The 112,632-nt window shown below is 34.8% G+C and overlaps 19 protein-coding genes, 3 non-coding genes and 2 pseudogenes across 32 annotated transcripts; 11 read left to right on the top strand and 13 right to left on the bottom strand.

Moving 5' to 3' along the window:
• Positions 1-10,334: 10,334 nt before the first annotated feature.
• On the bottom strand, positions 10,335-13,559 carry LOC122593176 (peptide chain release factor 1, mitochondrial-like). Its single transcript, XM_043765547.1, has 11 exons — positions 13,404-13,559; positions 13,119-13,225; positions 12,870-12,968; positions 11,883-12,066; positions 11,743-11,791; positions 11,583-11,661; positions 11,407-11,481; positions 11,255-11,332; positions 10,977-11,135; positions 10,801-10,896; positions 10,335-10,717 (listed from the first exon to the last, which is right to left on the bottom strand). The coding sequence occupies exons 1-11, from the start codon at positions 13,525-13,527 to the stop codon at positions 10,526-10,528; spliced, it is 1,242 nt and encodes a 413-aa protein (XP_043621482.1). The 5' UTR covers positions 13,528-13,559; the 3' UTR covers positions 10,335-10,525.
• A 1,690-nt stretch (positions 13,560-15,249) lies between these two features.
• LOC122592130 lies at positions 15,250-18,385 on the bottom strand (annotated as a pseudogene).
• A 967-nt stretch (positions 18,386-19,352) lies between these two features.
• LOC122593862 (dnaJ homolog subfamily B member 8) lies at positions 19,353-20,739 on the bottom strand. Of its 2 annotated transcripts, none has more exons than XM_043766314.1 (5): positions 20,638-20,739; positions 20,428-20,520; positions 20,268-20,298; positions 19,668-19,818; positions 19,353-19,542 (listed from the first exon to the last, which is right to left on the bottom strand). In XM_043766314.1, the coding sequence occupies exons 1-5, from the start codon at positions 20,701-20,703 to the stop codon at positions 19,488-19,490; spliced, it is 396 nt and encodes a 131-aa protein (XP_043622249.1). In that variant the 5' UTR covers positions 20,704-20,739; the 3' UTR covers positions 19,353-19,487. The 2 variants fall into 2 exon arrangements, with proteins under 2 accessions (XP_043622249.1, XP_043622250.1); XM_043766315.1 differs by having other exon boundaries at positions 19,668-19,803.
• A 1,759-nt stretch (positions 20,740-22,498) lies between these two features.
• On the bottom strand, positions 22,499-29,335 carry LOC122592889 (WD repeat-containing protein 6). Its single transcript, XM_043765214.1, has 17 exons — positions 29,192-29,335; positions 28,814-29,085; positions 27,997-28,105; positions 27,838-27,920; positions 27,078-27,265; positions 26,854-26,986; positions 26,666-26,748; positions 26,324-26,524; positions 25,550-26,243; positions 25,270-25,458; positions 25,085-25,177; positions 24,803-24,993; positions 24,122-24,601; positions 23,943-24,023; positions 23,717-23,802; positions 23,041-23,628; positions 22,499-22,897 (listed from the first exon to the last, which is right to left on the bottom strand). Exons 1-17 carry the CDS (start codon positions 29,280-29,282, stop codon positions 22,671-22,673), a joined length of 3,789 nt encoding a protein of 1,262 aa, XP_043621149.1. The 5' UTR covers positions 29,283-29,335; the 3' UTR covers positions 22,499-22,670.
• Positions 29,336-29,484: 149 nt separating this feature from the next.
• On the bottom strand, positions 29,485-29,557 carry TRNAF-GAA. Its single transcript has one exon. It is a non-coding gene; the product is annotated as a tRNA-Phe (tRNA).
• Positions 29,558-29,975: 418 nt separating this feature from the next.
• On the bottom strand, positions 29,976-33,659 carry LOC122593419 (tRNA:m(4)X modification enzyme TRM13). Its single transcript, XM_043765829.1, has 8 exons — positions 33,436-33,659; positions 32,995-33,297; positions 31,673-31,919; positions 31,462-31,519; positions 30,890-30,976; positions 30,708-30,815; positions 30,520-30,634; positions 29,976-30,429 (listed from the first exon to the last, which is right to left on the bottom strand). Exons 1-8 carry the CDS (start codon positions 33,573-33,575, stop codon positions 30,216-30,218), a joined length of 1,272 nt encoding a protein of 423 aa, XP_043621764.1. The 5' UTR covers positions 33,576-33,659; the 3' UTR covers positions 29,976-30,215.
• Positions 33,660-37,626: 3,967 nt separating this feature from the next.
• LOC122592128 (pectinesterase) lies at positions 37,627-39,445 on the top strand. The gene has a single exon (XM_043764337.1). It carries the CDS (start codon positions 37,627-37,629, stop codon positions 39,400-39,402), a length of 1,776 nt encoding a protein of 591 aa, XP_043620272.1. The 3' UTR covers positions 39,403-39,445.
• A 164-nt stretch (positions 39,446-39,609) lies between these two features.
• On the bottom strand, positions 39,610-42,378 carry LOC122593385. Of its 2 annotated transcripts, none has more exons than XM_043765782.1 (9): positions 41,994-42,378; positions 41,849-41,882; positions 41,028-41,171; positions 40,787-40,876; positions 40,577-40,642; positions 40,375-40,466; positions 40,200-40,247; positions 40,013-40,120; positions 39,610-39,809 (listed from the first exon to the last, which is right to left on the bottom strand). In XM_043765782.1, exons 1-9 carry the CDS (start codon positions 42,260-42,262, stop codon positions 39,782-39,784), a joined length of 879 nt encoding a protein of 292 aa, XP_043621717.1. In that variant the 5' UTR covers positions 42,263-42,378; the 3' UTR covers positions 39,610-39,781. The 2 variants fall into 2 exon arrangements, with proteins under 2 accessions (XP_043621717.1, XP_043621719.1); XM_043765784.1 differs by having other exon boundaries at positions 40,113-40,120.
• Positions 42,379-43,777: 1,399 nt separating this feature from the next.
• On the bottom strand, positions 43,778-44,930 carry LOC122594018 (short-chain dehydrogenase reductase 3b-like). Its single transcript, XM_043766494.1, has 2 exons — positions 44,752-44,930; positions 43,778-44,634 (listed from the first exon to the last, which is right to left on the bottom strand). The coding sequence occupies exons 1-2, from the start codon at positions 44,766-44,768 to the stop codon at positions 43,839-43,841; spliced, it is 813 nt and encodes a 270-aa protein (XP_043622429.1). The 5' UTR covers positions 44,769-44,930; the 3' UTR covers positions 43,778-43,838.
• A 3,667-nt stretch (positions 44,931-48,597) lies between these two features.
• On the top strand, positions 48,598-52,167 carry LOC122591152. Its single transcript, XM_043763370.1, has 7 exons — positions 48,598-48,921; positions 49,024-49,123; positions 51,257-51,352; positions 51,425-51,477; positions 51,547-51,595; positions 51,676-51,723; positions 51,851-52,167. The coding sequence occupies exons 1-7, from the start codon at positions 48,701-48,703 to the stop codon at positions 51,938-51,940; spliced, it is 657 nt and encodes a 218-aa protein (XP_043619305.1). The 5' UTR covers positions 48,598-48,700; the 3' UTR covers positions 51,941-52,167.
• On the bottom strand, positions 52,038-53,581 carry LOC122591151 (probable protein phosphatase 2C 49). Of its 2 annotated transcripts, none has more exons than XM_043763368.1 (4): positions 53,403-53,581; positions 53,144-53,323; positions 52,839-53,050; positions 52,038-52,720 (listed from the first exon to the last, which is right to left on the bottom strand). In XM_043763368.1, exons 1-4 carry the CDS (start codon positions 53,466-53,468, stop codon positions 52,168-52,170), a joined length of 1,011 nt encoding a protein of 336 aa, XP_043619303.1. In that variant the 5' UTR covers positions 53,469-53,581; the 3' UTR covers positions 52,038-52,167. The 2 variants fall into 2 exon arrangements, with proteins under 2 accessions (XP_043619303.1, XP_043619304.1); XM_043763369.1 differs by having other exon boundaries at positions 53,144-53,320.
• An 8,449-nt stretch (positions 53,582-62,030) lies between these two features.
• Positions 62,031-62,967, top strand: LOC122592127. The gene is made up of 2 exons (XM_043764336.1): positions 62,031-62,395; positions 62,580-62,967. The coding sequence occupies exons 1-2, from the start codon at positions 62,031-62,033 to the stop codon at positions 62,965-62,967; spliced, it is 753 nt and encodes a 250-aa protein (XP_043620271.1).
• A 1,275-nt stretch (positions 62,968-64,242) lies between these two features.
• Positions 64,243-65,142, top strand: LOC122592126 (ATP-dependent DNA helicase PIF1-like). Its single transcript, XM_043764335.1, has one exon. It carries the CDS (start codon positions 64,243-64,245, stop codon positions 65,140-65,142), a length of 900 nt encoding a protein of 299 aa, XP_043620270.1.
• Positions 65,143-66,396: 1,254 nt separating this feature from the next.
• On the top strand, positions 66,397-69,666 carry LOC122590602 (shaggy-related protein kinase gamma). 2 transcript variants are annotated; one of them, XM_043762792.1, is made up of 12 exons: positions 66,397-66,459; positions 67,034-67,200; positions 67,298-67,390; positions 67,499-67,831; positions 67,965-68,039; positions 68,250-68,306; positions 68,397-68,537; positions 68,618-68,668; positions 68,864-68,959; positions 69,041-69,124; positions 69,220-69,322; positions 69,416-69,666. In XM_043762792.1, exons 2-12 carry the CDS (start codon positions 67,087-67,089, stop codon positions 69,496-69,498), a joined length of 1,230 nt encoding a protein of 409 aa, XP_043618727.1. In that variant the 5' UTR covers positions 66,397-66,459; positions 67,034-67,086; the 3' UTR covers positions 69,499-69,666. The 2 variants fall into 2 exon arrangements, with proteins under 2 accessions (XP_043618727.1, XP_043618726.1); XM_043762791.1 differs by lacking the exon at positions 66,397-66,459 and adding an exon at positions 66,499-66,611.
• A 1,786-nt stretch (positions 69,667-71,452) lies between these two features.
• Positions 71,453-72,843, bottom strand: LOC122592125 (GDSL esterase/lipase At3g62280-like). Its single transcript, XM_043764334.1, has 5 exons — positions 72,624-72,843; positions 72,355-72,540; positions 72,099-72,262; positions 71,746-72,016; positions 71,453-71,673 (listed from the first exon to the last, which is right to left on the bottom strand). Exons 1-5 carry the CDS (start codon positions 72,841-72,843, stop codon positions 71,453-71,455), a joined length of 1,062 nt encoding a protein of 353 aa, XP_043620269.1.
• A 1,639-nt stretch (positions 72,844-74,482) lies between these two features.
• Positions 74,483-75,997, bottom strand: LOC122594646 (GDSL esterase/lipase At3g62280-like). Its single transcript, XM_043767077.1, has 5 exons — positions 75,686-75,997; positions 75,414-75,599; positions 75,169-75,332; positions 74,816-75,086; positions 74,483-74,729 (listed from the first exon to the last, which is right to left on the bottom strand). The coding sequence occupies exons 1-5, from the start codon at positions 75,924-75,926 to the stop codon at positions 74,515-74,517; spliced, it is 1,077 nt and encodes a 358-aa protein (XP_043623012.1). The 5' UTR covers positions 75,927-75,997; the 3' UTR covers positions 74,483-74,514.
• A 1,789-nt stretch (positions 75,998-77,786) lies between these two features.
• On the top strand, positions 77,787-77,993 carry LOC122594711 (annotated as a pseudogene).
• A 2,253-nt stretch (positions 77,994-80,246) lies between these two features.
• LOC122591254 (SWR1-complex protein 4) lies at positions 80,247-84,664 on the top strand. Of its 3 annotated transcripts, none has more exons than XM_043763488.1 (17): positions 80,247-80,582; positions 80,687-80,776; positions 81,203-81,268; positions 81,363-81,422; positions 81,613-81,669; positions 81,823-81,952; positions 82,069-82,136; positions 82,276-82,368; positions 82,450-82,497; positions 82,630-82,803; positions 83,006-83,116; positions 83,262-83,357; positions 83,437-83,505; positions 83,634-83,694; positions 83,812-83,855; positions 83,949-84,034; positions 84,316-84,664. In XM_043763488.1, the coding sequence occupies exons 1-16, from the start codon at positions 80,466-80,468 to the stop codon at positions 84,024-84,026; spliced, it is 1,362 nt and encodes a 453-aa protein (XP_043619423.1). In that variant the 5' UTR covers positions 80,247-80,465; the 3' UTR covers positions 84,027-84,034; positions 84,316-84,664. The 3 variants fall into 3 exon arrangements, with proteins under 3 accessions (XP_043619423.1, XP_043619422.1, XP_043619425.1); XM_043763487.1 differs by having other exon boundaries at positions 84,280-84,664; XM_043763490.1 differs by having other exon boundaries at positions 80,480-80,577; positions 84,280-84,664.
• Positions 84,665-85,127: 463 nt separating this feature from the next.
• On the top strand, positions 85,128-86,840 carry LOC122591255. Of its 2 annotated transcripts, none has more exons than XM_043763492.1 (5): positions 85,128-85,195; positions 85,842-85,960; positions 86,039-86,227; positions 86,303-86,354; positions 86,435-86,840. In XM_043763492.1, exons 1-5 carry the CDS (start codon positions 85,175-85,177, stop codon positions 86,540-86,542), a joined length of 489 nt encoding a protein of 162 aa, XP_043619427.1. In that variant the 5' UTR covers positions 85,128-85,174; the 3' UTR covers positions 86,543-86,840. The 2 variants fall into 2 exon arrangements, with proteins under 2 accessions (XP_043619427.1, XP_043619426.1); XM_043763491.1 differs by lacking the exon at positions 85,128-85,195 and adding an exon at positions 85,202-85,515.
• A 4,395-nt stretch (positions 86,841-91,235) lies between these two features.
• Positions 91,236-97,833, top strand: LOC122590550 (DUF724 domain-containing protein 2-like). 4 transcript variants are annotated; one of them, XM_043762748.1, is made up of 9 exons: positions 91,236-91,812; positions 92,096-92,515; positions 95,175-95,480; positions 95,706-95,808; positions 95,916-96,139; positions 96,263-96,359; positions 96,449-96,697; positions 96,765-96,971; positions 97,042-97,833. In XM_043762748.1, exons 1-9 carry the CDS (start codon positions 91,321-91,323, stop codon positions 97,683-97,685), a joined length of 2,742 nt encoding a protein of 913 aa, XP_043618683.1. In that variant the 5' UTR covers positions 91,236-91,320; the 3' UTR covers positions 97,686-97,833. The 4 variants fall into 4 exon arrangements, with proteins under 4 accessions (XP_043618683.1, XP_043618682.1, XP_043618680.1 ...); XM_043762747.1 differs by having other exon boundaries at positions 95,706-95,814; positions 96,452-96,697; XM_043762745.1 differs by having other exon boundaries at positions 95,706-95,814.
• Positions 97,834-98,986: 1,153 nt separating this feature from the next.
• On the top strand, positions 98,987-103,764 carry LOC122592124 (long chain acyl-CoA synthetase 1-like). Its single transcript, XM_043764333.1, has 19 exons — positions 98,987-99,126; positions 99,190-99,253; positions 99,339-99,428; positions 99,864-99,920; positions 100,023-100,071; positions 100,152-100,228; positions 100,326-100,365; positions 100,437-100,531; positions 100,985-101,152; positions 101,253-101,363; positions 101,466-101,553; positions 101,622-101,688; positions 101,775-101,850; positions 102,436-102,553; positions 102,654-102,899; positions 102,993-103,132; positions 103,221-103,403; positions 103,495-103,614; positions 103,691-103,764. The coding sequence occupies exons 1-19, from the start codon at positions 98,987-98,989 to the stop codon at positions 103,727-103,729; spliced, it is 1,968 nt and encodes a 655-aa protein (XP_043620268.1). The 3' UTR covers positions 103,730-103,764.
• Positions 103,765-104,351: 587 nt separating this feature from the next.
• On the bottom strand, positions 104,352-104,554 carry LOC122594710. The gene has a single exon (XR_006323079.1). It is a non-coding gene; the product is annotated as a U2 spliceosomal RNA (small nuclear RNA).
• A 1,316-nt stretch (positions 104,555-105,870) lies between these two features.
• LOC122590551 (long chain acyl-CoA synthetase 1-like) lies at positions 105,871-109,533 on the top strand. The gene is made up of 18 exons (XM_043762750.1): positions 105,871-105,934; positions 106,014-106,103; positions 106,209-106,265; positions 106,345-106,393; positions 106,482-106,558; positions 106,637-106,676; positions 106,748-106,842; positions 107,166-107,333; positions 107,425-107,535; positions 107,632-107,719; positions 107,788-107,854; positions 107,941-108,016; positions 108,162-108,279; positions 108,361-108,606; positions 108,697-108,836; positions 108,917-109,099; positions 109,185-109,304; positions 109,376-109,533. Exons 1-18 carry the CDS (start codon positions 105,902-105,904, stop codon positions 109,415-109,417), a joined length of 1,800 nt encoding a protein of 599 aa, XP_043618685.1. The 5' UTR covers positions 105,871-105,901; the 3' UTR covers positions 109,418-109,533.
• A 33-nt stretch (positions 109,534-109,566) lies between these two features.
• On the bottom strand, positions 109,567-109,762 carry LOC122594709. Its single transcript, XR_006323078.1, has one exon. It is a non-coding gene; the product is annotated as a U2 spliceosomal RNA (small nuclear RNA).
• Positions 109,763-112,632: the final 2,870 nt, after the last annotated feature.

Below are 112,632 nucleotides of genomic sequence, written 5' to 3'. Positions count from 1 at the left end.
AGAAAACAGGTTGGGGCCGGTACAACTCTACATTTATGTGGTTATCTCGAATATAGTAGTGGTGTGTTTGATCACCGGTGTCAAACTAGGTGGGGGCTATGATGATCAAATGCTATAGAATAGTGAAAGATAAAGAGACTCTGCTAGCCTGCTACGTGAACATATATAACGATCCACTCTAAAAATCTTCTATGCGTACATTATCCATGAAAAGAACCATTTTATAATGGTTTGTGTTAAATTATATATAGCTCATGTATTCAAATTGGTCTTCTGCTCATGTCATAGTCTTATGCGTAAAGCCAAATTTGAATTTAATAGAACTTCTAAACAACTAAGGAGTTGTAGGGGACGAAAAAAGGCAAAACTATAAAATAAGCAATCCAATCATTTACAACACAAATAAGATTAACATTGCTATAGTGTTCTCATTTTTTACATACATTGTTATTTTATTGTACAATAATGAGCCAGTTTTTATGTTTTGGCTCATGTACGGGGCTCATGTCTACAAACTTCTTTTAGTGCTTGGTGCTTGTGTTTGTTCTTTCTAATTAGGATTCAAATTATATATAGTGTACTCACATGACTATAACATAGGAGATTTATGTATAAGTATGTCAAGTCTCTATCATGCCCTTGCGGAGTTTGACTTTTTCTTATTGGACCACAGTTGACTCAAGAAGATCAACCAATAAGGGTGAGGCGAATCAGGTTTGAAATGATGGTAGCCGTTTTGGTATGCGGAGTCTTCATAAGAAAAACTCCCACACTTCTTAGTGGTTATAACTTTTTTAGATTTGACATAACAATAAAAATACAATTATACAATCCAAGTCAATAATATATATTGTTACATTCTTTAGAAAAAAATTAAGGTTGTAAGCACATTATGATGTTTAAGTTTGTTGTTTGTAGCTTTTTAATGTTTAGTTATATTGTAATAAGATAAACACACTTATATTTATAACGTTATTAGCTAATGTTTAAGTTTGTTGTTTTTAATGTTTGGATATGATGCTTTGTAATCTATTTTTCTGTTTATGATGTTATTAGCTAACAAACTTATGTTGATAAATACTTATTATGTGTATAATTGATGAATCAATAACGTTTATAGAAATTGCTTATGACCGAACGCGCATCGCACGTTCAGTTGTTAGCGGACAAAATGACGAGTTAGCCCCTAACTTAAAGGACAAAATAGACGGCGTCCGTTAGCGGAGTGTAAATTGAAAAAATTGACCAACTTTCGGGTTTTTTTAAATAAATCACTTAAGGGCAATAACTGTGAATCTTGTCAAGTTGAGAGACCAAAAATGTAATTATATATATATATATATGGGAAAAGGCAATATAAGGTTGTCCGGCACCTAAGCTTAGGTGTAGAACCCCTCACATACTAATATTTTATTATTTATTAATTAATGAATAAATGCATGGGACCATGATTTTTATGGATTAAAAAAACAATATGTGACTGTTTCACGACTAAGCTTAGATACTCACCCCTATATGTGTGTGTGTGTGTGTGTGTATATATACTAGGTATTTTACCCGCACGATGTACGAATTGTTATAATTATTGTTCAAAAAGGTTGAAAAATAAAAGCTAAGATAGATATGATATTGTTTCTTTTTATATATATATATAACACATTGGACAAATCCTTTGTGGCAATTTTTTAGCATAGATTTGAATTTGAACTTTGAAGAATGTTTTAGAAGACTCGATTAATTATTGTTTTAATAGGTTATTTTTACCCGCGCGATGCGCGAGTTGTTTTAAATTATTGTTTAAGATAAAGTTGATGATACATGTATCTATATGTTAAAAATTATGAAAAAACATGTTACTTACAAATGCTTAACATATAGTTGAAAGATATAAAAGTTAAATACAAAATAACTATTTCCATCATCTATCATGCAAAAGAGTTCATTTCATAATGTATGAAGAACCTATTGAATATGTTTAAAACTTAGAGATAGATGAAACTAACTAATACATCGTGCAAGATTTTTTAAACAAATTAATGATATAAACAAAGTTGTTATAATAGTATGATGTTTATATATGTTGATTTTTTATGCAAATTTGTTTTTTATATTAGCAAAAGAAAAAAGTAATAGGAAATATCTTCATTAAAATAAAAAATTGTATTATACAACTTTGGGGTTTAAATGAGCCATAACTCTTTTAGCTAGATATTGACAAACTATATCTTTTTAAAAATCCTTACTATAATCACATTATTATCAAAAGTTAAAAAAAAAAAAAAACAAAAACGTACGTAACATGTAGTAATATATGTTATAGTTATTATATAATATTTTTATTTAATACTTAATTTATTTTGATATTAATAAATAAGATAAATATTGTAAAAAATTTATGGAGATGTCACATAAGATAAATCCTAAGTGACAATATTTGAAGCTAGCTTTAGGTTGGAAGAAGGCTTTATAAAGCTTGGATTCCTACTGTTTTAATAATTATATATATATATATATATATAGGGTGGCTTTTCAGTGAGAACAAGTTTAGAATAAAAACAGTTTCTAACCTTTGGATGAAAATAATTAAAGGTCATGATGATTAATGGCATATTTGAAATTATTTATTTAGTTAATGGCAAAAATGGGTTTTTCCATGTGTATTTAAGAATAAATGAGTAATTAAATAAAGTAATGAAAAATAGAAAAAGATGAAATGCATATAATCTTTTCACACGTTGATGGGAGTTAAAAAACGAAGCAGTTACCAAATAGTTTGTTTCATATAGTTGTGTGTTATGAATGTAATTTAGGGATTTGTTAACTAGTGCTCCTAGTGCATTAGTTAAGAAACATTTAATAAAGTATTTAACTAGTGCCCTTAATGCATTATGATTAATTATATGATTATTGTGTGTTATACTTTGCTATTAGGTCGTTGTTTTACAACATTGATTGTGGATGAATTTCGTATTATTCAGAAGTAAAGAAGTTAAATAAATGATTGGATGCATCTCTCTTATATAAAAGTGGATACATTTAGTTCCCTCGAATGTAAGAAACTTTGAACGAATGTCTATAGTAGAAAATAACTAAAGCTATGTATATTGTATGTAAACAACTTTGAAATAATGTTTATTGTATGTAAGAATTTTGTTTCAACCAATTAAAATCTGACAAGTGGCACCTGTATATGGTTGTCACGTATGTTTTCTTATATACAATAAACATTTTTTCAAGTTGCTTACATACAATACACATAACTTTAGTTTTTTTCTACTATAGACATTCGGTCAAAGATAGTTATATTTCAGGAAACTAATCCCTAAAAAAAATGGATGCATCTATGCTTAAAAAAAGTGGATGCAAATCTATATAACAAACAAGTGGATGAACTTGTATTTATTTTATGCAAAGTTTATCTATTCACTTGTTTCGGAACCTATAACTTATTATATTAACATTCATCGATATAGATAATCGAACGAAAAAATAATAATATTTAATAAACATCAAATAAAATAAAGTGCCCATCCAATAGTAAAAATTAAATAATCACGAATCTTTACATTTTCTTCTTCTACATAGACAGGATCTTGATTAAAAAAGATAAACAAAACCGTCCGTCGATTTCAAAAGCAATTAAATCGAAATTCTAAATTTGAAAATCTATATTCAATTTAAAGTTGAAAAGGCAGTTAATTTTATAAAACTAAAACTGCTTGATAAAAAATTATAAATAAATAGTATTTCGCAATAGTCTTAATTACCTTTTTTAATGTTTGATGATCTGGAATTCTCCTATTGGTTCTTATTTGTTTCTGTTTAAATTTGGTTCTCATTAGATGGCTCTCATATATTTATATATTTATAGGTGCAAATTATTTTAGGACCACTTATTTTAGGACATGTGTTTTTTTTAACTTACACACCACCATGATCATCTCCGACCACCACCATGATTTTCCGGTCACCGCGTCGCCGGAAAATCATGTGTAAGTTAACTTACACACTTACACAGTTAACTTACACATGATTTTCCGGTTGGCCTATCGCCGAAAAGTCTTGGTGTTTTTTACAAAAAAGTCTTGTATATCTTAGTAGATGATGATGGTGGTCTGTAAGTTACAAAAAACACATGTTATAATTGGTCATAAAATAAGAGGTGGTCCTAAAATAACCTACCCCTATATATATATAGTGACAATAAATGAGAACCAACTTAAAATGAAAACACTTAAAAACTACATTTTGATGCATTAAAAGTCCATAAAACTGACATAGTGCATAACTAATTATCATTATTTAAGTGTTTAACAACACATGGATCTGCCAAAATCGAAAAAAATCACATTTTTTGTTGGATGCATCATTTTGATAATATGCATCCAAGATGCATGCACAAAACAAAAAACGTGATTTTTTCGATTTTGAAGGATCAATGTGTTGTTAAACACTTAAATAATGATAATTAGTTATGCATTATGTTAGTTTTATGGACTTTTAATCCATCAAAATGATGTTTTCAAGTGTTCTCACCGTTATTATTTTAAAAGTGTAACACCCCGCCTTACCACAACACAATATTGTCCGCTTTGCCCGCAGGCTCACGACTTTGTTTCTGGTTGCTCGGACAAACTTCCCAGAAGGGTCACCCATATGGCATTACTGCCCCGAGCACGCTTAACTGTGAAGTTCTCCTCTCATCCACAGCCAATGCGTCCAAAACGCGTTGTGTTATGTAAGGCCATTGGTTTTTACTTATAGTCAGCATACATCTTAACATACAAGGGGGATCCTGGATATAAGTGACATCATTCACCTTACATAACACAACGCGTTTTGGGCGTATTGGCTGTGGATGAGAGGAGAACTCCACAGTTAAGCGTTACAAAAAGTGTTCTCACCGGAGTGTTACCCTATATATATATATAAAGTGAAAGGATCAAGTGAACATATATGGTAAGAACCGTGATAACCATTGAAAAATCATCTCTAAGGGCTCTGTACTTAGAATTAAGGGCTACGCCCGTACCGCAACAACCGTCACCATCTCTTGGATCGCCGCCCATCAAATTCATACCATTCTCATATGCGTCCGGTGACAACCCCTTTAGAACGGATGAGGGCAACGCTCGTACCGTATTTATACATTTTCTTAGCACGTAACCCATATGATTTTTTACAATTTTTTTTTTTTTTTTTTGAATGGGTTTTAGTTAAAAGAAAATAATAACAAAAAAAGTTTCAAAAAATGAAAACTAAAAATAAAAAAAATTAAAAAAAAACTACACAAAAAAGAAGAAAAAGAGAGGAAAACTAGTGGTTCTCTCTATATTTGTGGTTCTCACGTTAACCTACCATATATATATATATATATATATATACTAGGTCCTTTACCCGCACGATGTGCAGCTATTTAAAAATGTTGTTTTAGTTATATGAATATTTATAATAACTTTTAACAACTATACATTATTTAGGCATCTACATATAAATCTATATTATCATTAAATAGAAATTTTTACATTTATTGAAATAGATAAATTCAAAATATAACTCTTATTATTTATGAAAATCTTTGCATTTATATAAAAACATACATTATCAAATATTCATATTAACTATCACATATTATACTTCATGCAATACTAATGAACATAAAATGAAGTTAAAGTATAAATGTAATGTAAAATCATAACTATCTCTTATTTTTTTTGCAAAGTGATATGTGACTTATTAGAATTTTATCACACTCTTTCAAAGAAAATAGTTTCATGAAACTTACTTACTTAATCAAATAATAAAATTCGTAAAAGTTAAAAAACTTTAATTAGATATAGTAAGAAACCAAATTCAAATTATAATTATATTACAAAGAACAAACTTATGATTCAAATTACGTTGAATTCACCTGTAATTGATAATAGTTTTTATAAAACGTAAAATCACCACCACAAAAAGGATTAAAAAACTATATTACAATGTGATATATAATATTGGTTATATTGGATAGTAAAGTTAAAAAATAAATAATTTGAAAACCAAATATTTTTCAATTTTAAAAAGAGATTTTAAATTCATACGGTTTCTATTATGATATAGAATGTGATTTTTTGCTTTTATTTTTTTAAGATTTTGTTTATATATAGATTTTATTTTTATTTAATTTAATAGTTTTAGATAATATAATTTTATAGATTTATATATTGTAAAAAAATATAGAGATGCCACAATGATAAAGACCTATGTGGCAATTTTTAAAAATAGCTTTAAATTATAGAAAACTTTAAAATGTCAGGATAACTATTGTTTTAATATTTATATAGATATGAATATGAATATAAGGTTGTCTGACACCTTAGCTTAGGTTTGAAACTCCTCACATACTAATTTTTTAACATTTGTTGACTTTTATTTAAATCACATGGCCCCACGATTTTATGGATTAACAAAACAATATGTGAGTGCTCTCGCACCTCTTTATATTCACATCCCCGTGTATATGTCGGTATAGATTTAAGTGCAAAAACACATCCATATAGATTAATGTGTAAGGACTTGGTTAAGCTCACCATGAGGATGTTAAAATTCATTAAAAAAAATTCTATCACAATGTCAAGTGAGTCACATAATAAGTTAGTCATTCAATCATAAACATTAAGATATGTCGTCCCCCCCCCCCCCCCCCCCAAATGTGATGAATATCTAATGAGATATTACAACTAATTTATAATTTATTTCACCGCTTGTTATACGGGTACAAAGAAAGGACATGTAACTTGCTATATTTGTTTATTCGATGGTATAGATATGTGTAAGTTAGTCCATGATTTAATTAATATGTAAGGCACAAACTTTGAACGAATGTCTATAGTAGGAAATAACTAAAGTTGTGTGTATTGTATGTAAACAACTTTGAAATAATGTTTATTGTATGTAAGAATTTCGTTCCAACCAATTAAAATCTGACAAGTGGCACCTGTATATGGTTGCCACGTATGTAATTTTTACATATAATAAACATTTTTTCAAGTTGCTTACATACAATACACGTAACTTTAGTTTTTTCCTACTATAGACATTCGGTCAAAGATAGTTACATTCGAAGAAATTAATCCCGATAAATTATTAGTACATGTAGATCTCTGTTCTTGTAGACTGGTCAATCGATTTACATCTTTTATTTTAACATTAATTATTCATTATTTATATATATGGATAAATTATTAGTACTTGTAGACAAGGTTATAGACTGATTTTTCTAATCGGGGAGAAATCAGATAGAGTAATTTATATAAAAATAATAATTTATAGAATTATATATAAAACCTAACCAACTCTTCTCTTCGTAGAAGAGTTGGCCCGATCTTGCCAGAGACAGAATTGAATTTAAGTGGTTGAATTACTATTCTTGCTGGGGTATGTGAGTACCAATTCGGTACATGGGATCAGACGGTTCTTATCAATCTATCGCTTCTAGAATTATATATAAAACCTTCAAATTTAAACATATTTTTTAAAGACATTAGTATAATATTTCAAAGCTCAAACATAACCCCTAGCCTCCCAAGCTAATGATGAACCGACGCCCACTATAACCCCTAGCCTTCCAAGCTAACGTTGCCGATTTGATTCCTGCACTGGATCGGGCTTCTGCTCATTGCCCCGAGATTCTTCAATCCAGGCATGGAGTTAGACCAAGTGTAATTTTCACAGCAACAAGTCCCTTAGATTTAACACATAGTGTGTATATATATATACATGCACACTCACACACACACAGACGCATACATATATCTTTATGTATATGTATACAACACAAAGGGCGGCACACATATGCTGGACAACTCTTTTAATTGGCCAAGACGCCCCTTTGGGGTGCTGTTTGGGGGGGGGGGAGTTCTAGTGCAAACAATTCTGTAAGTGCAGAATTGACGAGTGTTGGAGAGGTGTGGAGTTGTTCATGTTATGGAGCGTATAGTGTGTTTTGTTTTCTAATACAGGTTTTTATTTCTGTTTCTCTCGTCTTTAAAACCGTCTTTCTTTTCTTTAATTTGTTTTGGTGATTTTTTTTAATGTATATGTCACAAGTAAAAATATCTACCTCAGACATGGCATAATTAGCAGATAGCCACATACACGCCAAAAATTTGCCCAAATAACGTATTTGTGTAATTACTTGGATCACTACGTGTGAAATAGGGCACTGGAAATGAAATCAACATCTAGATGGGATGATTTTACTGATTTCCTTTATCTTATATGAGTTCAATTATTTATAGTAAATGTAAATGGTTCATTGGATTCCAGATGGAGTACCAACAGATGGTTGTTAAGCATCGTCAGGCCAAGCTCACCAGAAAGAAAGCGGACTGGAAGCGGAAGCGTGAAGGTCAAATTCTTTATCTCATTTCTTCTCTTTACAAAATAAAAAGTGAGCAGTGTCTGTATACAGTAAATTAAGCAACTTCAGTTTGCTTTGATAGTTCGATGTATAGTCGTTTTTGTGACTGTATCTGTTACCCTCCATGAGTAAATTTGTCCAAGTTGCCACTTTGGTGTTTAGGTTAACCATTTTCTGACGTGTTTTCTGCTTTGTTTTGATCAAATGCAGATGCTGAAAGGCGAAAGAAAGAGGAAGCTGAGCATTTGGAAATAGTCAGAGAATTGGCTGAAAGAGAAAACAAGCTATACGAAAAACAGGAAAAAAGACACAGGCTATATGAGAAAATTAAGTTAAGAGGAACTCCCCCACCAAGGCTTACGCGAGTCCTGTGGATTCCAGCGGATGCGAATCCACTAGTTGCTGCAGCTGCTGGTCAACCTGGTGGGAATTGAAACTTAATAGACGACCCTGGATAGATAAAGATATACAAAGAGCTTATTTTAAACCTGAAATAGGGGTGAGCACGGTTCGGTTTTGGTCGATTTTTTTGCGAAAACCGAACTGAACCTTTCGGTTTTTGAAAATTAGAAAATATTGGATTCCGTTTTTGATCGATTCGGTTTTGGTTTTTTGGTTTTGAATCTTCACTAAATATTGGATGAATGAACTTTGCTGTTTATTTATATGAAGAGTTGGTCGAATGTACTTCTCTTAGTTTATAGTTTTAGTACTTTTAAACGGTAAATTAATAATTTGGTTGTAGCATTTAGCTAAACATGCTTGATTCTTGGGTTTATCTTTTAAAACTTCATATTGACATCTGACTTGTGTGTTGCTTGCTATGAAAGTAAGAGCAGAACAAATTGTAGTGTGGAATCATGGACATCACGTGCAAGTTTTTGTTTAAGCACATTATGGTTTATCCAATTATCCTAAATAACTATCTGTATTTTAAAATAACTTAATTATGTTAATCACTCCCCTAGCCAATAGCACATTTTGGTGTGTATTACTTTTGCATTCATTGATAATCCTTTGAAGCTTGTTTTCTTTTTTTTTTAATATTCGGTTGATAAATAACTTTCTGCAGATCTTAAAGGAGAATAAGGACAAAAAATATGCAGAGTTTAATGAAAGGTTTAAGCATAGTGAGTGGAATCACACAACGTCGTTTGTTCGATGCTTTTGAAAGTGTGTTTAATTTGGAAAATTTGCCAGACAGTTCATTGCCAGACAATTTGATGATTGTAGAGTGGGGACACAAACTTTTAACATTCATTGTTGAAGTGGCATTCCTACACAGGCTTGTAATAATCATTTGTGTATTTGGCTTCTAGGAACAAACATTCGCAGAGAAGAAACCACGTGCACGTTCATTAGGAGTAGTCATAAAAGTGAAACCTCAAGCAAAGAAACCGAGGACGGATCAGCAGGTCAACTCCGATGAATGTAAAGATATTATGACAGAACACCATTCTGCCTCTATTAGCACTACTAATACAGAAATACCTTCAGGGCCTATCCAAGATGCTGTCACTGGCGGGCTTGTTTCATATAGTGACGAAAGTGGTGATGATTAGATATCAGTTTTAGTATTTTGGTTTGTGCAACATAACCTTTCAATGGCTCGGTTTTTGCTTAGTGACTGAAATGGTTGTGAGAAGAGTGGAACCCGATACTTTTTTGTACATTAATCAGTTGAAAATATTTTCAACACCAATATTCAACACTAACATCACTACCATTTATTGAAATATTATGATGATTATATCCTGTATCGTCCAGTATTCACTAACATCCAATTCAATTTTCTATACTTTTCAAAATGTCGGTTATTTTTACACTTGATGATATGTGTGCTCATTTACTTGAATGAGTGGTTGGGTTATCTAACATAATTTGGTTCAATTCACCTATACACGCCACTCGGATAATCCAAAGTGAAGCCTTAAGCAAGAACGAATGAACAGATCTCAATATCTTTATAAAAAGTATGGTTATGTGACTACTGGTACTATCAGATACACGTCAAAATCATCAGTGTTCACTAAATTATTAAAAGAACTATTTTACTCATCAGGTAGCAATATGCTTGTAGTTGTAAAATAAATCTTTAGTTGATAGCAAGGAAATCAACCACTACTGGCGCTGAAAGTCTGCAATTGCATCCATTTCTTGCTGCAAAAGAAGGGCATCAATGAAGTAGTCTAAACTCTCTCCTTGTATCATATCGCTGATGGAATGATGAGTGAAGCCTATCCTGTGATCCGTCACTCGCCCTTGTGGAAAGTTGTAGGTACGTATACGTTCAGATCTATCTCCACTACCGATCTGTTTTTAAGGGAACGGACAAAATGTAGTTGATGAACAAACAAATTTAGTATTATACAACATCTAATCATGTTTAACAATACCTGATCTGATCTTAACTTAGATCTACTGTTATGCACTCTACATCTCTCCATCTCATACAGTCTCGCGCACAATACTTTTAGCCCTTTAGCTTTGTTCTAACATCAAACCAAGGGAAACAAAAATGATTTCCAAGGGTATATAGCAGCAGTAAGCTTATTAAAAAGGAGATACCTACCATGTGTTGTGAGCGCTCATCTTGTATGGCAACTGTGAGGCCAGATGGAATATGGGTGATTCGGACAGCACTATTAGTAGTATTCGCATGCTGACCACCAGATCCCCCAGACCTATATGTGTCAATTCTCAAGTCCTCGTTCCTCAGTTGAACATCTACCTGCAAAACACCACTTCAATTATCTCCAGAAATATGAATAATCAATCACACACGCCTTGTAAAATACTTTTCCAAATTAATAAGATAACAGAATTAAAACTATTGTAGTAATTCATCACCTCATCTGCCTGGGGAAGGATAGCAACAGACACGGCACTTGTATGAACACGTCCAGACTTTTCAGTAATGGGAACTCGCTGCAAAATTAAAACCAATTACTAAATAATGTGTCTCATACTAGTAGTCGGTCACTTTAAGAATGAAGTAGAACCTGCACTCTATGAATTCCACTCTCGAACTTCAGTTTTCCATAGACATCCGCCCCGGATATTGCAGCACTTGCTTCCTGCCAAGTGCCAACAAAACAAGATATACTTATTATGCATATAAATTACTCAAAATTTATGTTTCTGTTAATATAACCCAATCCAATAAGATGTAACTGACCTTAAATCCTTTCATATTTGAGTCTGTGACATCTACCACCTCAAACCTCCATCCTTTTTTCTGGGAGTATCTCTCATACCTGGTATGATTTAAACATCAGGGTTCAGAAAGTTATAGAGAACATTTTAATATCTTGATAAAATAAATATACAGAAATTACATTTTGAAGATGTCCATTGCGAACAGAGAAGCCTCTTCTCCACCAGTCCCTGATGCAACATAAAAACAAATTGATTCCATAAGCAATGCAAGATTTGGCATTATGCTCAAAAACAGCTTAATCATCCATTATGCAGCTACCTGCTCTAACTTCCAAAATGCAACCCCTTGCATCGGCATCGTCCTTGGGAAGTAAAGACTTAAGCAACAGATTATGCACATTTTGTTGTTCTTTTAAAACTTGCTCCAGTTCCTCATATGCCATTGCCTGCATGTCTTTATCTTCTTCAGAGTCGCCAACTAGCGATTTTAAACTTTGAATTTCCTACAACCACACACAGCATCAATATCACATAACATGTGTAATGAAAGAACACAGATACTGAAAGGGGGTGAAGTAACAATGCCAACCATAAATCATTTGTGGTTGCAAAAATACAGCTACTGAAAGGGATTGTTACATTTTTTTTTTCTTTTTTCTTTTTTTTTTTACTTATAATAATTTTTTTTAGAATGGCATTTTATCCTACTCCTACTCCTAAATTACACGATGTTTGAAATGAAATCCAGGACTCTAGAAAAACCCCTACTAATCCACCCCCACAGATGTGAGAAATGGAACTCAACTCCAATGGTTAAAGACCTTATCTCTAAACCAACCTCATTGGCGAAGACGGTTGCAACACGAGGACTTCATTTTCATAGAATAAATACAACAGTAAGGCAAACCAGAAAACTGTCTAAAACTAACTTACAGTGCACAAAAAAGTTGACACTTTCGAGATGCCAACCTCTGAAAAAGGCGTCTTATATAAGCTAAAACCAGTATCCTATCCAATCATCTGTTGGGTTGGAGCACATGAGTGAACCTAACGATAGGCTACCACTATTTTGTGAAGTTCCTATATAACAAGATGTCAAGAACTAGTTAACCCTAAACAGAACAGATACAACCAACAACTTGATTATGAGAAAAATGAATATAAATTGCTTATTCAGACGGCAGACCCATGGGATATATACATATATAACACATATAGAATCATACTCCTTATTCGATGATAATTATCCTACAAGTCGATAACTTCAACTTAATTACCAGAAGTAAACAAAAGCACAAGAAATCACCTTTTCGATGGTCCTCAACTTACTTATGAGATCCATTTTATCATTTAGCTTCTGAAGCTCCTTGTTTGCTCTTGAAAACTCGGTTGGTGAGGTTTCCGGCTGTCTTCATTCAACATAGATACAAACAGAAAATAACATTATATTAGTACATAAACTCAGTGAGAGGTTTGTGTTGTAACCATCTAATAACTATTCGAATAACATAAACAGTAATACTTGTAATAATCTTGATGAGTATTTCAGCCTTACCTGATTAATGATGCCTTGAAGATAAGCATTTCTGTGTTCAATAGCAGACAGTCTCTGCTCCATAATCTTTATCAGTTCAGCCGATGTTTGCGGCTGCATCTCCACCACTTTATATATATATAGCACACATATAAGTTTATACTTTCATGGTATATTAACGATAAAGTAATCGTAATCATATCGAAAAACAAGTTTGTTTGCCCCAATCTGTGAAAGGCGATAAACTATATTTCTTTCTGCTATAAAAATTAAAAACTCAAAAACAAGGATGAAGGCAGAATGTACCAGTTGAGTATTTGGGAAACGAAAAGGGATGGATTTTGATGAACATATTATTATTGCTATTTCCATTTCTTGAGAATGCACGGACTAAATTTCTGCATAAAACCCTAGTTGCTCCACCTCTCATTTTCTTTTCATAAATCTTTTTCTTGGGTTTTAAGCATATTTATCAAAACGCAAGCTTTATGACCATATGCCTTTGTTTATTGTTTACTATAACACGGTAATTGATATAAAAAAAATATAGTGTAATAATTTTAGGATTAAAAAGTTGTATATTGTAAATAATTTTGGTAAAAATAATATAAATATATTAGGCGGAGAAAATGTTAAATAAAGAGACATTTTAAAGTACCAACTAACTAGTTTAAAAAATGAATAAAACAAATGTTTTATGATGTATTATAGAGCGATCGACACAAAATCGTCCTTGTGGATTGTCCAAATTGTCTGGTTTCGTCTTTTAAAGTTACGAATGACCTAAGTGCCATCACGTGTAATGCATGTGAGAAGGTTGACGAATTCAAGTTGACGTCCGTATCGAAAAGGATAAAACGCGATCGTTTATGTCAATAAAGGATTGCCACTCATATTTCCAAAGTTAAAAGACGAAATCAGACTTTTTGGTAAACCACAAGAACAATTCGTGTCAATCACTCTACATGATAATAATAAGAGTTAATTGCAAATTTGGTCCCTGTGGTTTGTTCATTTTCTAACACCGATCTCTTTTTGACAATCGTTGCATTAGGGTCCCTGTTTTGACCTTTTGCAGTTGATTTAGAGAGTATTTGATTTATGGAGTTTTTGATTTATGGGGGTTGTAATTATTTTTTGGGAAAATGGAATTTAGGGTTTATTTCGTGGATAAAAAAAAAGGAAGAAAAAGGACTTATTGAATTATTGGGTGGCTTATTACGTTTGTGCCCATGCACGTGTTCATTACGTGCTTACTTAAACATCCTCTCTAAACAGATCCGTTAAAAAGGAACCAAAATTGCAACAACATAAAAAAAGTCAAAAAAGAGACCCCGGCATCGCCAAAATGAGCAAACCTCATAGACCAAATTTGCAATTAACTCTAATAATAATAATAAGATGGAAATTATTTTAACACCAACATTACTATCATTCATTGAAGATTAATCATTTTCCTTCATTGATATAGAAGGGGAGTGATATTTCTACAACATAACTTTGACATCCACAACAAAGTTACAAACTTTATTGCACAGGATACAACTGCGTAATGCAGATATTGTTGTAGATTACCAAATTGTGTTGTAGGAATATCATTTCCCATATAGAAAAATAATAAATCCTCCTAAGCCATCCTCATAATAATCCTCTTAACAATGAGATCATGACACTCGTTAAAATCAAAATATATAGATTTGGAAAGAAAATTAATGTATTACACTTGTTATATTCTAAAGATTTTTAAGAGAATTATTAAGCTATTTATTAAGAGGATATATCATTTTCAGAAATATTATGATGATTATAGTGTATTAACAAAATTATGTTAGTCGCAATATGTTTTGAATATATTAAGAAACTGTTTTGTTGGTAGCAAGGACTACTTTTCAAGATGATTATAGTATCCATTACCTCTTCAAAGCATAGCATGATGCAGCATTCAGTCATTCACTACCATCCAATTTAGTTTTTCTATACTTTTCAAGATGAGTGGTTGAGTTATCTAACATAATTTGGTTCAAATTCAACCTAAACACAACACTCGGATAATCCGAAGTGAGGCGTAAAGCAAAAAAGCTAGAACGAATGAACAAAACTTGATAATGTTTATGAAAATTACAGTTCTGCGACTACTAGCACTATCAGACAAGTCAAAATCAGTGTTCACTGAATTATTAAGATAACTATTCAAGTTATCAGGGAGCTATTAGAATCTGTTCACTGAATTATTAAGGGAACTATTGGCGCTGAAATCTGCAATTGCATCCATTTCCTGCTGCAAAAGAAGGGCATCAATGAAGTCGTCTAAACTCTCTCCTTGCATCATATCACTGATGGAATGATGAGTGAAGCTTATCCTGTGATCTGTCACTCGTCCTTGTGGAAAGTTGTAGGTACGTATACAATCATATCTATCTCCACTACCGATCTGTTTTGAAGGGAAAGGACAAAAAGTAGTTGACAAACAAGCTATTTTAATCTTATACATAGTACGAGTAATTGCACAACACCTAAATAATGTTTAATAAAACCTGCTCCGATCTTGGCTTTGATCTACTGTTATGCACTCTACATCTCTCCATCTCATACCGCCTTGCGCACAATACTTCTAGCGCTTAAGCTTACTAAAAACGAGATACCTACCATATGTTGTGAGCATTCATTTTGTATGGCAACAGTGAGGCCAGATGGAATATGGGTGATTTGAACAGCACTATTAATAGTATTTGCATGCTGACCACCAGATTCCTCAGACCTATATGTGTCAATTCTCAAGTCCTCGTGCCTCAGTTGAACATCTACCTGCAAAAATGTATAAAACCATTTTGATCATCTCCGGAAATATGAATAATAAATCATGCACACCTCATAACATATTTCAAGCATTAATAAGATAACAGAATCAAAAAGTATTTAGTAAATATCACCTCATCTGCCTGGGGAAGAATAGAAACAGACACGGCACTTGTATGAACAAGTCCAGACTTTTCAGTAATGGGAACTCGCCCCGGATATTGCAGCACTTGCTTCCTGCCAACAAAATACACTCATTTTAATTACTCAGGGTGCGTTTAGTTCAAGAAAATTACCTTGTTTTCCATTTTCATTTTCCAAGAAAACATGGAAAACAGGAAACGCGTTCAAATTGTAATTTTTTAGAAAAGTTTTCCTAGAAAATGAAAAATCCCTTTTCCAACTTTTGCACTAAAATTAGAAAACTGTTTTTTTCAGTTTTTGTTTTCACTTTTCTATTTTCAAAACCTTTTATAAACCTAAAATTAGAATACAAGTGAATTTGAACATGTTTTCTAGTTTTATAAAATGGAAAAATGAAAACTCCATCTTTTATTTTGAACGCGTTTTCAAAATTTTCAAGAGTTTTTTAGAAATGAAAAACCTTTTCACTTTCTAGAAATGGAAAACTTAAAAACATTTTCTCCAACTAAACGCGCCCTCAAAGTTTATGTATTTCTCAATATAACCTTACTTTAATAATATGTAACCGACCTTTAATCCTTTCATATCTGAGTCTGTGGCATCTACCACCTCAAACCTCCAACCTTTTTTCTGGGAGTATCTCTCGTCCCTGGTGTGATTCAAACATCAAAGGTTCAGAAATCAGGATAACAATTAATATCTTGCTGTTCTCTCCCCCCCCCCCCCCCCCCCCCCCCCCCCCCCAAAAAAAAAAAAAAAAGTTAATATCTTCATAAACCAAATATCTAAATATTACATTTTGAAGATGTCCATTGCGAACAGAGAAGCCTCTTCCCCACCAGTCCCTGATGCAACATCAAAATAACTTGATTTCATAAACAACGAAACATTTGGCAATATGCTCAAAAGTCAAACCAGTTTAATAATCAATTATTCAGTAACCTGCTCTAACTTCCAAAATGCAACCCCTTGCATCGGCATCGTCCTTGGGAAGTAAAGATTTAAGCAACAGATTATGAATGTCTTGTTTTTCTTTTTCGCGTTCCTCCGCTAGCTTTATATGACGAAGACAGCAATTCATTATACATAGTACAAGTCAAGTCTACATCTTCACGAGGTGCATCAATCATCCAATTGAACAATTCAATGTCCTACAACCACACACAGTAGCAGACAACATGCGTAATGGAAGAAATCAAATACGCTGAAAGTGAAGTAACAATGCAGTAAGACTACATTAAAGACCAACCATACAAGTGCAACTTCGGATTGTAGCAAAAAACCAGCTACTGGTAGCAATTGTATCATTTTCTTAGATGAAATACAATAGCAAATAGTAAGGTAAGAAGCTAGAAAACTGTGTTGAAGCACAAATGTGAACATAACAAAAGGCTAAAACTTTTTTATAAAGCTCCTTAACCCTAGAGTAACGGAACATATACAAGAACGTCATTCAAGATTCCAACAACTTGATTATGAGAAATAAGAATAAATATTGTCGACGCAGGACCATGAGATATATACATATATAAATAACACAACAAATACATACTAACTCATACTCTTTGTATTCGATGATATTTATCTACAAGTTGATAACATCAAATGTGAAATTACTAAAATTAAAGAAAAGCACAAGAAATCACCTTTTCAATGGTCCTCAACTGTCTTATGAGATCCATTTTATCATTCAGGCTCTGAAGCTCCTTATTTGCTATTGAATACTCGGATGGTGAGGCATCCGGCTGTTTTCGTGGAACATAGACACAAACAGAAGAAAACACGATATAAGTACATTAACTCAATACCACCAAAACTGCGAGAAAACTTGAAACAACGACAATCTCAAAACTGCACACACACATATATTTAGATAAAAGATAATCATTTGGGTCATCTCCGTTTATACAATAGTGTTACTACCTGATTAATAACTATTTAATAACATTCTTGTTGAGTGTTGGTCAGTGTTACTACCAGCTGATTAATGATGCCTTGAAGATAAGCATTTCTGTGTTCAATAGCAGACACTCGATCTCTGTTCCATAATCTTTATCAGTTCATCCGTTATTTTCGGCTGCGTCTCCACCACTTTATATAACACACACAAAGTTATATTATTTCATGGTATATATACTATCGTAATACTAATCATATCAACAAACAAGTTTCTATTATAAAAAACCAAAAACAAACAAAGAGGAAGGATGAAGGCAGAATGTACCAGTTGAGTATTTGGGAAACGAAAAAGGATGGATTTTGATGAACAAATTATTATTGTTATTTCCATTTCTTGAGAATGCGCGGACTAAATTTCTGCATAAAACCCCAGTTGCTCCAGCTCTCATTTTCCTTTGGTTTTAAGGGTGTTTGCTTCTTTTTTCTTTATATTTATTAAAATATTAAAATACACGAGTATAATAAACAAGGGTTTAGGAATTTTGGGCTTTGCTATCGGATCCAGTTCGAACTAAATATTTAAATCAAATACTTTTCAATTCATAAACGCATCGTTATGTCATCGTTACCGGCACCACCCGTCGTCACCACTGCCACTACTTACCTTCCGCCGCATTGCACAGGTAACCTTCTTGTATATAAACAAGTGTTTAGGAATTCTGGGCTTGCTCGTTTATTGAGTACCGGATCCTGTTCGAGACTTCAAGCTTAGTTTAAACTGTGTTTGAACTCGAGTTCGACTCAGTTCATTATTTTTCGACCTCAGTTGCTAATTTATCTTTTCTGAAATCTTTATTTATTTAAACCTTGAATTTGATAAACTCATTGAATTATTTAAACTTGAGCTCGAATAATCTTATGTATATGTAAACTATTACTGTATTTTATAAACTCATAAAACTCATTTTAACATTATGTTTTCATATAAATTTAGAGGTCTCAAGTGAAGTCTAATATGCTTATTTAGAATGCTATGTAACAAGTATTTTGAACTATGTAATGGAATCGACTAACTCAAATGGGAATGGGAAGTGATATTCATACAACAAAATTTAGCCATCTAAATAGCTTGTGCAGTGAGGCGATCCTTCTGGGGGCTTAAGCTTATTTATAAAATGCAAGCTTATGACAATATCCCTTTGCTTAGTGGTTGGTTTAGCTTAAAATTTCTATTGCTTAAGATAGTAGAAAGACCAAAAAGCAAAAATGATATGGTTTCTTAATAAATATTAAAATTCTAGATCAAAAGATAATCTTCGGAGTTTCTGTTTATTGATCTCATAATCAATTATTTGTCGCATAACTTCTTGTATGAATCGTGTCATATACAAACCTAGTCAGATGTAACATATACAATGAGCAAAAAAGCATACGCTTTGTATTCAAACACATCTAGAACAACATTTATCTATGACCACAACGAATGCACATAGAACACAACACTATTACGATTATATATATTGATTGATGCATGTCTCTATATATGTAACCTCAAGGAAGAAAAGGGTTATGCGAGGGGTAGTCCTCTTTCTGTCTTCGATAAGCCCTGTTTTAGAAAAGAAAATAAAATCATGTCATGATTTGCTTAATCTATAGCAAGTGCTTTATCAAAACACTGGCAAAGGTAAGCATTTCTTATCAAAACACCCGCAAAGATAAGTAATTCTTTACCTAGTGGCACTGGATCCGCCAAGTGCAACAGTCCCTAACACAATGAATAGGAACGGAATTCGTATCAAGGCATGGCTTTTACTTCCTCCATTAGTCCTTGGGACTCCGGTTCTCACCACTGTTGAATATGTGCCTCCTGTTGAATATGTGCCTGTTGTTGTAACGACACAAGATAATATACAACACTTGCAATATTATAATGTAATAATGCCTATATATCAACATTTTCCACTTCCATTTGGGTTTTTATTTGTATGGGTTACTTCCAAGCTGCAACACAATGTAACAGAGGCGTACTAAACTTGTCATGTTTTATAATTTGTGTATGTGTCCAACTTAAAAAAATTTGTATAAGTTTGCGATTGTATTTTTATGACTTATAAAATGCTAATTACATGACAGTATGACACCAGTTGTATGTTTTAGGCTTTTAGCAATGTGTCATATGGAATACAATAGCTACGAATCTAAAGTTTAACATACATGATAATGATAATAACAATTTGAGACTTGTAACAAAATTTCAACCACTTTTTCCTAACATTAATGGTATGCAGAATTAAGTACGGAAACCAAATGTACAAAGGACAAAGAGATTACCCGATTGTAAGCATGTGTAAGCTTCTGAAATCTGTCAATTAAAGATAATATTAAAAAGTAATAATAAAAAATAAATAAATTAACAATTTCAAAATAACAACAATTTGGTAAGAAGTTAAGCAAGTAAGAGTAATGTAAATTAATTAAAGAAAGAAATTACCAGCTTAAAATTGGATTCAGCCACAGACCGTTGGGAAAGAGGAAAACGATCTGGATGTGTTTCTAATGCCTTTTTCTTGTAAGCGGCTTTCACCTGTTTTTTATTAATTACTCATTTACTTGCTATTTCTAAATTAAATCAAATTTAAACTTTTAATTATATTAACATAAATAAATAAACAAAAAAGAAGTAATAATCAGAAAAAGAAACCTGTGAAGAAGAAGGGGTGGAATTGGGAAGAAAGCCTAGCAATACCTTGGCTTCCTCTCCGAACATTTTTTCCCAAAATCAAACTAAACTCTGTCCTGTCCTGTCGTGTCTTTATTTTTTTTGAAAAGTAAACTTTCTATTAAAACTCACCCCGGTAGCATATATTTTCATTTTCCCCCCTCCCTCTTATTATGATTGTAAAAAGTAAGTAACTCCCAGTGTCGTCTTTCACGGGTTTTGGGTCTCAATACCGTCTTCGACGGTGTATGGGGAGGTTGATATGTAGACAGTCTTACCCCTACCAAAGGTAAAGAGACTGCTTCCAGGTTCTACCATAGGTAGAAAAGGACCTCCAGCCTTACTGGGCATGAGGATCGAACTCATGACCTCTGTTTTCAGAGGCATGAGCTCCAACCACTGATTCAACCCAGTTGGTTCCTCTTATTATGATTGTCATCCTTTATATGTTTAAGTTTTAAGAAATACTACATATTTCTTTACATACACTAACTAAAGTGAATACGATACATAAGATTTAATGGGGATGTTTGCCATTTTTGAGAAACTTTGGTTTTTAATTTTGAACAATAAGCTCTTTAACTTTAACTTCAAATATCGTATTAAAAAATTTGTTTGGATATAATTAATTTTAACTTTTATTTGAAAGAAAAGACCCCGAAATGAAACGCTACTTAATATATCGCTTCAAGAGCTTTAGCTTTTCGATGAAACTTTTAATCTTTAAAACTTACACCTATACCTCTTGAAGTTGCAGATACAACTACCATACCAAACACTTTTACAAGTATAAAAATTTTATCTAACAATTTTCTTAAAAGTTACAACTTACAACTCCAATTAAAAGCTACAACTACAAGATACAACTACCAGCTACAACGTTTTTACCAAACATAACCTATAAGTTTCATCTCTAATATTCATTCAGTTTAAAAGTAAAAATATAATAATTGCCGTTAAAAAAAATAAATATATGTAACACATACAAAAATGCTTACTAGTTTATGAATATAGTTACAATTTCTAACAAGGTTAGTGATAAATAAAGACATGAGATATTCATCTCTACGTCTAGAATTAAACTCGATTTACAAATTCAAATCATCATAGTTATATTATACGAGTAGAACTAACTCAATTTCAAAGTTAAACATGACACCTTTAATCAACCTCAAAGAATTACGCTTGTGAAAATATGTATCATTTTGATACAAGCCAACACGAGTAATTATGTATATTTCTAACGAGGTTATATTGATGTATGAAAAATCAATATATGGAATGAAGAGAAATAATGAGTGAAATCTACACGTGAAAACATTGCAATATACTCGTATGATACTGGAAAAGATACCCATGTTATACACGGAAGTGAAAGCTAGTGGGGGAATCATGCGTAGATTTTGTAACTTCTTTTTTTATTTTTGTAAATGATGTAAATATTATAGGTACAAATGTACAATTATGTACTACCTATTATTTTCCCATTCTTTACAATCTATGTGTAGGTAAAATGGTTTTAAATGTGAATATCTTCTTGAATAAAAATTAAATCAAATTTATTGAGTTGATTGGAAAATTTGTAATGTGTACTTGCATTAAAGATGTGTCCATTTTAGTTTGAGTTATAACTTATAAGTTATTGGACTACTCGTATAATGTACCTTATATAATTTGATGTACCTTAAATTTGAATTTTAAGAATGAAGACACATGACTTCTGGTTTACGAAGGTTTATGTAGTAGTATAGCTAAGAAAGACATTTAGGAAAATCTGTTAACGGTAAATCACTTTCCTACATGATTGCCATTTTTTTTGAACCAAAATGCAGTATTTGATCTATAAATCACACAATAAGATACAACTCTTTCCATTCAAACTAACATACAAAATCAAAAGCTCTTCCAAACAAAGATAATCACTGAAGACCCAGTGATCTAATCAATCTCGACATAAATACAAAGAAAATATCTCACTAAACAAACTAGGCTGTAGATAAAATGTTGACAAAACGCTAACCGTTCGCAAGAGACAAAAACTCTATCATCTGCATCCCTCGTCCAGCAACTAGAATTTGATACCTGTTCCTTCCACATACTCTAACATCCAGTGCTTCTGGTTCTGGTACACTAACGATCAAATGTGCATGCTCATGTAAGTTGCCATCTTCTGACACGCGCCAACATCGCACACGTTGATCAAGCCCAGTAGAGAAAACCCAATGCCCGTCTGTCCATACACCTATACACACAAAAAGAGTATACTTGATCTAAGTTATAAAGACAGCAAAAAGTATAGGGTTTCAACAATTGGATCTATATAACAACATAATAAAAGAAATTTTTCCAATTAAAATGAATCTACTGAAGGAAAGTAAGTTTCACCTTTCACAGCAGAACTATGAGCAGATGCAATCTTATGAGGATGTGAAAATACAATCTGGTAATCTTTAGACGTTCCATTTCCATTATTTAAGTGCATTTCTGAAGTTGATCTATCAGAACTCATCACACGAAAACAAAAAGAGTGCAGTGCTTGATCATCACCACCACTTGTAACGTTGCAAGGGAAACAAGATTCACTATTTTTAGCAGCATCCGAAACATGGAGACAATTCACCCCGGATTGGTGAATATTTTTCAGAACATGCAAGGGTTGTATCATATTTGTTTCTTGTGATGAACCTAAATTTGATGATGTTTGATCTTGGATACTAATCACAGTGTTCTCTTTAGTATTTAAAGATATGTCAGTAAGTTTTTCCTTTGACATGTCCAGTGACCGCCACTGACGTCCACCTTGGCTTCCTCTTCCAGTACGCGGCCTTCTCTGAAAGTTGATGCAATCTTCCTTGCGCAGAAATGATACTCTTTTCATAAAAGTTTCAACGGTTTCAGTTACATCCCAAAAGGAAATACTTCCATCCGTAGACCCACTAATAACCATAAACAGACTTCTCATCTGACTATTATCTGACAGATATACGGGTGATTTTTCACATTAATCAAGTGTTGATTTAGATAAGAGGAAGGCAAGATATATGACTTCGAAAATAAATACCATTTAAAGTTTGAAGTTCAGGGACAATGACATGTTGCAACGATAGAACTGGTGAAGTTGAAGGAACCAAAAGTGCAATGTCAAACCTACGATAGTCCAAAAAGAATGAGTACGATTTCTTGTCGGATTTCAAAAAAAACAAATCTTCTGTTACATAATCTGCTAAACATTGGTGTACACCAAAAAAGAAGTGTGATTTGCTCATAGATAGGATAATGGCACATACCAAAGACGATGTGGTAATACTAGAGCCCTTAATGTAACTGTGGCATCTGAACATGCAACAACGATGAAACATACAGATGTCCTGCAATCAGAAAAGTTACCCAGCTTCATTAATAGATACCAAACTATGGAGTTGAGAAATAACTAAATTAAGTTGCCGCTACTTGGATCTTACACCACCTTGAACCAGAAAGCTTCACAAGAAAAGCAGTCACAGCTAGGTACCGCCAGTCATTTTCATGACTATCACTGCTGCAAACTTCCGGTTTATCTAGAGTAAGTGAACTAGATGCAGTACCAATACTCACAACTGAGCCATTATCAAGATCTCCCATAGATTTCTCCTTCTTTGGTCCCTTCAAACTTGTGGCACTGTTTCTGATTGGAAAATCACTAGAAAGCCATTGAAACGACATTTCACTTTTAGGTGTTGAACTAATCTTGCGCTTCCAGGCGGTTAGGACCCTTTTTGCGCCAACTGAAATCAGTAGGAACTGGTCCTCATGGTCGTCTATAGCCATTCCTTGGATTTTTATGTCCATCTTATCATCTGTAAGAGTATGTACCGTCTGCACAGAGCAAAGTGATCGCACAGCAGATCCACCAACATGCTCTCCAAGCAATTTTGAAGCACACCAGTTATCAACATCTGAAGAATACCTGAGTGTATATTTTATCATTAGCTACAGGAGTAATGATACGTAAGACTAATTGGTAGGGCTACAAATATGCCTAAAATTTGGTGCTTACACATAGGCGCGTCATTTTTTTTATCCCATGTCAAAACCAGATTTTAGGCCTATTTGTACGCCTATCAAATAGGAAGATGTCATAAGTTCAGATCGTTTCAGTGACTCGTACCTTGTCAGCCTCACAGTTCCATCCTCGCAACCTGTTGCTATGTATCCCGATTGAAAAAGATGAGCCTTTGTTTGATCAACAATGAAACACAGTGAATGCATCTCTCTGCCATGGAATTGCAGATGGAGATTCTGGGGGTATATTCTGTCCCTAGTTGCTACCCAGTGCTTGTGCACATATATAACTTCATCCTGCATTGAAAATATACTCTTCTTTACTTGGAAAGTAAACATTAATTCGACTTTCTTCTGGAGCAGAAAAAAGAGAAACTCAACCACAAACCTTTACAAACGCAAAACAATACTTCATCTCTGGTACATCACCAAGAAAGTAGGTGTGAGGACGCCGCCATCCACCACATGGAATTTCAGCTACCTGTTACAAGTATTAATAATTGTATAATGGAATAACTGTATAAGTAGGTCAGACGGTCAAATATAAAGAGAGGGGGATGAGAAAGAGAGAACCTTAGTCTCAGTTGATGAATTCCAAAGTATAAAATTAGCTGACGCGAAACCTATTGCATAATCAGGATTGTCTTTGGGAGAGAAAGATTGGACCAAACTCAGCTCTTTTAGTTGTTTCATTCCAATAAACTCCACTTTCTGTTCACATTTATCATATTCCATATAGCATATGCACCCATCTCCCCCGGTCTGAAAAAAAACAATGTGTAAAAGATATCAAAGTTTCACCCTTTCCTTTAAATATTTATAAAAGAAAACAACACTTAAAGGGTAGCCGTACCGAGTGTAGTTCAATTATACTTGAATTTGAACCATGGATAGAAATACTACTGACAGTAGATATGCCATGAGCTCCTTTGAAGTAAGTTAAAGGGGAAATATGTGCAACTGAAGCAGCAGGCTTACCAATCAATAGGTTTCTTAACAAAGGATATATAACAAGATTACCACGAAGATCCCCACACACCAAAACCTCTTCCGCAAATGATGCATCCAAGCATACTATCCTTGCAGAAAAAGATGATGCAATTTCTGCAACTAAGCATGCATTATGTCCTATTTCATATTCAGAACTTGAATGGATATTCCATAGCTTCAACCTTCCTCTAGGATCAGCAGTAAAGATATACGCAGGACCCAAGGACTCGCACCAAAATGTTTCTAGAAGCTGTCTCTCAGCTTCAGCGGGCCACGTTAAAGAAATATTGACTTTTGGTGTCGGGCTACCAACAACACTCACAACAGATAATCTTCCCTTCCCATCTCCCAGAGCAATCAAATTCTCCACACGAGTGCCAACTGGAAATACGCTCATACAAACTATTGGAATATCCTCACTGGCACGATAAAGCTGAGTCCATACTGCATCACCAGTATCGGGCATTATTTTAGCAAAGTAGAGGACACCATTGTTTGTCGATACGTAAAGTGCATCTTCACTTGCAAAGTGCATACAACGCACATATTCACTTTTGCTACAAGAGCAACAAAACAATTTGAATGTCAAGATAACATGTATAAAGTTGCATTATACTATTCTTGACATATGACATACCTATCCATCAGTGCAGCTTGCTTTGAATTTGGAATCTGGAATGTAAAGATTTGTTTTTTATCATAGTCTTTCACACCATTGCATTTTTCCAAACCCATGGGTAAAGAATTCAACTGATGCACTTTTATGGCAGAATCAAATCCAGCAGTTATAAGAAGAGAAGAGGTTGGGTCATACAAGCATCGCCATACTCCCCTCCCTCTGCACAACAAGTAAGCAAAACCATTTACGCTGTTGTTTTATCTAAATAAGCGTAAAACTATAGGAGAGAACACCGTAGTATATCAGGATCATTATAAGAAAATAAAAGCTTGCAAATTTTCTGCATTTCCTTGAACTTACATGTGCTCTTTGATTACTCCAAGTTCAGTTCCATCTAGGCCCCATACACGACATGTACAGTCCTCACCAACAGTGATGATTAACTAAAGCCAGCATTATAATCATGCAATAAAATAATTACTTGTATATCTTTTTATCTGTAAAAGAAGAAATATATCAATTACTGAGGGTGTCCATGATAAGCTTACAGATTCAGACATACAGCAATCCCAAACCCTGGCACTGTGGCCGAATAGCACAGGCCCACTGGAAGGGGAAACAGTCACCTCCGCAGCAAATTTGGCATCAGTATTCCCTGTCAAAACTTCCCATATACGAGCACTGCACTAAAAAAATATGAACAGGAAACATTTTACACTGATTTAGCTGCTCTAAGGATTTGATAGTCAGAAAAACTGAGATCAGAATTGACCTGCGATCATCAGAGACCGATACCAGCTTTGATCCATCCAAGGACCAAGTGATTCGGAATATTGAACCTTCATGACCTGCAAGTCTACATACTGAAACGGCTTCGTATTGATGCTTGCAAACAGGGGTTAGCAATCCATTGTCTTTTAGAGGACTGTCTAGAGCAGGAACAACTTTCCAGACAATAATCTGCCGCAACAAAAATCAACTTATGTATGTTCAAAACAGAGAAAGCACTTAAGAAACCACAAATCATATTCAACCCAATATTCCATAATTACAGGCAATATCATGTATCTAAAAGGACTTTTGGGCAAAGAAGTAGTGCAGCCAAGTTGTTAAGAACTTCAGCTTATGTTTGTTTTGTAGGAATGAGCGTCATAACTAGTATGAAACCCATAAAATCAGGGAACTTTCTAACCCATTAAGAGAATGGGTTTAAATTTACATTCTCATTCCAATGTTTTACTTTATCAAACTAGGAAATGCGATCACAATCCAAACACCACCTCAATCAAGCTTAAATGTCAGGCAATTTATGGAATAGCTTGCTAATCATTGTTTTATAATTATCTAAAAAATTCCACCTGCAAGGACTAACTTTGCAAATAGTATTATAATGCAGTATTGTTCGTATTCAAACTTCAAGGTTATATGCACTATACTCAGGACAATTTGACACATGGATCCATCTAGTCAGGATTGAATAGTAAACAAGAGCATCAGAAATTTAGAGGAATCTAAGGAGAAAAATCAATTACCTCGTTAAAAATGGTACCACAGGCAACATGAAGAGAATCAATTTTTTCACCCCACATACGCATAGTATACAGAAGACATTTGTCTGTAAAAGAAGAAAAAACGAGTGAAATGTCTAGCAAAGATTTCTTCGGAAGGAGTCACCTAAAGTATTAACATACCTGGAGAGCTAACCTCATAGCTGATTGTAGATGTGGCTATGTCCCAGAAATACACAGAGTTATTAGTGCATCCAATTGCTAGAAACTGACTTCCTTGAATCACGCAATCCTACCAACAGGTAACGAAACAAGATTGTGGGTCCTTAGTAGAAATCGTGACACTATTTTTAAGTTTAAAAGGTCAAACATACTATAATGTCAGATGGACACAAGACTATACCTTATGATATATGCATCTATCAGTAAAACATGAAAAGTAGTCGCTCTCAAAATCTTGCTATAAGAGGAGTACTTTCCGATTATCAAAATACATTATAATGAACAGCATTTGTTAATTCTTTTCTTTCCGACAACAGATATCAATATTAGGGCAAGTGCTTTGAGACGTAATTGTAACTTTCATTTTTTGGTAATAGTAACTTGAGTATGTGTCCTCTTGTAACTTATATCACATTCATATGGAACCAGTTTGGGTGAGGTGGAAAGTTATATGGTTCCAATAATACTTGTTACCAGAACAAGAGGTAACCGGATAGATGGATGCATACAATTGCAAAACGAGAGACGCGTATATTACAATTTTCATGCATCACGAAAGATCCTTTTTTGGCTCTCTCTATGTCTCGTATCCCTAGGAGGTCTTCCTCCACTAGCAGGTTTTTTCGGAAAACTTCTATTTATTCTGGTTTGGTTAATATTTATTGGTTTTAATAGGACTCCTTACAAGCGTTGTTTCTATCTACTATAAAAATAATCATAGAGTTGGAGTATTATATTGAAGATATATATAGGCAAAAAATAAAATAAAATGAATTACCTGAAGAAAGCAGACATCTAAAATCCAGTGACCAAAATTAGGCAAGGACTGAACTGAGAGTAAATTCACTAGATTTTGTTTAATGTCGAATCGAAGTAATTTAAGTTTTCGTTCACCGAAAACGGCTATTGTGAAAGTAAACGATGATGCATTATTCTTCGTTGGTGGAATACAAGTAGTAATGCCATGGACTCTGATTCCATTGAACACTTGAAAGGAAGCGATCATATTTGATGTACTCAAGTCATAGAATAGAAGCTGTGAACCGGTACCTAAATATTAAGAGTATGAAATGATTGTTAAGCTGAGAGCCTGAGATTAATTAATTGATTAATGACTGTAATAAGTAAATAAATGAGGAATTGAAAGTGAAAGAACCTGCAAGTAGATATGGAAGTGAGGGAGATGGAGGTGGCAAGTGGAGAAAGCATAGAGCTGATATTTCTCCAAGATATTGTCCGCTTTCCATTTTTTTCGGCGAAGACGCCTGACGGCCGGTGGTTTTGTGCGGCAGCAAGAAAAAAGCGACGCTGATATGCTTTGTTTCAACTTTCAGAAAACTTTATGGTGGGCTGGCCCAATGTCCATGATAAATGGGTTGTATTGTATATATGTATGCATAGGTTGGCCCATGAAAATAAAAAGCAAAAATGAAAACAAAAAAAAATTATTGCGGTGAACGTGGATCGAACACGTGACCTTCAGATCTTCAGTCTGACGCTCTCCCAACTGAGCTATCCCCGCATTTGTATAACAGTGAAAGTTTTATCATATATATCCGATTCTAAGACTATGGTTATGTTGGGAAATGGAGAGCAGTATGGTATGGTCCGGTCCGGTCCAAATTTGTATCAATACACATCCCTCGCAGTAGACATATAGATATGGTGAAACGTGGGTGTCTCAGGAGGGCACAAGAATGCTATGTAAATGATAATCGCTACCTCTGTTTCTTCTCGTTCATTTCCGGTTTGCCGTTCTGTAACAAAAAATTGCTATTTGACCATTATTGGGCAACAAACATGAATTTTGTTTGCACGGAACTATAATACAAACAACTAGATAATCAAAAGCTTGCTATGATAAGACTATACTTTCAGCTCTAACAGTATATGAACAAATGGGGACCAGGGAAGCTATTCACATTCACAAAAGCTATCAATTTTCAAGTGACCAACGATGTTCAATATTTTGAAATTTCACCAACAGTGTTTATGTTGTAACTACAACAAATAAACTAGATTTCACATGCTACATGTAACGTTTCTTGCTATGGATATAAGACACCAACCAAAAAGGCCCTTGAGACTAATCTAAAAAAGAATATATCAATGGTTCAAAACCGTAACCTAACTTGCTCATTTTGCAATTTAAAATTACGATAATTTTCCAAGAAACCATATCAAAAATCTCGACGCTTTGCAATAAGCAAATGGTTTTCAGGAGAGATGCTAGATGGAACATATTTCACAAGCTCAGATTCTAGTCCATATTCCTTCAGCCACATTAACCTCCCTGCATCGATTATATCCTTGCACATAAACCCTAACACAGCCCGCTCTGTTGCAGACATATTACTCAGCAGATCAACCTCAGCTAAAATCTTTTCATTTTCCCTGCCAAACAAGTGACATATACATTTATCACCACTAGGCAAATAAGCAATATGTAATCGGTAATTTCAATAAAACTTGATCAACAATTACATCTTTGCATCATCAAGGTCTGAACCATGGTTCGCATCTACTGCCCAGCTGGTGAACCATGTAACTGCATGGAACTCGTCCTTTGTAAGCCCTAACCTAAGGAAGAATCCTCTATCTGCAGACAAGAGATATGGGTTACTTTCTCACAGGACATTAAAAAAACATAATTAAATGAGTTGGAATTTTACTAATATAATGCTTCCATTGGCAGAGATGGTGGCAACATGTTGCTATAGAAATCCCTCTAACGTAAGATGTGGCTACACCTTCCCCAACACAACATCTTATGGTCATATCTGACATAACGAGTTTCATCAAATCAGTAACACATCCTCAGGAAATAACTGAACAAGACAAAAACCAGTATTACCAGTTGCAGGCCCACACAGGTGTTTGCCAATAGCCAAATAAGGAAGTCCTTGCAATGACACAATTGCATTCAAATTTAAGTCCTCAACTGCAACATAATCAATTTTCATGAGGATACAATAAAACAAATATGAAAATTACCATAAGCAACAAATCAATTGTAAGTTACAAGCCAATTCGTTTAACACTCGTAAGTCGTATAGACGTATAGTTACTTCTTTGCTACAATTTAAAGATATTTAAATAATTAACTAAAAACCATTTTTATTGAGCTTTGTTCAATCATCATGTAGCTTTATGGACAATGCAGGCATAACCAAACAGTTAATTAGATAAATCACTATTATATCACATATATTGACAAGTACATGTGTCACCGATAATATTATAAGCCTATCAGAAGCACACCATAAACATAATATCTTGGAGGACTAATATTTTCATTACAGAATTAATACATCTTGAATGAATGAATGCACAAGTATCATGCATGCTCTCCTGTTCAATCAGTGTAGCATTGGCGAAAGATAACAAAACGTATTATAAGTACAGTCAACAATAGATATTTCTTACTGTCAATTCTTAACCGCTCTAATATCAAGCTCTCTTTCTGCCTCAAGCTTCGATCAGCCTAAAGTTAGATACTCAGGGTTAGCGTTGAGAATTGACTTATGTGTTTGTATACTGTATCAGCCAATGTGGAAATGGTTTTGATATATCCTTATTCCTACAATTCGGATTTCAACATACAAGAAACAAAAGAAAGGGATGCAATTTACGTCACCTTAAGTTTATAGGACTTGCGTTCGATCAAGAAGACCTTTGAAACCCCATAACAGTCCGCTAACATTTGTGTCAGGTACCCCCTTCCAGCTCCAAACTCAACTACTGCAGGAGTATCACTGGAATCTGCGGATGGAAATTGTTCCCCATTTGAATCAATACTAGGAGACTTCAATGCTCCAAGCCTTTCCAAGTTTCCAAGAATTGATGCCTGCTGGATAACATGCTTTTCTTGAAATGGTATTTTCCTAAAAACAAAATAGCATAGGCATTCCTACAGTGAAAAAGACAGATATAGAACTTCGCTTTAATATTTCACTTGGTAGCAAAAATTTATGACAATAATATTTCCTTGTACTTTTCGATTATGACTATATGATTAGAGAAAACAGTATATTCTGCCTCCTCGAGGGACATTCTATATCAAAAGCCTAAAGGTATATCTTGTGCAAGAGTAGCCAACAAAGCATAGTACAAGTCCAACAACATTATGTTCATTTCTGCTTCTCAAAAGATGACTCTCACAAACGAAGATTTTAACCGACCAACATATTGATTATACGTGGCCTCAAACCTTTGTCAGCAATTCCGCATCATAAACCCGAGATGAACATTACCCCAAGAAAATAGCACTTCAAACACAATGAAAGTTACAAACAAAAACATACTTTATTGGTTAAATTTACTCCCCTCACCCCCCTCCTCTTTTTTTTTTTTTCTCTTCCCAACCACGTACGAAGACTTTGACTCGGTAAAAGGTGTGTTCTCATCTTACAAGGTGCTAGGTTTTTCTGCAAATGACTAAAGCTATATACAGATTTCAAGAGCATTTGAGAAAGCTATGTGTTAAACAATCCTAGATCACTCATGGGAGTTGCCAACAATTAGTTGTGGTTCTATATATATATAGGTCTCACAAAGTAGTCCTCTACAAGCATATGTTGAGGCATGTGTCTAAACCACAAACGTTCCATTATTATAATTCATGACAATGACATTTCTTTATCTTTTTTCATCTTTAACTTTGTAACAAGAAAAGCCCAACACACTAGACATCCCTAGAGATTTCTTTATTTCCTCTAAAACCTTTCAGTAACTTTGAGTGTCCGTTTTGTCGATAGCCATGTGTGAGTTAACTGCATTAATCGGATATTAGCATGCTCTAACGTAAAAGAACTTCTATAGATGTTCACCTTAATACATTATTATTCGATCAGATGAGTATAGAATTGAAAACTTACAGCAATCATTTCGTATAACAAAATTTTCAAATTGCCGAAATCAAAACATATACTAGGTATACATTATGTAACATCATCATACCAGTCAACTGCTTGGTCAATCCAAGACTTAGAACCCTCCGGAACAATAAAAGAATCTCGAATCTCCTTACATATCGAAGCATGAACCGACTTAATTTTATCGATCAACTCAACAAACTGAGCTGCACTCATCGAATGCACAGCCATTCGTTTCGACTCCGAGCTAGCATCACCATCATCATTTTCATCACCACCTCCTCCGTTGATTCCCTTTTCGTAAAACGGTTGAAGTGACAACGAGGTTTCACGTTTCAGCAACGGACACCGTTTGATATGAGATTCTAGGTTTGATTCCAGTACTGAGCTGAAACATTGAATTATTATTAATATTATTATAAAATGAGTGCTTCTCAGTTAGGTTTATAGTTACTATTATATATAGATATAGACAGTTATATATAGAGTGGAGAGATTGTGTGTGCGAGAGAGAGAAAGGACTTACTGTGAGGGATCGATAGAGCAGGGAACCCAGGTGTCATTGTTTCTTGGAGTGTGGTTGCCGCATAAATCGGAGTTAGGGAGAGGGGGAATTGCGCAAAATCTTTTCTTTTTCGGTAGCCAAAACTTGCACCGGCTCCCCATGCGGCCTAAACCCTAGGCAGTCAAACCACCGTAGCACAAATTCTATTAAGATTTAAGAACGATAGTCTCAGCCTTCGGGTTGTTTAGCTTACCTTATTTAAGTTTGGTTTATTAGTTTATGCTTCATAAACTTCGTTTTTACAGTTTCCTAGCTAATCAACCCGGCTTCAACCCGGATTAACTGACAGACGTTTTGTAAATAAACCGAATGATACCCGGATAGCTTTAAAATATGTTGTCATATTAAAAAGTGTAATAACAACGTTAAATAAGTTAGAAAAGTTGTGATAAATTATTATGTAAAAATAAAACTAAAAAGGTAAAGGTAAATGGGGGAACCTTATACCCGGTACCACAATTGGATACCCATCGACCCACCCTGTATGAGCCATGTGATGCCGGTTAAATACCTCCATCCTAATCCCCACATGATCTGGACACCCCGAAGGATCAAACCCGCGTATTTAAACTTCACATATGAGTCTAGGCTTTATTGGTAACAGGTACCTTAAAAGAATTATTTTTTGTCGCCAGCGGGGATCGAACATGAGACCTTAAGGTCATCAAGTGCTTGCCTTACCACTAGGCTAATTGTGTAGTTGTACATACACGTTAAAACACATTCGATTGACAAAACAAAAACGTTATTTGGAGGAAAAAAACACCGTCATTTTCGGCCAATTATAAAGAAAAAATAAGGTATTAAAATCTTACTGGTTAATGTGGACATTTAATAAAAATCTATATTTTTGATACATATTTAGAAAAATGATACTTGAATTTTGAATAAAAAAGTATTATGATGTCATAATTAAATTAAGAAGATGTATAGTAATACACCTTTTAACAAATCTTACGTCATCACAAGCTTTCTTTATTAACATAATAGATTTTTTTACTTACGAACTTATTTTAACTACATATCAATAGAAAATTTTATTTTATCCATAAAAAACCATTGATGTATCATAATGCATTAATGCTATCTCCGATGCGAATGTTTTTGTTACCCTTATGTGTCCTTAAATATTTTTTGCCATTAAAGTTTGTCTAAAATTATAAAACTTTTTGTGAATGCCCTACTTAAGGCCATGTTTTACTTGTTCTTATCTTATATATTTTTGTATTTAGTCGGAGGTAAATGGATATATAAAGATATGTAAAGATGTTTATATAGTTGGAGATAAAATTATAAGATTTGAAACATTTATAAAGATGTGTAAAGATTTTTAAGGATATATTGTGGCAGCTCAAGGTACCTAAAGACATCCTTAGCATTGGAGATAGTCTTAAAAATATATTGATGATGTCATTATTTATCTAACTAATATTAACATTTAAAAAAAATTCAATAACTTACATTTTTTTTGTTTTATATCAATAATTTACAGTTTTTACTCTTTAAAAAAAAACCTCACTAAATAATTAACTTATAATTATTATATTTTGTAGCGATCAATTTATAAAGACTTTTCAAAATTTTCATCATTTAATTAATTAAAAAATACATCATATTATTTATAATATTTTTTTATAAAATATTAAAACTATATATGTTGTAGTATAACAGTATTTACAATCGTTGTCATTTAACATGTGATAACTGATAAGTCTCATTTAATCCATATCAATATCACAATGAAATATAAATTTTTATAATGTTTTTAAAACACAAAGTTATATATTTGCCCGTATATAAATCAGACAAAAATCTAGTTATAAATTTGAAAAATTATTAAAATATACCATAAAAGCCAAAATTTATCAAAATTAACCAAACACGTAAACTGAAATAAGTTAAGCCGGACATGTGCTTTGTATCCGAACATAGAGATAATAACGACGGATTTCTAACGAGTTTGACGGTTTTAATGGGTGGAGATCCCCTCAAGTTGAAATTAACTTGATGGGTCAAAGTAAAAGAATATTAACCCTTTGATGAAATAAAGGTCAAAATTTTAACTTAATCTTTAAATCTTGACCCTTGATTTTAATTCAAAGGTTAAGATTTATCCAACTTGACTAGTCAAATTGAGAAACTTGAGAGAATCCTCACCCGATTTTAATAGTACTTTTCATTGTTTTATGGCATTTTACAATCATGTCGAGTTTGTGACTTCATTGTCTATAAAAATGTTTCGAAAACTAGAGTAATGTCTAGCTTTTAAAGTTTCTATGATCAATAAAAATAATTAGAGTAAGTGGGCTAAATCGATATTTAGACGATTTGTATTCATGACTTCGTTTAAAGGTTGGTCACACAAATAAACAAATACTAAATAGAATGTATTGTAATGGGTAATGATATTTGTAACCATAGTCACATGATTCGCGGTTCGTTCCGGTTCAGGTTTGCGGTTCATTCCGGTTCGGGTTCGCGATTCGGGATCGCAATTCGCGAGGTCTTGTGAATCTGATTCGGGAGGGGTAGACTCATTTCGGATCGTTTTGATACGTTTCGGTTCGATGAACCTGAATCTAAAAATACAATAATAGATTCAAATATTTAATACTTCAAAGTCAAATGATTTTCCATACTTAAAAAAAAAATAAAATTTACAAGTCTTTAAACTTAAAAGTTTATAACCAACTACATAAAACGAAACAAATACTTAAAAATTACTCCATCCTTTGTTTTCTTCCATCCATTTAATATACTTATTTGATAACTTCAATATTTAATTATTAGTTAAATTAAAAATCACTTAACCCAAACATAATTTACTGAACTCAGTGCTTCCAAAACACGATTTTTTCCCGTCCAAATTGTTGAACCACACCCATTTGGGGTCGTTGAACCACCCTCTACTAGTTCGGTGTTTTTTATCTTCGGTTCGCGAATGGGTTCGCGAAGCGTATCGCGAATTGGATCGTCGAACCAAAAAGGGAATTCGTGGGGTGTTTAGCGAATCCTGTAACTATGTTCGTACCACATATTTTGATAAATCTACCACACAGTACAATTTTCTGAACACATTGTACAAGTTACTAAAACACATGTGCGGTAGATTTATCGGTTACTACTTCCGTTCCAAAAGAAAAGAAATAAAAACATGAGGTTACTACCTCACATGTTGCCTCTTATCACAATTCAAAACGATATGTTGTGAATGTAAGTGAAAAAACGGTTTAAGATAGGTCATGAATCTTAGTGAAGTTGGCTTAAAAGAGGTTGGGAACGTGAGTGAAAATTAAAATTAGGTTGGATTGTTTAGATAAAAAAGAGAAAAAATAACCTTTTACTATTAGTTATGTTATTTAGGTTGTGAGTGTTGATAACCTTAACGCAAAATACCTCTATGTCTGTTTCTGCATTACATACAAGTAATTAATATAGGGATAGGTATCCTGGAATGTAACAAACTTTGGACGAATGTCTATAGTAGGAAATAACTAAAGTTTTGTGTATTGTATATAAACAACTCAAAAATAATGTTTATTGTATGTAAGAAAAATGTATTCAACCAATTAAAATCAGACAAGTGGCACCTCTATATGGTTGTCACGTATGTTTTCTTACATACAATAAACATTTTTTAAAGTTGTTTACATACAATACACAAGACTTTAGTTATTTCCTACTATAAACATTTGTCCAAAGTTTGTTGCATTCCAGGATACTTATCCCATTAATATAATATCATTTGGATTAATATTCTAGGTGAGATGAGATAAATCTTATGATTAACTGAATGAGTCAATGAGGTTTCTGTTTTGACTTGCGACATGTATGCTACATTGTATCATAGAGAGATTAATCACAGTTTTTTCCTATTCGTATGTAAGTTACTAAATATATATAGGTTTACCAATAGCCATTCATGCTGCATCAGGAAATTAAAAGTACGTAGAAAACGAATGGACAGTAAATTACTAACTAGAATCATGGTTGATTAAAACCAACACCATGAAAAAAACAAGTCACGTATCTTAAATCCTAAATGTTAGGATTACCATTAACTGATACTACATACATGCATACACCCTCAAAATGAATCCATTTCTCCCTTAACAAGGACACAAGGAGAATTAAGAAACACATATAATTACCATGGCTAGTAAGGTCATCTATATCGTTGTATCCTTAGTCTTGTTTGTCGGTTGCGCTATAGGCGTGGTTCTCTTGATTGTCAACAAAGGAAACGAGGATGACAATCTTAATATGAGTACCAAAGCCGCCGAGAGCGTCTGCAAACCAACCGAGTACAAAGAGGCTTGCAACAAAGCGGTGACCGATGTGGCCAAGAACTCCTCTGCCACCCATGAGGACTACATCCTTGCTGTCATCCGTGCAACTGCGGATGAATTGCACAAGGCCCTTGAAAAGGCCACTGCCAAAAAGAAAGATCTGGGTGATGACAAAAAGGAGTCCCATGGTGACCTTGAGACATGTGAGAAAATGATAGGATATGCTACCGATGAGCTCCAACAGGTGCTTAAGGTCGTCTCCGAGACAGATGCAGTCTCGTTAGCCGAACAGATTGACCCTATACTTGTTTGGTTGACTGCGGTACGTTCATACCAGACGACATGCGTGGAAGAGATCAGAGACGAAAAACTAAAGAAGGACATGCAACAAGGATTGGAAACCTCTAACGAGCTAACCTTTAACGCACAAAAGATTGTCTATCACGTGCTCGATATCCTTAAGGATATTGGAGTTGACTTAGGTGAGTTAAAACTCCCGCCCGCTGGTCGTCGTAGGCTTCTTGACGAGATCGATGAGATGGATAAACATGGTTTTCCATCATGGGTCTCTAGTATGGACCGCAGGCTTCTTGGAGCCAAGAAAGGTGGAGGTAAGAAAGGAGGAAAAGGCCAAGGGCTGTTCAAAACTCCCCCACCGCCTCCTCTTCCACCAAACGCCCCACCAAATGTGGTCGTGGCTCAAGATGGTAGCGGAAAGTTTAAAAGCATTAAACAAGCTTTGGCATCTTATCCCAATAATCACCAAGGAAGATTTATAATCCATATCAAAGCTGGTACGTACAATGAAGGACAAATCATCGTAGACAAAAGGATGAACAATGTCTACATGTACGGTGATGGTCGAGATAAGACCATTATCACAGGTTCGCTAAACTTTGCTATAGCAAAAATTGGAACCTCTCAAACCGCAACAGTGGTTGCTCTTGGAGAACGGTTCATGGCTAGGGGAATAGGGTTTAGAAACACGATTGGGCCAGCAGGACACCAGGCGGTTGCATTTCGATCTCAGTCTCCTCACACTGTTATGATGGATTGCAGTTTTGAGGGTTACCAAGACACACTGTACTACCATGCTCATGATCAGTTTTACAAGAATTGTCTGATCTCCGGAACTGTTGACTTTATATTTGGGGTGGGCCGGGCTTTTATTCAAGACTCGGATATACTTGTTCGAAAACCGGATAAAAATCAAGCCAGCATGGTGACAGCAGATGGAAGAATGAAAATGGAAGAAGCAGGAGGCGTGGTGCTTCATAATTGCAAGATCAATGCAGCACCGGAATTGGCTCCAGTGAAAGGACAATTTGCAACCTACCTAGGACGACCATGGAAACCTGCGGCAACATCGGTGATAATGATGTGCGACATAGGAGATTTGATTAAACCAGAAGGTTGGACAATATGGGAATCGCCGGAGGGGAAGAACAACCATATGACGTGTATGTTCAGGGAGTTTAAAAACAGGGGACCGGGCTCCAATTTAGCAGGTAGGGTCAAATGGGCAGGCTATAAGCCCATCACAAATGACAAAGATGCACTTGGTTTTACAGCCGGCACATTCTTACAGGGAGGAACTTGGCTACCTCAAATGGGTGTACCAGCTAGACTTGGGTTATAATCAAATAGTATTCTTCCATTCGGTAAGATGACTCTATTTTTCTAAGTATAATTGTAATCAATTTCATAGGTGTCAAATCTTAGTGATTTAATAGGTTTGTGTATGAAGTAACATATTTTTTGTGAAGGGAACCTTTTTATTTACAAAATTTTGCATTAGTCATTAGATATGTAATCATCTTGTATCGTTCAAGTCATTCTACTCTGATTTGGAGTAAAATAAACAAGCTAGTGTCAAACTTAACATTTGTTTTGGAAACTATACACTTATACAAGTAAAAGACGTATAAACACAGTATGATAGTAACTTAATAATTATAACAACGCTTACATTTAAAAGTACAAGAAGATGACTTGATTACATATCATGTGCCAACAGCTTACATCTGCTTTTCATTTGCTACCATCCTGTCATGAAAGTTTAAATATATTCAGGAAACTGATGACTTGTACATGTATGCCACCATTTGTAGAATCTATATTCCACAACTCAATACATTCACAAACCAAATGAAACAGTATATGGAAATTCAGTTATCTGTTCTTAAGAGTTTTTTTTTGTGTGAAATACTGATCTTTAAACCCGACAATAATACATAAGGGGAATCAACCTGATAAATGTATGAGGAAACATCTTTGACAACATTGAGACTTTGGTTTTAACAAGCCATACATATATCCCGTAACAGGGAAGGTGAAATAAAGCAATACCGAAGTACCTGGACGTTTTAGAAAGTATGTTAGACTATGTGACATAGAAAGCAATATTCGCTTATATAAACATTGGATGAAACGTACCACATAGGAGCCCATGGAGTAGCAAGCTCTAGGAAAGGATAAGGCCACCTGCAATAGCCTCAAAAACTTCAGTTTACCATTTTTGTTCTACCCATTACCCAAAATCAATAAGCAATATAGCGATGAATTACAAATAAAAAAATGTCTTGTTGTGACGGGAGGAAGTGAAACTCACCATGAAAAGCAACACATATGCATAATCCACTGGAAAACTATATAGGCTGAGCTCCAAAAGATAAAGTATCGTAACCCGTGCCAAGAAAATTGCTGCAGCCCCAAATGGAAATAGGTAATAAGAGATACCGAAGGCACAAGAAGAAAAGAAAGACTATTGGAATCCAATTAAGATGAAGATGTTCCCAATTTGAATTACTTACTAAGCTGTTGAGAGCAGAATCTAGGACGAGAAAAACAGCATTAACGGAGTGCATGCAACCAATCAGCTATCATGGCATCACAGATTTACAAGTAAAACATAATATACAAACTTTATTCATTGTGAACATTACATATAAGTTTTACATGGGATAGGGAACAGAATATAAACTCAAACATACGTAAATGATAAGCCATTAGCAGGGACTAACCAGGGTAAGTTTGAAGGTATCACCAGTTTGAAATGGGAGTAATAGGCCCCAAAACACAAGGTCTGTAAGCAAAGAAGCACCTGCACAAGCCTGTTGCCAAACACTAACAATCAGCTCAAATTTTGTGAAGAAAACACGACGCAGACACAATAAATGAACCTTGTTTCCTAAGCGCTATGAACACAAACCACTCTGATCATGAATTTATGAATGTGATAGAAATTGAACTTACGAAAAATACCTGATAAATGTTCTGCATCGCATTACCCCAAAAACCGGCTTCTTCATTGATCTTGGAAACTTCAACAGAGCTCGAATCCATTTTAGAAAGAGAACGCTCTCTAAATTGCTTCCAACAGCCATGAGCAGATATGACACTTCCGAGCTACAATGAAGAACACAACTTTGGTAAAATAATGAAACATCATTGCACCAAAAGAATCCGAATACATTTTCTAAACAAACCACATGTTGTATTGTTATTACACAAGTACAGATAGACACATATATGTATATATGTGTGTGTGTTATAGGTCACATTACCAATGCCATTTTTGTAAAGGTGATGATAAGTACACAACATAATTTACCCGTACATAATACAAAACGGTACGTAAATGGATGATGTTTTCCCCGTTCCGTTATATGCAGTCTAACCGATATATCCCCGTGGCTGTTTCAGGATCTTTTCTTTGCCTTCCCCAAGATCCAAGCGAGGTTCATAAAACTTTTGTGAAAAATCAGGTCGCCTAACCACTAGGCTACATTGGACATGTACAAATAACAAATGGTACATTGTATAACTAGGTAAAGCTTATGACTATTACAACAACAACGGTATCAATACCCATGGCATGATGAGGATATGGGGAAAGCTTATGATTTATGTATATAGCAAAATTGCATTGTACGCATATCACTTCCCTATTTGTAGTTTATTAAATTAGTATAATTCGCAAAACTTTGACAACCGACAAATGCTGACCCACACACGGCACACAAGGACAATGTATGAAACCAATATATATAGAAAATAAAAGTAATTCAAGTAAATTAACATACCGCAAAATAAATGGTGACCAGTAAAAAAGTCCACCTACAAATTTACAATAACAGACATTACTTTTATTATTATTATTAGGAGGCAAGCTTAAAAGGGAAATAAATTTATAAAAAGAAATATTAAAGGAAGGCAAATAATACTAACTGTGTGTAAAAGAAGAAAACAAAAGGGCCAAAAGCCGCGAGGATCAGATACAGCAAATAAGCCATTGAAAGGAATGCGAAAAGCCTGTAGAGAAAAAGCCAGCGTGGATGGAGGTTGCGCCAGCAAGGGAGCCATAGGTGATAATAGTTGGTGGTGGGAGTGTTTTTGATGAATTTGATAAAGACTAAAGAAGGAATGATGATGATGAGAGCGCATACGAATACTTGCCATTGAAGCCAGTATTCTAAACCAAACCCCCCGTTTGCCATCTCTGTCTGTCTGATGATTGCTGATTCTGAATTTGGTAGGAAAATAGATAATTAGATATGTTAATAAGTGAAAATGAAAGGTTCTGTTTTAACTGTATGTACTATGTATTTATGTAAAAGGACACTTCAACACACGTTATATTGATGTTTCCGGAAAATAGTTGTGGCCCCACATATATGGTTAGACGTTGACATGATGACTCATGAGGAGACTGTGTGATGTCCCGGCACAACTACACAGCTTAAATAGGCCCAATTGATATTGCAGTTATTCAGCTCAGGCCCAATAAAGTGCCGGGACATGATTAAACCCAATTTACTAACAATATACTCACCATGGCCCATCTTAAATGTCAAATCTTCATTTTTCAACTTTAGATGTTAAAATTTTTGTTTATATTATATAATGTTTATAGTTGGCTAACTCAAGCTTACCATATTTTAAAAACTAAAAAGTGATTGGTGTTCATACCATCATACTAAAATTTGACATAGTGCTAGTCAATTGTAGCTCAAAAAGAAAACCGTATCAATATATGTCAATTTATGCCAAAATATAAGATGTCCATGTCATTTCTACTCTAAACACCCAAAAAATTCGTTCACAAGTACGCCCGGAACGTCTATGGTATTCGGTATAGTGTCCATGCCGTATGCCGTAATAAATACAGTATTAGATACTTCGTACATTGCTACTATAATGTATTATTTTACGGAGTTATTGTCTTCCACTTTGATCAAACCTTTTAATATTAGAAATCATCTGATAAAATTTCAGTACACCCATCACAATTCACAAAAGCTTTTCTTATTTATATGTTGTGATAATATAACCTTACAACTTTAATACATATTTCCTCCTAGCTACTTGCATTAAAACGCATAAATAAAATCATCAAAGGAAATAAAATTTTACATAAGATCAAATGCACCAAATATTACAAATTCATATAAACATGCCACGGTTTATTGCATAAAATCTGCATCCTGTCCCTGTCAGATAGCTATAATTCATAAAATTGCCAATAAAATATTAGAACAACTTGCAAAAAATGCTATATCATGCTCTTTCCCACTAGTCCAAAACAACTTCACTTATTTATGTTTCACGTTCACTTCTCTTATCTTAATCAATAAAGCTCTACGGTTTTACTTTTTCTAAGCATGGAGATCAAGATCCTATTGTAAATATAAGTCATGTCGAAATTTAAGTAAAAGATGGCCCCCAAAACTTTGCTAAAATTGGACTTTTTTTGGTTTAACTTGTTTTCTTAATTTTAACAATAGTTGTACTACTAATTAATAAGGGAAAATTGAGTGTGAGGTTGTCACACATTTAAGTTGGATAAAAAACCTCTCACATGTTAATATTTTAATATTAATGAATAAATGATGGATCCTGATTTTTATGAAATAAAAAATCAAAATGTGAGGAGTTTTTCATCCAAGTTGAATGGTGTTGTCTCACACGTTTACTTCTCCCAATTAATAATGTATCTCCAACAAATCAGAGAGTAAAAGAAAAATTACATTAAAAAAAAAAAATAGGACTACAAAAAATTTCAATAAATCCAGATCAATTTGATGAAGTCACCGAGTAGCTACGGCTCACAACCGTATACCCTCCATCCACTCCTAAATTCTGTCCGCTCACATACACCGATTCATCCGAAGCAAGAAACAGGGTTGCCTCCGCGACATGCTTAGCCTTCAACACAACCCCTTTTAAATTCCCGGATTCACAGCAATTTTGCTCCACTTGGCTCGGCTCAAGATTAAAAGCCGTGCAGCTAAGCGGCGTACCAACACCAAAAGGAGAAACACAGTTGACTCTAATCCCATAAGCGCCTAGCTCATAACACGCGGTCCTCATGAGCCCAATTATCGCGTGTTTGGATGCCGTGTAAGCGTGAGGTCCAGCTCCTCCAATCGATGCAGCCACACTAGCTGTACATATAATAGAACCACGTGTTTTTTTAGCAACCATGGATCTAGCCACGTGTTTGATGGTTGCAGCCACGCCACGGACATTAACAGCTATTGTGTTATCAAATGCATCAAGATCCATATCTAAAAATGTCGTCATTGGACCCATGATCCCGGCGTTGCTGAAAAGTATATCGATGGTTCCGTATTTTGTAACGGCGTGGCTTACCGCGGCTTCTACTTGCTTTTCGTCCCTCACGTCACACGGAAAATAGCATATCTTACCTGGATGTGAAGATATTTCGCATGAGGCGATAACTTGGTTAGCCAAATCATCTTGAATATCCGCAATGACAACATTTGCTCCGTTTTCGATAAATAGCTTAGCAGTTGCTTCTCCAATGCCGCTAGCACCACCAGTGATGAGGGCTACTTTACCTTCCAATCTAATTTACATGCCATATAAATATACAAAACAATTAGCTATTAAATATATGATATGATAATATAATGAAGATCAAGATTAAGATGGATAAAACAAGTTATTGATATATATGTATTACCTGAGCTTGTTCATCATATATGGTGGGATATGTGAGAATTGATTAGGGAACGAATTCAAAGGTTGTATATAAAATGAAGAAAAATCAAAGGAAGGATATCAAAAAAAATGAACCTCACTAGTTCCTATGTATAGAGAGATGTGTATATATGGTGTTGGCTTCTTTTTCACCAGATTTATAATACCTTGAATGAGGATTGCACATGGACATTCGAATAATTAATATATGCATACACTCATTACTCCACTACCATAAATTAACAAAAATAAGATATATGATAAATTTTCTTAATATCCTCTTTAATTATATCTAGATTTACACACGTAACCCTGTTATTTTCTTTAATAATTTTCTCAATGAAGACTATTAAGGCCGCACCTTATGAGCTTCCAGGAATGCGTCCATTTGGAGTCCGACGCGGGTTTCTCCCCAGACGCTAGTAACATCGGCTGCATCTGGGCGGCGTCTGGGAGGTTGCTTCCGAAATCAGATGCAAAGGGAAGGAGAGAGGTGGGTCCGAAATTAAAAAAAATAATAATTTTTTATGCAACGAAGCATAAAAAATTTGGATGGTCACTGAAGCAAGATGAGGAGGGAATGTAAAGAGTTTGAGGCAATTTGGATGCAGTTGATTGCACATCCTAGGAACGAAGATGATGGGGAATATTATGCAACGGCGAATCGGATGTATCGGGAGAAGTATGGGAGGAGTTTTAGATACGAGCATGTCTTCAGGCAGCTTCTCTTTGTTGCGTTTTAGATTGTTCTGGATTATGAAGAGACTTTGTACTTTTATTAAGTGTGCTTTAGTTTGAATTATGTGTTTTGTTTCTACTTTCATTGTAATGTTTTTAAGTATTTTAATAAAATAAGTCTACTTTAAGAACATAAGTTTATTCATAATTTTAAAAACATTAGAAACTGCTTAAATAAAAACATACAACATAACATTAAAAGAGCCTACTTATTTCTTCTGGGCATAAAACTGCTTTGGCAAAGCTGATGAACTCATTCAAGATCATGATCGCACAAGCAATTTCTACCACAACTTCTTTACACTTGTCAAACTTCCCCTGCAAATAAGTAAAGTATTGACACGCAAGCTCAGTACAATGGCCTGTCTGTATATACTTTATTTGTTCTTCACACCATTTCTTTTTCGCTTAAAGTTTTTCACCAATTTCAACAAGGCCATTATACTGTCATCAACTTGATCGACAGTCATTTGTGGTTTTAGGCTAGGGGCATTTGATAAAGAAGCCATTGCAGATGTATAGAATTTTGAGTTTTGAAGTGAAAGATCTAGTAAAGAGGCAATATTTATAGCCTGAAGTCAAAGACGCTCCTCCAACGTTCAAAATTCAAAATATTTACAATTACAGTCCCTCCAACGTTCACTTCAAAAAATTTACAATTACAGCCCCTGAAACGGCCAAAAATTTCAAAATATTTACATTTACAGTCCTTAACGGCTACCTACATTATCAATCTATAAATAGCTACTCAGAACCTTAACCAGTTTCATCACCATTCCACTCAAAATATTCTACAAACTTGATTCATTTGCTTAACTCACTCACCATTCCAAATGGCTTCATCATCATCAAAGACAAATGTTCACCGACCTCGTCTCACTGAAGATGAGATGAAAACACGAATCATGGCGGATGTCAAAGAGGACACCCTCCTTCAAACTGAACTTTCTGGGGTCCTGGGTTACCTAAGGAAGAAGAGACAACAATGCGACCAGGCCGTTTAGGAAATAGAAGCACCAGGCCGCAAGGTGTCGAAACACGAACAGACATACTCTTATCTTTTGCAGGATGAGAGTAAAAGGGTGAAGAGGGCCATCAACCATGTCTTTAAGGCCGGTCACACATTGACCGACCAATGCACTTGGGCGGAATCGTACCACAATAACTGCGAAGAAGACAAATCAACATGGGAAGTCAAATGCCCAGAACACGACAAAGTGGTGGGCAAATGAAACGGCTTACCGTGAATTAGGAAAAATGTCAATCAAAGACTATGACATTAAAGAGTAATCGTATTGTTTTTTAGTATTTCATGTTTTTTTTCCAATATCGTCTTTTTTATTGTTGTACTATCTTTTATTTTTAAGTAATGTAATGTGTTTTAATTTTAATAAAATGTGTTTGTTTAGTTTTATGAAAAATGAAAATGAAAGAATATAATAATGGATGAATAGCGTTAGAAGTGAGTTAGAAGTGGGGGTTATAAGGAGGGGTGTGTCTAGGTGTGTCTAGAAGAGAGAGAAACTGATGAATAATGTTAGACGTGAGTTAGACGTCATTCCTTATAAGGAGGGGCCTAAGAGGTTTTTTTAAAAAGATGTATTCAAGCTCTAAAAATAGTATAATAAAATAATTAAAAAAAAAAAGTAGTTTTCATTAAAAAAAAAATTTGGTGTGAATCATTTATTCACAACAGGGGATCTAGCTTACATTGTCTTAAACGGGTCTGCGCTAAAGAGCCCTCTTACCCTCAATACTTATTAGGATGAGAAACTTCCAACTAAACCGCCTGAAAGCACGATATTTAATTGGGATAAAACTCTTCCTTATCTGCAGCACTCAAACCTATTTTACTGGAGGACTTTATTGTGAATTTTTTTCATATGTGCTTATAATATTTTGAACTCGAGACATTCAGTATGAAAATCTGGTGCTTAATCACTGAACTATAATGAAAAGTATAGTAGTTTTCATTTATACTTTTATTCCAATGTAGTCTCTCTTAATACGGTTGATAAGTTTATATACACATTTATCCAAACTCAACCCATTTGATCTGTATTGAAAAATTGAATCCAAACTTAACCATTTAATAAACAAAATAAGCGTGCCTATCCATATAATCGGTGTGAAATTGAAGTTCACGTGATAAAAAATCATTAGCTGGGGAAGTTTTATGTTTAAAATTTACAAATTAAGTATATGACCAAATTATAAAATATATATATATATACTATTTTAATAATACACATTATTTTCATTTTTTTTGACAAATGAATTTTACCTCAGACGCGTATGATGTATGTTAATCGCACAACAAAAGGATCTCGCACTAAGCGGAGAACCTACCAAGAATCGAACTCGAATCCTTGGAGTAAACTCTCCCGGAACCCCGCATAGCAGGTTTAGTGAGGGAAACATTATAGCTCAACCCAACAAATAACGGGCTTTCATGTTAATAGCTGATCCATTTTCATTTTTTATTTCTCTCACTAAAAGTCTAAACTCTAAAACACCCATACAACCATACTATCCATTCCCCTGTTTTTTTTCTTCATCGACTAGCTCCACATAAGGTTTATATTTATCTCCATATAATTTATTTTGTGTCCTAATTTGTGATTACGTTGTTTTCCCCCAAATTGTCTATTTAGTTTTTTTCTTATTTATTGTTACTGGTGGTGATTGTTTTTAGTTGGATTAAATTTACAATCTTTTAATGCACGTTAAATGCAGTATTTACATTTAACATTTTTCATAAATATATTATAGTTACTCTATCTAAAACTATACATTTGGATCTATAAATATTTTGTTTTTCAATTTGTAATTTTTAACGGGTTGGAGAAGTATAAATAAGTGTTAAAAATGTTGATCAAGACCCAAAGCCATATATAAAAGTGTTTAGAATTAGATAATTAAATTTCGGAAACAATATTTTGATATTTTTTTTTTACTTTTGAAAATGAAAAACAAAAAACATAACGCAAAAAAGTTAAAACTGAAATTTAAAACAATCATACGTGTCGAGTTGTTGACTTTGATTTGAAAACCATGAATAGATAATTTGAAGCCAGTGGGGTCTAACAATAGCCAATCATCAACGCTCCTCCACAGAAATTTGATTAGTAGTTCTCTTTTTCTCAGTCACATAACTCCACCAACACAGTCTCCGGTGGTCTCTTCCCGGTGATATGTCGTCATCTGCAACCCTGTTTTCCTCCGTCACAACCATCAAATCCCGCCGGCCAACGTATTCAAACAGTCTCCACTTAACAAACAAACTTCCACTACTATCATCCCCATTCCTTGACCCAACATCATTCCGTCCAATTATCCATCATCATATTCATGGGCGGAATACCACTAAACCCACATCCAAACACCCCATTCTCATGGAGTGGCAGGACTGCACGTATTCTTTTTTGCTTTTTCTCTATCTATTGAAATGCTGTATAATGTTTTTTCATTTGTTATTACTACTTGTAACACTGATTCCATTTTTTTGTAACTGCAGGGTTAAAAAGGAAATAGATGTGCCGATTTCTGTAGCATATAATTGTTATCTTGATAGAGAATCTATTCCTCGTTGGATGCCTTTCATTTCCACCGTTAAGGTATCGTTTTTTCGATTCCCTTGCTTTAAAATCTATGTACATTAAGTTCAAAGAGAAGTCACATAGAAAATCTAGTGTAATTGTAGCATCAATAAAGATTGATTTTTTTTCTGGCAAACTTGACCGGGCCACTCGGCTACGCCAGAGTCCAGTCTTCCACAGACCCGTCACAGAGACTTTTTCAGATGAATGCGGTTTCTCATTGGGATTAGCTTACAAAAAGGCCTAATCTCTAGAACCAGCAATGGCACTAGGCTGTACGTTGAAGTCATCGTATCTATGTATACTGCATTCAAAAGTCACTAACACATGTAGAGAATTACTTATATCACTTTTAAGTTTCATTAAGAGATTAAAAGAAGGGAATGCTGTAGATGATTCAACATGAATTCAACCGCTAGCATTGTTTGATCCGTTGGTTCGACATGTAGCTTATGTAGAAACACATTTTTCTAAGAGGTAAGCTAATAAGCTATGTGCACAGCTTATTAAGACAACAAAAGTCTCCAACTTGAGTTATAAGCATATTTGCTAGCATACCCGAAGCTGTAGTGAAATTCTTTGGGAATGCCACTTGATCACATATTGTTACATATCTACATAGGAGCACAACTAGTTTGGTCTATCAACCCATAGGTTGTGGATTCAAGTTTCATGGTGGACACTCTGTATAGATGTGTCGAATTTGTGAGATTTATTATAGTCGTCTTTCTAGAAAGAAAAATTAAACGTTCCTTGTCATTCTTTGCACACTACATTCTTTGCGTATATACTACCCAGCATGGCATTCTTGGTAATTACTTACTATTTAAACAATATATGTATAATCTTGGCATATACAGTAATAAGTTTGTGAACTTGGCAACCTATATATATATATATATATATTGCAAGGCCATACACCATATGCCCATAAGCCTCGTGATTAGTGTTCTATACTGTTATAAGTGAGGTCTCCTATACATTTTAACCTTATTCAGTATGCTAACAGTGGCAGCCCTTTGGTCCACATACTTTCCTCATTTGAATTTCTTCCTTCTGTTCTTAATATATTTCCGTATTTAAATTTAAACTCACTTGCTAGTGTTTAACTAAATCAATGTAGTTAGTGATCAAAACAGTCAGTTATCTTGACGTTATACTGAAGTTCTAGTCCGCACGAATTACGCTAGACTTGCACTTTGTTCGAATAAACATATAGAGGGTTTCATATTCAGAAACCTTAAATTGTGATTTATTATTGAAAATTTCCTTATATTCGTTAGTTTATTCACTTGATAGTTATAATCTATTTTTCCATTTCTTCCGATTTCTTTAAATTGTTTCTAAATCCCTTCGTTTATGTCTCAAAATTATATATGCATGTTATCACTCATAATACTCCAGTAGTTCTCTATTGATGTCACATAGGCCAATGCAATCATATAATTTGGTTGTCAGGTAGGCAAGCTAAATATCTTTACTCATGATGTCTTTTCATTTATGCATCATGTATGTCAAATAGAATAATTCCAATAATAGAGGATTCCATTAATTCTTGGAAACTGACTTCTGGCCTTCTGGGCACAATCTTACCTATTTTGGGAACTTGATTTCTTGATCAATCTTACTTCAGCGTTGACCCCTTGTAAGAAAAACGTCACATTTATATGCCAAGAACATCGATTATACCCCAAATCATACACATATCAAAATCAGTTATTACTGATTTTTCATGAATGTCTCTCCATTTGGTACATGTCCAGCGAGCTTAGGGTAGCATCTCTATGTTCTTGCATCGTTAGGTCTGCATGGATATTCAGCTCAAAGTCCTGTGTTCTCCTCTTCTCCCTCAGAACTTGGAGTCTACAGACAAATATCAGTTTGTTCTCTTCCCAAGTTGGTTCTTCATCTGGCTATATTACATCATCTTTGCGATTCATAAATCCTATGTACTGAGCATATTATGTTGGCTAAACATTTAAGCAACCCATTTCTTATTTAAATACTATCAAGCGATTAAGATTATGCAATTTTGCCTTTCACATCAAACATATTGGTCTAGGTATATTGAGTGCATTGAGTTGTTTTTTAGTTCCACAAAGTTTTTTCACTTTGTAAAAACTTTAGAATATTGGAGACTGCTGGTTGCAGGTATTAGAAGACAACCCTGAGCTGTCAAGATGGACTCTCAAGTATTCAGCATTTGGGCGTGATCTGGAATTTTCTTGGCTTGCTCGCAATATGCAGGTAATCAATCCAGTCTAACTCTCTGTACCTTCTCTTACTATATCTTTGATGTCACGGTGTTGAATCTTGCAGCCAATCCCAAATCAAAAAATCCATTGGAGATCTTTAGAAGGTCTTCCCAACAGGTAATTAATACATGCTACCTTAATTATGCTTATAGTGTGAAATTTCTGAAAGCTTGTTATTTTTGTCAGAGGAGCTGTACGATTTTTTCCTAAAGGTTCCTCGTCATGTTTAGTTGAAGTAAGCCTCGTTATCTCAAAATCCATTTCAGTCACATTCTTACTTATATATGAATTATTATGGAAATTCTGTAATTACAGCTTACAGTTTCATATGAAGTACCTCAACTATTGGCCCCTGTGGCAGCTGTAAGTACTTTTACAATTGGCATTATGAGTTACATTTAAGATGTTAGTGATAGACAGGTTTAGAAATTAAAAAAAATGCATTTTGGAGTTGCTCTAAACAAGATTTATTTTATGTGAACTCAAGCAGGCTTTACAACCTTTCACTGCAAACTTGCTGGGACGTGGGTTGGAAAGGTTTGCTAACTTTGCAAGGACATACCAAACGGATTCAGTCTGAGAGTTGTTACTCCATATTAGTGCATCACATTAGTTTTCTGTCAAATCCTGTAAATTCTGCCATGCATTGGACTGTTAAATACAAGTTCAAGCAGAAATGGTGAATGTGCTTGTGGTTGAATTAGATACTTTTCCATAATGTACATACAACAAAAATGCCTCGGATCACATGATCCAGGCTAAACAACTCATTTTTCACTCGTATATCTACAAACATTTTTGCACTCATCATTTTTTCCGCAAATTCTTGAAGCTGCAGAATGCCTGTGTGGGGATACTGAAGCATTTCAACTTATGTTGTGATGTATCTCTGAAATAGTCCATGGAAGTAAAACAAACAACAATGACAGTGAGATTGTCATAGGTGCCGAGACGCAAGGCCTCCCTGACAAGATCTTTAGCGCACTGCTCAGGGTCATCATGCCGACGTAAGCCACGACGCACCCGACTAACCGCTTGTTGACTTGATAGTACATCCCAAATCCCATCACACCCAAGTATGAGGAACTCATCATCTTCCGTTAGTATCATCTGTTGAATTTCTGGGTCTGCTATTAGTGACGACGCAGTCCCTAAAGCTAACTTCATGTCCCAATCTCCTAACGCCCTGGTTACTGAGAGAACACCATTAAGATACCCATCATCAACAAACCCTCCAAGTTCCTCTATACGCCTTCGTTCTGTAGGATGAGTTGGTCTGTGATCATTTGACATATCAATCGCCTCTCCTTTTCTGCAAAGAACTGCTCTACAGTCTCCTGCATTGGCTACCACAAGCAGCCTGCAAACAGAAACAACATTCATCTAAAAAATGTCCCCTTTTCAAATCAAAATGAGACAATTCCCATTACTTTTAGAAAGTTATCATAAAATCGTCCAAGAATTTTGGATAAGTATACCTTCCTAACAATAAAGCTGTCAACGCAGTAGTCCCTGAAGAAGAGCCAACACTGGAATCGTCAGCCAAAGCAGAATCCGCCAAAAGAAATGCTTCCCGAAGAGACTTTTCAACATCATCTCCTTGATAAATTTGCTCATTTTGAAAAAATAAACGCGTCACATTATTTTTCAAATAAGCCGCGGCTTCCTGTCCTCCATGACCATCAAATACCTGCACTACCTTACTAATTACTATAATCTAGTTCCACTATACATACATAGGAAACACAGACAGATAATCGAAAAAACAGTCAAACAGACATACTCCGTAAAAAGCAGTCGGGTTTGGGACAGAAGAACCCATTATATAAGGAGACAAGTCATCTATTCTTATATGTTCATCTTCCATTGATCTTCGAGGCCCGATATCCGCATAGCTACCTGATCTTATGTTTGGAAAAGTTTGCGGGTCAACACCTGCTTCAGGTACTGACCTTTTCTCCTGCTACAAAAACATACAAATCTTAAAAAACTTATCTTCTACAAATAAAAGTATTCCGAAAAGTAACGAAAGAAATACTAACGAGGTGAGAAACGACGTCGTTGACCACTGTCACCTCTGATGATGCTACTACTGTTGCAGTCATCATCTTCTATATCAAATCAAATCAAATTAAATCTATATGTATGGATGTATATATGTGTTTATATGATCGTTTTCTGTGTGATTTTGACTGGGTGATGTTGTGTGTGAAAATTCGCAAGACCATGTTTGTATATGTATGATGTGATGTGATGTGATGTGAGACGAATGCAAAGCAAGAGAAATGTCGTTGGACACGTTATATATTTTCGACCACAAAACACTTTTTTTTTTTTTTTTTAATCACAACACATCTAGACGTTTATTTACCAGAAACCTATATATCAGAAAGAATCTTTTGTGTTTTTTTTTTTTATTAACTATATCAAAAAGAATCTCTAACAACCTAATTTTAAATTTGTATGTTAACAAATTAATACTCTACGATCCTATTATTGAAGATTTAAAAAACTGATTTCATTATGAGCTTCCAATAATTATGAAAACTCATATAACAAATTTTATTAAACAATTTTTAGTATTTGTTCACAATGATTTAGATTGTCCGAAATAAAGCTATTAATTCCGTTAACTTCCATTCCTTGGGGATGGGGCAAGGAATTTCATTTCATCCCTCATTTAAATCTTCAAAAAATCAAAAACATTCCGTCAAATTCCATTCCTTCAGATTTTAATTCTTTTGACAGATTTCATTTCTTCCCAAAACATTTTGTGAACCAAACGCGCCATAAGTTTTTAACAAAAAAATTTTAGTTTCGTGAAAAAACTTTTAGTTTCATATGATAGAATAGTAAAAAGCTTTTAGAAAAAGCTTTTTATTAGAGATGTTCTTAGTTAGAAGCACATCGCTAGAAATGACAATGAAAAGTATTTTCATTATAACTCAGTGGTTGAACATTACCTTTACATGTTAGAAGTCTCGAGTCCGAGATATGAAAAAAACATTTTAAGAAGAAATTTTATAAATAAAATCCCCCAATGAAGCAGGTTTAAGTTTTGCATAGAGGACAAAGTTTATCCCAGTTAAATATTGTCTTTAGACGGTTTAGTTGAGATTTCTTCTCCTACTAGGTATTGAGGGTGATGGGACTCTCTAGCACGAACCCGGTTAAAAACAACGTGAACTAGATCTCTTATTGCGAGCAAATGATCAACACTTTTAAAAAAATGACAACGGAAAGATATTGATTATTATTAGTTTTGATTAAATGTTGTCTTTTACGATTATTAACAAGTTATTTGAACTTAAAGGTTATGTTAATATTAAATGTTAACTTATGTTCATTTGTGTCATTTTACACGTATCATTAAAAGTTACAACTATTTTATCAAATATTAAAATACATTTTTCAGCTACTAACTTACCGTTATAGCTATTAGTTATCGGCTAGTTTTATGAAACACATAATTATAATTTGATGTAAAGAAACACATATAATCGTATATCACATTCACTAGTTCAATTAATCATGAGATTACAATTTTTCAAAAGACAAACGTGCTTTTGTGTACCTTGTGCTTGCGATCTACAAGATTTTATGTGTATATTAGCATGGTGTTTTCTCCAATGCATTAAAATCAAAAGTGTTACTTTCTTTAATATGTTAATTGAATGTGAATAGTGGTCAAATAAAGTTTACGTATGTATTTAATACACAAAAAAATTAATAAAACTGCCTTTAGATTAGTTGGTTTGGGGTTTGTTTCCGGTTTGCATTAACCCGAGATCGAGTCCTTCGCCTCTCATTTTTATTATTTGCTTATCTTAAAAGTCTAAGTTTAGGTGGCAAATATATGGGATGAATTAGTGGTGTGTGGCAAATATATGGGATGAATTAGTGGTGTGTGGCAAATATATGGGATGAATTAGTGGTGTGTGGCAAATATATGGGATGAATTAGTGGTGTGTTGCTACGTGTACGATTTTTACAGTGGGGAATATAATGGAAAAATCCTTATCTTTATTTCATATATATCTGTTGTATGTTGTATACTGTCTTCGCTTTCGTTTCCATTGGTGAAGGGAATGCTGCGATTCCAATCGATTAAGGTAATTGCAAGAGTTTATTTTTTAATCGTAATTGGTTTCCTAGGTTATTATTGTTTTTAGTCACTGATTTTCACGTGTCCTATATTAATGGAGATGGAGTAATGAACAGTAACCGCCACGTGACGCGTTACTATTTGTCGAATACAATGATGAGTAGTGAAGCAGGCTCCCAGATAGCTGTGCAGCTGCCTACTAGCTTGCTTATTTTTATTTTTTTAAAACTTATATGTCAGACGTTTCAGTGAGTTTATCATATTGTTTAAGGTTTTTTTAGATTTCAGCTATCTTATTTTGGATTTTGCTCATCTATATTTTTTTTAATAGTTTTATTTGCTTTGTTTTTTAGATTCTTTTAAAAAGTAAATTTATGTATTTAATGGGATCGGTCTGCAAGAAAGGCCTACTTATCCACCACCGTGAACAGTATCCGCCTATGTGGCGCGTTACTATTCGTCCACGACACATTTTTTCGGGTTTCCAAACACGAGTTACTTTTTGGTTTTTCATATATATGTTTTTCGGGCTTGAATGGAGTAACATTTTTTAAGGTTGTCGTAACATTGCTTTTAAATCAATATATTTTTATTTACTTGCGGCATCACGTATCCATGATTATTGCAGCCCGCATAGCGGGCGTTGAAATGTCTAGTTTTAAAGATAGTTTAAAATCACTGCAATTTGTTAATTAGTTAATTTCACTAAAGGTAGTTTAATTTATATATTAAATAAGATTTTTTATGTTTAGTTTAAATATCATAAAGTCCATTTCTTTTTAGACAACATGTTTTCATGTTAATTTTTATTGTTGAAATTAAAAAAAAAAACATTTTTAAAATGGAATAAAAGTTTTTTCTAACATGTCCAACAAGTCGCATGTTTAGAAACATTAATCGAACTATCATCTTCTATTAATAGACATAAATACATGTAATAGACATGAAATACAAAACTTACCATTTTATGATTAAATTTTTTGTATCTTGAAGAAATATTGACCTAATTTAATTTTTCTAAACATGTATCTTGTGTACTTATATTAGAACGGTATGGATGCCTACGCGATGCAGCGGTGATGGTGGTAGCGACGATGGTCTGACGACGACGGCAGTGGCGGCGGCGATGCGCGACGGTGACGATGGTAGCGACGTGGTGGTGAATGTAAATTAATTGATGAAAGAGATGTTAATACTTTTTTTTTAAGGTTGAAGGATATATGTTATAATTTATTTCATTAAAGGTATTATAAATAAACAGGTGAAGATGTTTAAATTAATAAATAAATAAGAGGGATAATATTGTCTTTATTTCAATATTTTAATTACTTAAGAGTAGTTCGCTTTATAGAGCAAATATAAGAATGATGCAGTTTTACAAACATACAATACTTTTTTTTTTTTAACAAAAACCAACAATCCAAAAGAAAATAAAATGAAGACAATATCCAACCTACTCCATGACAAATGTGGTTGTTCAAACTTTATTATAAGATACATCTTCATTTTTGATTTTACAAATCACCTTCATCATCTATGTGCCACTTTTAGTTAACATCTGGATGATCCGATGATTTTGTCAAACTCGTTCAGGTTGACCATGTAAAGACAGCATAAACATAAGACAAAGGAACTTTTTCGCATTGATACATTTATTCATTTCTTTTACATTATGCAACAATATGTTGCATGAATCATATGACCCATATGGCACATATTTTTTTATTTTATTTAAATCACGTACACATACAAGGTCGGTTGTTTTCAAGTTTTATTGGAGCTACTAGCTATATTTTTTATTTAAATTTTATTTAAACGAATTTCTTCATCTTCTTGAGTCTTAAAAAAAAATTGATCCACATTGTATGTTGACATAGCAAATTGATCCACATTGTATGTTAGCATGATACATATTGTGTGTTATTCGGACTAAACTTTTGCATGACTAACTTTAAAAACGAAATATAATTCAACAATTGCTTAGTATAGAACCCGTATATTCTTGTAAAAACGAATATAATATAACATGTATGACTATATGAGTTCTAACCTATATTTTCATATAATAATAATGATTCTAACCTCTTATTTTCTTAAAAATAAAATAGTTAAGAAAAATGAGATATTTGAAATTAATGAACACCCGTTTTAGGAAAAATTTATAGGAAATTATCCAACTTGATCTTGATAAATTAATTTACATTTTAAATTATATACTAAATTACATCTTGATTAATAAATTCCCAGGTGCTTATTAATTTCTTTTTAGTTTTAACTTGGTTGGAACCACCTGATGTATTATACTGTTGTCTTGCTCATGTTGGCATCCTACTCAGTTTCCTATTTTTGACCCAACAATTACCTGCAAGAATCGAAAAGCTTCTACATGCATTGAAAATATTGTAAACTAATTTGACCAGTATGTTTACATTATGTTCAATTATCCCAACTTTTTTTTTCCTTTCAAAATTATATTGGTATGTATTTCATCAAGACTCATGGTGGTTTTCATCTCTATTTTTCTAATGACAAGTTTAGGGAAGAGACTGAATATCTCTAAAAGATCAGTCTTAGTGTAAAATATGAACTTCATTAAAAGTTCAGTCAGTTTTTGGTGACCAACAGTTTAGCTTTAGCTGTGTCACGATTTTAGACAGAAATATCAAGAAACGGAGAATGAAAAAAAGTGGTCTGAGAGCTTTAACGGCTGGGTCTTCAGTAAACGCCCCACCCGCAACATCAAACTACTTATGATACAATCAAAGAAGGGTGCCAACAGATTATGACACTGCAACATTTGACCCCACTAAGTAGCTACAAACCATGTATGAAGAGTTAACCAAACAACCTCGCACATGTCGCCCATTTAGCCACCCTCATTGACCAGGTTATCTATTCACCCATAATTTTGACACTTTAAGCAGTGTCATCTGCTCACAAATGTTTACACGAGGTGGAATGGTAACACCAAACCCAGTAACCAAATATAGTAAAAACACATAATTTTGATACCTTTTTTTTTCCTTTTCTTTCACAACTTATAAAGTTACCTGAAAGGTTGAATAGATGTGAAAGGCAAAATGAGGCATGGGTAGTTCTTTTTCTTAAACGCCCCACAAATTCGAAGCCCATTACTCCGTCCGAGTTGACCCAATAGTGAAAGGCCACCGCTTAGCTATTGCTGTACCAGTGTGGCATTTGATCAAACACCTTGCGTGCGTCTTGATATTGGTGATTGGAGTATAGAGATTGATGCCCGGTTGTTTCCGATTAGTGAGATTGAGTGTCATTTGATCATCAAAATTAGGCCCAACATTTCATATATTGGTTCGAAATGCAAAATATCCCGCGAAAATTTGTTATCATGTGATTTGGAGTTTCTCAATTGTTAGCAAAAACACTTTTTTTTTTCTTTCTCAATTTGGGCCAACCTTTTTTGAATGACATGAACTATTAATCAGATTAATTGGATTACTCTCTTATGAAGTGAGTTCAGAGTTCAGTTATTTGGATAATCAATTTGTCCAAAATATCAACCCACTTTCTGTCATATGACTATCTCAAAGAACTTCAATGCACAACCTAGCAGCTCCAAATTTTTGTAGTCTTCCATATGGGTTTGTTTGCATTTTCTAAAAATTTGCTGATCTAACTTAAGCTTTCTTATATGAGAATTTGTAAAGATAAACATGAACCTCAAAGTAAATATACATTTTCATCTGATGAGAAGTATAAACTATTAAGTAGTAGCGTTGAAACCGTAGGAGCAATACCACTAACATCTATAATGGAATTCATCTATAATGGTCGAAACTCAATGCCTTGCACATTTCATGTTGCTATAAATTCAAAAGCTCAAAACAAATTTAAAACGTATGCAAATGAACATTGTCTTGACTAAAAAATTCCCTGAAACGGAGTCCCAACTCACATAAAACAAAAAAAAAGAAAATTTTTTTTAATCCAAACATCATAAACAAAAAGACTACATACAATCATCCGTATGTACGTATATAACCATTATGTATTTGCAACTTTCATTTTAATCTTATTAATAATTATAATAAATATATTATTATTATCTTTGGGGGAAAATTACATTATTCTTCTACATGTATTCTAATAAGGAAACTACATAATCATTACAATTGTAATAAATACAACAACACATATACTAACTCATAAAAAATAGATTCATCTCTTATATATATAGTGCCATGGTAATTTTTTTTTAATTCGTCAACTTTAAGTTACATCTGCAAATTTACACACAACAATAATTATCAATATGAACCACCACTCCAGAAATCTTCATGAAAAACCGAATCCCAGAAAACGAAGAACTAATTTACACATAGCAGACTTCACGGAAACATCCCCCGCAAATGGAGCATCATTATATGAAGTCCAAATCACTTACCAAGCAACAAACGACATTCCTGGTATAATTACCTTTGCTAAATTATACAACTTCCAATCTTTAATATAGTAATTTGTAATTTGTATTACATGTTTGCAATATAGAATGCAGTAGACATGGCGATCCAATTAACGACCTTGCTCCACAACAACAGAACAAAGGCAAACATATGAAGCCCATCAGAGCCGGAAAACAGAGTGTCACTACTATGCAAAGCAACACAGGTGACCTTCTACTTAATTGTATACTTGACTTTGAAGAAAAACACAATGCCTTACAAATTCTTAAAAAACTCAAGAACAGGATACGAAATCTTGGACAAGTTAGATCTGCATGATGTAGATGTAACAACCTCACCCGAATACAAAAAAAGGAGGAAGTCTTTATATGACAGCAGACGCGGAATATCGAGAGGTACGCACTATAAAATAAATAACTAATAAGACCAAAAACACTATTGTAATGCCAACCTCTTCCTTAAACAGGTTACATTGACATGTATGACCCGACTTATATCTGTGAATCATGCAAGCAATGCTATGGTATGGAGAAGCCATAAGAGGAAACGCAGACTTAAAGAAGAAATCTTACTCATTATGTTGTTTGAGAGGAAAAATTCAACTACCAAAACTGCAAGAACCCCCAACTATGTTAGCTCAACTATTCCGTGGGCAAAACCCACAAAGTAAAGATTTCATTGAACATATCAGGCAGTACAATATGATGTTTAGCTTCACGTCAATGGGTGGAAAAATTGATACCACATACAACAAAGGAGGAGACCCGTACAGTTTCAGAATGCATGGACAAAACTATCATTCGATTGGAAGTTTGTTACCAGCAACGGGACAAAAACCAAAATTTTGTCAACTTTATATCTACGATACTGACAATGAAGTGTCACACCGGTTTTCTGCATACAGGTTTGTTTACAAAAACATTTAATTATAAATATACTTTTGATTGATTTACGTACATCCTATAAACCTCATAACCAGATATAGATTTGTTTAACCAATTAAGAGTGTTCATAAAACAGCTCAGGAAAGAAAGGATCAATAACAGATCCAGATTCAATACCGTTCATGACTGTTCATCAACTAAAGAGAATGTTAGATATCACTAATCCTTTAGTGAAGCAATTTCAAATGGCAAGGGATCGATTAACCATGAACGGTGACGAAAATGTGAACCTCATACTGATAGGACGGAGGGGCAAGGACGGTAGGACACACAACCTTCCTACTGCAAACGAAGTCGCAACATTGATTATCGGGGACATAAACGGATCTGGTGATAAAAGAGACATAATTTTAGAAACAAAATCTGGGACCTTGAAAAGAATCAATGAGTTACATCCCTCCTATCTCGCTCTACAATATCCATTATTATTTCCATATGCCGAAGATGGTTACAGAGTCGCATACCATTAAGGGACGTGGAAGACATAGATGCCCTAGGTAATAACACCAACTTTATTAATTAACAAACACAATGTTTATTGATCCAATATTTGCTGCTGATTAACAAAAAAAAAAATTAATTATCCTAGGATGGACAACACTTTCTATGAGAGCATTCTTTGCATATAGAATGCAACAAAGACAACATGAAGTTTCTTTGATTCTAATGGCAAGAAAGTTATTCCAACAATTCACGGTAGACGCATATACCATGGTTGAAAATGATCGTCTGTATTACTTTAAATGCAATCAAAAGGTGCTAAGAGTTACAACCGAAGAAAATCTGTCTAAAGCGGCTCAATCGGGGAAAAAGGACGCCTCACAAATGGGAACCCGGATAATTCTGCCTGCTACTTTCACCGGAGGCGCAAAATACATGCAGCAGAACTACATGGATGCTATGACGCTTTGCAAGACTCTTGGACATCCAGATTTATTCATAACCTTTACGTGTAACCCAAAATGGCCCGAAATTTGTAGATTCCTAGAAAAACACAAACTTAAATCTGAAGACAGGCCGAACATACTTACAAGAATGTTCAAGCTGAAGCTGGATCACTTGATCAAGAATCTAAAAGATGATAACATACTCGGGAAAGCCAAGGGAGGTACTGCTTTTCTTTACGTTTTTTAGTCAGTTTATGAAAAATGATATATATTTAAACAACTATAATGCTTTTACATGTTACTCGTTGTGTACACCTTGGAATTCCAAAAATGGGGTTTGCCGCATGCACATATATGTCTATTCTTCGAAGAAACCAACAAAATAAGAACCCCAGAAGATATCGATCGTGTTATATCAGCTGAAATTCCAGATGAAGAAGTGGATAGTGAGTTACATCATCTTGTGTCTGAATTTATGATACACGGACCATGCGGAAAGGACGGCCCATCAAACACCTGTATGAAAGACAAAAAATGCTCAAAACACTTTCCAAAAGAGATTACAGAATCAACTCGCATAGACGGGAAAGGATATCCAGTGTATAGAAGAAGAAAAACCGGAGTGACTGTTGAAAAAAACGGAGTTCCATTGGATAACAGGTTTAACTTATATTTCTTAAGACTCTATATAAAGTTTTTATGCCCTTTCAGTTTGAATCGTATATGTTGCTGGTGTTTCTTGCTAAACTTGTGCGTGATTATAACTTTTGGTCATATACACGAGCTTACTTATGCTCGGTACTATAAGCACTTATCTAAATCGCTTCTTTTGTATGTGAACCAGGTATGTCGTGGGTTACAATCCGATACTCATCAAGCTGTATCAAGCACACATGAATATCGAATGGTGTAACCAACTCGGAGCAATCAAATATCTGTTTAAATATATCAACAAGGGACCAGACAGAATAACAGTCGGCTTTCCAAAGAAAAACGGAAATGGCGACAAGGAAAACCAAACAATACATGAAGACGAGATCGCAGGTTACTATGATTGTCGTTACATCTTTGCATGTAAAGCAGCATGGAGATTATTTGGTTTTGACATCCACTATCAGACACCGACCGTTCAGAGATTATCCTTCCACATTAAAGACCGGAAACCAATCCTCTTTGATCAACATGAGGAAATTGCTGATGTTGTCACAAAGCATACAGTCAAACAATCCTAGTTTCTAAAATGGATGGAACTTAACAAGGTCAATGAAGAGGCAAGAGGTATGACATATGCAGAAATTCCATCAAAATTTACTTGGAACAAAAAAGACTTGGAATGGACAAGACGAACAACAACAAAATCAACAATTGGGAGGATCAACTATGTTTCTCCAAAACATGGGGAAACATACTACCTAAGAATTTTGCTCAACAAAATTAAGGGACCCACATGCTATGAGCACCTGAAAACCGTACATGGCAAGGAATACAAAACGTACAAAGAAACTTGCTACGCAATGGGACTATTGGATGGTGATGAGGAGTACATACAATCGATTAAGGAAACAAGTTCTTGGGCTACAGGTTCATTTTGCCGATCCTTATTTGTCATGCTTATAACATCAGACAGTTTGTCAAGGCCTGAATATGTTTGGCAACAAACATACGACAACCTAACGGATGACATACTTCACCGCCGAAGAAAAGAGCTTAACGAGCCAGGTATTACATTTTATCTTCTATACAAAAACACAGTATTGAATATAGATTATACTCTATGGTAAGCTTACTATTAAACTTATTATTAAACATACTTACAGATTTGGATTTAGACCCGGAGGCTATTAAACATATAGCATTAGCAGAAATTGAGAAGATGCTGCTCAAAAGTGGGATGAACTCAATTATGATAAAGAGAAACTGCAAATTGAACATCAACAGTTACATGCAACCCTGACAGCAGAACAACTGAAAGTATATGACACCATCATGGATGCGGTTGCCAAAGATGACGGAGGCATTTTTTTCCCATATGGATACGGCGGCACAGGGAAAACATTTGTATGGAAGACGTTATCATTGGCAATCCGATGCAAAGGAAGCATAGTCTTAAATGTCGCGTCAAGTGGGATAGCGTCACTACTACTAACAGGAGGAAGAACAGCCCATTCGAGATTTGCAATCCCACTTACTCCCAATGAAGACTCATTTTGTAACATCAGTGCGGACAGCCCATTGGCTGACTTAATACGAGAGGCAAAGCTGGTTATTTGGGATGAGGCACCCATGATGCATAAGCATTGTTTCGAGGCTTTAGAACGAACAATGAGAGACATAATCCATGGACCAAACTCAGAAAAACCATTCGGGGGTAAGGTCATCGTTTTTGGAGGGACTTTCGTCAAATCCTACCGGTCATTCCAGGAGGAAATAGAGAGGAAATTGTCAATGCTTCGCTAAACCATTCATTTTTATGGGATCATTGCAAGGTCCTCACATTGACTCAGAATATGCGTTTGCAGACCGGCGCAAATAATCAAGACAAAGAGGAAATAAAAAAAATCGCAGAATGGATATTGACAGTTGGCGAAGGGACGGCAGAAGGTAACAACGACGGAGCTACAGAAATTGAGATACCCAATGACGTGCTGATTAAATCCGAAAAAAATCATGTCAAGTCTATTGTGTCAGCTATTTTTCCTTCGATTGTAGAACATCTTAATGACAAGGGATACTTTGAAGACAAGGCAATTTTGGTACCTACAAATGAAGAGGTCGATTCGATCAATGAATACGTACTATCGAAGATAAAAGCAGACGAGCATACTCACTTCAGCTCAGACAGTGTTTGCCAGTCAGAGTTCATTGACGAGTTTGAACAAGCTTTGTACGCGCCAGAAATCCTAAATGGGTTCAAAGTTTCAGGGATACCCAATCACAAACTGGTACTAAAGGAAGGCGTGCCCGTGATGTTACTTCGCAATATAGACCAATCTAATGGGTTATGCAATGGGACGAGATTAAGGATAACAAGATTAGGAAAGCATGTGATTGAAGCGGAAGTGATATCTGGCAACAACATTGGGTACAAAACTTACATCCCCAGAATGAAGCTAATACCATCAGATAAAAGAATACCGTTCAGGTTTCATCGAAGACAGTTCCCTTTGGTCGTTTATTTCGCAATGACAATCAACAAAAGTCAAGGACAATCTTTATCGACCGTTGGTCTGTATCTACAACGTCCAGTCTTCACGCACGGACAGTTGTATGTTGCGATCTCTCGGGTTAAGTCGAAAAAGGGACTTAAGGTGCTGATATGCGACAAAGACGGGAAGCCAAAAAACACCACAACAAATGTCGTCTACAAAGAAGTGTTGCAAAAGATGAAGGAGGATACAACCTTCTAATGTTCAAACTCTTGAATGCATTTACTTTTAATTAGGTTGTTAACATCTTACATGATTTTTTTTTAATATCTTTCACGATTGTTTCTAGGATTTTTTCCTTTTCAAGTAATAAGACTTTTTATCTTGAATATTCTTAACCTCTTCAAATAATCTATTTTTTGCAACCAAGTACACCCGTGTATATGACACGGGTCTAAAATCTAGTTATATACTAAATTACATCTTAAACCTTTACCTTTTATAATATATCCGTTATCATTTTTACATCAATCTACATCAGTCGACGCTGTTACTACCTCCAATAGTCACCACGAGCATCAGACCGTCGTCGCCCTGTCTCATTTTGGTGGCACCATGCTAGATTGCTAGTATCAATTAAAAGTAGATATTAAAGGCATCAAATTAATCAGAGAAAAATTATAAGTTGACAAACTAATAATAGACAAAAATTTAGAAACAAATATTCTATTAATCAAATCAAATCGTTTTCTTTATTTTATTTTTTATTGATCCATATTATATGTCACCTGTGTTTGTAATAATTTATTTGTAATATATTTATAAATCTAGCATTCTTTTTAATCGAAATTGAACCAATTTTGGTTGGTTTATTCAAGCACAGTAAATGGTTTAGTTTCAATATTTCATATTATCGTTTTGGTTCAAACTTTAATCAAAATCAACCAAATAGGATTGTTTATACCCTACCCATTATTAGACTACACTATTTCAAAAAATGGCTTTAATTCTTGTTATAAAAAAGAGAACAATTATAATAATCATCATTTTTTCACTCATAAAAATATTAGATGTAAAATTAACATTTTACCTTTAACAAACTAATTTACATTATCAATCTCTTATCTTCGAAAATATCTCAACTACCCTTTTACATCAATTACATAAAATCAATTAATTCCACCAACCACCACCAACAGTCCGTCACCACAACGATCGCCGTCACCACCACCAATTGTTGTTACCATCAAACCGTCATCGTATCGCATGGGTACAATGCTAGTTATCTATAAAAAAAAATAAAAAAATAAAATGAGATGATGGTTTCACATGCCTAACTTGAACAACTAAAATCAACACAATACGATGCAATATAATATTTAGTAATCGTATTTTAAAAAGAAGAAAAGTTAGTGGTGAATTAAATGTGGTAAAAGTATGAAAGGCATGCATGTGGTGGACTATCGTTTTTGACCAATCAACAGTAATTACAAAATAATAAATAAAAAAAAAAGGTTTGAACGGTCAAAGGGGACGGATGAGATAGAAATTATCTGTCTTGTCTTCTCTTTCCCAATGGTATAACTCTGTATCTATCTCTATCTCTATAACAATAATAATAATAATAATTCATTCATATGTGCTATGATTATATTGTTTCCTCCTTCAAACACCATCACTTAATTTTATTTAATTTCTTTACATGAACAAATAATTCATCACTATTATAGGTATCTCCTGTTTTACATTTTCTTTTACTCTACTCAACTTTACTTTCTTATGTTTATCTTTACTCTCAATTTCAGTTAATTGTTATGCTTACTCTTCCAGCAGATCCCTTTACTTGCTTGTAATTTTTTTCAGTTCTTTTAATTATACGTATGTATGTGTATGTGTATATGTATATGTATATGTGTATATCTATGTGTATGTATATGTATATGTGTATATGTATATAATATCGTGAGATCTATTGACTTTTGATGTGTTTGACCTAATATGCTTATTGATTTTGACATACAATATATTTATATTGATATGATTAGGTCAAGTTTTATTTTAAATGAAAACCGTTGATCATACATATAGGAAATTAGGAATCATAATTTCTTAAGTGTGTGTGTGACAAAGTCATGTGCTGTGTAATTTGCAGATAAGACGGTAAAGCTCGAGAAAGAATTGTTTTAAGTTATAGTTACCATACCGATGGCATCGGTAAGTGTGGTTCCAGCTTCTGCAGTGAAAGAACCTAGTGAGAATGCAGTTGGCGCGGAAAGGTTGCCAGATGAAATGAGTGACATGAGAATTCGGGACGATAGGGTTAGCCACTTAATCATCATATATATAACATAATATGATATGTTGGTTTTTAGTAGAATGCTTTTGTTAAACACAGAAATTTGTTTCTTTATGTTAGGAAATGGAACCTGCAATAGTTGATGGAAATGGGGCAGAGACGGGCCATATCATTGTGACTACCATTGGCGGTAGAAATGGCCAGCCAAAACAGGTAACTTTGGTTATGCAGATACTCGTACTTTTTTTCAAAAAATTATTTGGACTGTCATTTTAGTAGGTGTGTATTGTTTCTGATGCGATTGTTTTGATTGTGTTTCAGACAATTAGTTACATGGCCGAGCGTGTTGTTGGGCATGGGTCTTTTGGAGTTGTGTTTCAGGCCAAGTGTTTAGAAACAGGAGAAGCTGTGGCTATCAAGAAGGTTCTGCAGGATAAGAGGTACAAGAACCGGGAGCTACAAACCATGCGCGTGTTGGATCACCCAAACGTTGTTGCTTTGAAGCATTGTTTCTTTTCAACAACAGAAAAGGAAGAACTGTATCTAAATCTTGTATTAGAGTATGTTCCTGAAACCGTTCATCGAGTGATTAAACACTACAACAAGATGAATCAAAGGATGCCCATGATTTATGTCAAACTATACAGTTACCAGGTAAATTTAGCATGTTTCCTTGTTTTTTTAGTGTTAAAGTTCACTGTTGCAACTTATCATAACTTGTTTAAATTTGTGGATGATTAATTTTAGACTTTCTGTTTCTTAAGCCAATTACGCTGGTTATGTGCAGATTTTCAGAGCCCTGGCCTACATTCATGGTAGTATTGGAGTGTGTCATAGGGATATCAAACCTCAAAATTTACTAGTAGGTTTTTTTACATGGTCGTGCTTTTCTATATATTGGTTGATTTTATTAGAGAGCAATTTGGTCTAATATGTTTATAGTTAGACACATTTGGACCCATGTGTTCTGTCATGGCCAAATCATGTGTTTGGTGTTTAATGCCCACTATCTCACTATATCTGTTTGAGTATTATGGTATCTAACTTGAGTGTTTACGTTTCTCCTTAATAGGTAAACCCACATACCCATCAGGTCAAGCTGTGCGACTTTGGAAGTGCGAAAGTTTTGGTACGTGCTAGTCTTTACTTTACCAATTCCTTGTTTTTCTATTCGTATTATGTTGCACTGTCTTACTTTATGTTGCTACCACTTTGATAGGTTAAAGGAGAGCCAAACATTTCTTACATATGTTCAAGGTATTATCGTGCACCTGAGCTAATATTTGGGGCCACCGAATATACTACAGCGATAGATATCTGGTCTGGTGGATGTGTTTTGGCAGAACTGCTGCTTGGACAGGTAAGGATAACTTGCTAATTTTGTTTGGACTCAAGCAGAAAATTTTATGATCTGAATGAATGTTTCTCTTGAAATTTCAGCCTCTTTTTCCTGGTGAGAGTGGAGTTGATCAGTTAGTCGAGATCATAAAGGTACTTGTGATTGATTTTTCCCCCCAAGTTATTGGGTAACATTCACGCACTATAAGCTTAGTTGCTACTTGCAAATCAGTGGAAATGTGAAAGTGAATTTGATATAAAAGCTGACTTTGTGCAAGTCACTCAGATTTTGAACACATACTTTTGTTTTCAACATTATTTTTAAAGCGAGTAGTTGTTTGCTTATAGGTTTTGGGTACCCCAACAAGAGAAGAGATCAAGTGCATGAACCCCAACTACACAGAATACAAGTTCCCTCAGATTAAAGCCCACCCGTGGCATAAGGTAATTAAAAATTTGATCACGAACTTTACAATTGCAAGCTGTATACTGTGGATTTACCATCTGAACGCTACGCATTCTTAGATATTCCATAAGCGGATGCCTCCAGAAGCTGTTGATCTTGTTTCAAGGCTCCTGCAGTACTCCCCAAATCTTCGAAGCACTGCTGTAAGTGTAAAAATCAAATTACAGAATTCTGCATATGTATATGCATACCTGATATGTATTTATAAGATATTAAGCAAGTGTTAGGGTATGTGCAGTTGGAGGCAATGATCCATCCCTTTTTTGACGAGTTACGTGATCCTGCTACCAGGCTACCAAATGGGCGTTTTCTTCCACCACTTTTCAATTTTAAGCCTCATGGTAATGACTAATTTGTTTTGGTAACTGTTTTTATGAACATGTTTACTTTATCCTTTTGTTTTTACTGAAAAGGCAATTGTTTTTTTATTACAGAGCTTAAAGGGGTACCTGTGGAGATGCTTATAAAGTTGGTCCCAGAGCATGCCAGAAAGCATTGTGCATTCCTTGGATTGTAAAAGTAAGAGAAGGAAGCTTTTGGATTCTCGATTGTTTATTTATTCCTTGTAGCTGTGTGCCTATTATTTCTTAGAAGTAAAACCAGAACAAGCTATATGTTATCACCATATGAATATGCTGACCCTTGTGAATTGGAAAACGTAAATGTAATCCTATGTTCAGTGCCACAACTCTCTTCTTATGTCTGTATCTCTACCTGTGTGTGTGCACGTGTGTGATCTATTCTATCATTAACACATTTGTTATAAGACAAACTTGATTTTGTTCTACAACGTTGTTTTCCCTGTGTTATCTGGTCATGGAAATATTATAATTTCTGCTTTGATATTGTGTAATGAATTGAGCTTTCTCCAATTCTGCATGACATCATCTAATTCAACATCAAAATAGTACTGCTTGTATCTGGGTTGGTAATCAGCTATTCAGCTGACTTCAAACCCTATATGCAACTATTGAAGCTGGTGTAAGCAATTAAAAAATGTGGATTCAGTTTATCGGCCATAGTGTTACAACATAAGTTGCAAAGCTCATTGTAGCTTACTGCTGTAGGTTGCATAAGCCACGCATAAGCTAGATTCTAAACAATTTTGGATGGACAATTTGGTGTAGAGGTGTCCAAATGAATGGGTCGCTGGTGCCTGGTGGGCAATGTCAAATGAAAATACTATTTGTTGGCAATGAAACTAAAATAAAATTTTTTTTCTATGAAAGTTGGCGTGTCAAATATGATCACAAAATCATAATTTCTTAATAATAAATAAACTTTAAAAATTAAAGAACTTACAAGGCTTTGAGCGACTTTTGCTCTGTTTTAGCCGGTTCTTTTAAGATAGTGAAATTTGATGGATTAGACCAAAAGTAAAAGTAACAATGATGTGACCTTTTATTTGGAGAAAATGGGCGATTTTCGTCCCTTTTGGGGTTGGATGTCTTTTAGACACATTCCATTGTCTATAACAATATTTTTTCTTTTTTGTTTCTTTTTTAGTTGTAAAATTAGGATAAACTAACCAGAATCAACTCATTCGTTTTATAGACCGACCACACTCAGAAATGCCAAGTTGTACCATGGACTTTTTCTTAGAATTGCCGAGTTGTCTTAATGTCTTACTATAATCTAGTCCATTAAAAAAGTTTGAATAGGTTCTATAATAGACCACCTAATAGTCATTAGTCAAGCTGTACCATGGACTTTTTCTCACAATTGGCATATTAAATTATGTTGTAGATTTTTTAAACCTAATAGATATATTGGAATCTTTTGGGTATTGTCCAAAACGTCAACATATCACTTTCAAGTGTTCACTGGTCTTTGAAAAATCATTTGTTAAAAGACCGAATACTTGGTTTGTAGGACGATAATTACAACTTTTGACTTGTTAGTACACAACTTAGGTAAGATGTTTGAATACATAAAATGACCATTGAAAAAGTTATAAAGCAAAAGATATGTATGCATGAAAATCAACATTATATTATGTGAGTGCTAAAAAAAAGAAGGTTTGCGGGGCCATTTCCCCGTCTAAATGTGTTTTGGAAAAATATACCCGGGCTAATAGTGCGGAGAACCATTTACGAACTCTTTAGCTAACAGAATGTTGGGTTCATGGGATGGTTGGTTGGGTTCAAGAGACCACGTAGTCAAAGATTTTTCGTCGTTCTTGCTAGAACCCTTGAGGTATGTAAGAAATTCCTTTATGGGAATTCATAACAAAGGTGAAACTATCTATGATACTATAAGACTCCACTTTAGCATACATTGAATCATATATCAGTTGCAAAACCTGAATTCAGTTCAGTCACAATGTATACTTAGTACTCGTACTTAAATAAGCATTCTTTTATTGCAATTTCAATGCTGGATACAATTTCAAATTCGTAAATATGAAATGCTTTTATCAAATTTGAATAAATATCCATCCATCTTATTCAAATTTATCTAATATTCAAATCTCAGGTGGACCAAAAGCGGCCTAGTTTTAGTGATGGCATGGAAAGGATTTTAGCAGCAACTATTTTATTTGCAGCCTCTGTGTAGTGAACACCGTCCCATACTATGGCCGATGATACGTTACTGCACATGTTGTATCCGGGTTGCCCGCATGTGGCTGTCACATTGTAATTGTTTGGATCTCCTCCATACCCACAACATGCCTTGTGTGGTTTTACAAATCCTGTCAACACAAAGCATTAGTCTCATCATTTATATGATTCTTGAAATTGATTAATTCCAGCAAAGTTCTTACCATATTTTGAGGGATTAGCAAAAAGATCGTATTTTATAGTGTAGATATCCACATACATAATAACTGCATCCTTCAATTCTGACTTCAGCTCGTTGCACATGCTACGTAACCCTTTATTAAAAAGTTTGGATACATCGTTGTGGACACGATAGCATCCGATTTTGTCCAGGTCAGCATCTGTGTGTTTATGTAATGCAAGTTCTTTAGGAGCACAACCCTGTGGCCCTGTGCTGAATACCCAAAACTTTCTCGCCCCATACTGGTACAAGTTCTACATTTCATATATAAAAATTAAGCATATTAGTAGATACCCGAATAATGATAAGATGAATGCAACGAATATATATGCTTACTTGAATAGCTAGTTTAGTTTCCGCCACAAAAGATGGAATTTGAGCTGCAACCGGTGCATAAGTAAGGTTTGACGCATATAGTGCTTCAAGGATATCATTTTGTCCCATATCTATCATGTATAGTGCGTTACGAAATCCATCTTCATTGATATAGTTCCCAGGAGCTGTTCAAAATTATGCGTTCATTTTTCAGAAGATCATAAACAAGGACAAAATAATACGAGTAAAGGATCAAGAAGAGGACAAATAAACAAACCATGTGACAGAAGTTCTAGTGAACGATTCTTGAAATGGATGAATTGGCGAACTTGAACACTAAGATGAAAAGGAACAAATTTTGGCAGTATCATGCCTCCAGCTACTGCAAAATTTACGCCACTTGTAAAATTTGGTGCCAGTGATTCTAGATATGGGCTCAGATAACCCAAATGTAGATGTTCACCTGTTCCAAAACTCAATATTAGTAGAAAGCAAAAGGCTGAAGTTAATGACAAATAACATTATAACAATAAAGAGTTGACTTACAAATAAAGTCAAGGATGAGTCGACCATCTCCAAAACGGCCCGTGCCTTTGTGAAAAAATGTAATGCCATGTGGGAGGCCAATGGGGAGTCCTGCACCGGCTAGCACACCTCCTGTGTCGGAGTTTGCATCCCCAAAGTTAATAAGTAGTGGTTTGGACACTGATACACCAAAGAGCACACAAATGCATAGAAGGCCCAAAAGAACATTTACACTCTTCATATCTTTTCACTTGATAGTGTCTACTGAAGCTTCATTAAGGTCTTACTTTATAAGACTCGTCAACGTGGAAAATAGAATATATACAGCTGCTAACAAACCAAAACTGTAGATGATTGTCCTTTTGAGTCAAGTTGCAGAAACCTGTGTTTTTATATTAAGAATATCACATGTGGACATGTGGATGAAGACCAGCTTTAAAGTTTTGTAAAATCAAGTTGCATTACTAAATAAGAAGAATCAAGACAGTCACCTTACAAGGTTGTCTTGCGTCATCTGTAGTCACCTTACAAGGTTGTCTTGCGGCATCTGTTTATTTCTACCAACCACTGTAACCCAACACACAGTGAATGTTAAAACTATCTTTCTGCGTAAAAATCTGATAGTACGTCGAGTCCTTAGAGTATCCATATGCGTTGATGAGTAATTTTAGAGATCACTTTTTTTAGTGCAGTGACTTGTTATTTCACTGAGAAATTAAGTATTTTACAAGCATTCTTGCTTCATAGGTCATTTGTTGTGCCACATACAAATTGGGACAGGGGAGCTAGATGCTCGCTACTATCAAGTGCAGTTCAATTCATCATACCGATAACCAAGAAGCTAGCGAACTAGCACGCTCAATACATATAACAATTATACTCCAAACTTAGCTACCAATTATAAGACATGTATTTATCCATTATGAAATGAGCTTTTTATTTTAAGTTTATAAGAAAAAGCATCAACAGTTTCTTTGTTTCGCTACAATGGGCATACGAGTTAAGCATAATGATTAAAAACCATAGTCATTTTCAAAGTACTTCTATTATGAATCTTAAAGCTTGAACAACTAACACCTTCTCTAAACCTGGATGTGAAGAATCAAAACTAGAAATGACTAGTTCTATTGTAACTCGTTTTCAAGATTGACTGTCATGTATGCATGTTTCTAATAGCCAATGGCATGTAGCTCAGTTGGTAATAAATGGGTCATCTTTGCCACAAATAGCACAAGGTCACAGTTCAAGCCCGGACAACCCATAGCTACAACCGCCGAGCAAGTCATGTATACCCACATTATGGATATACAGCTGATTGTGGGCCAACTAATTACTCTCTCCGTCCCATTAGAAGTGTCTTGTTTATTCAAAGTCTTTATTTATCAACTTTGACCTTAATTTTTTTTTGTGTGTGTGTTATATAATAGTCGATGAAAGTTATATGAATTGATTGAGTTTTAGATATATTTTCATTAGGTATAATTTTCATCAAAAGTTATATAACACGAAAAATAATATTTAAGGTCAAAGTTAAAAAGTAAAGACTTTGAATATTTAAAATGCGACGCTTCTAGTAGGAGGTAGTATCAAACAAAAATAAACCACATGGCATATTATATAGGAAATTTTTTAATTATAATAATGTATCTGACAAAGATGTAGTAGTACTCCGTATATGAAAATGTCAAATGTGGTTTTATTATTTATTAAGTTGTTTATATGACATAGGCTGACCCAACGTCATAATGTCTGATCCCCAGATATTTGATTAAGATCCATTTTTCTATTATGTCTAAAGCTAATTTTGAATCACTTAAATTGCAAAATCTGAATCAACGTCAATAACTTCATATTATAGAACAATTTATTTCTTTGCCTGTCAAACTACTAGTACACGATCATGTAGTCAACCCTACCAAAACCGCTCCAGTTTCAGCGATGGTGTGGATAGGATCGTAGCAGCAACTGCCTTATTTGCAGCTTCTGTGTAGTGAACACCATCCCATACTATAGCCGATGTTACGTTGTCACATATGCTATACCCCGGTTGTCCACACGTGGCTTTCACATTGTAATTATTCGGATCCCCTCCAGACCCACAACATGCCTTGAATGGTTTTACAAATCCTGTCAATCCACAAACTACATTCCATTAGTATCTTTCTATATGCACCAGAAAGTTTTTAAGTGAAATAGAATTTGTTGTTAAGTACCATAGTTTGAGGGGTTTGAGAAGAGATTATATTTGATGGTGTATATATCCACATATACAATTTTTGTATCTTTTAGTACTAGTCTCAACTCTTTGCACATTTTACGCAACGCTTTGTTGAAAAGCTTGGCTAGATCATTGTGGACACGAAAGCATCCAATTCTGTCAAGATCGGTATTGTTGTGTGGATGTAATGCAAGCTCTTTAGGTGCACAACCTAGTGGCCCTGTGTTGTGTATCCAGAACTTTCTCCCCCCATATAGGTATATATTCTACATTTCAAATATAAAATTTGAGTATGTAAATTGATAATCATATAAGAGGAAAAGTGAAATGAGATAAGCAGATATTTACTTGGATGGCCAGTTTGATTTCTGCTATAAAAGATGGAATTTTGGCTGCAACCGGTGCATAGGTTAGATTTGCTGCATATAGTGCAACCAGGAGATCATTTTGTCCAATATCTATCATGTAAAGTGCATTTCGAAATCCATCTTCATTTATAAAGCCCCCAGAACCTGTTTAAAAAAGAATTTAAACAACGGTTTAATCAGTAAACCTGGCGACTCTGTTGTGTCAGGAAAGGTAGACCAACCTACCAAGTGAAAGGAGTTCAAGTGACCGGTTCTTGAAATGAATGAATTGGCGAACTTGAACATCGAGTTGAAAAGGAACAAATTGTGGTAGAGTCATGGCTCCAGCTACTGCAAAGTTTACTCCACTTGTGAAATTTGGTGCTAGTGATTCAAGATATGGGCTCAAATAACTCAGCTTCATATGTTCACCTGTTCCAAAAGTTGAATATGAATAATGACATACAAACATATAAGATAAGAGACACCAAGCCAGGTTCAGGAGGATGCTGACTTACAGAAAAAGTCAATGATGAGTCTGCCATCACCAAAACGACCCGTCCCTCTGTGAAAGAACGTAATGCCATGTGGAAGGCCAATGGGAAGTCCTGCACCTGCCAAAACTCCGCCTGTGTCGGAATTTGAATCACCAAAGTTGATAATCATCGGTCTGGTGATCATTTTGGTTGACACTGAGAGAACAAATAGCGTCGAGACCCATAGAATCCCCCATACGATATTCACCCTCTTCATATCCATTCTGATACAATATTTCTGTTCAACCGGCCAGCACTACTGAATTATTCACTTGACCTGATCTACAGAACCTTCTTATGGTCTGTCACTTTAAAGGGAATATCAACATGAAATAAAATATAGATGTACTAAGTAAGAACATGTGGAGCAACCGTTATTTGAGGAATTATAAAATCAAGTTGGTATAAACTGTAAGAGTGAAGGTATCAAGTAAGTGACAAGGAAACATGCATGTGACGGTGCACCAGTTCAGGATCTGGATGCAGGAATATATATCTTACTTTGTTAGGAGGCTGGGAAGTATATGGAGGTAAGTGTTTATAGGATATTACAAGTAGATGTTTCTTTGTTTGTTTGTTAATATTATATAATTCAAATGATATTTGAAATATAATATACAACATATATATTTGGCCCATCAAGGATGATTATACACACACACACACACACAAACATGTCGTTTTATTAAACATGTTGGATATTGAAGAAAAAAAGAAACATTTCACCGTTATCTTGATGGCGTAATTGTCAGATCAATTTTTAAGAATTACATCTTTTTGCGAAAACTGGTGTCTTAAGCAACGGCGAGTAATAGATACTATATGTACACTCTCTTGAGTTGCTGGCATAAGTATGTTTTTGGTTTTACAAAAATAAACAACAATGGTTGATATAGTAAGTCATAATGCATTCATGGTAAAAACAGACCAAGGGCTTGGCCAGTAGCTCCCAAGCCAATAGCTTATAATAATTAAGAGTTCATATAAGTAAATAACCAAAAGTATGCGAATTTCACATGAATTATATCAAAATGAAATAAAATTGGAAATGCATTACAACCAAGATTTCTTGAGATAGTAAAACATTCAATGGTTTGAAGCCATATATCCTCACAAGTCAGCCAACTGGCAACTGAGTTACGTTTCTCTCGTTGTCTTATGCAATTCGTTAACACAAATCAAGCAAAGTGGACGAAGTACAATGAGGTGATTTTTATACGTAGTAACAATATTGCGTATATATTAAGCAGGCCAAATACAATCATGATCCATATTCTTCGACAGAAACAAATGTACATCCGGTTGCGTAGTAGAGACATGGTGAGATGAAAACTTGTTTCTTTTATCTTTCTTTGGAAGGTCACTGTGGATTGGAGGGCCGGCAGAACCATGATGATGGGATCTCACAAGAGCCGTAAAGAGTAACAGCAATGAAGCCATGAAACTAAAGGGATAAAATGCATGCCCAAATTTGAGAGCATGTCAAATGTGCAGGGTATGTGGATATATATAAATAGAGATAGACTTGTTAATTAGTCCTTTACTATGATCTTTTGTTGAGTACTACAATTTGTATCTTTGAGAGCCATATTTGGGAGGTTAGGAAATATACTGAGCATGAAATTGAAGTAGGCTACCTACTTATATTAAAGATATAAGTTAACTAATGACTATATGTTTTGTTATATATGTATTGCCACTCAGTCAAAGGGCGTTGGACAACCATGGATTTTATCTTGTCAAGGTAATCTTGTGTGTTGATTCTTGTTCAAGTAACCAATTTACTTGTGGTTTCTTTCTTCCATACATCAAGAAAAACAAAAGAAAATTTGATTCATGAAATTTCATTTGGTTTTATGACTTTCTCGTTTTATTAGTAGTCGTTAGATGAGTGAAGTATGTTATTTTAATTAACTTATAAATGGTTGGTCAAGAAGAGTGATAGATAGACCGATAGTTTAATTGGCGTGATTCTTGAACTGGAAAATTGAGAAACTTTGGTATTCTGTCCCACATCGCTAATCCAAGAAGTAGAATGAGGATGAGTGGGCTATAAAACAAACGGGCCAGGAAGGGAAGAAGCATACCTTTCTCGGCCTTTTGGCTAAGATCAAGTGTAGTATCTGTTCTTATCAGTTTAATATCTGATATGTGGGTCATTGGCCCACTCGATATTAATCTTATTTTTGGAGGGTGGAAAGGGCCGGTGACACTAGCTTGCTAGTGGGTCTCTTTTCTGTAAATTTGTCGCCTTGGTCCTACACTCACACCAAGGTCTGGCATCCCAATTTTTAGTTCAACTTTTTGTTTGATGATTATTCAAAAATCAAAATCTATATTAATTGTCAATCAATATTGTTTATTACGAGTACCATCAATAGTAGTTAACCGATACAATTTATTCATATTTGAACTTCAGAATATATCAAGACAATAGATTCTATTTGAGAGTTTGTTCAAGCGTCTGTAAGCATTGTCTATATGAATCTGCATAAAAAGAAAGAAGCAAAGTTTAATAACAAATTTTTCTTTACGTTCAAAAAAAAAAAAAAGTTTTTCTTTGCATAAAAACAATACAAAAATTCAATAATGTTAATTTGAAGCTAAAAAAGCAAAGTTTCAAGTAATACCTTGTAATAATCTTGCAATCTATCTTTTTTCCTTTTCAACTGTCGGTGTCAAAAATCCTTTTTCACCTTCAAAGGTTTTGGCTTCGATAATCACAACTTTAATATGTTCAAAACGTCTCAACTAGTCTCACATTCAAAAATCATTACAACTAGAAAAGTTGGAAACTAGAAAGAAACGATATGCAAGGAACGGAACCTTGTTTTTTTTTTTCTAAATTGTGGTACGGGGCTAAGGTTACCCTATAATCCTTTAGATTTAAGTTCACTAATGACGTAATCATGTAGCCGAGTGAATGTACATAAGTCGGGGAAGGTAACATACAAAATAAAAACGTAAAAAAAATAAAAAATGAAACCAATCTAAACCGAACCGGAAAACCGACAAACCAAACCGAATGTTTTAGGTTTTCTAAACACTGAATGGAATGGTTCTGATTCGGTTTTAGGCAAAAACCGACCCAAACCGATTCATACTCAACCCTACTAATAACTTATTAAGGGAACCAACCTTTGTTATATTACATACATGAGAAACGTACACACGGGAAAAAAAAGTTGGGAGAAGACAAGTAAAAACTAGTTAATTGGTGGAGCCCGTATGGACACTTGATATCATTTAATTTGATGATTTTATATCTTACCATATGTGTTAGGTGGTAAAGATTTTATAACCATCCAGATAATTTTTATTTATAGAAGTCCATATTAGAATATAGAGTGTGACATTTGACTATATAGATAATATTTCCTTTGTTAAAATATGCTACAAGTTTATCCTAATTTTAGTGTTTAGGTTGTAATATAATAAATAAATTATTTATATAATTTACGAAAAAGAAACATAAAAAACAAATGTCTGACACAAGAAAAGTCACGTGCTTTCTCTTTACCTTATCTTTCTGGAAGAAAAGAAACACCCTTATATATTCATAGAATTGTTAACATTATTAAATTTGTTAACATCATTACTTTACGATCAAAGACCCACTCGACCTGCTAATATATTCATAGAATTGTTAACATTACCCAACTAGACATGTCCTTCAAAGTTGAGCACTACCCAACAAACCCATAAACATGATAACACACCCAAATTTATCTTTGCAGTTTCAAATTGTCAGACATAAAGTTAAGTATTATGTTATATGTGCCTTAGTAGGTAGAAAAATGATTGATAATCTATAACACCATAAACGGATTCCGATTTTTCACATCTCCATTATGCTCTCATACCATGGTAACTATAAATCATTGGTTATAACATGAATTGAATTTGAACACGAATGTGAAGCCTTTGATTGGTATACATGATGTCGGATATGGTGATTAGACTGAACGATTACAAAGATGAAACCTAAAATCACACACAATATACATAATCAATCAAAAGAGAATGAGGAAGAAATGAAGTTACATAAATGACAGTTCATACGTTAAACATGAGATATCACACAAAACTCTTTTTGAGATAATAGAAGGCTAATCATTTGGTGATGATGGTAGTTATGTCAATTAGTGTTGAAAATTTGAAATCATAGTCCAACACAAAGCAAGCAAACTTACAAAGTAACCATAACCAACTATAAGTTATAAAAGAACCGGTTTTGGGAGAATTGCTTTCGAAAAATTGAAAACCGAACGAAGAAAACCGGTTTTGGATAACCCGTCGGTTCCGAACCGGTTCCGCTTTTTGGTTTCTATAGTATCGATTTCATATCGGTTCGTTTATGGTCTTTAGGAAAAAAACCTAAAAAAACCGGTCAACCTTTTGACCAAAACAGATTCCTAACCGAAACCGATTTGGTCATAACCAGTTTTTAATTGTGTTGAGTGTTGACCAAGACCGATTTCTCCAAAAACTTGTTTTTGGGGATTTCTCTGTAACCAAGTGCAAAGAGTTGGGGCTTAGTCTCCTAAAATTATTATTTACTATTTTATTGTTAATTATTCAATTTAGGAAACACCTCTGCTCTGTTCAGCAACAATTTCAATCGTGTAGCTCAAAATCAAAATCAAAATCACGAGTGAGTTAAAATATCTCATTAATTTCTCAATAAATCCATGCTATACAAGATCCCTTTCCTCGCAATACTACTGCTAAACAAAACCCTAATTTTGCTTTAAATTAAAGAATGGATGCAAAAGACATTTTAGGGCTCCCAAAAAGTTCACTCCCTGGAATTCCAGTTGATAAAAAATCAAGACCTCAAAAAGATTCTCAGAGAAAACCTGATGGCATTTCCCGTGAGGTTACATTTACATTCACAATACATATACGCAAATAATTATAATAATGTGTATATAATAATGTAGTCTTGCTGCTATAAGTTGTTAATTTTGTGTGTTTGTGTAGGTTTATGCACTTACTGGTGGTGTACCACCTCTTATGCCTTCTGTTGATGTTAATCATCTCAAAAAACGTCATCAGCCTGAAAATGAAAAGGTCTGTTTTTTTTTCCCCCTTTTTTAATATGTTTTTGTATAATTCTTTTGCTTTATTAGGCTGCCTACATCCGAGTCAAAGCTTCCCCGTTACCCTTTAAACTAGTGTTGTAATTATTAAGCTCTTTACGTTTTTTGTATACTTTTAGTGGTTTACTTTGTTTCTAAGTGCGTATTATGAATGTTCGATATGGGTAAAAAAGAAACTGCCCAGTGCCGCCTTCCGCGGGTTTTGAGCCCCAATACCTTGACAATGTATTGGGGAGGTTAAGATGTAGCAGACCTTACCTCTACCTAAGTAGAGAGGCTGCTTCCAATTTCTACCTAAATGGTAGAAAAGGCCCTCCAACGTTTGCGTAGAATGTTCGATATGGGTCTATATATTTATTTCTGTATAGCTTGTTTAAAGTTTTGATTTTTATTTCAGATAACATGGGAATGGCTTGGTTTTACAAATTCTGCTAGGAAAGATAACTTGCAGCTATATCATTGGGTATGTTATGTTATTCACTACCCTTTTCGATAAAGGATTTGGCTTGTTAGTTAGAGGTTTTTTAAGAAGTTCTATACGGGTTTTGTTTTTATAGGTCAGAGTTGTAAATGGAACTCCGCCAAAAGGAGATTATTCGTTTGCAAAGTACAACAAGGTAATGGTTTCTTTTGCTAGTAGAATATTGTTGAAGTTGACAGTATTAAGTATTCGGTAGTTGTAACTAAAGAACTAAGAAATATATATATATATATGGAATTTGGATGATCGCTCGTTATTGTATATTGTTCGCTTTGAAAATATTCTTTCCTTATTAACTGCCATGTTTTGACATACAATTTCTGCAGTCAGTTGATGTCCTCAAGTACACTGACGAAGAGTACGAGAAGCTTCTGGCAGATCCGGTAAGTGTCAAATTATGTTCTTAGATAGTTGTTGTAGATTACTCGTATTTGTTTGTTCTTTCCCTTATTGTTTTGTGGCCACTAAGGGTCTGGAAATGGTTATATAAAGCTTCCCTTTATTTTTGGTGAGCAATCTATTATTAAATATGGCAGAAATGGACCAAAGAAGAGACAGATCAGCTGTTTGATATGTGCCAACGTTTTGATCTTCGCTTTGTTGTAATTGCGGATAGATTTCCATCAGATCGATCAGTTGAGGAACTGAAACATCGGTACTATAGCGGTAATTTAGTTCATTACTTTTTTCTAACATCTGATATCAGTTCCATTAGTAGCAGCCATGAATGTATTAGAACTCCAATTTTGCTTACTTTCATGTTCTCTTTGTAAATCTTGCAGTTTCTAAAGCAATATTGATTGCAAGGGCTCTAACTCCTGCTGATGTTTCTGGTCACCCTCTTGTTAAGGCATGCTTTTGATTACATGTGCAGCATTATATTGTATATTATATGTTTCTTTTTGAACATATTTAAATACTTCGCCATGTAGCTTTTAAGCCCTTATATGTAACTATGTAAGTCATGGGAAGGATCTATTTATTTGTAGGAACCTTACAACATCACTCAAGAGATCGAACGGAAGCGTGCATTGTCCATGGTCCTCTCTCAGACAAAGCAACAAGAGCGTAAAGATGCTGAGGTATGCATCTTTTTCTCTCTCAAATAATCTGGGTCCTTTTATTTCAAATATATATGTTGAAATCTATTTGTTTTCTATCAGGTTCTTTCCGAAGCTAAGAGAATTACCGAGTCTCGTATGGCTGCTAAGGCAAGTTCCATACCGGATTTTTGCTCTGTTTTACAATCCCTTATCAGAAACAAAATCCCAAATACATGTATATGTATGTATGTTGGTGTGTAATAATCATTTTCATTGACGGTATCATGTTTTGTTCCCCAGGCTGCCGAGCAAGCTGAATTGGCTGTCATGTCAAATACTAGCCCAGAAGGTGTGGAGAAAACTAGCATTCTTGTTGATACTGCGTCGCCTTCTAATATGCAGGTTACCTCGGGTGTTGCACCTTTGGTCTCAATGGCAGAGAATGCTGCTGCCGCTGCAGCTTCCCTTCGCACGGTATAACAAATTTCCCATAGAATTTATTTTGACATGAACTCAATAAGCGTGTATAGTTGTAGGACCATGGTTCTTTGCTATTGTTTTGTCACCTTTAAATATAGCAATTGTATGTGATTAGCGGCCGTTACCTGCTTCCTTGTTTGATGTGTCTCATGCAAGTTATTGGGACATTGGAAATATTGATTTTTCCGGTTTGCAGCTTCGCGTATACTTGAGAACATATGCGCTGGAGCAAATGGTGCAAGCTGCCAGCTCAACAGCAGGATTGCGAACGATCAAGCGTGTTGAACAATTCTTACAAGAGCTTAAGGTTACTAATTATCCTCTTTACATTTGTTGATGGGAGATACTTTTATATTAAGAAGTACGATTATCCCTCATGGGAAATTATTGTTATCTTACTAATATGCCTGTGAACATAGTAACCTTGTTATACTTGATGACATTTGAAACAGGTGAATTTGAAACCCAAAGTCCCCACTAAAGCTGTTTGTGCTGAGCATCTAGAATTGCGGAAAGAGATACTGACTCTTCTAAACCTTCAGAAACAGGTATTGTTTTGTTTTACGAGTAACTGCCTAATTATTCTTTTGGCTTACTAAATTTGCTCTTCTGTTTGTTTCTTTTCAGTTGCAAAATAAGGAGGAAGGCTCATCTTATCGTGAAAGTTCATATACTGAAACACCAGACACACCAAAGGTTACCAATCCTTCTAAAAGACAACTGTGGAATCTTTTTAGTTGTTTTTTCTTGTACGTGTAGTGGAAAGAATACATTCTACCTGTATCATATGTTTTAATATGGTTTCTTTTGATGCAAACTCGCAGCTTTTACAGCGTGGGATGGATCAGGACAGAACATTTATTCCCGACTCAGTAAGCTTTGGAGGTAACAAGTTTTCTTTGACCTTTAGTTGTGGTTTCATGATTTCATCTTTTTAATAGACTTATTCTTCCCATTTTCCCCCTTTTAATGCTTTCTTCATTTTATCTTAATACTGTCCAGCAATATCAGGGGAAAGAGTTGGCAAACGGGACCAGAAACGCAAGGTATGAGGCATGGTTTACATCTTAATCTGGTTTACCTTTTTAGGTTATGTTTTTCTGCTCGTATTATTAATGGTATATTGTTTGTGTTTAAAGGGACCTGGAAGAGAAGCTCCATCTTCACCTGCCCAGTCTCATAAAAGGCCTCGAAAGTTGAAGGCTACCGATAGTTAGTTTGACAGGTGAAATGGATTCCTGGACTTCACTTGCTTTTGAACTTTTATTTTATCTGAGATATATTTTTGAAAAGAATAAAGAAATGCACACCTCGACAAGTTATTTTTGCCTTTACAAATATCTCTAACCATTCACGATTTAATATGATGGCTGTTTTACTTGGTCCTTGCTGTATATAGTTGAGTATATTGTGTCTTGATTGGATGCTTTTTACTGTCTATATTAAGCTCATTAGAATCTTTTTTTCCAGATATAAAGGTTGCTATTTGGGTTTTAATTTTGGCAGCTTATTGGTTATCAAGAAAACGACGACCAGTATTAATCGTCTTCTTGCCCATCTTTATGCAAAAAAGGTCTCTATCCTCTGTGGAGTCAAGCAGATTTTATCCGGTCTGTTGTTATACAAGGAAGCACACAAATTGTGGTGCGGCATTCTGTAGTGAGGCGTATGTGTTTTTTTGCCTTCCTGAAGCAGTCAAATGACTTGAATGCCAATTATGATATACTTGATGTAAATACAAGAATATGTTTATGTTGTGATTTGTAAGGAACCTTTTTAAGGTGTGTATGGTTGAGTGTTAGAATTTGAAATGTGTTAGGATGCTAAATTAACGAGTGCTATTGATATTTCCCAATCCCATCATCTCTTTTCTATTTTGGTATACTTTACCCGGGATTAAGCAATTTATTGTTCATTACTTGTTACACATTCACACTATCAAGTAAAACGGGCAAACAGATAATGTTTTTCCCTGTTGAGTTAGATCACGAGTCTTTGACTTGTATATATGTGGTATGAGTGTATCACTTTAGTGGAGTTTGAACTTAAGATCTCTTGTAAGGATATCGGGATGCCTAACACTATTGTTTGTAAGAGTTGTGTTCAATTTTTTTCAGAATTTTTTATTTGGATTTTATTTTTGTTTCACAAATAACATGCCCATTGCTTTATAGTTTATACCCAACATTATCAAGTTATCAAGGAAGTGTATATGGTTTAAGTGTCTATGCTTAAAGCTTCAATATATATATGTATTAAAATGGGAAAAAACAGATGTGTATGTCATTATTTATTGCTGCTTGTCTGTGGGTCCAACTATAAGGATATGCATTGCTGAAAGACTTGCAAGTGTATTAATCATTAGATGAGCCTCTCAGTGGTTGAGGTAAGTTTAGTATAATATATGGCCAAAAAAGCTTCAGAGAAGGTGCCAAACTGACCATGAACCCTTTTGTTGGTTCCTCTACTAGATTTCTTCCCAGGCCCATCCTAATCCACCACAGCCTGAAGCAATTTGGTTGCAAGCCATGTTGCAGTCAGACTAGTAGGCAGAACCTAAAAAAGTTATGGCCATCTGTTTCTCTATGCCTCTTTGGGTGTGGTTTCCTTTTGGGTCCAGTTTTAGACGGCATCCACTCCCGGGTGAACCTTGTCGTATACCAAACTGGCTCCATTGATATTGGCCCTCTCCACACCAACATCTGGGTAGATAACTGGCTATCCTTATATCCCTATCCTTTTGTTGATATTTTATTCTAAGTTGAGTAAAGAAAATTAATGGGAAAAGAATGAAAAATTCTCATGAACTTTCAACAAAAATGTAGTCATATCATTGGACAGTTTTATGTTATATAAAATCATAATATTTCTATTCAAAAGTATCTAATTCTAAACGGGTATGCGGAAGAAATTCTTCCTATTCAGGTTAACCCTACAAAAATTGTTCAATAACTTGCCCACTTCGTCATTAAAAGGTTATGCGGTGTTTTTCTTTGTGACGATATCCCAAATTTGTATGATGATATGAGCAGGTTCCTCCATTGCTTGGATTGTTTTATACCACTGTCGGTTTGCTACAACTTTTTGTGGATGAAAAATTTCTAGCAAAGCCTCCGGAGGATGGTTTCAACAAACTCCTTGCAACTCTCATGTGAGTAGCTTTCTCCTTTTTGCTTGTTTTCTTACAAATTAATGTTTCTGTGGTGATGTTACCGTGTTGCAACTGCAGAGCATTGGTGGTGTTCTTAGATTTAAGCGCCGAATTATACAAAGCTGGAGTTGCAGACAACGTGGAAGCTTACATACTGTTTGCAGGTGCCGAGTTGATTTGGTTAGCCCTGGATCGGACTAAAGTTGGATTTGCATTGGCTTGTATCATTGGTCTTGTCTGTCCTCTTGCCGAGATTCCTGTTATGAAGTAAGCAACATTTTCTTCCTCACTTTGCAGAATCAGCAAATATATGTGTAGCTACTTATAGTTGTTAATTTTCAGACTGTTCCATCTATGGTACTATCCCCAGGCAAACATTGAGATTTTGGGTCAGGTATAACTTTAAAAAGCAGATTATATCACATATGTAATTGTACTATTGTTATACTAATTAGAGGATTCTTTTGTACTCAGGGTCTAGTTACATGGACTCTCACTTGCTATTTTGCCTACACTCCGTTCTTGATTGCATTGTCACGTTGGGTCAAGACGGCTGTAGCGAATGCAGCAACAGAAAAATAGTAAATTCGTTATGGGACAGAAGCATTTTCAGTGTAGCAGTCAAAGTTTATGAGAGATTAAGCAGCATATCGTCAACATACAAGTGAATCAAATGTTACTCTTGTGTAGTTGTGTTGACTGTTACACTAACATTGTTGAGCTTGAAAATTTGGGTGTGTTTGGCAAGTATACTTTTATACTATCTTTTATGCAATTTCTGGGCCCGATGTTGTCTGCAAGAAATACTATCCAGTTGAAGATTGAGAAAAGAATTGTGGCCACCACTGGTTCAACATGTTTGTCTAGTCTGTTTTCAAAAGTTATGCCTTGTTATGTTGAGGTGATTCTCGTGATGTTACATCTCTATCGGTTGCATATACACACGTGTGTTGCAACTTTCGACTAGGTGTTAATCTTCAGACTATCATGTTTGATAAGTCCGAATTTCATGCTAAAGAACAGAGGTAGGCGAAATAGTCAAAATCTAAAACTAGTTCAAGAACTAATTGGAACCAGTTGGAACCAGTCCTAATAAGAACAGTTCTAATTATGTTTGTCACTAGAACAGTTCTAATTATGTTCCCTTTGAGGCCCCACTTAGGGACGTCTCGCGACACGTGGTAGCCTAGTTATCAAAGGCGTTCCCTACTTTTTGTGGGAGCGATGCCTTATATATTAATGCCCCTTAAGGGACCCACAATATTTATAATTCTATATTTTTAATTAAATAAAACTTTAATATATTAATATTATATATACAAAAAGACAGACAAAAAGCTTATGTTGACGTTGAGGTGGGACCAAGAGCAACAACTGTTTTCTTCTTTGAAATTGGACGCATCCAAAATTTCACGCTATCAGAACGCCCCTTGGGCGTGAAAAGTGAAAATTAACGCCTTGCTCTGTAGTCTCAGGGTTGCCATGCCATGATACAAAACACAAAAAGAGTGTGGAATATATGAGATGTATTTAATAGCATTATATATTAACTCCATTCTTCAACAATTAGAGTGAATGGAGTGCCACATTGGGAGGGGGGCGTTGAGATGGCAGAGTTCCTGGTCCCATGATTTTTTTTCTGCTCTCGCTCTCTCCCTTTAGTACATGAAGAGCATACGACCCTCACTTAATTCAGGAAAAAAGGGAAGCACCTCGCCATGGGCACTCCTGATACTCATATATATTGCATAGTCTCCAACTCTTAAAACTCCAAGCCTTAAAAGCCATCGACTCCAATTCTTACAAACGTTATACCTTCTTAATGAATTTTGTATACATATATTATTTATAAACTTAAACATATTTCCAAAACTTTTTTTTTTGAAAGGCTATTAGTTTTAAGGATCAATATATTAAAGGGAAAAATCCATAAAAAGGTAACCTATTTACATAAATTTCATATTGAAGGTAATCTGAAACTATTTACAAGTGCAAAGTGTACAAGTCTCCGAGTTGGAGAGCATGGCAAAGTAAATGAATAAAAAAGACACTAATTATCACTTTTTATACATAGGGAGCTTAGCCATTGGCATAAGGGCATTGTTTAGGAAAATCCATTACAATATAAAGTATCATACAAAAACCCATATGGTTTGGCCATCATTAACAAGCTACGGGAAGAACGCTTGGGATGGTTTGGTCATGTTAAGAGAAGAGACCAAACAACTCCACTAAAGAGAGCGGAATTTATTCACGTTGACGGAATTCGAAGAAGGGATAGGCCTAAGATGAGGTGGGATGTAACACCCGCCGTTTGGAACAATCAAACTTACGGGACTAGTAAATGGAAATAAGACAAACTTGGACTAAATGGAATATGGTCATGTGAATAGTCGTTAGAAAGGTAATTTAACAATATGTATAGTTGCGTAATTAAAATACTTGAACGAGTCTCGAGTATAAATTTTTAGCTAAACGAATCATTTCTCGAGATAATCTGAAACTAGTCGCGAGAGTGCTAGAATGGAATAAAACCCCTCTACCACTCATTTGCCTTATCCTTTTCTTTCTTTCCTTTATCTCTTTACACTCCATTTCTCTCTTCCATCTCTCTAATAATGGAAGACCCTAAATTCTTCCCCATCTCTTTTTCAAATCGATTTTGGATTATGGATTAAGTAAAAGATCAACAAGAACTTGTAATAATAATCTAGTAAATCAACCAAGATCATCCATCTTTGCAAGAACAAGTCTCTATTTCTTCCTCTTTGTCTCAAATTCGGAATTTTGGATTCAAGGTAACAATTTGTAAGTAAATCTGCTTCCTACTTACTTGAATCATGTTTTATATGTCTTAGCCTCTTGGGTAACAAGATTTACTAACATTTGGTCAAATCTTTGGGTTTTATTAAAACTATTTTGATTTAGGGTTTGGAAATAGGGTTTTTTGATTTAGGAAGTGAGTTTGTGAAAAGAGTTGACTTTTACACTTGTTCAATTATTGATATACTTGACGTTTACTTTTGAATGTGTGTGTTGCCACGATTGCGTGGGCCAAGTACTTGCATGTACTTGATGCCAAGTATTGATATACTTTACGTTTACCACGATTGTGTGGGCCAAGTACTTGCATGTACTAGATGCCAAGTATTGGCCATACTTGATGATTTGGGACATGACTCCAAGTATTTTGATACTTCATGATTTTGAGATGCCATGTTGGTCATGGGTTGTGCCACGGTTTGTTTTCCCTTGCACGAGACTTCTTGTTGCATCTTGACTTGTATTTGACAATGTATAGCTTTTATGTTTTATGTACTTTGGCATGCTTGGTGTTGGGTTCACTGAACCATTTATTCATATAGTTCCGTTTTTACACTAATCCCATGTTGTGCTATACTTTTTCGGTACGCCCCATGCCTAGCAACGGGTGTTACATAAGAAGAGCGACTAGCGAAGGACCTAAAAGTGCTTGGATTGTCGGAGAACTTAACTTCGGATATGACTGCCTAGAGAACTAGGATTAAAGTAGAGGATTAGGTTAGGGTAGATTTTTGTGTGACTAAGACTGACATATTTTCTCATATTGCCTTGCCCAAGGATGTAGTGATGGTTTGGCCAGGAGAAGTGAGCCTAACTAAGGTGACTCGATGATACAGAGGGCTTCGCCACTAGAAGAGGTAGGTCGACGGAGGTGGAAGGACAATATACCGAACACTCAAATGGAGTGTCCCGGCGGAGGACAAAGAAAAGAAGTGAAAGGCATATGGGAAATAGGTTATGTAGACTTTTCACTTAGACTTGGTTCTCTGTGACCTTCGTAGTGGTTTTGGCCTTGAGTAGAGATAGGTCTAAACCGAGGGGGGAGGGTACCTAGCATTTATGTTGACCCCAAAATGTTTTGTCTGTCGGATGACATGACCAATGAGAGAATACTTTGAGGACTAGGATTAGTTTAGTGATTTTGAGAGTTATGTGAGATGGCTAGGATTAGTCTAGTTAGGCGGCCTTAGTTACTTGGTTTCATGGGTTGTTTAGCACTCGTGGGCCCATCAGGCCCATAAATTCTTAGTCAATTTCTATTTATATGTTTGTATGCATGGTTCTTTTCATAATACATGTTTTGGTTTCTTGGAGTTTATGTTTATTATGCTTTTATACTTTTATGTTGTTTATATGTTATATGGTTGCTATTGCATAATTATTGTCCAACTTGTGATATATTATGTTAGGCGCATGTTGCTATTCGCCCCTACTCTTAATGTAGTCGGGGGATACTCATCAGACATGTATATCTTCTATGCTATTTTTTGGTAGACATGTATGGTAACTAAACTCTTTACACTTTCCTACTTTTACTTCTTTTTAGCCGAAGGTACTTATATGGAAGTAGTCTCTCTACTTTAAGTAGAGATAAAAATGTCTACAACTCACCTCTCCCTTATCCCTTAGAGATTGGGCCTTGTTGTAGTTATATACAAAAACCCAAATGATAAAAAAAAAACTCACTCACTTATATTGTACCAAAAATTAATAATCACTATAATTACCACATGAACGAAGTAAAACACAATTTTGTATTGATCTACGTGGCAAATATCACAACTTTGTATAATGTTATACCTATCTAAAATACAAGAGTGTAAACTTTTTAGAACATTACCAAGATTTAAATTCGATGTGAGTTCACAGATTTCAAGAGGTATTGACAGTTTTCTGCCTGTTCGGAAAAAAATCAAGTAGCATCATGCTCACATAATAACATTCAATATGTTAACTAGTGACGAAATTTGATGCTCCATGACAACTTTTGCGTTTTTCTAGTGATCTATGTTAGATTCATATAGGTGTATAGCGTTTTTATTCTTTTAGAGAACAATTTATTATTGTTAGATGATGTTTGATAACAAAATGATAAAAATGGTGAGTAAAAGAAATATTTCACATAGATAGTGTGTCCGTGCATGGTTACTTTAGAAGTATTAGAAAGTACGTTAAAAACACAAGTTAATTGAACACGTATATTTCGCATCTTTGTATCCAAAATTGTACGAGCAGTACACTACTTCACCTTTTAGTACCATTAATCATTCCATGGTAGTAGATTTTAAAATCAACAAAACAACATTATATTTCGTTAAAAGTGATTTGAATATGCTAACCACTAATTAACAAAAGGATTATAACAATATAAAAAAGAAAAATCCCCAAAACAAGTGTAAAATAGATACTTACCCAAAAATAAATCCAATAAAACAAAAAATAAAAGGAACAAAGATGCTAAACCTAGGGTTTCCAAAATTGAAATTGGGGATAAACAAAATATATCCCCTTCTCAGAACCCATTTCTATAATTTCTCATGGATCACACCCCTCACAAATCCACTTCACTTTCCTTCCTTACCAAAGGCTCAATTGTTGAAGTCACTTCCGACGAAGACGGTTTCGCCGGCGCCTGGTTTGTCGCCACCGTAATCCACCCACCGCCATCCATTTCCTCCCCAGACCACCACACAACCACCACCACCACCACCAACAACCTCGTATACGTCGAGTACAATAATTTATTAACTGAAGACGGTTCTTCTAAGCTACGAGAATACGCTAACGTGGCATATGTCAGACCTGCACCTGAACCTATCGATAATAGATATGTTGAGTTTCAGCTAAACGACGTCGTTGATGCGTTTTATAGAGATGGGTGGTGGACCGGTGTGATTACTAAGGTGTTAGATACAGATAGATATATTATTGGATTTAAAGACCCCCCTAGTGAAATTGAATTTAAGATTTCGGATATTCGGATTCATCGGAAATGGGTCGCTGGGAAGTGGGTCCAGCCCCAAAATCAGGTTTTCCCTTTTTCTTAGTGAATTTTATCACTCGATAACTGCCTTTTCTATATCTATGCTGGGGTTTGGTTTTGTTATGAATATTTATTTAATTAATTTATCAAAATTATATCACTAAACTTTAATTTTGTTAGAGATTTGTATTTCTTTATATTTGGTTTATTATGCATGTTTTTAATTTGATATATGGTGTAATAAATGTAAAGAAGGTTTAAGGTTTAGTTTTCTTATAAGTTGCTGATTTTTATCTTTATGTCAATTTTGGGTTGGTGTTTCTCGAAAGAGAACAGCAGGGTTGATGTTTGCGCCGGGCAAGAAAGTGGAGGTGTTGTTGGAGGGCGAAAAATACCGAGATGTTTGGGTTCCGGCCACCGTACAGAGGAGGTCGGGCGGTGTCAATAACTTTTGGGTCGCGTATTATCGGCCGGGAGAGGGTGAAGTGCCAAAAGAGGAAAAAAAGCTGGTGGATTACCTTCATATTAGACCGCAACCACCTCATCTCAAGGATAAGAATTTTTTGTTGTTGGAAAAGGTTGATGCTTACTATGAATTTGGTTGGTGGAGTGGTGTGATAACTAAGGAGCTTCCGGAAGATAGGTATAATGTGTTTTTTAAGCATACGAAAAAGGAAAAAGAGTTCAACTCTTGGAAATTACGACCACATATGGAATGGAAAGGTGGCAAATGGTTCAATACTTCTCAGGTATTTTACTATCTGTATCGTTATACCTGTGGACTACATTAATGCATTCTTCTTTGTTTACTTCTTTAATGATGAGCTGATGATTGATGATTAGGAACTACTTGCTTGTATCTATAATCACTTGATCAATTACTTTTGGAGTTAACGTTAGCAAATAGTCGCATTACTGTTTAGTCAAGTTTCTTGATTCATAATGGAGATGCATGCTCACTTTTTAGTAGGGTTCTTGTCGTCATCACAATTCCCTCGTTTGTTTGAAGTGTATCATATAAAGTTATGTAAACACTGCATTTTTATTGAAGCACAAAATCACTTATTTTTTAAGCCATGGTATTCGTATCATATTTGTGCCTTGCATCAAAAAACATAAGTATTCGATACATTAACAGTAGAAAAGGGATATGAGATTTTAGATTGTATTGTGCTTTTAAAACACATATAAAGAAACATATATCTATACTATCTTATAAAGCATTTTACCCTTTTTGAACATCTCAATTCATGATTTGAAGTACCTAAAATACCCCTCTTCTTTATTCACTAATTTAAACATCCTTAGCTAATATACCTATAATACCCTTAAGAGCACCCTTATGTAGCTCCGTATTCGGTGTATTGGATTTTGAATACGGCACACACCCAATCACACACCATTGGGTGTGTACCGTATTGGGTTCGTATTGAGCGACATATTGGGTGGTCCGTGGTGGTGAATACGGAGAAGCAATGTTGTTTTGTTTTACTTTTCCCCTCCAACGGCTACTTTGCATTAAAAAATAAATAAATTTGAATATAATATTTTTTTATTCATATAACCTTAAACAAAATATTACACATTACTTAATTAAAACAAACACATTACATATTAAAAAACACATAATTAAAACACGAAATACATTAAGATACGATACTCGTCATCATCTTTAATAGACACGAAATACATTAAGAGATTTCAGTTTGAAGGAGGGAAGGAGGGTGTTCTCTTTGATATCAACCATGATTTGTGTTTTCATTTCATCTTCGGTCAGACGAGGTCGATGAACATTCTTATTTGATGATGAGGATGCCATTTGGTTAAAAAAAGTAAATGAGCTTATAGAAGAATGAAATTTGGAATGGTGATGAAACTCAATTGTGCTCTGGGTCGGTATTTATAGATTGACAATCCAGGTAGTCGTTCAGGGACCAGAAGTGTAAATGTTTTGAACTTTTGACCGTTTGAGGGACTAAAAGTGTAAATATTTTGAATTCGAACGTTGAAGGACTAAAAGTGTAAATATTTTGAATTTTGAACGTTGGGGGAGCGTCTTTTAGCTCCTATAAATATTGGCATGTTATCTAACATTTCTGATCAAATCACAAACTTTGGGGGATAAGATTGATAAGATTCAAATTGCTATTGAACAACTTGCTTGTGCGATTACCACCTTGAACCATCTGATTATATGGGCGAAATCAATGAATAATTTCTATTGTTAAATTGCTCTAAAACATGCGAAAAATGTTGTATGTTTCTCTTTAAGTTTGTAATGTTTTTTATTTTAATGTTTTTTTTATGTATGGTACTCGTTTTTATTAATAAAATGGTATTTTAGAATTTTATATAATATTTATGTTTATTTTATGAAATATATTTGTGGTTTTATTTATTAAAAGTTTGAAAGTAAATATGTTGGAGTGTATTGGAATGTATTGGATGTGTTGGTGTTGGGTGTGAATCGAGGAAAATGTATTGGAAAGAGGTTTTGCTGATGTGACACTGTATTGGTTAGTATTGGACTAACCCATTGGGGGTGCTTTAAATCTCAACCACTCATTTTCTTCCCTCTCCTCAAATCTCAACCACTCATTTTTTTATCTCTCCAACATAAATCATTTTATTCATCTAATTCATTCAAAATCTTTTATCTCAAAAACCGTATATCGATAAATTATAAAAAGTGTATGGGTGTTCTTAAAATTTCATGCTCTTTGATTAGAGATGTCATTCGATATACTTTCGGCAATTTTTAAATGTGAGGGCGGAGCCTGTACGGATAAAGCATTTGGCTATCACACTCTATGACTTATCACCTCCTATAACCTATCATCCCTACAATCTCACCGCCGCAATGCGCGGGCACTTTCCCTCGTAATACATAAAATGATTGAAAAGGATAAATCAGTAATTAATTCCATCTCTATTTCATATTTTCAGTTTTCCATTACTTAACACTTCTAAACAGGAGAATCATATACCAGCCCAAATCTCAGGTTATTTATCTGTTTGCACCTAACTCTGGAATCAATTGATTTCTCTAGGTCCTTTTCTGTTTGGTTGAGTTCTCAATTCGTTTATCATCCATTTTGATTTTTCTCAAAGTGGAAAATTCAATGTAGTACTTTTAAATGAAACATGAGTTTAGTCATCGAAGAAATCAGTGATATCAAAAAGTTAGTATAAGAAATGTTTACAGAGGTAGATCAAGAACCATCTAACACTTTCTGTACAAAACGTGCACCCCAGAATTGCTTGTGCTGATCATCTGATCCTAAATAAGAAAATTATGTATGAGGCTTATTATGTTGAAATCTCAGCTCCTAGATTCTCTTGAGCACTCTTTTTAAATTATTGTTTTGTAAATAGTGCTGAGAATGTTGTTGAATGTATACCGTGAAGGGGGACACAGAGGGGAGAACTACTCGTTCCTTGATGGATACGCACACTGATCAGACAACCCCTGCAACTGCTAGACAATCTACCGTTGCAACATTAATAAACAAGAGTACAGAGCAGACAAATCTTGGTAAGCATTCACCGCCTTCCCAGAGACAGAAGGATGATATTGAAGTTGGGTTTGTTGATTCAAGTGAAAAAACAAGTGTGCCATCTGTTGGGCAATCCGAGGGATTCGATTATGAAGCAAGTGGAATGAATGACCAAACCTTTGGTAAAACTGAGAATCTTTCTCACGGAAAGAAAGTGGTAAGTTAAATCTCATTTGTCAAACTTTTAGTATGATCAACTTATTTCATCTACCAAGGGCACAAGTAGATGATGTAGCTGATGTATTTTCTCTGGCACAGTCAGTAATAACCTTCACCATCTAGATATTGCTTGTCTTCTAATGGAGAAATAACTTGTTTTGATTTTCCTTCAATGGCTTCACATGGTGTTAACAAGCAAAATTTAACTAGTCATTTATTACAGCGTAGTAAACGAGGAAAAAGCATTGAACTAGAAACTCCAACAGCAGATTCTTCAAGAAAGAGGGGTAGATCTGCCAACGAAGTTAAAAGTTTGGAAGCTTCAGGTGATGGTGTGTGGCTAATTGAATCCTAATTTCTCATATATTCTTATCTGTTCCTTTAAAGAGTTGTGTACGTGTATTAAATGCTCATGGAGAAAAATATCTTCCAGGAGCTAAAGTAGATTCAGTCGAAACAAGAGCCCCAGAAATCATGGATGGGGAAGCTAAGAAAGATCTTACTCTCCCTGTTGTCATGGGGTTGCAATGTAATGGGATGACGGTATCACAAGGGAAAATACTTCAGAAGTTACCTTCCAAAGAAATTCCAGATGTTGCAGAAGTCGAAACAAAACAACCGGATGGTCCATTAGCACCATTGACACAGGTCAATAAGGTGAGAAATTTACATAAAACAGTCGCTCGGAAACTTGCATTGAATAAAATGATATAAATATGGCGCCTTGTGCCAGCCTTGTAGATTTGTGCTTCTTCAAAGTTGTTTCATGTTTTCATTTAGGAGGAAAAAGTAGGGGATGCTGCATCTGTTACTCCAAAAAGGAAGAGGGGTAGACCACCCAAGTTACAAGCCATAAGCTCGGAGACTCGGGTTGCAGGTATATTTCAAACAGTCTAGATCTTTTATTCTCCCTTTTTACAAAACAACGATGCATAGTTTTTAACAATCAAAATATCTTTGTAATAGCAGTCGATGAACAGAATGGCGATGATGTTGGTCACTCTGCAGTTTCTGTGGAAGATGCTGAAAGGAAAGATGATGGTCTGCCTACAAGTTCAGGAACGAAATCGTCGGAAGAGAACCAGGAACCTGTAAAGGAGCAAACCGTACTTGGAACAGAACAGAGCGTCCGAAAGCAGAAAAAGTATTCAACAATTAAAGGAAAACGAGGAAGGCGGCGGACAATCAGTGTTAACGCAGAGGCTTTAGCTCAAGGTGCATAGATGACATAGATTCTAGTAATTTGAAGTTGTTGCTTTGTTTCTAACAGCTTTTGTTGTAGGTCCTCAAGATGCACTTAAAGAAAAAGCAGATGATAACTTGAAGAAGGATTCTGCTACGATAATTTCTGATGAGAACTTGGAGAAGGATTCTGCAACGAGAAATTCAGAAGCTTCTGTTGGGAAATCACTGGACATCATGTCTGATGATCAACCACTTTCAAGATGGTTTGAAGGAAAACACTCCCCAATTACTGTTCATGGCACAGGTAAATCAAACATAACCAAATTTGTTTTTTCATGATTACATATTGATTGCAAACAAAACTTTGGCCCCAGATGGAAGTGTGGGGCAACCATCCCAGGTAAGTGAGAGACAATTGGAGATCGTCACATTTGACATGGACGCTGATAACTGGCCCTTTGTGAGAACCACCCCACTTTGGCAGACCATAGAATCGTTGGAAGCGTTCCGTAGGTTTCCACAGAAACCGCATTTTCGGTCTTTGTTAGAAGGTGTGAAGCCTGGTGCTCGGGAAGGATTGGCAATTGGTACCATGGTGACGTTCTCAACTGTGGTGGATAAGACTCGTGGTTTGAGATTCGAGGATCCAAAAAGTACAATAGAGGACTGTTTGGAAACACTTGTAGAACTGGAAAGTTACGGATTTGATGTGGAGGTAATAAGAGAACGTTTGACGGGATTGCTTCTAGTAAAGGACAAGCAGGAGGAGTTGGATGAGCGGTCAAAGGGGGTTGAAGTGAAAATAGAGGAGATGGTACAAGGAAATAGTGCGGTTGAGGAGATTGAAGAAATCGACAGACAAATAAGAGAATTGGAGGAAAGACGTGGGCAGCTGTTGTTGGAAAAGGAAAATAGGAATTCCGAGATTAATGATATGCAAGCAGCTTGGGAGGGGATAGAAGAAGATATGAGGAAGATTGGCGCAGAATTTGATGAGTTGGCTTCTGCACCTTGGTGAGCCATTATCAATAGAATGTGATTAGCGAGTTTCATTAGATGTGTTTGTATGTTGTTTTAAATGTGAGTGAGTTGTAAAATGTATCATTACATTTATCTAACCCCTTTCTTTTAATTTATAGTTGGTAAACAGCCTTTTTAAACTTAAATTTTCTTTTCGAGTCTTTATAATCCTTAGGCGGTGCCGCGGTGGTAAGTACTCTCCTTATGCTTAAATGGGTGACAAGAATAAAGTCGTCTATGGGTTGTTCTTTTTGAATCAAATGTTTACGAGTGAGTGAGGATGTGCATGACTCAGAGAATCCAATGCCTTAAAATAGTTGCCGACTATCTTTTTTCACGTGAATTGTTGTTTTACTCGGCTTGTATACCTCACTATTATAGATTTGGGTTGGGACATGTGCGCTACTATATTTGTATGCTTTTTATTAGGATTTCCAAGAAGAGAAGGTTAAATTTTAAACCAAGGGTAATAGCCTTTTACCGAAAAAATTACCACATTGATTGAAATTGCTGAAAATGGGTTGCACAAGCTGCATGGAAGTCGGCTCGGCTCTCTAGAGATGCTACTTTAATATATATGCATTTACTACTAGCTTATCTCCATATGAATTGCAAAAACTTCCTACTTGTATTTACTCAAGGGGGAAGGAAATATGAGGCTGTTAGGCACCCAAGTTGGGTGAAAAACCCTTCACATACTTTTTTTTAAAAGGTAAAAATCATGAGAGGCCATGTATTTTATTAAAATATTAAAATATTAGTATGTGAGGGGTTTTTCACTCAAGTTGGATGCATAACAGCCTCATACTCACTTTTCCCATTTACTTATCTAAATAAACAGTTACAGTAAATGGTAATATCAAGATTTTTTAATTTGTTGATGAATAATAGTTTTGTATTTGATGAGAGCGTAGAGTAGAATATGGATACATATGAAGAGGAGGCCGGATAGATAGATTCATAGATAGATAATGACTACATAGCATTTACTACTTCCATCTTTCTACTATTTTGGGTAAAGTCATACTCGTAAAACACAAGAAGAACGGAAAACTAAAACATCATCAGGTATTTATTGTGCCATTCCACTTGCTGTGTCTTCAACAAAACTGCAATCAATACTCCTGAATCATCACCATACAACATCAACTCGGCACCACTTGTCGTCGCTGACGTACTAGATACATATATTCTTATCAGCTATATATATATAAACCTTGTTTTCAATACAAGCCATAAGGGTGTAACTTTTGTGACTTTCTACTGACCAAATTGTAAACAAATCAGTAAGGTCTCGAAATGAATAAGCAGTTTGCTGTAAAGGTGGAGGAGGGAAGAAAAGGTGACCCATCTGTTGGTCCGATTTATCGTTATCATACTTCTAAACAATCCTTCCCACCTCTGGATTCTCACTTCAAAACCACTTGGGATGTCTTTAGGTACTTGTTATCAGCTCCAATTAGTTTATCTTTAAACTCTTACTTATATTATACAACTTGCAGATCATCTGTTGAAAAGTATCCTAACAACAGGATCCTTGGATGGCGCGAGCTCGTGAATGGAAAGGTATTAATCCTTGATAATTCATTTTATTTCCATTTCTCAAGGACCAGGCTTGATCATTATTTTATACACATAATTTTTTATTCAGTGGGGACCATACGTTTGGAAAACTTACAAGGTTGTATATGAGGAAGTTTTGCATGTTGCTTATGCCATTCGAGCCTCTGGACTTCAACCTGTAAGCATGCATATATATATATATATATATATAGGGAAAAGTGAATATAGGGTTGTCCGGCACCTAAGCTTAGGTGTGATACCCCTCACATACTAATATTTTATTATTACTTGTTTAATGAATAAATGTCTAGGCCCATGATTTTTATGGTTTAAAAAATTAATATGTGAGTATCCGGCATCTAAGCTTAGGTATCTAACAGCCTTATATTCTCATCCCCATATATATATACAATTCTCTTCTCAAAGTAACAGGGAGATCCTTTTCCAATCGATTGCGTACGGATTTTAATTTAATTATATATGATGAGAAGAAGATTTTTTATTTGCCTAATTTCATATATATATATATATATATGTAAAACTTTTAGCTTATAAAATAGAAATGTTTTATACTTTTATGCACATATGTTAATTAGTTACACGTATGTGATAGGGTTGTAAAGTGGGAATTTATGGATCAAACTGTCCTCAGTGGATTGTAGCAATGGAGGTTAGTATTCAGCTCGATTAGTTGCACCATGATTTATACATATACGTATGCTCCTTGCATTGATTTGTTTGATTAGGCAGTATATATGTGAATGTGATGTAGGCTTGCAATGCCCAGAACTGCATTTGTGTACCTCTCTATGATACCCTCGGTAAATTGCTTATTTTTATTTTATCCTTTTGCGTTGAACACTTCTAGATTTCTTAGTAACTTGTCTTGATTAATAAACAGGGGCAGGGGCTGTAAATTTTATCTTGGAGCATGCCGAAGTTGATATTGTTTTTGTGCAAGATAAAAAAGTTAAACAAGTGAGATTTTTCCGATTTAAACTATCTGTGGTTCATCTATAGACTAATAGTTAATTACCAAAAGTAATCTAGTTAATTACTTTATATATCTTTGCAGCTACTGGATCCAGAGTGTACACATACTCGACACCTTAAGGGTGAGAAATTTAGTTTTCTAAATGTATGGTTGTGACAAAAAGTAATCTGTTTTTTTTTCATGTTGCTGCAGCTATTGTTTGCTTCACTTCAATGACAGCAGAAGAAAAGGAAATGGCAGATTCAATTGGGATAAAATCTTTCTCATGGAATGACTTTCTTCAAATGGTTCGACTCTGAATATGACTCAAGTCATATTTATCAACTTACGGTTAATTACCAAATGGGGCATATAGGATCTCAAAGGATGGATGATTTTATGTCTCACAACTTCAATAAGGAATATCCTCTATACGACCAACAACTTTTTGACAAGATTTGTGCACCAAATTTTTTGATGTGTACACCAAAAATATGCTATTAAGGGTGTTATACTATGTGATTGAGACGAAGTAATTTTGGTGTACATATCCAAAAATTTGATGTACGAATCACCTCCTTATTTATTTCATTATCCCATAAGTTTCCTTGCATGATCTTTCTAATTAAGATCAAGTATATATTAAGCCAAAATCAGTTTGATTCAACCATATAACATACATATCAGAGTATCTTACATGGCATATCTGTATTTTTTAATTATGTTAAAGTAATCAAGAATAATACATAAATGGTTAGTAGGGCAGTGAACATCCATCAGAGCTGCAGACACCACAGCCATCTGACATATGCACAATTATGTACACGAGTGGCACAACCGGAAAACCAAAAGGTGTTATATTGACTCATGAAAACGTTATAACGATGATATGTGGCATTGATCTTATGATGGAACAATTCGAAGAGAAGGTATAGTAATAGTTTTCTTGCCACAAGTAGCAGCTTGTAGTCCTTAATTTGAGCTTTTAGTCTCTAATACACTTTTTTGCTGACTGTGGAACCAAGACAGATGACGGTGGATGATGTTTACTTATCCTTCTTACCTCTCGCCCACGTCTTTGACCGTGTAATTGAAGAATATTTTATTCGTAAAGGTGCTTCTGTTGGGTTCTACCATGGGGTAAAATTCACATCTTACATGTTACAATCAGTTTTAACGGTCGATTATTTGATATTACATCTTAAGTTTGCCTTATATGTGTCTGTTCTTGCCTTTTGGTAGGATATAAATGCTTTAAAGGATGATATGATGGAGCTGAAACCAACTTTCTTGGCTGGAGTACCTCGTGTTTTGGAACGAATTCATGAAGGTTAGCTCTCATTGGTGATCAACTCACATGTTGTTTTTATCTATTTTCCTGACAATATGGTCTTATAGGCGTGTTGAAAGGACTAGAAGAACTTAATCCAAGGAGGAGGAAAATATTTGACATACTATACAACTAGTAACTAAATGATTCTCCTTCTCCAATACTTCTGAATTTTATCCTTTTGTGAATCTAATTTAATCTTTGATATGTGTTTTATGCAGCAAACTTAAATGGATGAAGTTAGGTTATAAGCAAAAATATGCATCACCTTTGGCAGATATGCTGGCTTTCAGAAAGGTTTCTTCTCCTATGCTTTAAATTCTTAGCTTATATATATGGGAAGTGATATTCGTATCATTTCTTTTAATGGATGTACCACAACTGTGTATTATTGACTTGTAGAGTTGTAGATTCAACTATATAACTTGTACATAGTGGTATATTCATAAAAATGATGGTAGTATCATCAATTTACCTATATATAGAGAGGAAAATGGGATTTTTGAGGAAAGTAGCTTGAAACATGACACGTGGCTTTTTCAAAAACTGAGAGACGTGACATTTTTGAGGGAATTCATTGATAAATCAGCAACTTAAATTCGTTGGTAAATATTTGCTGAATATGGAAGAAAACTCACTGGTTACGACATTTGAAAATATTCAATCTTCGTTTGTAGTATTTAACCAATACCGATGAGTTTGGAAATAAGGATTCACATATATTCGATATCATATTTTGTTTCCATGCTTCCCACAAAATGGGGGTTTTTGAGGATCACGAACTTATATGTATAACGAAAAAACGACAAAATATATAAAAATAAATATATACCACATCAAATTCAATACATATAAGAAGCATGAAAACATTCGTGTTTGTAGGTAAAGAACAATCTGGGTGGTCGGATTCGTTGTATAGTATCTGCAGGAGCTCCATTAAACCCTGAGGTGGAAGAGTTCTTGCGGGTTACATCCTGTGCGCTTGTGCTACAAGGATATGGTAAATTCAGCTTGATATATGGAAAGTATATTCACAGGCTTAAAATCCATATATATATATATATATATATAACATGCTGTTTAATTTTTCGTCGGTGTAGGACTGACAGAGACTTGTGGTCTAGCCACTGCTGCAATTCCAGATGAATTGAGCATGGTTGGGACTGTCGGTCCTCCCTTTTTATTTAAAGAATTACGTCTAGAGGAACTTCCGGAAATGAGTTATGACCCTTTGGCAGATCCTCCACGTGGTGAAATATGTATTAGGGGAAAAAGTCCTTTTGCCGGGTACTACAAGAATCCAGAGTTGACAGATGAGGTGATGAAAGATGGATGGTTTCACACAGGTTAGTTAACCTTTCTCGATTGGTGCAAAAAAGTTTGTTTGTGTTGAGTGACAATGAATAATTAAGATGCATGTTGTATGAATGAATAATTAGGTGACATAGGGGAGATGTTACCAAATGGAGCGTTGAAAATTATTGACAGGAAGAAGCATCTAATAAAGCTGTCACAAGGAGAGTATGTTGCACTGGAGCATTTGGAGAAACTCTATGCTATCACTCCCATTGTTGAAGAAGTAAACATCGTTTGCTTTTCCTTTACCATTTACTACTTCTATATATAAAGTTCAATCAATCTTATATTCAAACTCTCCATATGTTCAGATTTGGGTATATGGGAACAGTTTCAAGTCTTCATTGGTGGCGGTAGTTGTCCCAAACCAAGAACACGCATTAAAATGGGCTGATCGCAATGGTCATAAAACTACCTTCTCTGACTTGTGTACGCTATCTCAGCTACAGGATTACATCATCAGTGAACTCAAATCAACTGCAGAAAGATTCAAGGTACGTACAGCCACTTGGAATTTTTTTATTCTATTTTTCTGATATTTTCGTAGTTGACAACATTTTTAAATGGTGTATAATGTGTTGCTAGCTAAATGGTTTTGAACATATCAAGGGTGTGATTGTGGAACCCGAAACCTTTGAAGGAGAAAGGGGTTTTCTGACACCAACACTTAAGAAGAAAAGAGATAGAATGCAAGATCATTACAAGGTACTACTCAAAGTATATATACTTGTCTTAGCCCCAATTTTAGATTTACTAATTTTGTCCATGATTTTTTGTGCAGATCCAAATCGACAATGTTTACAGAGGCTTGAACAAATAATATAAAATATATTGTTTTGAATTGTATGTAACAAGTAATTACGTTATGTTTGAAAAAGTAATAAAAATAAGTTCGAACTAATAAAATTTGTGAATAAGAAGTTTGTTTGCAGATCAAAATTTCTTAAAGTTATCAATAAAAGCAAAACTTTAACCATGGATTGCAGGGGTGCCCAAGGCGGCAATACATACATACATTGTTATCTGTCCACAGTCTGAGTGAGAGAGATGATCATCATACACATAAGGTGGATTCAAACTTGTTATAAATAAAAGCGAAATAAACGTCTCCTTTAAATGGAAGTGATAGTTGCATATTGTGTTCAAAGGTTCAACTTCCATATATATATATTTTAACTTCAAACTGATGTTTTCCATTTTTTAGGTCAGTTTTTTTTTTTTTTTGGCTAGCCTCGACTTTGGTCCTTATGTTTGTATGTCGTTTAAATAAAAACTTGTTGAAATAGGAAGACTAAGACTAAAGAGTACCAACATTGTACAGTTTCCCCGGTATGTATCTTCTTCTTTTAACAGTTCATCAGAAATTAGTACAACTTATTGCTCGTAATAATAATAAACTTTGAATCATATCATCATTAAATTAAACAAAAAAATTAACTATAAATTGGGGTGCCAGACCTTGGTGATAGTGTAGGACCAAGGCGACAATTTAACTAAAAACAGACCCACTAGCAAGCTAGCGTGACGGCCTTTCCCCTCCAAAAATAAGATTAATATCGAGTAGGTCGATGACCCACATATCAGATATTAAACTGATAAGAACAGATACTACACTTGATCTTAGCCAAAAGGCCGAGAAAGGTATGCTTCTTCCCTTCCTGGCCCGTTTCTTTTATAGCCCATTCATCCTCATTCTACTTCTTGCATTAGCGATGTGGGACAGGAAAACTGAAAACAAAGTTTTCTCTTTTCCGGTTCAAGAATTACACCCATTAAACTATCGTTCTATCTTCATGTTAGTAATTTCTAGTTTAGCTTTGCTTTTTGTTGTTGGTTTTTTAATTTAGGCTTGCTCAATGGGTGACATTCTAGTTCCGTATTCAGTTCAATCTTTTCAATTTAAAGTGTATATGTTTTGACTTCATATTAAGTTATTCAAGTTTCAATACAGTGTTCTGATGTTCTTTTTGGCCCGTTCTCATACAAGTCAATTGACTGCCTATATTTCATCTATTTTTATAAATATACATGTTCGTACACATGAACTGTTGTTTAAATCGAGTGATACACCTCACTATTGAAAATGTGGGTTGGGACAGGCACATTACAATAGTGTATGTTTCTGATTTGGTTTTCCAAGAAATAAAGGTTTGTATGATTAGCACATTAAATTTTGCTGAGAATGGAGGCACAAGTTGCATTGGATGAGATATAAATGGGGGTCTGGTCTGAGTTATACTCCCAACAAAAAGATATTGTATATAAATGGGATGGAATATGTATCTTTATAAGATAAAATTTGCAAATATTTCCTACTTGTATAGTTAATAGTTGTATGTACTTCATCAAAAAATTGTTACTAGAAAAGGGTAATATCAAAATTCCTACATTATAATTATTTGAAAGGAGTAAATGTATGAAAAGGAGCATGAGCAGATGATACCTACCTTACTTTTCACTATTTTGGATTTTTTTTTTTTTTTTAAAAAAAAAAAAGAGGAATGGAAAGAAAATCAGGTATTTATTGTGCCATTCCTCTTGCTGGGCCTTCATCAAAACTTCAATCCAGCCATCAAGCATCATATTTATTATCAACTTGCCTACACTTATCGGCATTGGTGAATGCATAGTTATTTTGAAGTTTATTATAAAGCACGACCTTGTTTTCAAGAAACAGCCAAAGAGTACGTTAAAGTTCTGTGGAATTCTACTGAACCAAAGTGTAGAGAAATCAACAAAGTTTTAAAATGGATAAGCAGTTTGCTGTGAAGGTAGAGGATGGAACAAAAGGTGATCCATCTATTGGTCCAGTTTATCGTCATCTTTTAGCCAAACAATCTTTCCCGCTTCTCGATTCTCACTTCAAAACCACTTGGGATGTCTTTAGGTACTTCATGTTTACTCAATACACATTTTTATTTTTTATCCTTAATTTCATTAAACTCAAAGTTTATTTTGCAGATCATCTGTTGAAAAGTATCCTGACAATAGGATGCTTGGATGGCGTGAACTTGTTAATGAAAAGGTATCAATCACATTTCATAATTAATCTTATTTCCCTTTACTCAAGGACTTAGTCTAATTAGTTGCTTTAAATTATTTAGTGGGGGACATACATATGGAAAACTTACAAGGCCGTATATGAGGAAGTTCTGCATGTTGCTTATGCCATTGGAGCCTCTGGACTTCAACCTGTAAGCATGCATATATATGTAGTCTTTAGTTGCCATGTTTCACAAGTCCTAAAATATAGTGTAAATGTTTTATACTCGTGTTAATTGGTTACAAGTATGTGATAGGGTTGCAAAGTGGGAATTTATGGATCAAATTGCCCACAGTGGATTGTAGCAATGGAGGTCAGTATTCAACTCAAATAGTTAAACCATGATTTATAAACTGTGTTATAAAACCAGTATATATGTGAATGTGATGTAGGCTTGCAATGCCCAGAGCTGCATTTGTGTACCTCTCTACGATACCCTTGGTAATCTAGTTAGTTTATATTTTATCCTTTCGCTTTGAAGACTTGTAGTTCACCGTGTTGTTAGTAACTAGTCTTGATTAATAAACAGGGGCAGGGGCTGTAAATTTTATCTTGGAGCATGCCGAAGTTGATATTGTTTTTGTGCAAGATAAAAAAGTTAAACAAGTGAGAGATTTCCTATTTAAACTATCTGTGGTTCATATATAGACTAATAGTTAATTACCAAGTCCTTCATCTTTGCAGCTACTGGATCCAGAGTGTACACATACTCAACGCCTCAAGGGTAAGAATTTAAGTTTTTTAAATGTATGGTTGTGACATCAACTAATCAGTTTTTTTTTCTTTTGATTGCAGTTATTGTTTGCTTCACTTCAATGACAGAAGAGGAAAAGGAAATGGCAGATTCAATTGGGATAAAATCTTTCTCATGGAATGACTTTCTTCAAATGGTTTGACTCTGCATATGACTTGAGTATATTTACATTTTTTACATATTCTTGTTAAATATATATGTCTTTCTTGACTATTTCCTTAACTCTGTATAGAAATACCATGTTTATGACTCAAAACTCGCAACAAATGGCACATATAGAATCTCGACGGACAATTTTCTTGACTAAAAAAATGAAGGATGGTTATATCATTGACATAACTTCACTCACATAATTCCTCCCATCAAGATAAAGTAGATAATCAGACACAATCAAGTCGATCCAATCATCATAATATAAACATAATCATAGTTTGTTTACATAATCATAATATTGGGTAGGGAAGCGAGCATCCATCAGAGCTGCAGACACCGCAGCCATCTAACATATGTACAATTATGTACACAAGTGGCACCAATGGAGATCCAAAAGGTGTCATATTGACTCATGAAAATGCGGTAACAACTATAAGTGGCCTTGATCGTTCCATGGAACAATTTGAGGAAAAGGTAATAATTGTTCTTGTTGTCGTTAGCAGCTTGTAATTTGACCTTTTAGTCTCTCATAAACGCATATTTGCTGACTGTGGAACCAAAATAGATGACGGTGGATGATGTTTACTTATCCTTCTTACCTCTCGCCCACATTCTTGACCGTGTAATTGAAGAATATTTCTTTCATAAAGGAGCATCTGTTGGTTTCTATCATGGGGTAAATTTGACATCTCATGTGTTATAGTTATTTTACGAGCTGATTTGACATCATGTCTTACATTTACCTCATATATGCGGTTCTTACTTTTTGAAGGATATAAATGCGTTAAAGGATGATATGATGGAGCTGAAACCAACTTTCTTGGCTGGAGTACCTCGTGTTTTGGAACGAATTCATGAAGGTTAGCTCTCATTGGTGATCAACTCACATGTTGTTTTTATCTATTTTCCTGACAATATGGTCTTATAGGCGTGTTGAAAGGACTAGAAGAACTTAATCCAAGGAGGAGGAAAATATTTGACATACTATACAACTAGTAACTAAATGATTCTCCTTCTCCAATACTTCTGAATTTTATCCTTTTGTGAATCTAATTTAATCTTTGATATGTGTTTTATGCAGCAAACTTAAATGGATGAAGTTAGGTTATAAGCAAAAATATGCTTCGCCTTTGGCAGATATGCTGGCTTTCAGCAAGGTTTCTTCTCCTATATATGCCTTAAATTCCTTGTTTGACCGTTGATTACGACCATATATATATATTGAGATAAAAGACAATGTATAAGAATAAACATATACCACACGAAATTCAATAATAATATGCCTTAATGTACTGTTTATAGATAAAGAACAGACTGGGTGGTCGGATTCGTTGTATAGTATCTGGAGGAGCTCCATTAAGCCCTGAGGTGGAAGAGTTCTTGCGGGTCACATCCTGTGCTTTTGTACTACAAGGATATGGTAAATGCAGCTTGATCTATGAAAAGTATCTAACTATCTATACATCTATAGTAATATGTTGTATAATTTTTGTCGGTACAGGATTGACAGAGACTTGTGGTCTAGCCGCTGTTGGAGTTCCAGATGAAATAAGCATGATTGGGACTGTTGGTCCTCCTTTTTTATACACGGAATTACGTCTAGAGGAAGTTCCAGAAATGGGTTATGACCCATTGGCAGATCCTCCACGGGGTGAAATATGTGTTAGGGGAAAAACTCCTTTTGCAGGATACTACAAGAATCCAGAGTTGACAAGTGAGGTGATGAAAGATGGATGGTTTCGTACAGGTTGGTTAACCTTTCTTCTCGGTTGGGAGAATTCGTGTTAAGATTGAATTGAAATGAATTAAGACGTATATTGTATGAACGAATATTTAGGTGACATAGGGGAGATATTACCAAATGGATCATTAAAAATTATTGACAGGAAGAAACATTTGATAAAGCTGTCACAAGGAGAATATGTTGCACTGGAGCATTTGGAGAAACTCTATGCCATTAACCCCATTGTTGAAGACGTAAACATCTTTCGCTTCCTTTTACTAATTACTACTACATAAAGTTTAAACAACCTTAAATTCAAAATCTTTGTGTTCAGATTTGGGTATATGGGGATAGTTTCAAGTCAGCGTTGGTGGCTGTAGTTGTGCTAAACCAAGAGCATGCATCAAAATGGGCAGATCATAATGGGTATAATGTTACCTTCCCCGACTTGTGTACACTCACTCAGCTACATGATTACGTCATCAGTGAACTCAAATCTACAGCAGAAAGAAACAAGGTACCGTTCCTTGGCATTATCGTTTCTTTCTATTTTCCGACTTTTCTAGTTGATCGTGATTTTTGAATGGTGAATGTGACACTAGTTGAGAGGTTTCGAACATGTTAAAGCTGTGATTATCGAAGCCGAAACCTTTGAAGGTGAAAAAGGATTTTTGACACCAACACTTAAAAAGAAAAGAGATAGATTGCAAGATAATTACAAGGTAACACTTGAACCTTTGCTTGTTTTAGTTTCAAAGTTATTTTACTGAATTTTTGTGTTGTTTTTATGCAGATTCAAATAGACAATGCTTATAGAAGCTTGAAGAAACTCTAAAGTAGAATATCTATTGTCTTGATACAATGCTGAAATTCAATTATCAAATAAATCGTACCGAGTTTTTGCTCATAATAATAGTTGAAATGTAAATCGTAATAATTAACATAAAATTTGAATCATCGTCATTTAACAATTTGTTGAACTATAAATTGGGCGCCGGCCATGGTGATAGTGTAAGGCCAAAGCGACAAATGAAAAACCCCACTAGCAAGCTAGCGTGACGAGCCTTTCCCCTCCAAAAATAAGATTAATATCGAGTAGGTCGATGACCCACATATCAGATATTAAACTGATAAGAACAGATACTACACTTGATCTTAGCCAAAAGGCCGAGAAAGGTATGCTTCTTCCCTTCCTGGCCCGTTTCTTTTATAGCCCATTCATCCTCATTCTACTTCTTGCATTAGCGATGTGGGACAGGAAAACTGAAAACAAAGTTTTCTCTTTTCCGGTTCTAAGAATTACACCCATTAAACTATCGTTCTATCTATCACTCTTCTTGACCAACAGTTTTTATTCAACTACTTGATAATTTGTTTTTATTCAACTACTTGATAAAATTATGATAATAAACTTCCACCATATGACAAAAACTCAAAAAATATTATTTGCAAGTATTTCTTTTACATATACGAAAGAAAGTACACGCGCGTTGTGACGGTGAGATAGTTGGGGTGATAGGTCATAAGAGGTGATAAGTCATAGAGTGTGGTAGCCAAATGTCTTACCCGTACGGGCTCCGCCCTCGGATTTAAAAGTTCGTCGAAAGTATATCAAATGACATCTCTATTAAAAGAGCACGAAATTTTAAGAACACCCATATAATTTTTATAATTTATCGACATATTGTTTTTGAGATAAAAGATTTTGAATGAATTAGAGGAATAAAATGATTTATGGAGGAGAGAGAAAAAATGAGTGGTTGAGATTTGATGAGAGAGAAGAAAATGAGTGGTTGAGATTTAAGGGTATTATAGGGTTATTATGTATAGATGTTTAAATTAATGAATAAAGAAGAGGGGAAATTTAGGTAGTTCAAAATTGTAATTTGAGATTTAGAAAAAAGGGTTCCTCTATTATATAGGAGTAAAGATAAAGATAACTACCCCCAATGCCCGACCTAGTCATATATTGTAGAAGCTGTTTCAAAAGAATTATATCTACTGTACCCTGAATTAACCAAAGGAAAAGACTGTTTTCTATTCTTCTTGGTGGGTTTTATGCCTTTGACTTTAATTTTTCTCTTATCGTCCAACTCGTTAGTTGTGTGCATTAGGCCATTCCCAACGTTAGATTTTTCGGGCATTTTCTCAACGTTTACTGAGAACTAGCATTGTAACATCCGCAAATTTTGACCCTTTGATTTTTATGTAAAATGCTTAGTAAATTTAAATAAAGAATGATTTAGCTCCTTTGAGATTAAATGATGGGCAAAACGTTTAATGGGTCACTTGACCACTCGTTGGACGGTATGATTTTAGACGACAAAAAGGGGCAATGATTTATTTGAGCTAGTAGTGTGTGAAGCGGGTCAACCCATGACCCAAGACCCGTGACCCAACCCCATCCCCCTTATCCCCACCTCCATCCTCCACCACCCATCCATTTCATCCTCTTTCCCTCTCTCTTGAATTCTTACAAACACACACACACACACACACAATCTCACTCTCTCTTTAGAGTTCTATCAAATTTAAAGAAGCTTAAGCAAGATTAAGAACTAGAATAATAATCATCATCATCTCCTTATCATCATATCAAGAGTTTGGGTTTCAAAGTGGAAGAAAACACCCATTCGGGTCAAATTCGGGTTTGAACACGGGGTGAAGGTTTTGGTAAGTTAAATTCATCCCATAGTTATGATTTCATGTTTATTTACATGTTTCAAGTTGATTGCAAACGAATTCGGGTCACAAATCGGGCAAAATCGAATTAGGGTTCAAATAGGGTTTGAAATGGGTCAAAATGGATTTGAGCAAAGATTTGATGTTTTGGGAGAAGATTATGAGATGGTTTATGTTGGTTTATGTTTATATATGTGTATTTATGCTTAAAAACGAGTTGGAAAGGTCCTTGGGTCGATCTTGGGTCAAAAATGGGGTTTTGGGATGTTTTGGATCATTTTGGCCAAGTTTTTGCAGCAGATTTGGCTGACTGCGGCGCAATGGGAGGTGCCAGACCCCACTGCGGCGTAGTGAAAAGTTGTTGAACCAGCGATTCTTCGTCAACTTCAAACGCTTATAACTTTTGATCCGTAAGTCCAATCGAGTCATATGACCTATCGTTGGAACCGTATAAGAGTCTACTTTCTTGTAGTAACATTCATTTTCATGAATCTTTCTCCATTTTTAAAAATGTCGAGTCGAATGTGTCTTGTACTTACGCGGGAAAACGGTTAGACGTCTAAGAGTTGTGACTCAACCTTAATCTTACCAAACCAACTTGTTTAGGATTATAGAAGTTGACTTTGATGATAATATGATATTTATTGCTAGGTTGCGGACTCGTAGCGGTCGTTGAGCGTTTATAACTCTTTGTTAATTCTTTATCGTAGCTTGGAAGCCAAAGTGAGTTCCGTAGTTCCCTACTCGCTTGAGATTCGGGCTGGAAAGTGCACCCATACGTGTTTGTTTGTTTGATTGATTTATAAATGGTTTGATGGTTCTAGTTAACTTATTTGCACTTGTTATGATTAAAAAATTGTGTAAATAAATGTTGATTGAATTGTGGATTGAATTATGGATTGTTTGATGAATTGATTGATTGATTATGCATATGATTGGATTATAGTAGTTATTAGGATAGTTGTGCATACATGGATGTCGATTATACTTTCAAAGAGTTTGGTATGTGGTGGGAAGGCTACGGGTGACCCTATATATAAGCATCGAGAACTCGTTGAAAGTAGAATCCTCCTAAGTGTATGTATGCATGGGTTCGGTTGGTTGGATTGATGGATGATTATTGATGGAATTGTGATAGAGGCAACACACTTAAGCTTCGATATGGATATTGGCTAGTTTGTGGGACTTTGTGGTAAACCAAGGTTTGGGGCGGTTTGGGGAAATGCATTTGGGATGCATTGGTTGGTTGTTGATGGTTCTAAAGGCAGGTTGTTGAACCGTAAGGCCACTCTACGAGTAATGGTTCTAAAGGCAGGTTGTTGAAACGTAAGGCCACTCTACGAGTAATGGTTCTAAAGGCAGGTTGTT

Source organism: Erigeron canadensis, chromosome 3 (assembly GCF_010389155.1).
Source record: "Erigeron canadensis isolate Cc75 chromosome 3, C_canadensis_v1, whole genome shotgun sequence".
Classification (NCBI taxonomy): Eukaryota; Viridiplantae; Streptophyta; class Magnoliopsida; order Asterales; family Asteraceae; genus Erigeron; species Erigeron canadensis.
Note: the sequence above shows the minus strand (reverse complement) of the source record. Positions and strands in the feature narration are given on the sequence as shown.

What these genes read in the sequence shown, in the direction of transcription:
- LOC122593176 (XM_043765547.1), bottom strand. Translation starts at nt 13,527, where the DNA reads ATGAGAGGTGGAGCAACTAGGGTTTTATGCAGAAATTTAGTCCGTGCA. An exon ending in AGTTGAGGACCATCGAAAAG is followed by an intron (nt 12,067 to 12,869) that starts GTGATTTCTTGT and finishes GTGTGGTTGTAG; the next exon opens with GAAATTCAAAGTTTAAAATC. An exon ending in ATGAGCGCTCACAACACATG is followed by an intron (nt 10,897 to 10,976) that starts GTAGGTATCTCC and finishes GTTTGATGTTAG; the next exon opens with AACAAAGCTAAAGGGCTAAA.
- LOC122593862 (XM_043766314.1), bottom strand. Translation starts at nt 20,703, where the DNA reads ATGTTCGGAGAGGAAGCCAAGGTATTGCTAGGCTTTCTTCCCAATTCC. An exon ending in TTACACATGCTTACAATCGG is followed by an intron (nt 19,819 to 20,267) that starts GTAATCTCTTTG and finishes TTACAACAACAG; the next exon opens with GCACATATTCAACAGGAGGC. An exon ending in GGCGGATCCAGTGCCACTAG is followed by an intron (nt 19,543 to 19,667) that starts GTAAAGAATTAC and finishes TTTCTAAAACAG; the next exon opens with GGCTTATCGAAGACAGAAAG.
- LOC122592889 (XM_043765214.1), bottom strand. Translation starts at nt 29,282, where the DNA reads ATGGAAAGCGGACAATATCTTGGAGAAATATCAGCTCTATGCTTTCTC. An exon ending in GGAGTAATCAAAGAGCACAT is followed by an intron (nt 26,525 to 26,665) that starts GTAAGTTCAAGG and finishes CTTGTTGTGCAG; the next exon opens with AGGGAGGGGAGTATGGCGAT. An exon ending in ATTCATCAACTGAGACTAAG is followed by an intron (nt 25,178 to 25,269) that starts GTTCTCTCTTTC and finishes TACTTGTAACAG; the next exon opens with GTAGCTGAAATTCCATGTGG.
- LOC122593419 (XM_043765829.1), bottom strand. Translation starts at nt 33,575, where the DNA reads ATGGGGAGCCGGTGCAAGTTTTGGCTACCGAAAAAGAAAAGATTTTGC. An exon ending in ATTGACCAAGCAGTTGACTG is followed by an intron (nt 31,920 to 32,994) that starts GTATGATGATGT and finishes TTTTGTTTTTAG; the next exon opens with GAAAATACCATTTCAAGAAA. An exon ending in GCAAGTCCTATAAACTTAAG is followed by an intron (nt 31,520 to 31,672) that starts GTGACGTAAATT and finishes ATCTAACTTTAG; the next exon opens with GCTGATCGAAGCTTGAGGCA.
- LOC122592128 (XM_043764337.1), top strand. Translation starts at nt 37,627, where the DNA reads ATGGCTAGTAAGGTCATCTATATCGTTGTATCCTTAGTCTTGTTTGTC.
- LOC122593385 (XM_043765782.1), bottom strand. Translation starts at nt 42,262, where the DNA reads ATGGCAAACGGGGGGTTTGGTTTAGAATACTGGCTTCAATGGCAAGTA. An exon ending in GTTTTCTTCTTTTACACACA is followed by an intron (nt 41,883 to 41,993) that starts GTTAGTATTATT and finishes GTAAATTTGTAG; the next exon opens with GTGGACTTTTTTACTGGTCA. An exon ending in TGGTCACCATTTATTTTGCG is followed by an intron (nt 41,172 to 41,848) that starts GTATGTTAATTT and finishes TCTTCATTGTAG; the next exon opens with CTCGGAAGTGTCATATCTGC.
- LOC122591152 (XM_043763370.1), top strand. Translation starts at nt 48,701, where the DNA reads ATGTCGTCATCTGCAACCCTGTTTTCCTCCGTCACAACCATCAAATCC. An exon ending in GGCTTGCTCGCAATATGCAG is followed by an intron (nt 51,353 to 51,424) that starts GTAATCAATCCA and finishes TGAATCTTGCAG; the next exon opens with CCAATCCCAAATCAAAAAAT. An exon ending in TTAGAAGGTCTTCCCAACAG is followed by an intron (nt 51,478 to 51,546) that starts GTAATTAATACA and finishes TATTTTTGTCAG; the next exon opens with AGGAGCTGTACGATTTTTTC.
- LOC122591151 (XM_043763368.1), bottom strand. Translation starts at nt 53,468, where the DNA reads ATGATGACTGCAACAGTAGTAGCATCATCAGAGGTGACAGTGGTCAAC. An exon ending in ACGACGTCGTTTCTCACCTC is followed by an intron (nt 53,324 to 53,402) that starts GTTAGTATTTCT and finishes ATGTTTTTGTAG; the next exon opens with CAGGAGAAAAGGTCAGTACC. An exon ending in ACAGCTTTATTGTTAGGAAG is followed by an intron (nt 52,721 to 52,838) that starts GTATACTTATCC and finishes TTCTGTTTGCAG; the next exon opens with GCTGCTTGTGGTAGCCAATG.
- LOC122592127 (XM_043764336.1), top strand. Translation starts at nt 62,031, where the DNA reads ATGTTACTCGTTGTGTACACCTTGGAATTCCAAAAATGGGGTTTGCCG. An exon ending in GGAGTTCCATTGGATAACAG is followed by an intron (nt 62,396 to 62,579) that starts GTTTAACTTATA and finishes TATGTGAACCAG; the next exon opens with GTATGTCGTGGGTTACAATC.
- LOC122592126 (XM_043764335.1), top strand. Translation starts at nt 64,243, where the DNA reads ATGCGTTTGCAGACCGGCGCAAATAATCAAGACAAAGAGGAAATAAAA.
- LOC122590602 (XM_043762792.1), top strand. Translation starts at nt 67,087, where the DNA reads ATGGCATCGGTAAGTGTGGTTCCAGCTTCTGCAGTGAAAGAACCTAGT. An exon ending in AAGCCCACCCGTGGCATAAG is followed by an intron (nt 68,960 to 69,040) that starts GTAATTAAAAAT and finishes ACGCATTCTTAG; the next exon opens with ATATTCCATAAGCGGATGCC. An exon ending in TTTCAATTTTAAGCCTCATG is followed by an intron (nt 69,323 to 69,415) that starts GTAATGACTAAT and finishes TTTTTATTACAG; the next exon opens with AGCTTAAAGGGGTACCTGTG.
- LOC122592125 (XM_043764334.1), bottom strand. Translation starts at nt 72,843, where the DNA reads ATGAAGAGTGTAAATGTTCTTTTGGGCCTTCTATGCATTTGTGTGCTC. An exon ending in AAACTAAACTAGCTATTCAA is followed by an intron (nt 72,017 to 72,098) that starts GTAAGCATATAT and finishes TATGAAATGTAG; the next exon opens with AACTTGTACCAGTATGGGGC. An exon ending in TGCTAATCCCTCAAAATATG is followed by an intron (nt 71,674 to 71,745) that starts GTAAGAACTTTG and finishes TTGTGTTGACAG; the next exon opens with GATTTGTAAAACCACACAAG.
- LOC122594646 (XM_043767077.1), bottom strand. Translation starts at nt 75,926, where the DNA reads ATGGATATGAAGAGGGTGAATATCGTATGGGGGATTCTATGGGTCTCG. An exon ending in ACTCATCATTGACTTTTTCT is followed by an intron (nt 75,600 to 75,685) that starts GTAAGTCAGCAT and finishes CTTTTGGAACAG; the next exon opens with GTGAACATATGAAGCTGAGT. An exon ending in ACTTGAACTCCTTTCACTTG is followed by an intron (nt 75,333 to 75,413) that starts GTAGGTTGGTCT and finishes TTTTTTAAACAG; the next exon opens with GTTCTGGGGGCTTTATAAAT.
- LOC122591254 (XM_043763488.1), top strand. Translation starts at nt 80,466, where the DNA reads ATGGATGCAAAAGACATTTTAGGGCTCCCAAAAAGTTCACTCCCTGGA. An exon ending in AGAAGCTTCTGGCAGATCCG is followed by an intron (nt 81,670 to 81,822) that starts GTAAGTGTCAAA and finishes TAAATATGGCAG; the next exon opens with AAATGGACCAAAGAAGAGAC. An exon ending in AGTCTCGTATGGCTGCTAAG is followed by an intron (nt 82,498 to 82,629) that starts GCAAGTTCCATA and finishes TTTGTTCCCCAG; the next exon opens with GCTGCCGAGCAAGCTGAATT.
- LOC122591255 (XM_043763491.1), top strand. Translation starts at nt 85,252, where the DNA reads ATGAACCCTTTTGTTGGTTCCTCTACTAGATTTCTTCCCAGGCCCATC. An exon ending in GCCGAGATTCCTGTTATGAA is followed by an intron (nt 86,228 to 86,302) that starts GTAAGCAACATT and finishes GTTAATTTTCAG; the next exon opens with ACTGTTCCATCTATGGTACT. An exon ending in ACATTGAGATTTTGGGTCAG is followed by an intron (nt 86,355 to 86,434) that starts GTATAACTTTAA and finishes TTTTGTACTCAG; the next exon opens with GGTCTAGTTACATGGACTCT.
- LOC122590550 (XM_043762745.1), top strand. Translation starts at nt 91,321, where the DNA reads ATGGATCACACCCCTCACAAATCCACTTCACTTTCCTTCCTTACCAAA. An exon ending in GGGTCCAGCCCCAAAATCAG is followed by an intron (nt 91,813 to 92,095) that starts GTTTTCCCTTTT and finishes GTTTCTCGAAAG; the next exon opens with AGAACAGCAGGGTTGATGTT. An exon ending in AATGGTTCAATACTTCTCAG is followed by an intron (nt 92,516 to 95,174) that starts GTATTTTACTAT and finishes TATACCGTGAAG; the next exon opens with GGGGACACAGAGGGGAGAAC.
- LOC122592124 (XM_043764333.1), top strand. Translation starts at nt 98,987, where the DNA reads ATGAATAAGCAGTTTGCTGTAAAGGTGGAGGAGGGAAGAAAAGGTGAC. An exon ending in GCGAGCTCGTGAATGGAAAG is followed by an intron (nt 99,254 to 99,338) that starts GTATTAATCCTT and finishes TTTTTTATTCAG; the next exon opens with TGGGGACCATACGTTTGGAA. An exon ending in GGAATGACTTTCTTCAAATG is followed by an intron (nt 100,532 to 100,984) that starts GTTCGACTCTGA and finishes AATGGTTAGTAG; the next exon opens with GGCAGTGAACATCCATCAGA.
- LOC122590551 (XM_043762750.1), top strand. Translation starts at nt 105,902, where the DNA reads ATGCTTGGATGGCGTGAACTTGTTAATGAAAAG. An exon ending in GGAATGACTTTCTTCAAATG is followed by an intron (nt 106,843 to 107,165) that starts GTTTGACTCTGC and finishes AATATTGGGTAG; the next exon opens with GGAAGCGAGCATCCATCAGA. An exon ending in TTTGGAACGAATTCATGAAG is followed by an intron (nt 107,720 to 107,787) that starts GTTAGCTCTCAT and finishes ATGGTCTTATAG; the next exon opens with GCGTGTTGAAAGGACTAGAA.